At 40.7% G+C, this 144,179-nt stretch overlaps 1 protein-coding gene across 1 annotated transcript; it reads right to left on the reverse strand.

Annotated features, from left to right (window-relative positions):
- Positions 1-14,353: 14,353 nt before the first annotated feature.
- LOC149456473 (uncharacterized) lies at positions 14,354-93,116 on the reverse strand. Its single transcript, XM_089684906.1, has 19 exons — positions 92,883-93,116; positions 88,369-88,453; positions 73,817-74,039; positions 65,832-65,965; positions 62,575-62,764; positions 60,227-60,259; positions 56,384-56,418; positions 52,213-52,322; positions 48,933-49,031; positions 47,633-47,755; positions 46,704-46,805; positions 41,748-41,864; positions 38,273-38,405; positions 37,991-38,139; positions 32,437-32,638; positions 29,930-29,966; positions 26,104-26,285; positions 20,005-20,117; positions 14,354-17,763 (listed from the first exon to the last, which is right to left on the reverse strand). The coding sequence occupies exons 1-19, from the start codon at positions 93,063-93,065 to the stop codon at positions 17,701-17,703; spliced, it is 2,313 nt and encodes a 770-aa protein (XP_089541032.1). The 5' UTR covers positions 93,066-93,116; the 3' UTR covers positions 14,354-17,700.
- Positions 93,117-144,179: the final 51,063 nt, after the last annotated feature.

The raw sequence follows: 144,179 nt of genomic DNA on the forward strand, positions 1-144,179 counted from the left end.
GTATAAATGAGATGGTATTGTTATTCAGTCTGGATAAAAATAAAAATAAAATAAAAATTAAATTAAAATAAAAAAAAAATAAAATAAAATAAAATTAAAAATAAAAATAAAAATAAAATTAAAATAAAAAAAAATTAAATAAAAATAAAATTAACATAAAATTAAAAAAAAAATAAAATTAAAATAACATAAAATAAAAATAAAATTAAAATAAAAATAAAAATAAAAATAAAATTAAAAATAAAATAAAATTAAAATAAAATAAAAATAAAATTAAAATTAACATAAAATTAAAATAAAAATAAAATTAAAATAAAAATAAAATTAAAATAAAAATAAAATTAAAATTAACATAAAATTAAAATTAAATAAAAATAAAAATAAAATTAAAAATAAAATAAAATAAAAATTAAAATTAAAATAAAAAAAAAATTAAAATAAAAATAAATAATTGATATCCCGGATAAGACACTATGTTTCTTTTCTTTAATATTTAATTAATACTAATTTTAGCACGCAATTGAACTTGGCAAGTTTAAAAAGCCTGTTTAGAACAGGCATGCTGACATTCCTCTCAGAGTGAGTTGTCATAGCAACCCAGCTGTCTCAGCACAGTGAGCCTACTCCGCCCTCTCCAGGTGCAGCAACCAAAGGTCACTCAAGAGGCAGATGACTCACGAGGCTGGACTGTGAGCTTCAAAATACAAGCTGAAATGCATTTCTCACTATCAGGCTTGCAATGTGCACTGCTTACATTTCATCAATCATTTGGTAAAGGTTGCGGCAAGAACACTTTACACAATTTCCCCAGAAATTGTAGATTGTCTAGTTAAGTGTTCTTGCATAGCAAGGAACACTTATTGTTATCTCACATATATATTCTTATTCTTATTCTTATTCTTATTATAGCCATATTTGCCACGCTAACTCCTCCCACAGTTTTTACACTACAAAGACAAGTAATATATCAAAACGTGCGCATTGATCCCGATCGGATTGCTATTACTTTGTGGAACGTTTCGCCAAATCGTTCAAGAAATATCGCGGTTTTTGCGGCGAAATTTTCCCATAGGAATGCATTGAGCAGCACAGCACAGCTAGAGTGTGCAAAGGAAAAATCAGAAAAATCAGAACATGATTTGTAAACTGCCATCACTCTGCCATTTTCAAGCCCACCTACACATATCTTATATCAAAACGTTCAGCTAACCCTGCTGTCACTAAAAATGTTCACGGCTAGGACATACTCCTGATAGTTTTCAGAATATGACCATTTGTTTGCACATCACCCCTCCCATTGACTTTCATTGAAACTCCACTCTAGACACCAGACATTTTAAGGGACGTTTTTAAACTGCGACTGTGCCTTCATTTTTAATATTGCAGAGACATACTATACATCAAAATTTAGGTCTTTTTCTTGTGATTGTCGCAATATAAACCTTTTCACGGTAGCATTTATACTTTTAAAACTACAAGCGTTTGAAAATGGCAATCGCCAGTGAACTTGGCAAGTTTAAACAGCCTGTTTAGAGCAGAATTTGTCACACACCTGTGACTGACTGAGGTAACAGGTGCAACCAAAGGTCACTCAGGGGGCAGCTGAGTCACATTAGAGTAAGAAAGCTGCAGTGTGAAAGGAAAAATCAGAACATGATTTGTAAACTGCCATAACTATGTCATTTTCAAGCCCACCTACACATATCTTATATCAAAACGTTCAGCTAACCCTGCTGTCACTAAAAATGTCCACGGCTAGGACATACTCCTGATAGTTTTCACAATATGACCATTTGTTTGGACCTCACCCCTCCCATTGACTTTCATTGAAACTCCACTTTAGACACAAGAAAGTTTAAGGGACGTTTTTAAACTGCGACTGTGCCTTCATTTTTTATCTTTCAGAGACATACTATACATCAAAATTTAGGTCTGTTTCTTGTGATTGTCACAGTATAAACCTTTTCACTGTAGCATTTATACTTTTAAAACTACAAGCGTTTGAAAATGGCAATCGCCAGTGAACTTGGCAAGTTTAAATAGCCTGTTTAGAGCAGAGCTCCTCACACACCTGTGACTGACTGAGGTAACAGGTGCAAGCAAAGGTCACTCAGGGGGCAGCTGAGTCACATTAGAGTGAGAAAGCTGCAGAGTGAAAGGAAAAATCAGAACATGATTTGTAAACTGCCATCACTATGTCATTTTCAAGCCCACCTACACATATCTTATATCAAAACGTTCAGCTAACCCTGCTGTCACTAAAAATGTTCACGAATGCCAGTAGTGTACCGCGCTCCAATATATTCTACCTTATGTGATATAATGAATTCATAAGTGTGCCACCGATAATCAAATAATTACATCAATTAATTATACTTAAATATATGATTTGTGTAAATATATAAAATAAATTAATTTATCAATGTGAAAAAACAAAAACTATGAATGAAAAATATAAATAAAAAATAAAAAATATTTGCAGTGGGAATGACAGTTCCTTCTGTATTAATGAGATGGTGTTATTATTCAGTCTGGATAAAAATAAAATAAAATTAAAATTAAAATAAAAAAATAAAATAAAATTAAAATAAAAATAAAATTAAAAATAAAATAAAAATAAAATTAAAATTAAAATAAAAATAAATATAAAATTAAAATAAAAATAAATATAAAATTAAAATAAAATAAAAATAAAATTAAAAATAAAATAAAATAATAAAAATTAAAATTAAAATAAAATTAAAATAAAAAAAAATTAAAATAAAATAAAAAATAAATAATTGATATCCCGGATAAGACACTATGTTTCTTTTCTTTAATATTTAATTAATACTAATTTTAGCACGCAATTGAACTTGGCAAGTTTAAAAAGCCTGTTTAGAACACACATGCTGACATTCCTCTCAGAGTGAGTTGTCATAGCAACCCAGCTGTCTCAGCACAGTGAGCCTACTCCGCCCTCTCCAGGTGCAGCAACCAAAGGTCACTCAAGAGGCAGATGACTCACCAGGCTGGACTGTGAGCTTCAAAATACAAGCTGAAATGCATTTCTCACTATCAGGCTTGCAATGTGCACTGCTTACATTTCATCAATCATTTGGTAAAGGTTGCGGCAAGAACACTTTACACAATTTCCCCAGAAATTGTAGATTGTCTAGTTCTTATTCTTATTCTTATTATAGCCATATTTGCCACGCTAACTCCTCCCACAGTTTTTACACTACAAAGACAAGTAATATATCAAAATGTGCGCATTGATCCCGATCGGATTGCTATTACTTTGTAGAACGTTTCGCCGAATCGTTCAAGAAATATCGCGGTTTTTGCGGCGAAATTTTCCCATAGGAATGCATTGAGCAGCACAGCACAGCTAGAGTGTGCAAAGGAAAAATCAGAAAAATCAGAACATGATTTGTAAACTGCCATCACTCTTTCATTTTCAAGCCCACCTACACATATCTTATATCAAAACGTTCAGCTAACCCTGCTGTCACTAAAAATGTTCACGAATACCAGTAGTGTACCGCGCTCCAATATATTCTACCTTATGTGATATAATGAATTCATAAGTGTACCACCGATAATCAAATAATTACATCAATTAATTATACTTAAATATATGATTTGTGTAAATATATAAAATAAATTAATTTATCAATGTGAAAAAACAAAAACTATGAATGAAAAATATAAATAAAAAATAAAAAATATTTGCAGTGGGAATGACAGTTCCTTCTGTATAAATGAGATGGTGTTATTATTCAGTCTGGATAAAAATAAAAAAAAAATAAAATTAAAATAAAAATAAAATTAAAAATTAAAATTAAAACAAAATAAAAATTAAAAATAAAATAAAAATTAAATAAAAATTAAAATAAATAAAAAATATTTGCAGTGAGAATGACAGTTCCTTCTGTATAAATGAGATGGTATTCTTATTCAGTCTGGATAAAAATAAAAATAAAATAAAAATTTAATTAAAATAAAAAAAAAAAAAATTAAAATTAAAATAAAATTAAAAATAAAATAAAAATTAAAATAAAAATAAAATTAAATTTAAAAAAAAATTAAAATCAAAATAAAATTAACATAAAATTAAAATAAAAATAAAATTAAAATAAAAATTAAAATAAAATTAAATTAACATAAAATTAAAATAAAAATAAAATTAAAAATAAAAATAAAATTAAAAATAAAATAAAATTAAAATTAAAATAAAAATAAAATTAAAATTAACATAAAATTAAAATAAAAATAAAATTAAAATTAAAATAAAAATAAAATTAAAAATAAAAATAAAATTAAAAATAAAATAAAATTAAAATTAAAATAAAAATAAAATTAAAATTAACATAAAATTAAAATAAAAATAAAATTAAAATAAAATTAAAATTAAAATAAAAATAAACATAAAATTAAAATAAAATAAAAATAAAAATAAAATTAAAAATAAAATAAAATAATAAAAATTAAAATTAAAATAAAATTAAAATAAAAAAAAAATTAAAATAAAAATAAAAATAAATAATTGATATCCCGGATAAGACACTATGTTTCTTTTCTTTAATATTTAATTAATACTAATTTTAGCACGCAATTGAACTTGGCAAGTTTAAAAAGCCTGTTTAGAACACACATGCTGACATTCCTCTCAGAGTGAGTTGTCATAGCAACCCAGCTGTCTCAGCACAGTGAGCCTACTCCGCCCTCTCCAGGTGCAGCAACCAAAGGTCACTCAAGAGGCAGATGACTCACCAGGCTGGACTGTGAGCTTCAAAATACAAGCTGAAATGCATTTCTCACTATCAGGCTTGCAATGTGCACTGCTTACATTTCATCAATCATTTGGTAAAGGTTGCGGCAAGAACACTTTACACAATTTCCCCAGAAATTGTAGATTGTCTAGTTAAGTGTTCTTGCATAGCAAGGAACACTTATTGTTATCTCACATATATATTCTTATTAAGTGTTCTTGCATAGCAAGGAACACTTATTGTTATCTCACATATATATTCTTATTCTTATTCTTATTCTTATTATAGCCATATTTGCCACGCTAACTCCTCCCACAGTTTTTACACTACAAAGACAAGTAATATATCAAAACGTGCGCATTGATCCCGATCGGATTGCTATTACTTTGTGGAACGTTTCGCCAAATCGTTCAAGAAATATCGCGGTTTTTGCGGCGAAATTTTCCCATAGGAATGCATTGAGCAGCACAGCACAGCTAGAGTGTGCAAAGGAAAAATCAGAAAAATCAGAACATGATTTGTAAACTGCCATCACTCTGCCATTTTCAAGCCCACCTACACATATCTTATATCAAAACGTTCAGCTAACCCTGCTGTCACTAAAAATGTTCACGGCTAGGACATACTCCTGATAGTTTTCAGAATATGACCATTTGTTTGCACATCACCCCTCCCATTGACTTTCATTGAAACTCCACTCTAGACACCAGACATTTTAAGGGACGTTTTTAAACTGCGACTGTGCCTTCATTTTTAATATTGCAGAGACATACTATACATCAAAATTTAGGTCTTTTTCTTGTGATTGTCGCAATATAAACCTTTTCACGGTAGCATTTATACTTTTAAAACTACAAGCGTTTGAAAATGGCAATCGCCAGTGAACTTGGCAAGTTTAAACAGCCTGTTTAGAGCAGAATTTGTCACACACCTGTGACTGACTGAGGTAACAGGTGCAACCAAAGGTCACTCAGGGGGCAGCTGAGTCACATTAGAGTAAGAAAGCTGCAGTGTGAAAGGAAAAATCAGAACATGATTTGTAAACTGCCATAACTATGTCATTTTCAAGCCCACCTACACATATCTTATATCAAAACGTTCAGCTAACCCTGCTGTCACTAAAAATGTCCACGGCTAGGACATACTCCTGATAGTTTTCACAATATGACCATTTGTTTGGACCTCACCCCTCCCATTGACTTTCATTGAAACTCCACTTTAGACACAAGAAAGTTTAAGGGACGTTTTTAAACTGCGACTGTGCCTTCATTTTTTATCTTTCAGAGACATACTATACATCAAAATTTAGGTCTGTTTCTTGTGATTGTCACAGTATAAACCTTTTCACTGTAGCATTTATACTTTTAAAACTACAAGCGTTTGAAAATGGCAATCGCCAGTGAACTTGGCAAGTTTAAATAGCCTGTTTAGAGCAGAGCTCCTCACACACCTGTGACTGACTGAGGTAACAGGTGCAAGCAAAGGTCACTCAGGGGGCAGCTGAGTCACATTAGAGTGAGAAAGCTGCAGAGTGAAAGGAAAAATCAGAACATGATTTGTAAACTGCCATCACTATGTCATTTTCAAGCCCACCTACACATATCTTATATCAAAACGTTCAGCTAACCCTGCTGTCACTAAAAATGTTCACGAATGCCAGTAGTGTACCGCGCTCCAATATATTCTACCTTATGTGATATAATGAATTCATAAGTGTGCCACCGATAATCAAATAATTACATCAATTAATTATACTTAAATATATGATTTGTGTAAATATATAAAATAAATTAATTTATCAATGTGAAAAAACAAAAACTATGAATGAAAAATATAAATAAAAAATAAAAAATATTTGCAGTGGGAATGACAGTTCCTTCTGTATTAATGAGATGGTGTTATTATTCAGTCTGGATAAAAATAAAATAAAATTAAAATTAAAATAAAAAAATAAAATAAAATTAAAATAAAAATAAAATTAAAAATAAAATAAAAATAAAATTAAAATTAAAATAAAAATAAATATAAAATTAAAATAAAAATAAATATAAAATTAAAATAAAATAAAAATAAAATTAAAAATAAAATAAAATAATAAAAATTAAAATTAAAATAAAATTAAAATAAAAAAAAATTAAAATAAAATAAAAAATAAATAATTGATATCCCGGATAAGACACTATGTTTCTTTTCTTTAATATTTAATTAATACTAATTTTAGCACGCAATTGAACTTGGCAAGTTTAAAAAGCCTGTTTAGAACACACATGCTGACATTCCTCTCAGAGTGAGTTGTCATAGCAACCCAGCTGTCTCAGCACAGTGAGCCTACTCCGCCCTCTCCAGGTGCAGCAACCAAAGGTCACTCAAGAGGCAGATGACTCACCAGGCTGGACTGTGAGCTTCAAAATACAAGCTGAAATGCATTTCTCACTATCAGGCTTGCAATGTGCACTGCTTACATTTCATCAATCATTTGGTAAAGGTTGCGGCAAGAACACTTTACACAATTTCCCCAGAAATTGTAGATTGTCTAGTTAAGTGTTCTTGCATAGCAAGGAACACTTATTGTTATCTCACAAATATATTCTTATTCTTATTTTTATTAAGTGTTCTTGCATAGCAAGGAACACTTATTGTTATCTCACATATATATTCTTATTCTTATTCTTATTCTTATTATAGCCATATTTGCCACGCTAACTCCTCCCACAGTTTTTACACTACAAAGACAAGTAATATATCAAAACGTGCGCATTGATCCCGATCGGATTGCTATTACTTTGTGGAACGTTTCGCCAAATCGTTCAAGAAATATCGCGGTTTTTGCGGCGAAATTTTCCCATAGGAATGCATTGAGCAGCACAGCACAGCTAGAGTGTGCAAAGGAAAAATCAGAAAAATCAGAACATGATTTGTAAACTGCCATCACTCTGCCATTTTCAAGCCCACCTACACATATCTTATATCAAAACGTTCAGCTAACCCTGCTGTCACTAAAAATGTTCACGGCTAGGACATACTCCTGATAGTTTTCAGAATATGACCATTTGTTTGCACATCACCCCTCCCATTGACTTTCATTGAAACTCCACTCTAGACACCAGACATTTTAAGGGACGTTTTTAAACTGCGACTGTGCCTTCATTTTTAATATTGCAGAGACATACTATACATCAAAATTTAGGTCTTTTTCTTGTGATTGTCGCAATATAAACCTTTTCACGGTAGCATTTATACTTTTAAAACTACAAGCGTTTGAAAATGGCAATCGCCAGTGAACTTGGCAAGTTTAAACAGCCTGTTTAGAGCAGAATTTGTCACACACCTGTGACTGACTGAGGTAACAGGTGCAACCAAAGGTCACTCAGGGGGCAGCTGAGTCACATTAGAGTAAGAAAGCTGCAGTGTGAAAGGAAAAATCAGAACATGATTTGTAAACTGCCATAACTATGTCATTTTCAAGCCCACCTACACATATCTTATATCAAAACGTTCAGCTAACCCTGCTGTCACTAAAAATGTCCACGGCTAGGACATACTCCTGATAGTTTTCACAATATGACCATTTGTTTGGACCTCACCCCTCCCATTGACTTTCATTGAAACTCCACTTTAGACACAAGAAAGTTTAAGGGACGTTTTTAAACTGCGACTGTGCCTTCATTTTTTATCTTTCAGAGACATACTATACATCAAAATTTAGGTCTGTTTCTTGTGATTGTCACAGTATAAACCTTTTCACTGTAGCATTTATACTTTTAAAACTACAAGCGTTTGAAAATGGCAATCGCCAGTGAACTTGGCAAGTTTAAATAGCCTGTTTAGAGCAGAGCTCCTCACACACCTGTGACTGACTGAGGTAACAGGTGCAAGCAAAGGTCACTCAGGGGGCAGCTGAGTCACATTAGAGTGAGAAAGCTGCAGAGTGAAAGGAAAAATCAGAACATGATTTGTAAACTGCCATCACTATGTCATTTTCAAGCCCACCTACACATATCTTATATCAAAACGTTCAGCTAACCCTGCTGTCACTAAAAATGTTCACGAATGCCAGTAGTGTACCGCGCTCCAATATATTCTACCTTATGTGATATAATGAATTCATAAGTGTGCCACCGATAATCAAATAATTACATCAATTAATTATACTTAAATATATGATTTGTGTAAATATATAAAATAAATTAATTTATCAATGTGAAAAAACAAAAACTATGAATGAAAAATATAAATAAAAAATAAAAAATATTTGCAGTGGGAATGACAGTTCCTTCTGTATTAATGAGATGGTGTTATTATTCAGTCTGGATAAAAATAAAATAAAATTAAAATTAAAATAAAAAAATAAAATAAAATTAAAATAAAAATAAAATTAAAAATAAAATAAAAATAAAATTAAAATTAAAATAAAAATAAATATAAAATTAAAATAAAAATAAATATAAAATTAAAATAAAATAAAAATAAAATTAAAAATAAAATAAAATAATAAAAATTAAAATTAAAATAAAATTAAAATAAAAAAAAATTAAAATAAAATAAAAAATAAATAATTGATATCCCGGATAAGACACTATGTTTCTTTTCTTTAATATTTAATTAATACTAATTTTAGCACGCAATTGAACTTGGCAAGTTTAAAAAGCCTGTTTAGAACACACATGCTGACATTCCTCTCAGAGTGAGTTGTCATAGCAACCCAGCTGTCTCAGCACAGTGAGCCTACTCCGCCCTCTCCAGGTGCAGCAACCAAAGGTCACTCAAGAGGCAGATGACTCACCAGGCTGGACTGTGAGCTTCAAAATACAAGCTGAAATGCATTTCTCACTATCAGGCTTGCAATGTGCACTGCTTACATTTCATCAATCATTTGGTAAAGGTTGCGGCAAGAACACTTTACACAATTTCCCCAGAAATTGTAGATTGTCTAGTTCTTATTTTTATTCTTATTCTTATTATAGCCATATTTGCCACGCTAACTCCTCCCACAGTTTTTACACTACAAATACAAGTAATATATCAAAACGTGCGGATTGTTCCCGATCGGATTGCTATTACTTTGTGGAACGTTTCGCCGAATCGTTCAAGAAATATCGCGGTTTTTGCGGCGAAATTTTCCCATAGGAATGCATTGAGAAGCAGAGCACAGCTAGAGTGTGTAAAGGAAAAATCAGAAAAATCAGAACATGATTTGTAAACTGCCATCACTCTGCCATTTTCAAGCCCACCTACACATATCTTATATCAAAACGTTCAGCTAACCCTGCTGTCACTAAAAATGTTCACGGCTAGGACATACTCCTGATAGTTTTCACAATATGACCATTTGTTTGGACCTCACCCCTCCCATTGACTTTCATTGAAACTCCACTTTAGACACAAGAAATTTTAAGGGACGTTTTTAAACTGCGACTGTGCCTTCATTTTTTATCTTTCAGAGACATACTATACAGCAAAATTTAGGTCTGTTTCTTGTGATTGTCACAATATAAACCTTTTCACGGTAGCATTTTTACTTTTAAAACTACAAGCGTTTGAAAATGGCAATCGCCAGTGAACTTGGCAAGTTTAAACAGCCTGTTTTCAGCAGAGCTTCTCACACACCTGTGACTGACTGAGGTAACAGGTGCAAGCAAAGGTCACTCAGGGGGCAGCTGAGTCACATTAGAGTGAGAAAGCTGCAGTGTGAAAGGAAAAATCAGAACATGATTTGTAAACTGCCATCACTATGTCATTTTCAAGCCCACCTACACATATCTTATATCAAAACGTTCAGCTAACCCTGCTGTCACTAAAAATGTTCACGGCTAGGACATACTCCTGATAGTTTTCAGAATATGACCATTTGTTTGCACCTCACTCCTCCCATTGACTTTCATTGAAACTCCACTTTAGACACAAGAAATTTTAAGGGACGTTTTTAAACTGCGACTGTGCCTTCATTTTTAATATTGCAGAGACATATTATATATCAAAATTTAGGTCTGTTTCTTGTGATTGTCACAATATAAGCCTTTTCATGGTAGCATTTATACTTTTAAATCTACAACCGTTTGAAGATGGCAATCGCCAGTGATGTCAGCAACTTGGAGCAGTTTGTTTATAACCATGACTCTGCCCTTGGTGTGGAGGGAGTTGCCATAGGAACCCAGCTGTGTGAGCAGGAAGCAGAGAGACAAAAGCTAACCTGCCCACTCCAGTTGTGTGGAGGCCAGAACACCACACAATTTCCACAGAAATTGTGAAGACGCCAGTGAAGTGAGCAATTTGAAGCAGTTTGTTTTTAACCGCTCTTCTCTGCCATATTTGAAATCTAATTCTTATTCTTATTATAGTCATATTTGCCACGCTAACTCCTCCCACAGTTTTTACACTACAAAGACAAGTAATATATCAAAACGTGCGCATTGATCCCGATCGGATTGCTATTACTTTGTAGAACGTTTCGCCGAATCGTTCAAGAAATATCGCGGTTTTTGCGGCGAAATTTTCCCATAGGAATGCATTGAGCAGCACAGCACAGCTAGAGTGTGCAAAGGAAAAATCAGAAAAATCAGAACATGATTTGTAAACTGCCATCACTCTGCCATTTTCAAGCCCACCTACACATATCTTATATCAAAACGTTCAGCTAACCCTGCTGTCACTAAAAATGTTCACGAATACCAGTAGTGTACCGCGCTCCAATATATTCTACCTTATGTGATATAATGAATTCATAAGTGTACCACCGATAATCAAATAATTACATCAATTAATTATACTTAAATATATGATTTGTGTAAATATATAAAATAAATTAATTTATCAATGTGAAAAAACAAAAACTATGAATGAAAAATATAAATAAAAAATAAAAAATATTTGCAGTGGGAATGACAGTTCCTTCTGTATAAATGAGATGGTGTTATTATTCAGTCTGGATAAAAATAAAAATAAAATAAAATTAAAATAAAAATAAAATTAAAAATTAAAATTAAAACAAAATAAAAATTAAAAATAAAATAAATATTAAATAAAAATTAAAATAAATAAAAAATATTTGCAGTGGGAATGACAGTTCCTTCTGTATAAATGAGATGGTATTATTATTCAGTCTGGATAAAAATAAAAATAAAATAAAAATTTAATTAAAATAAAAAAAAATAAAATTAAAATTAAAATAAAATTAAAAATAAAATAAAAATAAAAATTAAAATAAAAATAAAATTAAAAAAAAAATTAAAATAAAATTAAAATTAACATAAAATTAAAATAAAAATAAAATTAAAATTAAAATTAAAATAAAAATAAAATTAAAAATAAAAATAAAAATAAAATTAAAATAAAATAAAATAATAAAAATTAAAATTAAAATAAAATTAAAATAAAAAAAAAATTTAAATAAAAATAAATAATTGATATCCCGGATAAGACACTATGTTTCTTTTCTTTAATATTTAATTAATACTAATTTTAGCACGCAATTGAACTTGGCAAGTTTAAAAAGCCTGTTTAGAACAGGCATGCTGACATTCCTCTCAGAGTGAGTTGTCATAGCAACCCAGCTGTCTCAGCACAGTGAGCCTACTCCGCCCTCTCCAGGTGCAGCAACCAAAGGTCACTCAAGAGGCAGATGACTCACCAGGCTGGACTGTGAGCTTCAAAATACAAGCTGAAATGCATTTCTCACTATCAGGCTTGCAATGTGCACTGCTTACATTTCATCAATCATTTGGTAAAGGTTGCGGCAAGAACACTTTACACAATTTCCCCAGAAATTGTAGATTGTCTAGTTATTATTATTATACAGTATTTATAAAGCACCAATGGTTCGCTCAGCGCTGTATATTACAAAGGGGGACAGAACATGTGACAGAACAATACCAATACAATGCAAAACATGAGGGGATCGAGGGCCCTGCTCTTTCGAGCAGATTCAGGACAGGATTAGATCAGGTTCAGGGCAGGATCAGACCAGGTTAAGGACAGGATTAGATCAGGTTCAGTACAGGTTTAGGTCCGGTTCAGAACAAGATTAGATGGCTCAGGACAGGTTTAGATCAGATCCAGGACAGGATTAGATCAGGTTCCGGGCAGGATTAGATCAGGTTCAGGACAGTATTAAATTAATTTCAGGACAGGTTTAGGTCTGGTTCAGGACACAATTTGATGGCTCAGGACAGGTTTGGATCAGATTCAGGACAGGATTAGATCAGGTTCAGGACAGGATTAGATCAGGTTCAGGACAGGATCAGATCAGGTTAAGGACAGGATTAGATCAGGTTAAGGACAGGATTAGATCAGGTTCAGGACAGGTTTAGATTCGTCTCAGGACAGGATTTTTCATACAGCTGCCAATTCTGTGACTAGAGAGCAAACCGCGCTGAAATTGTGTTCAAAACTGATGACATGTGCGATTAATTTTTTGTCATAGTTTTTATCAATTGACGAAAATTCCAAATTAATTTTCATCTAGTTTTTGTCACTGAAAACATGCCACTGACGAAAATTATGATGAAAAATATTGTCGTCAACGAAATCACACTGATCCCAAAAGAAAAAAAAAACTGCTTATAAAGTATTAGCTTGAGTTTGGTTTCAATTTGTTATTGTATCCAAATCTGCTAGTCCATCTAACACTCCCTTGCCCTGCTTGTTCACACCAGTGTGTTCCTGTGCGTTTCAGGTGCAGTTCTGTGCTGTGCGATTTCATCCCATTCATTTTGATTGAGCTGAAATTGCACTGAACCAAAAGTAGTTCATGCACTACTTTTGGGAATGCACTCAAAGGGGATCGCATGTTAAATTTGTACCATGCGATCCGATGCAGGAAAATGTTTGCGACCTGCGTTAGGGGTGTCATTAACTGCTTCCCGGCCTCCCTATAGCAGAAATACTGCTACAGGGCGGCATGGGTGCGCAAAATCACGTATATATATATATATATATGTGATTTTGAATTTCTGGGTAGGGGTCTCGCGCGCCCCACCCATGCCGCCATTTGCGGCCTTGACTGTCAATCACCGGGTCCCAGCTGGTAATTACTCGCATGCGCCTGGAGATTTCCAAAGATCTCCGATGGGGAGAACTGTTTAGTTTGTTTGCACAGCACAGCCATCCAAAGCAGTGTGATTGCAGTGAAGCACACTGACACTGTCCCCTAGTAAACCACTCCCTGCACACAGTTAACCCTTTGATCGCCCTTCATGTTAACCCCTTCCTGCCCAGAGCCATTAGTACATTGTCAGTGCTTTTTTTTTTTAGCACTAATCACTGTATTAGTGTCACTGGGGATGTCAGTGACACCAAGTGAGTTCCTCCCCAGTGTCAGAATGTCCGCTGCAGTCCCGCTGTAAGTCGCTGATCACCACCATTACTAGTATAAATGTGAAGATTCTGACGACGCCTCAGCAACTGGACAAATGAAAACTGAAAAATGGTTACCATTGGCTGTAACTTCTTTACCCCCCTATAAATAACTAAAATATGTGCTTTTTCCACAATATGTAAGAAAAAAAAAAAAGTGTATATATATATATATATATATATATATATATATATACACACACATATATATCCATACATGCACACACAGTATATAGTCAATATCAAAATGAGTAAAAACGTAAACATTTATTAATGGAAATACTGGATAATTTAAAAAGGTAAAATGTAAACCACCACGTCCTGCATGAATCGGTAAGCGTATAAAATGGTAAAACCTTATGGATACACTATATAATATAGCAGAACATGTAAACAGAAGGGATTGTCATTAACAGGTTGGTATATCAACTTGTTTTATAACCCACTCCAAATTGTTCTGTAAAAAAGGAAGCTATGCTTCGAGATCTTTCTATGTGTGTGAAGGCATTCAGTCATCCAGGTCATGACTTTTTTAGTTTCCCTGATGGGAAGGACCACCCCTTATGAGTCCAACCACCTTATTCCAGTTACCATACTATGTACCCAAGGCAGATATTAATTGGAGTACAAAACGCAAGGTGTGACTGTTTGTTCATGCTAACCTCTGGGGAAAAAATATTTGGGTATTTTTTGTGTAAAAATAAATTACCTCTATTGATATCTGTCCCATGTTTGGCTGCTGGGACAGGCATCAATGGCCAAATATTGTAGTTCTGGTGGTAGTACACTGACCATAGCAGGTTGCTTGTTCTACACATCTTCTTAAAAAAAAAAAAAAACCTTGTATTCTTTTCACTGAAGAAAAGGCTTTCTGTGCTTTGGAGGGGAGGAGTTTGTGATGTGCATCCACCCCACCTTACATGTAACATAAAGGATTGAAGTGTAAGGTTACATACGTACTAAGCTTTTCTTTAAAGCAGTGGTCTCCAAACCATGGCCCGTGGGCTAGATGTGGCCCTTTGCTTGCCTATATCCGGCTCATGGGGGCCATTCCATCCACTGACATCAATGATGGAGTAACAGTCCATCCACTGACATCAGTGATGGGGCACATTCCATCTATTGACACCAATGATAGGGCATCATTTCATCCACTAACACCAACGATGATGCACCATACCATTCACTGATACCAATGATGGAACACCATTCCTCCCACTAATACAATTGGTCACTATTCCTCCCAATAAAACCAATGATAGGGCATTGTTTACTGACACTGGGGAATTTTCTACTCCCACTGGCCACAGTCTGGCCATCCTAAAGCCTGAAGTACAATAAACTGGCCATTAGTTTAGAAAGATTGGAGACCCCTGCTTTAAAACTACTGTGCAGTAAAGGGTACCTACACAGTAATGATTGAAACCTCACTATACACCTAAGCTCAATGGGGAAGATGTACTAAAACTGGAGCACTCAGAATCTGGTGCAGCTGTGCATGGTAGACAATCAGCTTCTAACTTCAGCTCGTTCAATTAAAGTTTGGCAATAAAACCTGGACGCTGATTGGTTTCTGCGCAGAGTTGCACCAGATTTTGCACTCTCCAGCCTTAGTATATAACCCCCAATGTGTATCTAAAGCCAAGAACAAAACTGTTACTGCAGGAACCCATTCTATGTATCTTGTAGCAGGTTCCCTGAAAAAACTCGCCAGATTTCTAGGGGTCCTGAACCAACAATCTTGGTCGACCAACTGATCAGATAGACTAGAAAGTCTCCCAATTTCTATTGTTTCCTCCAAATTAAAGTGCTACTAAACCCACAACAGTACACTTAGTCTGTATATGCAGTAAAGCATACTTGTTATGCTCACTGCGGAACCGAAGGGGTTTAACCTCTGCATTGTGTATAAACGGTGTTTGATCCTGACTTCTCTGCTCCTCCTCTTGTTCAAATGTCCACGTCTGATCTCCAGATAAGACAGACTGAACCGCAGCCATTCTGCACATGCTCAGTTTAGTGTGTATTGCTAGATAGGTTTTGTTTCTCTTGGGAGAGTGCATGTGATCAGCACAGGGCCAATCAGCACTGTCCAGACATCGGTCAGGGGTTTTGCATCCTCCTAGAGCAGAAAGAAAACTCCTCCTACAAGCTTTAACCAGTGCTCTGCTGGACACTGATAAAAGTCACAAAACTGCTCTAACTGCTGATGAGAAAAGATATTTAGCAGCTTATATTTACTAAAATAATTGCACTTCTATGTTCTGTGTACTGTGGGAGACCAGATATAGTGAATGCAGGGTCCGGGGTTTAGTAACACTTTAAGCTGTCCCTTCCTCTGCTGCTTAAATAGGAATACTCTTGTAACAAATGATTTTCTGGGGAAGGCAGAAGTTGGGCCAGAAGACAGTTGTGAGATGGTTTGATTTTGCACATAGTTCTGACCAATTATGTTTATGACCAACTTAAGTGTAAACAAGCCAGATTAGTACTGAATGGTGTTGTTTATTTATATTTTTAAAGTAGAACTCTAGACAAAACTTTTTCTTTTCATTCTGGATACAGTGAGGGAGGATCATAAACCTTGTGGTTTTTTTTCTTGCCATCTGTGTCCCATTGGGGAGAATTCCCTTTATTTCCTGTCTCATAGTCAAAACAGGAAGTGAGAGGAAATCCCTAGGGGACCCCCAGGTCACCAGAACTTGTGTCTCCATTGGAAGAGTTCCCCTCTATTACTTTTCTGGGGACAACCCAAATATTGGATTTTTGTTTACTTTCATTGATAATGGTAAACAGGACAAATAGGGAGGGGGAATCTCCATAACTGAGACACAGACAGCAATTACAACTGACAGGGGTTCTAATCCCTCTTTACTCTATCCATGTTTTGCTTTTAGTTGTACTTTAAGTGCAGTGGTTGATTGTAGAGCGTAAACGTACAGTATAATATTATTGATAAAACACTTGTCTTAGATGACAAGACATTCCTGAACACTGACTTCACCTATTTTTGATATGGTAAACATTCAAGATCACACATATGTCTGCATGTCAAGTGTATGAACCTAACAAGACATTTTTTAAAATAATCACAAGTCAAAACATGGCAAGCAGACTACAAATGTGCTACACAGTAAACACAAATGTTTAAATTCTCTAATAGTTACAGGGCTATCAGAATATGAATATCAGTACAATGCCTAGAGTACATATGGATAGTGTAGGTTGTTTCTTGAAAATTGTTTTTTGACTGTCATTTTAATTAACATGTAATGTTAAATTTCTTGTGTCAAGAACTATACATAGAAAAAAGCGAGCCTGATCTGATTATGGAGCAGTTTTCAGTTTTCTTTGTGACTTATTTCTCAGTGTGCATTTCAATATCATTCTGAAGTCATCTCCTTCTTTCCCTATGAGTTTGTTACAATGTATTTCTGCCTGCAACAATACATGAGTCCAAGATATGACAGGTATGGAATCTGTCTAACCAATGTCATAAAAGGCTACACCTATGGTATATACAATATATGGCCATGAGGTTAGTCTTAACAATTCCTCGAAAGTGTTTTAGATTTTGCACCCCTTGGAGATGGTGTTAATACTCAGTAGATTCCTGTGACCCATTAGTGATGATCCTGGTAAGATCTTCAATAATTCTCTGTAATCAAAGAAAAAGGGAACAAATGAACATCTTGAAAATTACTCTTCAAGTGGAAGTGGACGTCAGAGTTACCAAGCATGTCTACTTTTTTCAACTGATCAATATGAACACCTATACTGCATGAACAGATTTACCTTTACTAACTGAAAGTGGAACTTTACCAATAACAACTTGATAAAAAAATAATGTTCTTTAGCAAGAAACATACATTCCACATAATAATTGTAAGCTCCAAGGAGCAGGGCCCTCCTATCCCTCTTGTATTGAACTGTATTGTTGCTGTATTGTCTCCCATTATAATGTACAGCGCTGAGCAAACTGCTGGCGCTATATAAATCCTGTATAATAATAATAATAATTATGCCACCAAAATTAGTGTGTTCTGTAAATTGCCTCCAGCCTTGTTCCTGTTTCTTCTTGCTGGAAGCTGCCATTTGCTGAAGCCCAGAGCCCAGGAGGAGCAGTAAATCTTTAGGCTGTCAGCAGATTGGCCTCTACAAATCTGGCTAAAAATAGAAAGCAACTGAGCATGTGCAGAGCAGGTTGAGACAGTGTATTTCGGAATTTTTAACAGTATAGCCCCTTTTTTTATGTTTTACATAACTATACATGCGAAGGGGGGCAGCCTTAAGTAATCCAGCAGGACTTTTCTAACTAAAGTTTTACACTTTCTCCAGGCACAGAGTGGCCACTGGTCTATCTATAGCCATGGTAGCAGAGACACATAGCATTGTCCATCATCCAGGACTATTTTCAGGCCTTATTCATATTTGATAACATCAACTACACTGCTGCAAGACCTGTTCCTCCCTTAACAATACCAGCTAAACCCTTCATGCATGAAGTAGCAGATGCCCCCCATCCCCCTGCTCATATTCCCTTTATCACCTGGTGGGGACTGAACAGAAAACACAAAGGGGAATAGAGTCCCTCCTACCAAAATACCAATGTTGTTGATGCATACCAGGCTTTTTAAAAAGTAAAGGGCCAGGCTGAATGCTTTCCTTTTGATTTTATCTACTTCAAATAGCAAGAGGAGACTGGGGCAAGCTGTCATTAGAACAAATTTATTTTTTTAATGTACCGTACTCATCTCTAAAATATGTATTTAATCCATCTTCTCCAAGGGTAGCAGTTGATTTTCAACCTCAGCTTCCTTCTGCCTCTATGTTCAATAGACACCGTGATAAGTGATCTGGCTGCAGAATAATTTCAGCCCATTCCTTGGAATGGGCTGAAATCACACTGGACCACATCAAAAGTAGTGCGTGCACTACTTTATAAAATGCACAGCAACTGGATCGCATGGTACTAAAGTACAATGCAATCTGATGCAGGGAAACACACTGTGTTTGCGACCTGCATTTGGGGTGTTATTAAAGCGGAGCTCCACCCAAAAGGGGAAGTTCCACTTTAAGGACTGCTCCCCCACTCCCCATTAAAGTCTGGCACCTTTGGGGGAAGGGGGGGAGCGGGTACCTGAATTTGACAGGTACCAGCTCCCATTACGGTCGGACCGCCTAGGCGATCGGAAACGGAAGGTGTCCTCCCTCCTTCCCTCCCCGTAGTCTTCTGGGACACGTGACAGGTCCCAGATGACTACAGGACCATTCATGAAGCGCAACGCTACTTGCGCATGTGCAGTGGGTACCCGGCTGTGAAGCCACAAGCTATCACAGCCGGGTGCCCACAATGAAGATGCCGGCCTCCAGGAAGGTAGGTGAAAAGGGCTGCGGGGGACACACCATGGGACCGAGGGACAGGTAAGTGGCTGTTTTTTAAAAGTCAGCAGCTACAGTTTTTGTAGATGCTGACTTTTATTTTTTGACAGGATGAGTGGAACTCCGCTTTAAATTAACACTGACACCCGCTTCAGCTACCAAGTGCAGTGCGGGAAACGCACACAGAACACAAGTTTCAAGAACTGCGTTCTGGTATGAACTGGCCAATAGTTGCTTACTGCTCAAAGTATCTAGACCTGCACTGAGGAAGGACAGATTTAGGAAATAGATTTATCTAAATAAGCAAAAATGTGGAACACTGATTGTGATGTGGCTTTTGTCAAAACAATGTGGAAAAGGTAAATAAAAATGATGGAATTACATTATCCATGGTCTGACAATCCAGTAATCATCAACACATTTTACACAAGTGCCGTGTAAAATGTACATATATAAAATCCTGGGGAAAAAAAGCTCACTTATCCTAAATAATTTCCAGTCAAAAACATCCACTTACAAAAAGAGTTTCTTTGTTTGCCTTTGAATTTTGAAAAGCTTGATGAGATGCTTTTATATTCTTCGAAATTTCCCTCCCAAATAGGAGTTTTATAACTGTATTAATTGGTAGACCTGTCAGTAAAAAAAAAAATTGAATGATACAAATGATTTGCAGTCAGAGACAGATTATGTAGCATAACAATACTGTCTATAATTTTGGTTGCACCATATGGCTTTCCTATGCAATGCAGTGAGCTCCAATGTTATTTGAGATTGTTCTGTAGTACATGGATAATTAATGAACGAATTTCAGTCTCACAGACAGGCCCAGACTGGAACAAAAAAATAGGCCCGGTAATTTTTTTTTTTTAAAAGGTGTTTATTTTACATTTATAAAACACAAACAATAACAGTACAAGGAAAAGACAAATAATAACAGGAACTCAAAACTAAAATCAAAGAATAAGGATACAGAAAAGGGGATCAATAAACAAACAACAAACTATTGTAGGCCAGAAACTCCATACATATAACAAAAGAGAATAACAGGTAAGCAGTCAGAAACATACAACAGCAGCTAAACACATACAACAGTCACTAACAACCATGAACACCCACACCATCAACTCCCTTACAAATCAGATGAAATCATTAGCATGTAAAATCCAACCACTCAAACCAGGCCCGAGAATTTTTGACTGAACAGACTATTTTTTTTTTTTTTTTTTTAAACCAAATTGCAAATAATGACAACTATCATTTTCTCAATGTTTTTTAGTTATATTCAGCCAATAGATGAGAAAGCAGTAACCGGAAGTGCCCACCCCATATCCACACTCCAGGTCTGTCCTAAGGCTAGGTTCACACCTATCCAGGTTGAGTTTGAGCCGTTTCTACATTGCGTTTTACATCTGCGTTTTTGATGCATTTTGTGGTTTTTTTTTCATTTTTTTTTTCATTTTTCTTGTTTCTAGGCAGATTTAAACCCCAAAATGCAGCTCAAACGCATCAGAATGCAGCAAAAACGCACTACATGCTTTTCTGCAGCCTTTCCATTGCAGTCTATAGAACCAAAAAACACAACTTTTTGCGTTCAAAAAAGTCCATGACCCTTTCCAAAAAAACGCACCAGGGGAAAACGAGGAAATGTGCACATGCCCCATAGGAAATCATGATAAATAGACTGCTGTGCGTTTCTGCAAAATGCTGAAGAAAATGCTTAGGTGTGAACCTGGGGTAATACAGATTTGGTCAGCCCCCAGCACACACTATACAGCTCCCATAGACAATGCTGTACAGAGCCACTATGATAATGAGCAGCGCATGACGCCCCTGTCATCTCCGGTCCCCCCCTCCTCTTGGTATCTTTGTGCTCCTCTGAGCACTTGCTGCACAAACACATTATGGAGCAGCCAGTCACACGTGTTGGGTGAGGAGGGAGATGTCAGCAGCGCCCTCATTGGACACAGGGAACAGGACTCTGCAGTGTGACGTAACCTCTGATTGGCAGGGTGTGTGGTGGGCGGGGCACAGTGTGTAAGCAGTGAGTGGAATGGGAGCCCAGGGTTGCCCTATGTAGGGAAGGGGGGACACTGAATACCAATTCGGGGAACGGCTGTATCTGAGCTCCCCTATAAATGTTGGTGTTAGTAGCTTGGCTGTGTCCACTTACTCTGTGTTAGGACAAATGCCTGATGTGCCACATGGCCAGTGCGGGCCTGCTCACAAACCTTTAGGCATGTTGGAAAAGTGATGTGTATGGATGATATCATTTTGGAAAGACCAATAGCCTGTCAGGAGGGAAAATCCTTTCACTGATTAGGTTTCAAATAATGATAAAAGAAAACTAATCCAATAGCCGGCAGTAGAGATTTGTCTATGCCCGCTATTTAGCATGAATGGGGAAATTCCTATAGCGCATCACTAGATTAAAAGAGGAAAAGAATGAACTATACGGCTCCAAACATTTTCTAGGTGCATGGGAAATTGATGTGTAGTAGAAACTCTTCAAAATCTGCTTCCCTGAAAAGGCAATGGTTAAAAAAGAAACAAAATGTGCCTGCGTGGGTTTCCTCCGGATACTCCAGTTTCCTCCAACACTTCAAAGACATGCTGGTAGGTTATTGGCTCCTGTCTAAATAGGGCATAGTATGTGTATGTGTGAATGTGGGTTAAGGACTTTAGATTTTAAGCCCCTTGAGGGCAGGGAATGATGTGAATATACTGTATATTATATTATGATACATTGACAGCACTATATAAGCACCTGTAATAAATAAATAAAATGAATAACTGATAACATAACTGTGAGTAAAACATGCCTTTTAATGATTCTGAAGGTCTCTTTTGGGTCTCTCCTTTCTCTTTCTGAGTTTATCCATAAACAAATTAGAGTGAAACACCACCCAAAGAAAAGAACAAGAGGTTGTCCAGGAACACAGAACTGAAGGTCTAGAAGTCTTGGGAAATGGTTTAATTTATTTGTATCTAGTATTTATTGAGCAACAAAATATTCCATATATGTATTCACATCCGTTTTTGTTCCTTGTGAAGCATTCCCTACCTCAATCATACACACACTACCAGTTTGGGAGGATGCCAAGTAACTTACCAATATATTTTTGGGATTCACTTTAGGGCCTATTCAAACTATATGTAGTGACACTAAACTCTGGTTTAAAAAAACATTCTTTTCAAGTATTCGTAACCCAAAAACCAAAAAAACCACCTCCATACATCCAAATTCCTTTTTTTTTGCTGCTGTGATCTGACTTCCTGTTGGAGGGTGGCTATATTCGTTCTCCATGGTCCCCACTGCATGTAGGAACGTAGCCACCCTTCTCTTGCTCACTCCTGTGCATAGAGCAGCACACACTGACTGCAACTAACATCCACCGATCATTCCAAACAAACAAGTGATGGGGAAAAAGGAGAGCTTTTGTAGCTCACAGAGAATGTTACAAGGAGGCAGGGACGGATTTACATCTCAGGAGCCTATAGGCAGAGAATTCTGAAGCGCCCCCCCCCCCCCCCCAACAAAAAAAACAGTAAGACTGACTTTTTTTTCTTGATAAAATAATTGTATATAAATGCTCTTTTGTGTGTAAAGGGGAATGCTGCGAGCTTTGATGTAAAGGAACACTGTAGGGGCCTCTAATCACCCCCCCTTACACAAGAGTCCCCAAAGTTCCCCTTACATTCTCAGAGTTCTCTTTTACATCAGAATCTGCAGAGCTCCCCCTTACTTTGGAAGGGCAATCTCTGCGGACCCTAATGTAATGGGGTACTCTGATGTAAGGGGGACACTGTGGACCGTGATGCAAAGGAGAACACTGATGTAAGATGGTTTCTGGTCACCAAAGCCCCCCCCCCACTCCCCTTGCTTCACAGTCAGCAGCTTTCCCTTTACATTAGGGTCTGCAGTGTTCCCTCATGCCAAAATATGATTCCTCCTGTGCTCCAGGACCCAGCCCAGTGGCGAGTAGGTGAAATCAAACCCAAACGAAATGACCACCAGAGCATGAAAGGTCCTGCAGCTCCAAAACAAGGCTGGGGACACCCGAACAATACTGCAAAGTGAAAAAAAAAAAGCTCTGAGGAAGAAGGTACGACCTTCGAAACGCGTCAGCTGTACTGAGTGTCTACCCCCATGATGGGATTCGCGCTGGCCTCTTGTCTCTGAAGTCCCTTGGAGGACTTACATGCCTGTTTTTATTCGCTGTTTGTGAGTACCATTCCTTTACTAATAAAGTTTGGTTACTGAGGTAATGCGCAAGGTTGGTGTGTTCCCTCATGCATCAGGGTTCTCCTTTACATCAGAGTCTGAAGAGGTCCCCTTGCACTGTGGGGCGTTAGTGTGAAAGGGGCCTAATTCATCATGGGCAAACACCAGGGCATTGCATTGGGGCAGAAAACAGCCACAGGAGACTCAGGAAGGCGTTTCAGGGGCCAGACCATGCCTGTTTCAACAGGCTGATGAAGGAGGCATTGTCTGGCCTCCAAAATGCATTCCTGATTGGCTGCAGAGTTTGTGGCATCCGATAGCTACATTGACAGCTCCTTTATTGAAGTTTTTTTGGCAGATCCCTGGCTTCCACGGCGCTCCTATCATCTCAGTGGTCTCTGTCAGGAGTGGACTCTGCACTGGTGGCTCCACATAGAGCTTGGTTTATGCCTGTTTCAAGTGACTTTTGTGACTGCAATTTTATTGTATTTTTACATACACTGGTGAATAAATCCTGCTACACCACTGGAGGCTTGGCGACTCTCTCTCCTTCCCCTTCTTCTATCAAAATGCACAAATACCTGAATAATGACAAGCGTTGTGGTAATGTGCAGCATGCCGTACTTTACCACAAGCCACGGTTTGAATGGGCAGTTACACGTTTGTTTTTTTTATGTTTTCTAATGGGTGGGTGGAACCAACTCTTCATTTCAGCTGTCCTAGAGGGCAGAATGCCATTTGTCTCTTTTATAGTAGTAAGTGGAAAAAAGTACTTTCTTATTTTAAGCAGAACTACAGAAAATTCAGTTATCTTAGAACCAGTGATACCATCAGTATAACCAGGGAAACAACTATTCCATTATTGCCAATTTAGCAGTGTGAACTCTAAAGATGTCTGATTAGTTGATTACTACTCCTGCATGTCATTCTCCTATTTTGTTAACATATGACATTGTTGTTGGTAGGATAGTCAGCAGAATAGCATAGCATTGGTTTGTCCTCATTTGCCAACTTTTTCATCATTGCCATTTTTATATGTCATGTTTAAAATATAATCCCAGCAATAGCTACTCTTCTAGGATGACTCAATAGCTAACTAGTCATTTGAAAAAAAAACCAAAGCCTAAACTTGGGAACATAACCTGTGGGTAAGCACCACAAACAGGGTTCCATATAAAGGCTGAATTCCCCATACTGTTAGAATTGATATTTATTCAGCAGGGTTTTAGAGAGAGACATGTCTTTTAGGTTCCATAACAAACTATGATCAGTTGTCCAAGAAAAACAGTTCAATGGCACTCAGGATAAGGGCTCATGTACACGGGGCATTTGGAAAACTCTTCTGAACGATGGAAAATGACTGCTGGAAAACGTGGGTTAAAAAAACATCAGTTTAGCTGCGTTTGCATACCGCGTTTATGCGCATTTGTGTTTAGAACGTTTTTAAAAGATAACCTCAGGAGACCTTGCCAAATGCCCAGAATGCACTGAAAAATAGTAAAAAATTAACTATTTCAGACATTTTTGAGAGGAATAGAGAGAGCAGCAGCAGAGAGAGCAGAATGTGTTGAGATTACCTGTCTTTTCTGGTTGTATTCACTATGGATCCCATCACGAGCATAATGCAGCACGTTCTACCATTTTTTCCTTCACGCAAAATCTGCAACTGACTGCACTGGTGTACTGGGTCCATTTGAATACATGGAAAACGCATTGCATGCATTTCTGATGATGAAAAAAGGCTCTGGACAGCATCTGGACATGGAAGAGTTAAAAACACTTCTAAACGTAAACGCTTATAACCGCGGCTGACCGCATTTACAAGCGTTTGGCGTTTGAAATGCCAGTAAAATCTACTCCTGAATGTGTTCAAAAAAATGACTATAAACTCAACTGCCTGTAAATGACAATGTGTACATGGACACATAGGAAAACATTAGGGAGAGTTCAGGGGCTGCTGAAAAAATGCTGAACAGCTCCTGAATGCCAGTTTAGGAGCTGCAGTGTACATGAGCCCTAATAGCATAAAACAGTCCGAGCAGCTCAGGTGTAAAATGGCTAATATCAGGACTCAAAAATGTAGATAATATATTAGATCAAAAAATCCCTAGTCCAGTAGAAGAGTGGAAACATTTATGCATTGTTTCTACCTATTTTTTTATCTAAGAGTTTTTATTATTATTGAAATTGGCTTTATATAACATCATTGGTGACAGTGTTGTACACATTTAGTAAAAAAAAAAAGATAAGACAAGGTTTCCACCTATTTTAAGGTGTTAACGTCCTACAAGACTAATAGGTTTGAATGTTGTAATTATTATCGCCTACTTAATCAAATAAACTTTATATACAGACACACAGTCAAGCCATGATATTCTCAAAAACAGAACTTACTTTTCACTTTTCTTATCAAGATCTCTTGTGCCATTGAAGGAAGTTTATGTGGTGGCACTGGCAGTGGACACACATCAGCTAGCAGCAATTCACTAGTTTGGTTTAGGTACCATACAATATTGTCTTCCGTATATAGTTTCGGTATGGCAGCTAGTATTTCTTTACTTTTTTCATCCAAAAACCTGAAAAATCAATGCATTTCCATAAAAAAAATCTAATACTAAAACCTAGAGATACATAAAACATTATAAAGACACTATAACTAAACAAATATTAGCAGGTGTAGTAACAGATAAAAAATGCATACAAAGAGGAGTTTCATCCAGCTTTGCACTTATTACCCAACTCAATTGTTTTAAAATATTTTTACTTTGGCCCTCAAATAGCAAAATTGTACAGAGACCCAAGGAGAGAGAAAATAATGACAGCAAAGCCATGCTGGCAACATTTACTGATCACTGTATTAAAGGTGCCTACTACAGTGAATTCCAACTTCCTTTGGGATCCCACAGGTATGGCACACATACAGTCAGGTCCATAAATATTGGGACATCTAAACAATTCTAACATTTTTGGCTCTATACAGCACCACAATGGATTTGAAATAAAACGAACAAGATGTGCTTTAATTGCAGACTGTCAGCTTTAATTTGAGGGTATTTACAGTGGGGAAAAAAAGTATTTAGCCAGCCACCAATTGTGCAAGTTCTCCCACTTAAAAAGATCAGAGAGGCCTGTAATTGGCATCATAGGTAGACCTCAACTATGAGAGACAAAATGAGAAAATAAATCCAGACAATCACATTGGCTGATTTGGAAAGAATTTATTTGCAAATTATGGTGGAAAATAAGTATTTGGTCAATATCAAAAGTTCATCTCAATACTTTGTTATATATCCTTTGTTGGCAATGACAGAGGTCAAACGTTTCCTGTAATTCTTCACAAGGTTGGCACACACTGTTGCTGGTATGTTGGCCCATTCCTCCATGCAGATCTCCTCTAGAGCAGTGATGTTTTGGGGCTGTCGCTGGCAACACGGACTTTCAACTCCCTCCAAAGGTTTTCTATGGGGTTGAGATCTGGAGACTGGCTAGGCCACTCCAGGACCTTGAAATGCTTCTTACGAAGCCACTCCTTCGTTGCCCGGGCAGTATGTTTGGGATCATTGTCATGTTGGAAGACCCAGCCATGTTTCATCTTCAATGCCCTTGCTGATGGAAGGAGGTTTGCACTCAAAATCTCACGATACATGGCCCCATTCATTCTGTCCTGTACATGGATCAGTCGTCCTGGTCCCTTTGCGGAGAAACAGCCCCAAAGCATGATGTTGCCACCCCCATGCTTCACAGTAGGTATGGTGTTCTTTGGATGCAACTCAGCATTCTCTCTCCTCCAAACACGACGACTTGTGTTTCTACCAAACAGTTCTATTTTGGTTTCATCTGACCATATGACATTCTTCCAATCCTCTTCTGGATCATCCAAATGCTCTCTAGCAAACTTCAGACGGGCCCGGACACGTACTGGCTTAAGCAGGGGGACACGTCTGGCACTGCAGGATCTGAGTCCCTGGCAGTGTAATGTGTTACTGATGATAGCCTTTGTTACGTTGGTCCCAGCTCTCTGCAGGTCATTCACTAGGTCCCCCCGTGTGGTCCTGGGATTTTTGCTCACCGTTCTTGTGATCATTTTGACCCCACGGGGTGAGATCTTGCGTGGAGCCCCAGATCGAGGGAGATTATCAGTGGACTTGTATGTCTTCCATTTTCTAATTATTGCTCCCACAGTTGATTTGTTCACATCAAGCTGCTTGCCTATTGCAGATTCAGTCTTCCCAGCCTGGTGCAGGTCTACAATTTTGTTTCTGGTGTCCTTCGACAGCTCTTTAGTCTTCACCATAGTGGAGTTTGGAGTGTGACTGTTTGAGGTTGTGGACAGGTGTCTTTTATACTGATAACAAGTTCAAACAGGTGCCATTGATACAGGTAATGAGTGCAGGACAGAGGAGCCTCTTAAAGAAGAAGGTACAGGTCTGTGAGAGCCAGAAATCTTGCTTGTTTGTAGGTGACCAAATACTTATTTTCCACCATAATTTGCAAATAAATTCTTTCCAAATCAGCCAATGTGATTGTCTGGATTTGTTTTCTCATTTTGTGTCTCATAGTTGAGGTCTACCTATGATGCCAATTACAGGCCTCTCTGATCTTTTTAAGTGGGAGAACTTGCACAATTGGTGGCTGACTAAATACTTTTTTGCCCCACTGTACATCCAAATCAGGTGAACGGTGTAGGAATTACAACAGTTTGCATATGTGCCTCCCACTTGTTAAGGGACCAAAAGTAATGGGACAATTGGCTTCTCAGCTGTTCCATGGCCAGGTGTGTGTTATTCCCTCATTATCCCAATTACAATGAGCAGATAAAAGGTCCAGAGTTCATTTCAAGTGTGCTATTTGCATTTGGAATCTGGTGCTGTCAACTCTCAAGATGAGATCCAAAGAGCTGTCACTATCAGTGAAGCAAGCCATCATTAGGCTGAAAAAACAAAACAAACCCATCAGAGAGATAGCAAAAACATTAGGCGTGGCCAAAACAACTGTTTGGAACATTCTTAAAAAGAAGGAACGCACCGGTGAGCTCAGCAACACCAAAAGACCCGGAAGACCACGGAGAACAACTGTGGTGGATGACCAAAGAATTCTTTCCCTGGTGAAGAAAACACCCTTCACAACAGTTGGCCAGATCAAGAACACTCTCCAGGAGGTAGGTGTATGTGTGTCAAAGTCAACAATAAAGAAAAGACTTCACCAGAGTGAATACAGAGGGTTCACCACAAGATGTAAACCATTGGTGAGCCTCAAAAACAGGAAGGCCAGATTAGAGTTTGCCAAACGACATCTAAAAAAGCCTTCACAGTTCTGGAACAACATCCTATGGACAGATGAGACCAAGATCAACTTGTACTAGAGTGATGGGAAGAGAAGAGTATGGAGAAGGAAAGGAACTGCTCATGATCCTAAGCATACCACCTCATCAGTGAAGCATGGTGGTGGTAGTGTCATGGCGTGGGCATGTATGGCTGCCAATGGAACTGGTTTTCTTGTATTTATTGATGATGTGACTGCTGACAAAAGCAGCAGGATGAATTCTGAAGTGTTTTGGGCAATATTATCTGCTCATATTCAGCCAAATGCTTCACAACTCATTGGTTCCGCTTCACAGTGCAGATGGACAATGACCCAAAGCATACTGCAAAAGCAACCAAAGAGTTTTTTAAGGGACAGAAGTGGAATGTTATGCAATGGCCAAGTCAATCACCTGACCTGAATCCGATTGAGCATGCATTTCACTTGCTGAAGACAAAACTGAAAGGAAAATGCCCCAAGAACAAGCAGGAACTGAAGACAGTTGCAGTAGAGGCCTGGCAGAGCATCACCAGGGATGAAACCCAGCGTCTGGTGATGTCTATGCATTCCAGACTTCAGGCTGTAATTGACTGCAAAGGATTTGCAACCAAGTATTAAAAAGTGAAAGTTTGATTTATGATTATTATTCTGTCCCATTACTTTTGGTCCCTTAACAAGTGGGAGGCACATATGCAAACTGTTGTAATTCCTACACCGTTCACCTGATTTGGATGTAAATACCCTCAAATTAAAGCTGACAGTCTACAGTTAAAGCACATCTTGTTTGTTTCATTTCACATCCATTGTGGTGGTGTATAGAGCAAAAAATGTTAGAATTGTGTCAATGTCCCAAAATTTATGGACCTGACTGTATGTGTGTTTGTGTTGCCATATTTTTGTCAACCAAGTTTCTACTTACCCCATTTTCTGACTGAATCGGACAAAGAATTTACCACCTGTAACATAAATGAAGATTTCATTGTCACTTTTTTTCTACAAAAGGTACATACAAGAAAAAGTTTAACATGTTGCTTCTAAAAAGTCTGACACTTGTGATGCATTAAGTATTCATGTCATTTTCAGACTTAGGGTGGACCTACGGGGATCGATGTTTGGAAGTAATGTAATCTATTCAATTGTTTCTCTTGAGATCAGACTATATAAGCCGTCTACTGCTGAGCCGGTTATGCTCCTTCTCTACATACAGATTGTGATAGCGAGTAAACCTGATCAGACCACTTTTGCTGTCTTAAGATGCTAAAAAATTGGCAGATATCTGCTCCTTAATGGTATATGTTACGCGTGTCAAAAGATAAATAGTACATACGCAGCCCCAGTGTATTACACAGTGATGACTTCAGTATTGAAACAGTGGACACTTTAAACTTCCGTGCTAACTGTTTCAGCACTGAAGTCATCACTGTGTAAAATACTGGCACTGTGTATGAACTGCTATATGACTTTTGACACCCGTCACTTATAGTGTCATTGTCATGGATGTTTTTCACCTTTTTTTTCATTTTTTAATGTTTTACTTTGATTGCGAAATTGTTTAGCGCTGCACACCTATGTTTATAATACACTGAAATTTGCCATCAGCAATCAATTTTACTAGCAGCTTTTCTATTGTTTGAATAATAGCCTGAGCACAGGGGATATTTGTTTTTTATTTAAATGGTATATGTTAAGATATCATCCCTTCCTTAAAAAGGTCATTGGTGTACCAGAGATGGTGACACATGTGTGGTACTTTGACCTTTCCTGCTCATTCTTAGAAGAATAAAGGATTGGGTTCCACTTGCAAGCAGATTTCCAATAGATGAGTGCCTCTGACTGCCTGAAACAGCCTGATTGTTTGATCTTTTTTTAAATTAGTGATGCTAGAAATCAGAAACATGGTTACTGCTAAATTACTGTCAATTTAAAGTGGAATTAAACAAAAAAAATGATGACAGGTAGGGCATATTGGTCTCTTCTGTCATAACTGCTTTTCCCTGCCCATCAGCCATAATGCATGCTGATCTGTGCATGTACATTTACAACGCCAGCCTGTGCTGTGATGATGTGACTCCTGTGCACATGCTCAGGAGTGACGTCATCATGGCCTAACCAATCAAGTGGCGGAACAGTGCAAATATGAAAGGAAGACCAGAAGAAGATGGAAGTACCCATGACTAGCGTGCCACTGAAGAGGATCATTTGACATAATGCGATAACATGTTGTGTATATGGGCACATTATGGCGAAAAGTTCCTGGAGGCCCATTTGCAAAAAAAAAGTTGAAGAGTTTAATTCAGCTTTAAGCAATGTTGACAACAGTCAAGCAATTCAAGTTTTTGCGTAATTAACCCACACTAGGATCTCAGTATATGTGACAAAGATCAACAGATAATGAAAAATAGTGTATAAAAAAAAACAATAAATAATAAATATATAGTGAAAATGTGAAAGGAAAATATGTAAACAAAGACTTAGATTGCCAATATTCAGTTGTGCTCTAATCTTCTCAATTATCCATCGTTTCTTTCATTTCAATGTTATACTCTGAAGACGCCCTGTGGGAGGGGTGAAATGCGTTAGCAGGGATTTCTGGGGACGTCACATCCAGTAGCTGTAATGCACGCTAAGGCGGCATTTCTGGCTCAGTATTTCTAAGTGCATATAGACTTCTATTGCTTTGCAGTAGAATCAACAACTGTTGGTGAGTGGGGTAACAAAGGAGGGGAGCACCGCACCAGCAATTCCTTTGAAGAATGGATTGCACAAAACACTTTTGAATTGCACTGATATTTATGACAACCCAATAGAGACTGTGTGTTTCGACACTAGGCACATTTGGGCACAAGTTGCATATTTTTTATATTTTTCATGTAAGCAACCTTTATGTAATATATTCATTTATATGGTTAGAGTGTAGGTTGTCTATCTATCTATCTATCTATCTATCTATCTATCTATCTATCTATATATATCTACACTTTGGGTCACGTGGAATGTTTGACATTTACTAGTAGATGGCGGGGCGGTAAGTGGGTGTAACAATCAAGCAGTGTAGTTTTTAATAGCAAAAATGAGCTCTATCATTTTATGGACATACTGTACTTATTGTATTTTCCAAAAAAAAATCTCTTTAGTTGTTTTGTTACTTAGAGAAAAGGAATAGTCTCTGCTCCTAGTATGCACCTCAATAGTGAGTCAGTTTAATTAGTGGGAAAGATCAAGTGCAAAAGTCACTAAGCATAGGCTTTCCACACTGCCCCGAGCAAGCCTTTGCGCTTGTTTTGTATTGCGCAGAACTGTGCTGATATGCCAATTCTACATCTCTGCACTGTTTTCCAGCATCTGCAGCTCACATGGCACCTGGGGCAGTGGGTTGGGGGGCATCTTGACAGCTGCATTATCTGTCTCTTAATAAAGAAAATCTACCTGAAAATAACTCATCGGCTAAGCAATACAGAGCATCCAGAAATGTGTCTTCTAGCTTCTTTTTCTGTTTGTTGTGCTCTTCCTCTTGTTTTAAATATGGCACAGAATTTGATGTGTAATCCTTCAAATAATTCACACTTGGTTCATCTGCGGGAATACTTAAGGGATCTGTACTGGATTTTGCAGTGTCATTTTGTGCTTCCTGTATAAAACAAATTCAAGATTGTTATGTCAGCACCTGAACAAAACAGCTTACAAAGAGGTAAAATGACAGCTGTATATATACCATTGATAGTCACTACAGGACCGAAATTTGGGGACACCTACCCCAATGCTTGCTAAAATCCTAAAATACCTTGGTAACCCAATATGTGCCTAGGTGCTGTGTAGCTTGCAGAATAACAGAAGAATTCAAAGCAGGATGGTATAAGACATTTTGTACACCTGAAATGTTCATTTTGTTTCATTTCAGATGCAATCATTCACTGAAGAATTGCCTTTTGTCATATTCATTATGTTGAACCGATTTGTTTAGTAATTTCGACATTCGATTCATATATTTGTTGGTCTAGGTCGATTTGAAAAATGTTGCAGTTTTTCCCAAAGATTGCTATATATACGATATGTTATAGAATCGGAAGGATTCAATATTTTCGGACACTAGTCTAACCCACCAAGAGAAATGACATGAGTTGATTGGACAGTATTGACTGGCATCATATGCATCTGAATTAACGAATGGAACAAAATTTGGATCTATTCATTATCTGAATAAACGACAAATTCGAAAATTGAATTAATTTCCCCATGGGCCCGAACTACTGTCGCATCATGTGACATAATTTGAATGAAACGTATGCATTCATTATTTTCAATCTAACTTTTTTTTCGGATTCCTTCACATTTGTTACTATGTCCGTTCAGAGATTTGTATACATCTGAATCTCCGATAATTACATTTTCATCCAAAAACGAATTGTAACAAAACAAAGTGCCCGTCTAGATGGCAAATCTTAACACAATGGATTCCTATATAAAGGAGGAGAACAAGAGTTTAAGTTTACAGAAAGGAGAGCTAGTGTTTAGGTAATTCATCATTTGCATGTTTTTTCAAGTCTTTCTCTTCTTTTGTTAAGGTTTTCCTTTTCTTTAGTGTCCTTTCCTACTGCACTCTCCCAGAATTGAGCCTTTAGTGCCCTGGTGCTTTCTGACTTTAGTCCCAGAAATTTGAATTTTCGCAGTGGGATTGACAGAAGGGACCACGTCCCAAAACTTCTAAGACTAATGCTTTGATTGTGTATTTTACATACAAGGGACTTTATAGGTACCAAATAATCAACTTCTCATATTAGTAAAAAACAACAAATTGTATGTAATAATTAAAAATACTGTGTAGTGCTACCCCCACAGAAGCCACTTCATAATTCGGGTTCTCTGTTCTGTGTTTCAACTCCAAGAACAACCTCAGTCCCTCTGATACACATGGTTGAATGAAAGTTACTGCAAGCTCTTATAAAAACACAAATATAGATACCTTTAACTTGGTTGTGAATTAGTACTAGGAAATAGACACAAGACCGTTTACTGGCAAAATAATCTGGTGTATTGGTGAAGGTTAGAATTAGAGATGAGCGAATTATTCAAAAATTCGATTTGGCTGATTCGCCGAATTTGCGGGAGAAATTCGATTCGATGCGAATTTATTCGCCGCGAATTTAACTTATTAAAAGGGTTTCTAGGCTTCAGAGAGCCTTTATATTAGTGCAGAACACTGTACCTTTAATTTAAATGCCCTTGGAGTCTGCTGGGGAAGAGAAATAATACTGTCAGTCAGTATGACATGCAGATGAGTGCCGTCGATCTTAGAATCACCGCACACTTCACTCATTTGGGCAGTCACGGGGCACGACGAAGAAGAAGAAGAAGAAGAAGAATGAAAAGAAGAATGAAAAGAAGAAGAAGAAGAATGAAAAGAAGAATGAAAAGAAGAAGAAGAAGAATGAAAAGAAGAAGAAGAAGAATGAAAAGAAGAATGAGCAGAAGAATGAAAAGAAGAATGAAAAGAAGAATGAGAAGAATGAAAAGAAGAAGAAGAAGAATGAAAAGAAGAATGAGAAGAAGAATGAAAAGAAGAATGAAAAGAAGAATGAGAAGAATGAAAAGAAGAATGAAAAGAAGAAGAAGAAGAAGAATGAAAAGAAGAAGAAGAAGAATGAAAAGAAGAATGAAAAGAAGAAGAAGAATGAAAAGAAGAAGAAGAAGAAGAATGAAAAGAAGAATGAAAAGAAGAAGAAGAAGAATGAAAAGAAGAATGAAAAGAAGAATGAAAAGAAGAATGAGAAGAATGAAAAGAAGAAGAAGAATGAAAAGAAGAAGAAGAAGAAGAATGAAAAGAAGAATGAAAAGAAGAAGAAGAAGAATGAAAAGAAGAAGAAGAAGAATGAAAAGAAGAATGAAAAGAAGAGGAAGAAGAATGAAAAGAAGAAGAAGAATGAAAAGAAGAATGAAAAGAAGAAGAAGAAGAATGAAAAGAAGAATGAGAAGAAGAATGAAAAGAAGAATGAAAAGAAGAAGAAGAAGAATGAAAAGAAGAATGAGAAGAAGAATGAAAAGAAGAATGAAAAGAAGAATGAGAAGAATGAAAAGAAGAATGAAAAGAAGAAGAAGAAGAAGAATGAAAAGAAGAAGAAGAATGAGAAGAAGAATGAAAAGAAGAAGAAGAAGAATGAAAAGAAGAATGAGAAGAAGAATGAAAAGAAGAATGAAAAGAAGAATGAGAAGAATGAAAAGAAGAATGAAAAGAAGAAGAAGAAGAAGAAGAATGAAAAGAAGAAGAAGAAGAATGAAAAGACGAATGAAAAGAAGAAGAAGAAGAATGAAAAGAAGAAGAATGAAAAGAAGAATGAAAAGAAGAAGAAGAATGAAAAGAAGAAGAAGAATGAAAAGAAGAATGAAAAGAAGAAGAAGAAGAATGAAAAGAAGAAGAAGAAGAATGAAAAGAAGTTGAAAAGAAGAAGAAGAAGAATGAAAAGAAGAATGAGAAGAAGAATGAAAAGAAGAATGAAAAGAAGAATGAGAAGAATGAAAAGAAGAATGAAAAGAAGAAGAAGAAGAATAAAAAGAAGAATGAAAAGAAGAAGAAGAAGAATGAAAAGAAGAAGAAGAAGAATGAAAAGAAGAATGAAAAGAAGAAGAAGAAGAATGAAAAGAAGAAGAATGAAAAGAAGAAGAAGAAGAATGAAAAGAAGAATGAAAAGAAGAAGAAGAAGAAGAATGAAAAGAAGAATGAGAAGAAGAAGAAGAAGAATGAAAAGAAGAAGAAGAAGAATGAAAAGAAGAAGAAGAAGAATGAAAAGAAGAATGAAAAGAAGAAGAAGAAGAAGAATGAAAAGAAGAATGAAAAGAAGAAGAAGAATGAAAAGAAGAAGAAAAAGAATGAAAAGAAGAATGAAAAGAAGAAGAAGAAGAATGAAAAGAAGAAGAAGAAGAATGAAAAGAAGAATGAAAAGAAAAAGAAGAAGAATGAAAAGAAGAAGAAGAAGAATGAAAAGAAGAATGAAAAGAAGAAGAAGAAGAATGAAAAGAAGAAGAAGAATGAAAAGAAGAATGAAAAGAAGAAGAAGAAGAATGAAAAGAAGAAGAAGAAGAATGAAAAGAAGAATGAAAAGAAGAAGAAGAAGAATGAAAAGAAGAAGAATGAAAAGAAGAATGAAAAGAAGAAGAGAAGAATGAAAAGAAGAAGAAGAAGAATGAAAAGAAGAATGAAAGAAGAATGAAAAGAAGAAGAAGAATGAAAAGAAGAAGAAGAATGAAAAGAAGAAGAAGAAGAATGAAAAGAAGAAGAAGAAGAATGAAAAGAAGAATGAAAAGAAGAAGAAGAAGAATGAAAAGAAGAAGAAGAAGAATGAAAAGAAGAATGAAAAGAAGAAGAAGATGAATGAAAAGAAGAAGAGGAAGAATGAAAAGAAGAATGAAAAGAAGAAGAAGAAGAAGAATGAAAAGAAGAAGAAGAATGAAAAGAAGAAGAATTAAAGTACAGCAAAAAGTGTATCTGCAGAGAGCTCCGCTATTTCTGACAGTTCTCTGACAGTTCCTTCACATTTACAGCGGTTGAAACATTGTATCTATTTATTTCCGAATAAAAACATCTGTATCCTAAATGGAAACAAATAGATACAATGTTTCAACCGCTGTAAATGAACTGTCAGAACTGTCAGAAATAGCGGAGCTCTCTGCAGTGACACTTTTGCCGGCTGATCGGGAAAAATTCGATTCGTGCACCCGAAGTTTGCTAAAATTCGGATTCGATGCGAATCGAATTTTTCCTGATATTCGAAACGAATTCCACTTCGCCAGGTTCGATTCGCTCATCTCTAGTTAGAATAATAATGGTTTGAGCATAAATGAGCATACAGAAGGCAGGTTCAGAGAGGTTCAGACACAGTCTGCTAGACAGTATAATCACTGTGCCAAAGTAACTTAGAATACAGTTCTGTACCACTAAACTGGAATCAACACATAAATCAGCAAAGTCAGCAATAAACAGTCCATATGAGAACTAACTGAAATGTGAATAATACTATAACAAGCCTAGAGTTTACTATGAGAATAGCTAGAATATGGTGCAATATCCCCTGAGAGGTATCTATTAGCATAAGCAAGAGGTGAAGGTCTCTGTGTAGCAGCTATAAAGCGACAGAGTTCTGAGAATGAGTGCCTACGAGGCCCGGCAGCCTTAGCAGTGATCGGCTTGAAGTTGTCAATGAACTACCACGGTGCTATGGAGTGTCATGGTAGTTCATTCAAGCTTCCTGTCAGAATATCTGCTTGGCCACACACACCGTATGGCAAGCAGATATTCTGACAGGTCTGCAGGAGACCTGCATAGCATTAGCGATCTACTGATACTGGTGCAGTGCTTTACAGGATCCTTTGGACCAAAATAATAAATGCACATTTTTTTACCTGTAAAAAATGTGCATTTATTATATTTGTCCAAAAGGTGAACTTATCCTTCAAGTGCAAAACTCATTGAAGCAAACGACCTCTCCCCTTAAGTCTTTATGTGGTTTCATGACTGAACAATTGGAAAGGCGAATAATCATGTCTTATATCATGATGTTACACTTCTTGAGGGGAGGGGTTATATATGGAAGGTCTCTGCACACAAAGCTCACGTTATGACAAATATGACACTAAAAGCTGGTCCTTCCTTATGCAGAAAGCTTTTTATATAATATATTTTTTAATTATGACACAAAATTTGTATTTTTTTTTTTACTATTGTGGGAAGTTGATTGTTTGGAACCTTTAAAGTCTCTTGTATGTAAAACATCTAAGTATCTGTATTGGTTCCAGGCTATTTAAAAGGAAGCCCAGAAGTACTTTGCAATACCATTGCTTCCACCACACTTTAAAATGCATTTTCCAAATTTTCCAATTTAGGAACAAACCGATTCTTGTGAATGCCTTGTACTGGTACTAAAACCCAACTCCAATTTAGCAATATCCTCTACCTCCCTGCAGTAACCTAAAAAAAATCCAGGATACATACCTTAAAACCTGGTTTCTTCCTTTCAATAGAGTGATGAGCAGTGTCCTCCTTCTCCAGTGTAGCAGGAGCATGGTCTTCACTGCTGTACAGAATGGCGCTCATGTTGTGAGCAGATGTGTCTTCTAGTTCACTGCCAGAAACATGTTTGGCTAACAGAGAAATATGAAACGAAGTAAAAGTGTTTTAATTTTACATTAAAGTATGAAAAAAAAATACTTCAAGTACTGACATTTGTTATATGATGTTTTTGTAATGCAACCATTAGCTATAAAAAAAACATACATTTCTTGTTCTTCTTCTTGCACTGGAACCTATTGGGGCCATCACTTTTATACCAGCCATCCGGATCAGCAGTGCTTTCATCAACCTTATCTTCAATCTCAGCTTCAACAGCTACATTGTCCTCCGGTGCCAGCTACAGTCATTAAATTAATTAGTTAATAATAAACAAGCTCATATCAAGAAGACTATATACTGACTGCATCTACTAACAATCATTTTAACTACCCCAATTCTCAGCAATATTACTGTTGGTTATTTACTAGTTGGCTGTTGCAGTGGGGAATACCAGGTGCATGTGACTAGCACTTTTTTTTAGGATTTGTCCTTCGACCACATACCACCAATGCTGGAAAATGACACTGATCACATGACTGCCTGGAAGAAACCTGAATTTAAGGTATGTATCCTGGACTCGAGCAAAGGCAAGCAGCCTAAGTGATAAAAGGCATAGGTGAACCCGAAGCTCCAATTTCTACATTTAATAACTACCAACATTTAGGTGGAAGTATACAAAAATAGGTGCACACAGAATCTGGTGCAGCTCTGCATAGAAACCAATCAGCTTCCAGGTTTTATTGCAAAATCTTAACTGAACAAGCTGAAGCAGGGGCGGACTGACAACTCATGGGGCCCCCGGGCAATAGGGGATCATGGGGCCCCTGTGTCCTTGCCCAAACTCAAAAAAGCCTATAAAAAAAAGGTACCAGGGGCATTTCATGGGGCCCCCTACTGACCCTGGGCCCTCGGGCAGTGCCTGAGCGCTCGAATGGTCAGTCCGCCCCTGAGCTGAAGTTAGAAGCTGATTGGTTTCTCTGCAGATCTGCCCCAGATTTTGCACTCTCCAGGTTTAGTAAATCTCCCATTCAGTAACGTTGGTGGTTTCACAAATCAGGTATGATTATGCACAGCTGCACCAGATTCTGTGTGCAACAGTTTTAGTAAATCCCCTCCATTGAGTCTTTACATTTTTTTCCAGATGTTTTTCTTTAGTTTTTGTAGAATGGGGAAGGGTTGTAACCTGTCACATTTTTATTGCATGAGAAATAAAATTCTTTGCATATAATTAATTCATCTTCATTGTTAGTTTATTCCACAAATGAGATGTTTTGATTAAAATGTTTTTGTATTAATTAGCACGTATTACTAGATGATAAAAAAATGAATTAAATGTTTGAGATTAACTACTTCAATACCGGACAGTTTCACCCCCTTCCTGACCAGGCCAATTTTCACATTTCAGCACTGTCATAATTTACGTGACAATTACTCAGTCATGCAACACTGGCTACATAAATGATAAAAAATTAATCCGGATACAGAGAGCTCTCTTTTAGTGGTATTTAACCACCACTGGGTTTTTTTATTTTTTGGTATATAAAATAAAAAAACACCAAAAAAAAACAAAATTTTTTTAGTTTGTTATGAAATTTTGCAAATAAATTATCTTTCTTCATAAATTTAGGCCAAAATGTATTTTGCTACTTTAAATAATATACACTGATTTTTTATTTTATTTTTTCAGTCTGGGTGAAAGTTATAGAGTCTACAAACTATGGTATGTATATTTGAAAATTGATCAATCCTGATGTGTACTGATGAGATGTACTGACGAATCTAATTTCTTGAGGGCCCAAAATGCCAGGACAGGACAAATACCCCCCAAATAGCCCCTTTTTGGAAAGTAGCCACCCAAGGTATTTATTAAAAGGCATGGTGAGTTTTTTAAGTTGTAATTTGTTGGAAAATTAAGAAATAAAATATTTTTTTTTCACAAAGTTGTCATTTTAACAAGTTATTTCTCACTCACAACATAGGCGTACTTACACATAATGCAATGCCTCACGAGTATGGGGATACCACATTTGTTAGACTTTTTCACAGCTTAGATCCATAAAGGGGTCCAAAATTCAGGGAGCACCTTCGGGCTTTCAAGGAGCATAAATTACACATGCAGGACACTGTAATTGGTATGGAGGTGATTAGGGACAATAGGACTGGTGTGGTGGTGATCAGGGACACTGACCGATGACAGTATGTAAAAAAAGAAAACTAAATTATATATTTTTTTTAACATACTGTCAGCAGAGAAAGACAGTGTCACCATAGTAACACTTTCTTACTCTGGGGAAGTGATCAGGATTTGTTTTTACACTTCATTGCTTAATACAGTGATGATCAGATCACTGTATACATACTAATTTATAAACGCTGAATGCACTGTGATTAGCCACAGCTATCATATGGTGCAGGTCCGCTGTGATTGGGCCATGCACCATGTGCTGTGACCAAGCACAGAGATCACAATACTAAGCAATGGCTAAAAATGACAGCCATTGTTTACAACTGACATGCAATCACTGTGACTGGTCACAGAGATCCCATGGTACCAGGGCCGTGCACAGCAATCCGGTACAATGATCTGTGTTTCACTCTGTCTGGTTGTGGCAGAACATTTCACTGTGTGGCCCTAGGGTGCACATGAGGCATGAGAACATCATATGACGTCCATCTGGAACGAGAGCATACGCCCGGCTATATATATATATATATATATATATATATATATATATATATATATACAGGATATATATTGATAATGATGTAGGTTTCTGGGGGAGCAGGTTTATTAGGATAGATTGCATCTGGCTTTTTTCACATTTGGCTAGAAAAAGAGCATGAGCTTGAAACCTGCACACAATCTGTTTTGATATCAGTCTAAATTTTGTAATATTAAAGGATAAGTTCACCTTTTCTAAAAAAATAATACATTCCAGGTACAGATTGCAGCCTCTCAGGTCTGCCCATACGTTCAGGCAGTTTTAAATTGCAGGAAGTACCAATGAACTATGAGAGTATTGCCTTCGTACATCATTAAGAACCACAAGCCATCGGCTGCGTTGGCCAAGAGTAATTGTAGTTCATTAATTCACAGAACTTTGTGAATTAATGACGCAGATGTCTGGGTAGAGCCATGAACGGCCATGCTGTGTTTAAAGTGTGACAGAGGGTGGGGGAGGAAACTGGAGGCAGCAGCTGGAACGTGTTACATATTCCACCTCTAATATTTATGGAACATGTAAACAAGGTAAACTTAGCTTTTAATTAAATATGCATAATATGTTTGTTATTAGCCCTGAAGAAGGCAATACAGATCCCTGAAATGTGTTGAATCCTTTTGAACCATAAATAAACATTTTATATTGTCAGAAAGATGGATATTTCCCTGACTTCCTTACCCCTTTGGATATAGTATTACCTCTCTTCCCTCTCTTCTTAAGGTGTAGAGCTCATGATCTTGTACTTTTACAGTTTTTCAACAGTCTATGTTCCCATTAGGGAGATTTAAAAAAGTCAACAGATATTCTAATCCTTTCCTACTTTCTCTTAAAAAATGTATTCAGCCTAATGGGATACCAACCAAAATACAAGAATCCTGTTTTATGTGCAGTAATAACACACAATATAAATTACTTACATCATGATCTGAGAAGGCTCTACTAGACAGTTCACATTTCTCCTCCTCATAATTAATAGGGGTAAAGAAGAAAATGGGCTCTGCTTTTTGATGGTGTTTGATAAGTTTCAACAGTTCCTGAAAAAGAAATATAAATCAGTTTACAACAATTACCCTACCAGGAAACAATAACATTTTAAAGGCCACTAAAATCATATGCACGGTTTAAATTAAATAAAAGAAAATACAATTTCTGACAAGCCATTGTAGCACCTTTTCTTGCCAATAGCCTGAATAAGTAAGATATTCTTCTCAGAGGACTAGTGACAACTCTCCCAGTAGAGATTATATAATGGAACGCTGGGAAAAAGTTATTTTGTATTGGATAGTGTAAGGATGGGTTAGAACCTTTGGTGGAGATTTCATTTTGCCAGAGGCAATTGTTATCACAACTGAAAGATACAGTAGGTGAGCATTTCCCAAAAGGGATACAGAGAGAAATGGAATATCTTCACTTTGTAGGGTGAGAAAGTTTTAGAACCTTTGTCAATTTCTTGCTATGCATCCTGCTTGGTATAATGTCTTCTCTGTACCAAAGACGGTGGTCACTGAGATAGGAAGTAGGGACAAATTCCTTAATGTGGATGCCGACAGGTAAAGGAACTCAGGAATTCTATTATCTCTGCAATACATACACATTTTTCCTTGTTGGGTCCCTTTAAAAATGCTCCAAGTACTAAAAAATACCTGCTGATTTTGCCAGAATTGTATTTAGCTCCTAATTTCCAGTTTGAGCTGACAACGCTGCTTCTTCTGCATTTAAATCCCAACCAACTTTATCCACCCTGCCTGAGTTCTCTGATACACTACAAAACATCTCCAAACTGCTTGGGATTTCAGTTCAGCAGAAGCACTGTTGTCAGTCCAACATGGAAGTTAGCAGCAGACTGAATTTCTAGGAGATCAACAGGTATTTGTACTTGCAGCATTTTTTTTTCAAAATTCTTCTTATTGTGTTTAAAACAAGAAAATTAACAACAATCTCACCATCAGCTCAGTGTAGACAGAACATACAGAACATACAAACAATTACACAGCCAAAGTATTAGGCCATGCAATGCCATATCTATACCATCTAGGTTACTTGAATAAACAATTAAAAAAACAAACCCCAATAGACAAACTCCCCCCTCCCCCAGTCAGTCTGCGCATAGTACATTTAAACTATAAAGTAGTGTGTTCAGATCAGGGAGATATCCAACAAGGGGCTCCAATGTACTTTCCTAATCCACAAAATAGATAGCCTAAGTTATAAACAAATTAGGATAATGAGAAGGGCCCCTTTTAATACCCTAGCCTAATGCCGGCCATAGACGGTTCGAAAATCGGCCAATTCTTCATCCGAAAGATTAATCGGCTGATTTTTGCACTGTTAGTGGGTTAATTCGGCGGCCGGTTTTCACGTTTTTTCCACTTTTGGATTATCAATCATGTTGGAAAATGCGTGGAAAACGACCGATTTTTGCGTTAATGATGGTCAAATCGTACGATCGTTTTTGCGAAAAAAATATGCGCATGAGCCGTGACCTGGAAGGAAAAGAAGTTTTGCCTGTTATATGGGATGAATCTTATGACTTGTTCGGGCGATTTTCGTAATAATTGTTGGTTACGTCGGTTTAATGAACGACCAATGTTTCGTTTATCGGACAAAAAAACGGCCGGTTTTCGAGCCGTCTATGGCCTGCGTAATAGTCAGTCTTCCCATGGCACACAGAAAGAATGGGTGGTAATGTCCCCAGCAGTGCATTAGTTAGCAAATCCTACAGGTCACTAGCAGACGGTCAGAGCTTTAGATACCCCCTATGCTGAAGTAGAAGGGGAGGACAACCAGGCCTGCCATACCTTATTGAATTATTTCCCGCAGCCCCAGGACATGTATGTGGCTTGTAATAAAGTATCATGGAATTAACCAGGCCTTTCCAATACTCCACCATGGAGGTACCGATTTCTTCCAATGCAAAATGATGGCTTTGCAAGCATAACACAAAAGGATATTCAATAAAGTTCTGTGGGCCACCCCCCCCCCACCAAACCTAGTAAACATACAGCCACAGTCTGTGGAACAACTTGCAGTATTTTTAAAGAGACAGTTAAATGTCCCTTTGCAAAGTAAAAATGTACTTTCTAAGCGAACAGGCTTTATTCCTTAAAGAAGCAGGAATTTTTTTTTAATTGCTTGTTTTTGTCTAGGGGTGAGGAGAGAGGAGATATATTTACCAAATTCGCGATGCTTCAAGTGCAAGACCAGCCCCTGCCGCTCCCCCCCCCCCCCCCCGCAGTCTAGCAGTCTTGTGTGGTGGATTGTTCCTGACATAATCAAGCCTATAGACTGGCTCTGGACATGAAAACGGCAGGAACAGTCCACCACTGGACATGGGGAGCGCAGTTTTTTGAAAAAACGAAGGATCAGGGGAGTATAGCCTTTTTGTGTGCCCCTGGACAAAATGAGCAGTTAACCCATGCAGTTCGGGCATAGCCCCACTGCATGGGAAAAAAAATTCCCACAGTTCTGCTTTAGGTAAACAATAGCATCATTATTGTCACACCACTTTGGATGTGATAACTGTCCCTTTGGTTATATGCTGTCAAATTGTTGACTGACCCCTCGGACCCTCATATTATGCCTTGTGGCACATCAATTGTCATGACACCTTTAATGGTGAGACTACATGGAAAGTTGGCAAACCGTAGACAGCACGAGGGTAAACAGGGTACAGCAGCTTGGTTCCCACCTATCCAGATCCTTGCTCCTATGACATAGACACCTAGCTCTACTGCCTTATTAAAGCTATGAACAGGTTTTGACAGGGGTGTGCTATGCCCTCTGTCACCACCACTCTCACCACTTACCTACCTCCCCAAAAAATAACACCACCGCTAAGCTTTCCATGTAAGTGTAGAGGGGCCTGACACATAATTGGACTGTGAGGTAACAATGCCATTTCTGAACCCCTACTTTTTCTCTTCCTAAATTCTAGGTATGTAGAAGCAACATTTTTTTCTTCCTACGTTTGTAGAGACATTTTCCACCTACACCTGGCATACAGTATACATATGTCTATATGTCCTCCAAGTGCATATTTAGTTAACACTTAATACTGATTCTGAAATGAAAAATTAGAATTGTACAATTTTTGACAATTAGTTTTTTAACCACTTAAAGTGGAACTTTAGTCATAAAATTAAGTCCTAATTAATCATTTCAGGCTGGCTCCTCTTGCAGGTATGTAAAACATTATAAAAATGTGCCTATACTGTTTAACCCATTCCCAACCATGCTATAGCCAAAAGATGGCTACAACGGTCGGCTAGTTTTAGAAGGGCGTCCATGGACATCCTCCCAGAACCAAACCCCCCTGTGCCCTCTTGGGCGCACACTGCGAGCGATCTGTGATCGCTGTGTCCTTCGAACACAGCTGATCATATGACTAAGGAACATGTCATTCATAGTCACTTTTACCATGTCCAATCACAGCTGATCACAGGGTAAATAGGAAATTCCTGTTATTGGCAGTCCTCTCCTCATGCAGACACAGCGTGAGGAAAGAAGAACCGGTAAGCAGCATTTCACAAGGGGACATCTACACTGATCATCAGTGTCCTGGTGATCAGTGTATCCCCATCAGTCTGGCCAATAGTGCCCAAGCTGACAGTAGCAGAATTTTACCAAACTCTGCGACATCAAAGATGCGGTTCATTACTCACCCATGAACTCTGATCTTCACCTCCAGACACCAATTTATCTCTGTGTGCTCATCCTTTATTAAACATGTTAGTTTGAAGTTTCAATCAGACAAACGGAGCCTCAAACCAAGCTGCATCTGTTGACTCACCATTATAAGCATCATACAAATGATGTATTGTTTGCCTATGACTATATAATGTTTGGGTTTTTCCTTTTATGGCATATTGTATTTTGCTAAAAATTCTAAAAAAAATACTTTTTTGAAAAAAGCATCATACATAATAGACCAATGCATTTCACCTAGATTTGATCAGAAAAATAGGAATACTATGCAATTTTAAAACAGGGCAAATATGATGCTTTACACAGGGCTGAGAATGAGGCCAATATATTTTATCTGTGCAGCTGTTTAGTAGGGATGCTGATCAGAGACATAATATAAAGACAATCATTAGAGACGACATCTATAATGAGCAGTTGAAATGCATATCAAAACATGGAGCAATAAACATCTAAAAATGGGAATCACATCAAATGTTACTTTTATGTAAATATTAGAATAATAACTCAAAATAGTTATTTATTTAAAATTTGCTATACATTCCCTTTAGGCCCCTTTCACACGGGCATTTCATATGTCCATTTTTCATCTGTCCATTTATGGATGAAAAACGGACACCCATGAATTTCTACAGACTAGCGGATATCAACGGATGATCATCTATTTACATCTGTTAATGTACGCATACATTAACATTCATTTTTTTGAATGGAAGCAAACCCTATTTTTCTACTGGAATGGAAGAAAAAAGGATGTAAACGGACAAAAAACAGATGTAAACTGATGTGAACTTATGAAAACCTGTTGTGAACTGATGAAAAACTGATGTGAACTCATTTGTTTTTTCTTGGAAAAAATGTGACTGAACTGATGAAAAAAAACAGAATGCCCATGTGAAAGGGGTCTTAGTCTATTGACTGCTGCGTTTTGCTACATTGTATTGCAATTGAAAGTAAGTAGACATGCAAACAGAGGAGCTGGTGAAAACAAAGCTTTCCCCCTCCCAAGCTACTTTCTTTTTTTTTCTACATAATGTTTTTCCCCAAAATTCACTTGTAATATTACACTCAGGTGCATGCTGACAGCTATTGTGCATATCAGCCAGTTACCCTCATACTGCAGTCTCAGACTGTATGACCACCTTTAGAAAAGCAGAGTCTATATTTCTTACATCTATAAATGTATCCGGTTTGATTCCAATGGCTTGAAAGAACTGGTTGTCTTCTATTTCTGCTTCTTCTAAAGTTGCAAATATTTCTAAATCTTGATACTCCTGAAAAATAACAGAACTTTGTTTGCTTTTGTTTTAAAATTTCTTTGACTATGTTTATACTATAATTCGATTGATATGATTGTGTGGCTACTTACAGTAGGGTGGCAATGGATGCTGAGGAAACAAAGATTTAACCACTGCAAAATTTAACCACAGTGTTCTGCTGAATGCCAATGTGTCACTTGGAAGAGCTTAAGTCCTGGTTTACACTGATGCGGTGCGGAATTTGCAGTGTTTTCAGTGCGAATTCCGCACCGCATCACAATCGCACTCCGTTCATGCGAACCGCTGCGGGTGTGTATGTTAAGTTAACAACACCTCAAAAGCAGTTTGCAAAACGCGATGTGATCTTCAGAATCGGATCGCATAGGTGTAATTACCCATGCGATCCGATTCTAGTGCGGACCAAAAAAAGGGTTCTGCATGTTTTTGGTGCGGGTGCGGTGCAATTAGAGTTATAAAAACTGTATCACCTGTCCCAGGGTCCAGCAACGTGCTCATCTGCACCGTCCCTTCTCTCTTTTTTCTCTCCCTGGCGCCGGTATCTCAACTATAGCCACCAGGCTGTGAGAGGTTGCGGCTTCACAGCCGGGTGCCCACTGTGCATGCACAAGTCACGCTGCGCATTCTGCTTGGTCCAGCAGTTTTCTGGGACCTGTGAAGGTTCCCAGGAGACTGCGGAGGAAGGAATGCTGCGGCAAACTGAGCCGGAAGTGGGACCCCTCCCCCCCAAAAAGTGCCAAATATGGCAGTGGAGGGGGTGAGGAGGCAAACAAGCAGAGCTTCCACTTTTAGGTGGAACTCCGCTTTAACAGTCAAAAGCTTACCATTACAATGTTATAGATCTGCCTGAAGTCTTTCACACTTCTTTCTGTAATCCACAGGTTTGCATTCGAGGAACCTTCTTTAGATACACTGATCTTGTATGTATTTCTGTCCTGCGTTGGACTCTGAAAAAATGAAGTTACATAAATTATCTACTTGCATTTTGCACTTTCGTTAAACCCAAACTCTCAAATTGTGTGGTGCGAAATGCACAATAACATAACAGTCAGACGTGAACAGAACAAAGTCAGTGAGGTCTGCAATGCTGGGTTCATATCTTTCATGCCTGTTGGATCTGCAGCTGTCTAAAGAGTGACAGCATCTGATTTGACACAATCACTGTTCAAACAATAACGTTCAGATGAGTTGTTTCTAAATTTACTTTTCCTGAGCTGGGTGGAGCCAGTAGGGCTACCAACTGTTGGAATTTCATTCAGTTTCTAGCTAGCCTTAAGTTGGCCATACATGGATTGAAATTCAACCAAGTTAGTGGGGACTGGCCAAATTTCAATCCATGTGTGGCCACTGCAGTCTGTCGATCAACCTCTGTTCAACCACTCTGTCAGATAAAAGCTGTTCAATCAGCCCTGCAGGCAATAGGCTGCAGCACTGATTATTATTATTATACAGTATTTATAAAGCGCCAATAGTTCGCTCAGCGCTGTACATTACAAAGGGAGACAGAACATGTGACAGAACAATACCAATACAATGCAAAACATGAGGGGATCAAGGGCCCTGCTCTTTCGAGCTTACGATCTAGGAGGATCTGTGTATTCTAACAGCATGGGAGTCTTCCAGCTGTCAGAATACCATAGAACAGCCCCATTCATTTATCCAATGTGTGAATGGGATAATTGGTTCATTTTTTTTCAATTATCCCACTGGCTGAATGAAAAAAAAAATGGAACCATGTATGGCTAGGTTTAGTTAAGGACTTTAAGTAGAACTCCAGGCAAACAGCAAACTGAACAGATGAAATGCATACTGTATACGTTTACTGTTTTACCTTCCATAGGATTTCTCATTTTGGGTAGTTGTTTTTGTGATGCACAAACATCTATTAGTCAATGTGGTCACTCTGGTCCTGGTTCAGTATGTCTACATCCTAGGTCAGCTACCTAAATCAGCTCCTTGCTCTAACTTTTACAACTTCTGCTTTTACAGTGAAGTAAACACCCACTGTCTTCTGTATAAACAAATTATATTCTCTATGCTTTCCAATTTATCATTTTCAGGTTGCACTGAAAGGCATTTAGATGCTGATAAAGTCAGGTATAACAATACATACACCTACAATACCTCACAGATTTTTGCAGTCCACTTTTCTTGTAGCCATTTCCGAAGGACATTGTCAATGACTGATGATACCAGATCATCTTCAAAACTTTCAAAGAGCACCTGAATAATGAAATAAAAACACATACATTACACTGAGAGGTGTGTCTGTTATAAAGCTAGCTATAGACATAAGAAAGCAGTTGGTCATGTGAGCATGATCAGAATGACAAGGACAGAGGGCAGTACAAAGGTAGCTGAATTGTTGCAGGAAAACCCATTGTGATCATACAAAACAAATCAAACATCAGCATGCAGCATTCTCCTATGATATACTGTATACTGTCTAGGAAAGTCTGTGGCAGTCTGATGGTATCCACAGATATGGGGGTCTGTCATCTGATGTATTTGTAACTGGTTAAATGGAGCAATGGCACCTCACATTTATGGACTTTTTATGAGAAGCGTTATAACAGTAGGTAAACACAATGCAAGTTATTGTGTTTTAAGAAACAAGCATGCATGGAATGATTATCTTTCTAGGATTCAATTTTTCTATTCTTGATTTGTGATTGGCCACACAAAAACAAAGTTGTTTAGAAACTTAAACTTAGTTATTGTTTAAAGTCCTTACATGGGATTCTATAAAGTTAAAATAGAACATGGCCATCCTAGGGCCATTATGTACCTTGGCATCCAGCGACCCTTTATACACTCAACCACCTCCCTGGCCTCACCTCCATTACACAGGACCTGCACTCATAGGGTAAATCACTATTTTCCTGGTTTTGGAAGAGCTGCCATTCTACGAATGAACTCCTTACCAAGGCTTCTACCCCTTTTCCAAACCATACCTATACATCTCCACAACACCTTCTTTTCCAATATTCAAGTAATGTTCTGTAGGTTATGTGGGGTCACAAACCACCCAGATTTAGCATGCAGACTATTACTAGACCTTCACACTTAGTAGGCACTGGCTTGCCTGACTTTGAAAATAATATTGGGTATGCCATCTCACGCACATAGAGGACTGGATCATCCACTTCAATTCTAAAAATTGCACCCATATTGAACATAACGGTTTTCAGAATTCCCAATCAACTCTTGTTCCTGGGTTAGCCAATACCTGCCCACTTCCATAACATCCCACACTGCCATAGGACTGGAGCACCCATTTATTATGGAATGTAAAAAATGTGCAACTTCTGATGTAACTGGCCACCTGACCTCATTAAAAGGAAACCTGGAATTTCCTCCTAACCTAGCCAGAAACTTTCTGACCACATAACATTCACATCCCAGATTCACTGTCCAAAAGTTTTTTGACAAGGGCACTTTTTGCAACTTAAATGTTCTTAATGAACTGAACAAGAGTGACCCAGGGCCATATCAGATGCACTTTTCAAATACAACACTTTCTAAACTCCCCTCCAAACAGATATCGCTTTGCATACACTCTTATGCCTTTTGAATTGTTGTGCGTCTCCTCAGACTCCCTTTCCTATCTGATATTGATAATTTACGGTAACCTGTTCCAGTCCTTCTCTCCAAAAGACTTTCCCTATTCTCAAGATTGGGAAACAGACCTCAATCAAGAACTGAGAATGAGTGGGACCGCGTTTACACTTTATAGTGGAAAAGCTCCAATAACGTCAATATTCAAGAAACCAATTGCAAGCTTAGGTCTAGATGGTACCACAATCTCACTGTTCTGCACTGCATACCCGCAGACATCCCAGACATGAGTTGGAGGTGTCACGACTCCTCTGGTTCCCTTCTATATGTCCTGTGACACTACCCAGGTATTCAACTATTCTTGCTTAAAGGCCATCACCTCATTAGAGATTATATTGACATCATCCTACCTTGTCATCCCGCTCCATTCCTACTGCACCATACTACCACGGCCATTAAAAAAACAAACTTTTGTCAATACCCCATTTGCTAAACGCAGCCAAACAGCAATAGCAAAAATCAAAATAACTCCCAACCATCTGAAATTGGCTGTCCCAGATAAATTTGATGTACACCATGAAAAAACTGATCCACATTAGCAAGGATAATATCCCACATTTTTCAAAATCCGGACCAGATGGCACTTCTGCAGCACACAGTCATATAAAATGCACCCACTGCATTGGCTTTCTATGCTTGATCAGCCAACTCCCTCAATTACCAAGCTAACGCTACTGACTGGGGTTTGCTTGAAAGTTGGGAATCTCTCTTGGTGGGGTGTAGGAACCTCTGAACCTCCCCAGACTCCCCCCTTCCAGCCCCCCCTTCCAGCCCTCCTAGCCCCACCTCAGCTTCTTTCTGCTCATACCCCATACCCTACCCTCCTTATATTTTTGGAGATTTTACATTCTACCCTTCACTCACTCACTCAATAATTCTTAATGACACCCCCACACATCAGCAAACACGGAACATTTTCATACACAGGAAACCTCATGGTGCCATAGGACCATATGGTTCTATATGGCTGTGTTTTTAAAAATGGTCAGGGACTTCTTGCTTCGTGTTTCTCGCAGGTACAGTAGCCCATTCAAATAAATGGGCTGCTATGCCCGAGTAAACGTGCAAGCCCAACCCATCCATTTGTGAACCTACTGTGAGATCATATTTACCTTTATTCATAAGTTATTCCTAGATGACAGTTAAATTGTTACTAAACCCAGGACCCTGCATTCACTACATCTGTCTCCCACAGTGCACACAATATGGAAATCCAATTGTTTTAGGAAATATAAACAGCTAAAAACCTTTTCTCATCAGCAGTCTTGTGACTTCTGTCAGTGTCCAGCAGAGCACTGATTAAAGCTTGAAGGAGGAGTTCTCATTCTCCCCTGCGAGTGCTGATTGGCCCTGTGCTTATCAAATGCACTCTCCCAAGAAAAAAAAATATCTCTATTAATACACACCAAATTAAACATGTGCAGCTTATCTGTTCTATCAGCAGATGAATTAGGGGACTGTGGAAGAAGGGGAGGATCAGAGAAGTCAAGATCAAACATCCTTTTTACCCAATGCAAGGTTAATTCCTTAGGTTTCACAATGAGTATATCAAGCATGGTTTACTGCATATACAGACTGATTTAACTTTTGTGGGTTTAGTAACAGTTTAATAGAGAAATATGTACAGTATGTTTCTAGAGAACGTATATTTCTTTTAGCATCTAAAAAGTACATCTTTAAACCGATGTACACAATTGTTTCAAAAACATGCTTATTAAAATCAAGAATGTCATCACAGCTACGTAGTCTTTTCACCATATGGGCATATAACTGCATTTGTGCTTACTGTATTTGTACAGCCATCTGTACAGTCCATTGTGTCCTCCTCGATACTAGAAAGTAATCGAAATGCTGAGTATTCTTCAGGCTTTTTACATTTTGAACGACCTCCTAATCCTTAAAAAAAAAATGTTATCTTATATTGAATTAATGTTTCCAGAAGGGCTGCTGTCTATATTAAGGAACCAAATGTTTAAATGTTTGCAATCTACAGTATGAAAAGGTAAAGTGTATGAAAAGCCAGAAACTATTCTATTCTGTCTACATCGCTGTTGGATTTGGGTTCTGTTCACTTCCTCTCTGATAAAACATTGTCACTGGGACAGGAATTGAGGGGTAAGGCTGGCCATGCATTAATTATTTGTTTTTATTGAACCAGCGAGTTGAAAGTAAGAAAATGATCCGATGCGCCCATCCACACATTCAAGGTGGATGGGGGAACCACTCCCACTGTGCTATTGTGTTCTGACAGTGGGGAGACTTCCCTGCCATCAGAATACAACGATCAGTGCTGCCAGCTCTAGCAGCACTGATCATTCAGGAAAAACCCAACAGGCTAGTTGTACACAAGTCGATCGACCAGTCTGCCTATACATGGATCGAAATTCGGCTGAACCGGATGAATTTGGATCCGTGTATCACTGCCCTAATGTCTCTGACAGAACCCCGGATAATGGTAAAATCAAACTTTTCCTCATTCTTTTTAAATCCAAAAAAGGTCTTGCCTGGACATACACTTTAATCTGACTGCATCCTTATGATCCTTTCAACACCATTGTTCCCAGCTACATTATGGGTTATAACTAAGGCTTTTTAGCCAAAACACATCAACTTATTGTATTTTTGATGTAATTTTTTGAGGTTGTTTCAATAAAGAGGAAGATTTTAGCGCAGTGGCACTCATGTGAATCTTTTTTCCTATATAGTTCCCAACTAATTCTCAGGAAGGACTCTTTTGGGACCAAATATTTTTGTAACTCTTTCATGCTCAGGTATCTCTCTTTTCAGCCTGATGTATTATCCTCTACTAAATTTTTTTTATATTTAACCACTTCAAGTCCAGACACTTTTACTCCCTTCCTGCCCAGGCCAATTTTCAGCTTTCAGCGCTGTCACACTTTGAATGACAATTGCGCGGTCATGCAACACTGTACCCATATGAATTTTTTAGCATTTTTTTGAGACAGCCAAAACTTTATTTTGGTGGTATTTATTCACCACTGCGATTTTTATATTTTTTTTCTATATAAATGAAAAAGTCCAAAAAGTTTGAAAAAAAGTGTTTTTCTTATAAAATTTAGCAAATAAATAATCTTTCTTCATAAATCTTGGCCAAAATGTATTCAGTTAACTTTTTAGTAAAAAAAATAACCCAAATTAGTTTATAACCAAAAATTATAATTTTTCAAAAACATTTTTTACATTTTTTTTTTTTTTTTATATTATTATTTATGTTTGTTTGTTTTTTTTATAACATATCATCACCCATAGTGACACTGTATTACTTGTGGGGGGTGATGAAGATTTTTTTTTTTTTACACTCTTTGCTTTTACACCCATAAAGGCTGTAAAAGCAATCATTTCTCCTTCTCTCTGGCTGCATTCTTGCAGCCATTGAGAAATACTGTGAGAGCTGTGATTGGTCACAGCTTGTCACATGGTACAAGGCTGTCGTGAATCATGTGATCTCTGTGATCATTCACAGATTTCACACGTAGTAAGCAATGATGTCAGAAGTGACATCTTCCTTACTACTATTCATGTGATCACTGATTGGCCAATCAGTGATCACATGATCAAGACCTCACACAGAAGTCCCAAACAGCAATCAGTATAAAAGACACACAGAGGTCCCGTAAAAGCAATCACCATGTCGTGGTGCCACGCGCTCCCAGGCTAAAATGGCAGGCACCGTTTATGAATGGCAACCGCTCCTGCATAGCCGTTTATATACATGGGCCGGACGGAAGTGGTTTTTAACTAATAAAACTGTTAAATAGTACTAACCTTTCATCCAACCTATAAATTATTGTATTCATTATTTTGAAAAGCCATATAAGGGACAAGCTTTTTACTTACTTGTCTGGTGACCTGTTAGCAGAAACCTCACTCTGTAGCAAAGTTGAAAGCACCGATCTTATTCAACTCCTTGGGTTGATCGAATAGCATAAGAATACAGTCTTCATGTATTTTATGCAACAACTACATCAGTATTCAGAAGAGATATATTCTTCAACCAGTAGATGGCAGTGTTTGTAGGTTTGTAGCTGCATCTATGGTATGCTCTAAGCCTTTTCTCTGAATAAATTTCCTGTTTCCTCGTTTCAGTGAAGCAGAAAAGCACATGTGGACTGTGCACTGTCTGTTCTGTAGGGCAATATACAAAGTTACTAACAGAGGGTCCAACCGCTAACCACTGTGATTTCTCCTGCTGATCCTGAAGTCAGTGGGAGGGATCGCAGTAGCCAGTGAGGGGATCACTTTTTCCACTCATCAAGAAGTGTGTAATAGGTGCTGGGTGCTCTTCTACCAAGTGAAGTTTCAGCAAACAGGCAACTGGATAGGTAAGTATAAAGCGGTTTGGTGACCTCTTGCAGGGGCAATTTATAAGCCATGGTCCCACAGTTAGAGCTGTTGTTAGAAATCATGGGGCCCCATACAGCCAACCTGACAGGACCCATCCCCCCCTCCACAAAAAAATACACAGGTTATTATTCTTCAGTTATGAAAGAACACAGTGAGTGATCGGTACTGATCATTCATTGTGTTCATTCAAGAAAGAAAGGGGCTGCTAAATGTGACATATTTACTAGACCCTTCCCCACTCTACATTCTGATGGATTCTATTGTGTGCTTGCAGCTGCTGGTGGGAAGGAGAGAAGGGAAGCCAGCAGCACTGTGGGGCTGGGGGCACACAGGGGAGCCTGGGCAGCATGGGGAAACATGTGGTGCACAGGGAGGATGATGAGTGCAGCGGGGGGGCAATTACTAGAACCGATGCCCTGTATGGCTCTCTCTGCAGCAGCTGAAAGCCAGCAGGAGGGAGAGGAGAATAAGCCAGCTTTCAGCTGCTGCAGATAGAACCATACAGGGGATTGGTTGCATTGGTTCCAGTAACAGCCCCCCCGCTATGCCGATCACCCCCCCGCCCACATCTGATTAACCCAGCTGCCTGGGCCCCCTGCTGGCCTGGAGGACCGGTGGTACCCCCTTATCCATGGCCCTGCCCACAGTTTTGTTAGTGTAAGCTGTCATTGTAATGTATAACCAAATATTCTTGAACTGCAGCCAATCAGAAAGCACTGATACTGTCAAATGATGATGACACTGACATGTCCTGGTAAAACCACAGTGCACAAAGGAGGACTAGGCATCCCAGATTCCCAAATGTTTGTCAGATGTTAAAATGGCAAAAAACCCCCACTTTATTGTGGTAAGTAAGGTTAGGCCTGAAACCAGTGCTCTGCCAATGAGACAATGGGAAAAAGTAGTTAAATCTCTCAATGGCAAAGAAACCGAATCACCTGTGTAGCCCTAGCCTTAGGCCTGTTTCACTCTTCTTCATTTTCAATTGGCCTTCAATGTACCTCAATGGACATTATACTGCATGGTGGTTAGAAATCAATGCACTTTGCATCACACATGTCGTTTGGTGTTCTAAAACATCTGTGTGTTGGTAATGTGCATTGGAATACCAATCATAATGAATATATTAAGTTGGGGTTGATTTTTAAAAAATATTTACTCCGCCATACCTCGCCTTCTTAATTTGACCCACACCCAGGAACATAAAGTGACCCTAAATGATATTATTATTCTCCAAAAAATCCATATACATCCACTACTTAGTGGCTCTATAATTTATTTTTCATTAAATTGTTTCTTATTGAGTATTTTATTTCCATGTAATGTCCTCAATGAGCTCCCGAACCTCTGCTTGAACCCCTCCCTTCTGTTTGTTTGGAATGAGCAGTGCACATTAGTTGTGGTCACATGCACTGCTCTATGGCTCTGTGTATGCTGCAAGTACTGTAGATGTGGGGTTAAAAACAGTGGTAGCCACACAAAATAAATGCTAAGGTGTGTGTGTATGTTTGTGCGTGTGTGTTTGTGTGTATGAGCTTGTGGTACAAAAAAGAACAAAAGGAAAAAACATTTTCAAACAAGAGATCCCATACCTTTTATTTTTTTTAAAAGTCTTTTTGCTCCCTTCCTACAATGAAAAGAAAAACAAAACTATAATTAAACTACAAAAGTACAATTATGAAGCGAGACTTACACCTTTTTGACAAAACTGTCATTTTCAAAATGTTCATTGGATTATGGAGTTATAGGGGACAATTGACAGTCAGTTGTGACCAGAGTGAGCAAAAAAATAGACTGAAGGACAAGGATGGAAATTTTTTCGTGAACCCTGCGAGAACTAACAAATATATAATTGTTGAATTCTCTCCCAGCCAAGAAAAACCCATACTAGCCTTATGCGCATGCACTTGTCAAAGTTATTCCAGGATTAGAATGCCTGTTCCACAAACATTGAGACACTGACATGTTACACAAATGCAAAGTCATTTGTTATTACCCCAGCCCATGGAGACACCATTGAATGTTCAGTGATTCTTATGCTTTCTCTTCCAAAAGCTCGAATGAAATTCTGCATTGTAAGGTCCTCATTGAGCCATAGTGGACCTATGCTTTCTTCTTAAATTGACAAAATACTTAAAGTGGTTGTAAACTTCAGACATGAAATATGAACAAAGCATATCCCTCTATAGTGTGCACTTGTCTCAGAGCACTAAGGGGGTTATTTACTAAAACTGCCTGGTGCAAAATCTGATGCAGAACTGTTCAAGCAATGAAAGTTTTAACAGCCAATGGGGGTTGATTTACTGAAAATGGAGTGCAAAATCGAGTGCAGCTTTGCATAGAAACCAATCAGCTTCCAGATTTTATTGTCAAAGCTTAATTGAACAAGCTGAAGTCAGAAGCTGATTGGCTACCATGCACAGCTGCACCAGATTCTGAGTGCTCCAGTTTTAGTAAATGTTCTACTAAGTGTCATTGCTGTTCGCTGCCTGTTTCCTGACACCAAGAGAAAAAGGTGACAGGGGAGGGAGCTCCAGCAGATGACAGCCTCAGCTCTGTTGTTATGAACTGGGTAGAGGAAGGTGTGTCTCTTCCCGACAATCAACTCTCAGAGCTCTCCCCACTGATGTAACTGTAGCTCCCCACCCCCTGCTTTATAGAGGTGAGAGATCCTGTGTAAATTCTGCTGTTTGAATGAATGTAGGGCAAACACAGCAGCAGATAAACAGGTACAACTTAGTATTTGTTTAATCTCTGTGTATCATGTGAGGCCAGTCACGTTACTGGGTACATGTAAGGATTTACAAACTCTTTAATTGCCTACCGGGCATTTTTACTCTCCTTCCTGCCCAGGCCAATTTTCAGCTTTCAGCACTGTCACAATTTTAATGACAATTGCGCGGTCATGCAACACTGTACCCAAATGAAATTTTTATCATTTCAATGATTTGTTTTGTGTTTGTTACATATGTTTTAAGGTGATGTGACGTTGCAAGTAAAGGTAACAAGTCACTACCATGTTGGTCATGGCAACATCCAGAAGCTAAACAAATTTTGACCTTAAAATTACTATGTTTTGCACTTCCAATTTAGGAACGCGGTAAATTTAATGTAGAAAAAAAGTAAAATATATAGCTTATTCTGAAAAAAGTAAATCTAAGAAAATTGTAAGTTAAAAAGTTAAAAATTGTGAAATGCTTGTGAAATGCTTGCTGGGGGTAACTAATCATTTGGTCATTGAAGCCACACCCTTTGCAGTTATGAAAATTGATAAACAAAAAGTCAAGTGAAATGTTAAAAGAATTAGTGACATGTAAAAAGCCGTTTCACTGATGTTGTTTAAAGTTTACAAATCAGGAGTGCTGTCTCAAGGTTTGTGTGTGTGTGAACATCTGTATGGTCATGCAAATTTACTGAGCCAAGTGAACTTTAAAAGGAAATTATCTGTGAATAGTGAATTGTTATGTTTATACACTATATTGTGTTTATTATTCTAGAGATACACTTTTCCAATATGTTTAGTATGGTGAAGTATAACTCGGCACTTGTCTGTTAATTCACCGGATTTATTTATATATATATATATATATATATATATATATAAAAATATATATATATTGTATATGTTTTATTTAAATATATAAAAAAAAATAAAAAATAAATATATATATATATATATATATATATATATATATATATAAAAATAGATCCGGTGAATTAAGAGACAAGTACCTATAACTCTCTTGCAGACAAATGGTAGCTTACTAAAAGGTTTACATTGGGCCAATAATTTTTAACCACGGTAAACAATAAAAAAAATTTTCTTAATGGTATACAATAAACAAAATCCACGTGGTAATAATTAATTTTGCATCCATCATTTTTGGTATTAGAAAAGTGCACTGTTAGAACAACTAAAAATGTTTTTTTAAATAAGTACTGTATGCTTTGTTGGTGTTAGATCTTTAACCATTGGTTTATTGTTAGGAGGAAAGTGTAATGTGTGTTACTAAATGTAATTGATGCTTATTCCTCAGATTAGGTCAATGGCCTGGTTTGACTTCTTTCAGAACAGAAGGAGATCACAGCCTTCACAAAAAATCCACCAATGGAAGTATTGTTCCAAATTGTTTTCTTCCTTGTTTTATCAGTCTGTTTTCTTATGTAAATACTTAGGGGTTTCACCCCCATTAGCTGGTGTTGGTGCATTTGTTTGAGTTTGTACTGACTTTAGCAGTTCCTAGTTGCCTATTTATTGGGTGTTAGATCTTCTTTGTTGTGTGTTCTGATCTAACATGTATGAGCTCTGGTACTAAGGAGTTTCAACACCCCAAGAGGTCCCCAAACCAACCAGATAAATCCAGAAATCCCCTATTACCAGTGACAATAGAACTAAGCATTTTATGTCTTATAATGTTTTCATATTATTGTGAGATAAAAGTTTCATTAAAATTGAACTGAATAATTGTTTTTCTATTTTAACACCTAAAATATCCTAAGAAATATAATGAATGTATGTTAGTGTTACTATATTGATTGTTAAGATTAGTTGGATATTGTTAAGATTTAAATTAGGCCTATGTCAGGGGTCTTGATCTTTGCTTCAGATCTGTCTCCTCTATTTCCAAAGAGCAGCAAGTATGCTGGTACATGTAGTTCCATAACTTTAATTTATAAGGTTCTGCTTTTGCCTGTTGTCCCACAAGACTTGTGTTTAAGACTGATTAACCTCCTGCTGTTGATTTATCCTGCTGTTGGATATCCTTCCTGTCTTAGAATCCTTGATACATCAGCTGTATTCTGTGTACCTGCATTCCTTGTGAGCCCTGAACCCCAGTGCTACAAGTGTTTCTAACTAGTATTTTGTGTCCTGCTTGCCTTTAAGACCAGCACCCCAGTGCTGTACTGTACTCCTGCCATTCTTGTAAGCCTGTATTCTGTGCTCTCCAAGTCTCCTGTCCCTGTCCTGGTCAACTGTAAGGTCATTGATCCCAGCCATACATGATAGGCCCCCTTTGAGATAGCCTATTGTTCATGATAAATGTTTCATTGAATTCTGAATAGTGTAGTTAGTTTGGATGACTAACACCGTTATACTAAGTGAGAATGGTTTCTCCTTTTACTAAGATGTATTTCTTTTCTAGGTCTTATTGTCTCTACAACATAGATTTACTTTGGCAGAAAAATAAAAACGCCATGGCTTTATGGGCATTTTTGTTAAATATCTAATGTTGGACTAGCAATCTGAATGATGCCATCTTCAAAAATATCCTCCCTTATTCCTGGACTTCATTACATCAGCCACAAACAGTGATGGAGAAAAGTAATTTCAAAAACTTAAATATCTGAAGAACTTTTATAATTATCATTTCAGCTATCCATAAATATAAATCAAAGCTCAGTTTGCTATAATTGCAACAGATCTGCACACCTACCGGAAGTTTCTTCTAATGTGGACTGCGATGGTCCTGAAGAGGAGAAAATTATGTATGAACATTGTATGAGTTCTTAGGTGTTGCAGTACAGTCTTATGGAGGACTAGCTGTCAAGGATACATTGGAGGAATCAACTAAAGACTTGGTGTTTATAAACTGTTAGCCCAACATGTGTGTTTTTTTTTGTTTTTTTTGTTTTTGATTTTTAGTTTTTTGTTATATTTATTATTTAATGTTTTGTATTTTTCAGCCTTCATGAAGGAAAATTTAGATTTTTCTGCAGAAGTAAATTGGATGCATAAAGCAAGAGAAATATGAACTAGAAAGAACTATTGAACTAAGATTAGGCAAACGAAGGGAGATGTAAGAGAATTTAAAGGAGAGGAATTGTAATCTGAGTGTTTTCATCTGCTTCAAAATACATCTTATATCAGGTTTTGTATGTGTAATGAGACCTAGTAATCCTATGTTTGTTCCATTTTACCAGAACCCCTAATATCCACATCTAGTTAGGCCCTACGCAGCTTTAATTGTCACCAAATGAACCTCTACACTGTGAATAGTCAAGAACCCAGCTGTTCACAACTAATGTACAAATTGTTTGATATAGCAAATATGTTTTTCAAATTTCTTTTTAGGAAGGGATAATTGTTTGGAGAGTATAATGTCCAAGCGGAGGGAATGTGAGGGGAAAATGGAATAGTCATTTTATATATCAAACATTTAGTTTTGATTACATGGATATATTGAATGTATATTTTATTAGAAGTTTTATTGTGTAACAGCTGTATTTCTTGTATCAGAATGCTATTTACACCTCCAGCTGGGAAGATTGCTATCTAAAGGAGCTATGGGAAGTAACATACTTGTGTGAATGTCCATTTACATTCTGTGATTGGACACAGCTGATCACATGGTAAAAGGACGCTGTGAATGGCCTTTTATCACAGACAGCGCTGGGTGCGCACCACTGGGGGCACACAGGGGGTGAGTTCTGGGAGGACGTCATATGACACATTCCCAGAATTGGACGACCGCACTGTAGCTGTCATTCGGCTATAGCGGTAGGTGAGTGGTTAAGCTAACTCATTCAATAAGTGATCAGAGAGTCAAAAGAATCACTTAACATTCAGGAGCATGCATTGCTTGTTTCTATAGGCAGCCTTAGTGGAACCAGTCTCATTCTGAACTAGCTTCACCCTTTACAAGGAATGCACGTCTAAATGTTTGTGATCATTAATAAAAGTAAATTTTCTAGGCACGATGGCACATATTTGGTGGGAATGTCCAAAGATACAAGAATATTGGAAGGATATATTACAACATGTTCAGGAGATATGTGGGACTATTTTACAGAGGGATCTGTGGAGTTGTTTATTTTATAAATTTGAATCTTTAACCAGGTTACATAAGAATGTTACCTTACCATCTAGTTAGTGCGGCTAAGGGCCTGATTCCTAAATTTTGGCTTGTCCCTGATCCTCCAAGTATGAAGGATTGGGTTAATAGAGTGGATAATATTTATAGAATGGAGGAGCTGTGTCACATTGAAGAGGATAAAACAAAAAAAATTCAGGAAAACATGGAGTCAGTGGCTGGCCTTTAAGACAACTAAAAGATATGTGGATCTACTTGGAATTTGAGTAAATGAGTATTGAGGGGTGCTTGCAGGAGAGCCCATAGAAAAGAGGGATAGGGGGAAGGGAACACAGATATAGACTGATAACGATAAAGGTTAGAAACCAGGAAAGTGGTGCGGTTTTAGAGCTTTGGGGAATTAGGGGAGGGGGTAGGGAAAATATCAAATGAGTTATTTGGGAGGAACAGGAGAAGTTAGTTAATATGTGTTTTTTTTTTTTTCTTTTTTTTCCCAACTTATATGTATCTTTTTGTATTTTACGGGAAATAGCCCCTAATAAAAGAGAGAGATATATATGTGTGTGTGTCAGGGGCGGACTGACCATTTGGAAACTCAGGCACTGCCCGAGGGCCCGGGGTCAGTAGGGGGCCCCATGAGATGCCCCTGGTACCTTTTTTTTTTTTTTTTTTTTATAGGCTTTTTTGAGTTTGGGCAAGGACACAGGGGCCCCATGATCCCCTATTGCCTGGGGGCCCCATGAGTTGTCAGTCTGCCCCTGGTGTGTGTGTATATGTATGTATATACTGTGTGTGTGTATGTATGTATGTGTGTGTATATGTATATATATATATATATATATATATATATATATATATATAATGTAAATCTTCTCATACAAGAACCTAGTATAATATTTTTTGCAGTAATTAAATATCAAGAAATAAAAGCAATGATGTGGAGTGTAGCTCAGCACCTTCACTCTTGCTACCTGTGTGAGAGGCTGTCAGTTGAATACACTGGTTTGTCACTGTCATTTTGGCTGATGGCACAAGGTTCATTTAATGCATTGTGAGTTTCAAAACCATCCCTCTCAGGCACTTCTTCACTGGCCAGAGTCTTCAATATTGTCTCATTGATAAATGTAGAATCTGCCAGGTTATTGATAGATGGTGTGAGAACTGTTAACACATAAGAGAACATATATGAGAACTTCCTTAAATGTCTACAGACTGTCATAAAGTTCATTGTCTTGTAAAATTTCAGCATAGGAGGAAAAACAAATTATTGCGCTTGCAGGCAATATGGTCTTCAGGAATTGTATTGAATCTGATTAGTGGAAGGCTTGACCGCAAGTACACTTATTGCCTCTTTCACAATCCCCCCATCCCCACACTACCGGATCCTGCTGTACATCCAGGCTAACATGGACTCCATTTCCGTAGAAAGCCAATCTGTACAACAGAGGAGTCGAGTAATTTTATTAATGTGTGTGAGCTTTTTCACACGGCCTGCAATGCCTACCTTTCTCTAAAAAAAGATCCCAGTGGATCACTTTTCAGAGGGTGGTATAGCAGCAGATGCCAGGTGATCAGGAGGTGATCCTGCTGCCTCCTGAATGTTTTTTTTTTTTTTTTTTGCGGTTGCAGCTCGCTCCCACTGAATTTAATGGTCGTATTTGACAGTTGATTAAGCTACCTGAAAAATACTGCAAGCCAAGTTTACATTGCTGTAGCCATGAAGCAAAGGATCAGACTGTATTTCTGGAAGGTAGTTGGGTGGTAATGGGGTGGAAAAACCACAACTCAACAGCTTGATTTTACTGTCCCTTGGCCCACACAGTGTACAGCACACCCCTGTGTTACAATGGTTGCAAAGAGGTAATTTTTTCATTTTTTTTCTGAACTTCAGATTGAAATATAAGGGCAATGCCTGTTGTTATTATTATTATTGTAAAACAGTTGTGTTCGGATTAATTATACGCATTTCATTTTACAAAACATTTTCCTTTTAGATTAATCTGTGACAGCTTCAAAATGCACCAGAGGTAAATTGCTAATGTAGTGTTCGTGAGCTGGTTACACTTGAGTTCCTTGGCCAGCCACAATCAATATGGGGGTCCTGTTTGCCATTTCATTTATTTTATATTAGGCAGAATACAACATAAAAAGGTAGAAAATGGAAAATAAAAAACCCAAAGGTGGGTGGGAACATCCAAGACACCAAGGTGAACAGCACAGAACAAGACATTATGGAAGGGAGAGGTTGTTGCTAAATCCACTAACAGATATAAGAAGCAGGGCATGAATCTGTCCACCACACTCCATCTGAAATTGAAATGTACTTTTGGGTGGGCATGTCCATTAACCACTTCAATACCGGGCACTTTTTCCCCCTTCCTTCCCAGGCCAATTTTCAGGTTTCAGCGCTCTCACAATTTGACAATTTTGCGATCATGTAACACTGTACCCAAACTAAATTTTTATCATTTTCTTCACACAATTAGAGATTTCTTTTGGTGGTATTTAATCACCACTGAGGTTTTTATTTTTTGCTAAATTAATTAATGTTAAATTAAGAAAATTTAAAAAAAAACCCACGTTTTTCACGTGAATTCATAGCCCTGATGAAGTCACGTGACAAGCGTGACAATACTCGTCGGCGGTGACGCACTTCCGGTCGGACGCCATCTTGAGACACCTTGGACACCCAAGCAACTACATCTGATATGAGGTTTGAATTAAATGCGATGGGAAAGATGACATATAATGTGAGAGCATATTAGATTTTATTACTACTGTATCAGTGAATAAATGGTTTTACACTATGCAAGTATTTACTTATATTTTCTGAGGGATTGAGTGGCTATTTACCATCTTATTGCCTGGAGAGGAGATCTACTGTCCTGTGAGCCTGTATTTGAGCCTGTACTTGAGGGGAGACCAGTGTGGAGAGCTGTGGAGGAGTCCCGGGTATTAAGGATCAAAGTATTAGTGATCCTAAAGGCTCTTTGACCCTGTGTGGGTCGCAAGAGGGAGGTGAGCGGGCAATTCAGCTATTTTGGATATCTTCGCACACCTGTCATCACTTTGTGTTTAAAGAATTTATGTGGACTTTATTTTGATGATTGCTGATAAGTGTTTTTTCACTTCACGGGACTTTTTTTACTATAATTCACTATATTATCTGTTGTTTTATGCATTTACATATAAAAAAACTTTTTTGCATGATTAGACTTAATTATGTTTTTTGGAATGCACTTGTAATTTTTTTTTGTGTGGTTGGAACAATTTATTTGTTCTGGTGGGAGGTTTTACAGCACGCATTTATGCTGAGTCCCCTTTTTGGACTTTTTATGTTGTCTGTTGATCACTATTAGATCCATTTGGGGCACTATCATCCTAAGCTTGGTCCCTGATTGGACCTGTTGGTTGGCACTTGTTACACATGTTATTGCGTGAGGTCACTTTACACTGTTGTCCATCACTGTTTATGCATTGTTGATTTGGTTTTTGTTCACTCATTTGCACTATTTCACTTATATTTATGCAAATTCAGTGTGTCAATATGTGAAGGATTTATATGGTAGTAGTGCCACATTACTTTTTGTTTTATCATCATATAACTGTTGTGGCATTGATCAGGGTCACTGACTGGTGACAGTACAAAAAAAATTATAATTTTTTTTTAAAATTTTTTTACTTTATTACATTTTTTTTCTCTTTTTTATTTTTTTTTACACAATTTGATTATAGCAAAGAATTTATTTGCTATAAGCAAGCATTTAACTGAATGACATTGATTCATTCAGGTTTTTTGTTGTTGTGATTAGCTGTGATTGACCATAGCTAATCACATGACACAGATGGGCTGTGATTGGCCCAGCCTGTGCATGCGATCGCTGTGACCATTCACAGCTAGACACTCTTGTATACAATGGATGGCATGAAAGGAAGCCAGCCATTGTATACAACTGTCATGTGACCTGCTGTGATTGGTCATTGCAGGTCACATGGTACTGGCAATGGGGCCCGTACACAGATCTGTTATCGGCCGTGTCCGAGGTATAAGGCTGGTGACAGATCTCGCCACATGCAATGCGTGTTCCAGGAAGCACATCATATGGCGTACTCCCAGAGGAGGCCACCCGGCTGCCATCTGGTCATAGACCGGGCGGCAACTGGTTAAATAATTTATTCTAGAACATAAATCTTCCATAGTGGTTATGAATTATTAAACTATTCTTACCATTTATTGAAAGAATCTCATTTAAAAACACTAAAATGTGACTGGACTTTCTTAGGGAATCAGGTAACCAGTATAACAGGAGACGATTGGTCTGTTTTCTAATGAAATCAGCTTCTTCTTGTGGTGTTTTATTTCTACAACAGGAAGAAAATATTTTATTAGCATAAATATAAGGATTACACTTTATTACAATATGCACCTGTAATTCAGATGAATCCTATCCAATTATTATCAGATGTCTGTGTTCTGTGGCTCGCGAGCCACATGCGGCTCTTTACACATTTTAATGCGGCTCTTCTGTGTGCCGGGCGCCCGCTCCCCTCCCTCCTCTTGGGCGGCCGCCCCAAAAGTCAGGACTCTGCAGCTAGCCCAGCAATGGGCAAACTACGGCCCGGCGGACCTTTTAATCCGGCCCGCGGAGCGTGGCAAACATTGGCTGTCAGGATGTAGGCGGGGCAGCGTGACGAACTCCTCTCCTCTCACAGTCCGCCCTGAAGACCGGAACGTCGCGGGAACACGGCGAGAGGAACGCGCGGAGCAAAGGTAAGTGAATTGACACAATATGGGGAATGAATTACTATAGGGGGGATGAATTACTATATGGGGGATTAATTACTATGGGGGATGAATTACTATATGGGGGATGAATTACTATGGGGGATGAATTACTATGGGGGGGATGAATTACTATATGGGGGATGAATTACTATATGGGGGATGAATTACTATGGGGGATGAATTACTATATGGGGGATGAATTACTATGGGGGATGAATTACTATATGGGGGATGAATTACTATGGGGGATGAATTACTATGGGGGATAAATTACTATATGGGGGATGAATTACTATGGGGGATGAATTACTATGGGGGATGAATTACTATATGGGGGATGAATTACTATGAGGGATGAACTACTATGGGGGATGAATTACTATGGGGGATGAATTACTATATGGGGGATGAATTACTATGGGGGATGAATTACTATGGGGGATGAATTACTATATGGGGGATGAATTACTATGGGGGATGAATTACTATATGGGGGATGAATTACTATGGGGGATGAATTACTATATGGGGGATGAATTACTATATGGGGAATGAATTACTATGGGGGATGAATTACTATATGGGGGATGAATTACTATATGGGGATGAATTACTATGGGGGATGAATTACTATATGGGGGATGAATTACTATGGGGGATGAATTACTATATGGGGGATGAATTACTATGGGGGATGAATTACTATGGGGGATGAATTACTATATGGGGGATGAATTACTAAATGGGGGATGAATTACTATGGGGGATGAATTACTATATGGGGGATGAATTACTATATGGGGGATGAATTACTATGGGGGATGAATTACTATATGGGGGATGAATTACTATATGGGGGATGAATTACTATGGGGGATGAATTACTATATGGGGGATGAATTACTATGGGGGATGAATTACTATGGGGGATGAATTACTATATGGGGGATGTATTTTCAGTTTTAAAAATGTGGCTCTCAAAATAAGTTTCAATCGTGGTTTTGGCGAGATTTGGCTCAGTTGAAAAAAAAGGTTGCCCACCACTGCCCTAGAGCAGTGGTCGGCAAGCCGCGACTTGCGAGCCACATGCGGCTCTTTACACATTTTAATGCGGCTCTTCTGTGTGCCGGGCTCCCGCTCCCCTTCCTCCTCTTGGGCGGCCGCCCCAAAAGTTAGGACTCTGCAGCTAGCCCAGCAATGGGCAAACTACAGCCCGCGGGCCGCATACGGCCCAGCGGACCTTTTAATCCGGCCCGCGGAGCGTGGCAAACATTGGCTGTCAGGATGTAGGCGGGGCAGCATGACAAACTCCTCTCCTCTCACAGTCCGCCCTGAAGACCGGAACGGCGCGGGAACACGGCGAGAGGAACGTGCGGAGCAAAGGTAAGTGAATTGACACAATATGGGGAATGAATTACTATAGGGGGGATGAATTACTATATGGGGGATGAATTACTATGGGGGATGAATTACTATATGGGGGATGAATTACTATGGGGGATGAATTACTATATGGGGGATGAATTACTATATGGGGGATGAATTACTATGGGGGATGAATTACTATGGGGGATGAATTACTATATGGGGGATGAATTGCTATATGGGGGATGAATTACTATAGGGGGATGAATTACTATAGGGGGGATGAATTACTATATGGGGGATGAATTACTATGGGGGATGAATTACTATATGGGGGATGAATTACTATGGGGGATGAATTACTATATGGGGGATGAATTACTATGGGGGATGAATTACTATATGGGGGATGAATTACTATGGGGTATGAATTACTATATGGGGGATGTATTTTCAGTTTTAAAAATATGGCTCTCAAAATAAATTTCAATCGTGGTTTTGACGAGATTTGGCTCAGTTGAAAAAAAAGGTTGCCCACCACTGCCCTAGAGTAAACAGGCATTTGACTTTTGCAGGGGGATGGCCCCACTTCAAGGGTGTTTTTTTTTTTTTTTTTGGGTGTCCGGAGTTGGGCTTTAATATAATTAACATTCAAATGAATTAACTTCTGGTCATAGCAGAGTCACTTGAAAAACGTGCTTCAGCTGCAGGCACAGTTCAAGTACTGACATACCCTAAAGTGGAATTCCAGGCTATTTCTAGCTATGTTTACAGTGGTTGTAAAGGCAGAAGGTTTTTTTACTTTACTGCTTTATATGCATAGAGGTGAAAAACTTTGTGCATGCAACTTCCCCCGCAGCGCCCCCCTCCAAAAATACATATCTGAGCCCGATCGCGATCCAGTGATCCAGCTGAGGCTCTCTCAGCTCTCACTCCTCATTGGCACAGACACAGCAGCAGGAGCCATCGGCTCCCACTGCTGTCAATCAGAGCCAGTAAGGAGGGAGCGGGGGTGGGACTGAGACCTGCTCTGTGTGCCTTATGGACATATAAAGCAGGGCTCAGGAGCAAGAACGCACGAGTGGCCCCATAGCAAGCAGCTTGCTATGGGGCACTCGAAGAAGAGGAGGAGCCAGGAGCGTCAGCAGGGGACCCCAGAAGAGAAGGATTGGGGCTGCTCTCTGCAAAGCCATTGCACAGAGCAGGAATGTGTGATATGTTTGTTATTTTAGTGAAAAAAAAACAACCTTTAATATCACTTTAAAGAGTATGTGAACCCAACATTTCATATTCCTGATATGTGCCTGCTGTACCAGGCACTTGTAGAAGACGTATCCTGTTCTCTTTGTATTGTTGTGTGAAATTGCTGGTGTCCCCGCCAGTGCCTCTGCTTTCCTTTGAAAAACTGACCACACTAGGCACGGGAGAAGAGCGTGGTCCAGGGGCGGACTGACCATTTGGAAACTCGGGCACTGCCCGAGGGCCAGGGGTCAGTAGGGGGCCCCATGAGATGCCCCTGGTACCTTTTTCATAGGCTTTTTTAAGTTTGGGATGATCCCCTATTGCCCGGGGCCCCGTGAGTTGTCAGTCCGCCCCTGGCATGGTCAGATCTCTAGCTGTGCTTCCAATGACCAAACGTGCTGGCACGCCCTCCATCTCTTGCACAGCCATTCACTGGGAAGACCAGTGTGCTGCTGCTTTTTCACCTTCACCTCTCAATGCAGCTGAGAACAGAGAGTATAAGATCACTTATACAAAAAGGGGGGAAAAAGTATTTATAATTTTTTTCTATAGCTATACAAAAATATTTAACATTTCACTTCTATTTTAAACTGAATGGGTTGTTTAATAAGATGAGGGTTTAGATATACTTTAAACCTGCTCCCACCCCCCCTTCTAAATCCTATTCTAACCACCCTGTGAAAGGAAGATACTTCTATTTACCTATTCTCATTGCAGTCCTGTCATGTGATTGGCTCCCAGCGGTGACTTCGGGAGAGAGGAAGGACAGCCAGCAACAGATGCCCCATAGTAAGCCTATGGGTGAGATCACTGTCCAGGCAGTACAGATGTTGTTGGTGATTTCTCGTTTCTTCTGAAGCCATCCACTGGGGAGATCATGTGACCAGACCAGAATGCCCTGAGAATAGGTAAGTATAAGCATCTTCCTTTCACAGGGTAGCTAGAATAGGATTTAAGAGTGGGGTGGAAGCAGATTTAAGAATAGTTAACAATAGCCTGGAATTCCACTTTAATTGATGGGATGGTCATTATATCAATATAATGGAATGTAGTAGAATTGACTGTTACACCCCTAAAATAATTATGGAGTTTTATCAGATGCATATAAAATGTGCATCTAAATGCAATACTCTTTCTTTTTGCAGTTTTGAATAGAGTGGTAAGGATTAGAACCCATCAGGTTTTTATTGCTGTGTCTATATTAGGGAGGTTCACTCCTTTTGTCCTGGTGGCTGTCACTGGGACTGAAAGTGAGGGAAAATCCACAATTTTAAGCAGTTAATGCAATGGTAATCGAGATGGGGAGGACACTGTTTCTGATAGCAATTGTCTAAGAGGGAAATTACCTTACTGTGGAGAGTTTTACTCTCACTTCAGGACAGATCAGAAAGTGATGGGAAATCTCTTAAATAGGACACAGAGGACAAGAAAAAACTGACAGGTGTGTTAAACATTTCCTACTTTCTCCAAAATGGAAGAAAAAATATTTGTCTTTCAAAATACAAATGTCTTGTTGACAACTTACCAAGTAAAAGGCACTAAGGCCCCTGCCAAACGGGGAGGACTCCACTTGCTCAGTGGGCAATCTGTCCCGCTGTGCAGGCAGATGGCTGTGTTTGTTCCGCTTATGCAGAGCAGACACAGACACAGCCTGCTCTCCTCTATGGGTGGTCAGATGTAACCTGTCCGTTTGCATCCGACTGCCATCTGATCCAAACCGCTAGATTAGTGGTCTCCAAACAATGGCCCGCAGGGTTGGATGCGGCCCTTTCCTTGCCTCTCTCTGGCCCTTGGGGCACCATTCCTCCCACTGATATGATGTTTGTGCTGAAGGCCACACAGGACTGACTGGATAATGGTCGTAGGTGGGTGGTTGTGTGGGTGGGTAGGGAGATGTCTCTCCAGTCTGTTGTGCCCAATTGTGAATACTGGTGATAAACCCTCTTGGGGTTTGGGCTGCTGCCTTTCTGGTATGGCCTTAAGGTCGTTTCCGCACGTAGACTTAGGAATAAAAGGAAAGAACTCTAGGACATCCGCCAAATGTCCAAAAGAATGCACTTTTGCTGGTAGATTAAGAGGCATTTATTAAGAATAATGACAAGTTCATTAAACCAATGCGTTTGATGTACTTGAGGTCATTGCTGCCCCTGGAATGACAGTGGTTACTCTGTCAGTTTTCCTCTGAAACCTGGAAATATACACTACATTGCCAAAAGTATTGGGACGCCTGCCTTTACACACATATGAACTTTAATGGCATCCCAGTCTGAGTCCATAGGGTTCAATATTGAGTTGGCCCACCCTTTGCAGCTATAACAGCTTCAACTCTTCTGGGAAGGCTGTCCACAAGGTTTAGGAGTGTGTCTATGGCAGGGGTAGGCAACCTGCGGCTCTCCAGCTGTTGCAGGACTACAAGTTCCATCATGCCTCTGCAAGTCATAGCTGTAAATGTCAGTTTTGTAATGTTGCAATGCCTCATGGTAAATGTAGTTCCACAACAGCTAGAGAGCCACAGGTTGCCTACCCCTGGTTTATGGGAATGTTTGACCATTCTTCTAGAAGCGCATTTCTGAGGTCAGGCACTGATGTCAGACGAAAAGGCTTGGCTCACAGTCTCCTCTCCAATTCATCCCAAAGGTGTTCTATCAGGTTGAGGTCAGGACTCTGTGCAGGCCAGTCAAGTTCCTCCACCCCAAACTCGCACATCCATGTCTTTATGGACTTTGCTTTGTGCACTGGTATGCAGTCATGTTGGAACAAGAAGGGGCCATCCCCAAACTGTTCCCTCAAAGTTGGGAGCATAAAATTGTCCAATGTCTTGGTATTCTGACTCCTTAAGAGTTCCCTTCACTGGAACTAAGGGGCCAAGCCCAACCCCTGAAAAAACAACCCCACATCATAGTCCCCCCTCCACCAAACTTTACATTTGGCACAATGCAGTCAGGCAATTACCGTTCTCCTGGCAACCGCCAAACCCAGACATGTCCATCGGATTGGCAGTGTGATTGTTCATTTCAGAGAACATGTCTCCACTACTCTATAGTCCGGTGGAGGCATGCTTTATACCACTGCATCCAACGCTTTGTATAGCACTTTGTGATGCAAGGCTTGGATACAGCTGTTCGACCATGGAAACCCATTCCATGAAGCTCTCTATGCACTGTTGATGTGCTAATCTGAAGCCCACAGGAAGTTTGGAGGTCTTTGGCTATTGGCTCAGCAGAAAGTTGGCAACTTCTGTGCACTGTGTGCTGACCCTGCTCTGTCATTTTACGTGGCCTACAACTTTGTGGCTGAGTTGCCACAGTTGACTGGAGTTGACTTGGAATATTTAGTATCAAGGAAATTTCATGAATGGACTTATTACACAGGTGGCAACCTATCATGCTTGAATTCACTGAGCTCCTGAGAGCGACACGTTCTTTCACAAATGTGTGTAGAAGCAGTCTGCATGCCTAGGTGCTCAATTTTATACGCCTGTGGTCATGGAGGTAATTGGAACACCTGAATCCAATGATTTGAAGGGGTGTTCCAATACTTTTGGCAATATAGTGTATAACCATTGTGGGAATCTTTCCCATTTAACAATGTGCAGCAACAGCCCTGAAGAAGGGAAAGTCTTTCCTCCCGAAATGGTTTGATGTACTTCTTATTCTCAATAAATGCCTCTTAAGCTACCAGCAAAAGTGCATTCTTTTGGACATCGGGCGCTTCTTCTTTCCTATAACTCCCACTGACATACGGCTTTATTCCTCCTACTGACACTAAACATGAGGAACCATGCCTTCAACTGACACTAACAGTGGGGCATAATTTCCTCCCACTATTCAATGATGTGGCACTATTCTTTCCACTGACACCAACAATGGGACACAATGTCTCCCAGTGACGCCAATAATTAGGCACTATTATTACCACTGATACCAATGATGAGGCACTATTCTTCCCACTTATACCAATGATGGGGTATTATTCTTCCCACTGATACCAATGATAGGGAACTATTCCTCCCAATGATGGGGTATTATTCTTCCCACTGATACCAATGATAGGGAACTATTCCTCCCAATGATGGGGTATTATTCTTCCCACTGATACCAATGATAGGGAACTATTCCTCCCACTGATACCAATGATGGGGTATTATTCTTCCCACTGATACCAATGATAGGGAACTATTCCTCCCACTGATACCAATGATGGGGTATTATTCTTCCCACTGATACCAATGATAGGGAACTATTCCTTCCACTGATACCAATGATGGGGTATTATTCTTTCCACTGATACCAATGATAGGGAACTATTCCTCCCACTGACACCAGTGATGAGGCACTATTTTACCTTTTTTTTTTTTTTTTTTTTTTATCTTCACTCCCACTGATGCTGGGACATTTTCTACTCCCACTGGTCATAGTCCGGACCCTCTAAAATGTCTAAAGGAAAGTGAACTGGCCCTTTATTCAGAAAGTTTGGAGACCCTCCAATGGATCCTTATATGTCTGTTTTTAGTGGATCGGATTGGATGTAGGATGGTGTAAGTGGACACATGGACAAATGGACACCCGCTGCTCTATAGAGGAGAATGGAGGGTCCAATCAGGTCCGCCTGAAAAACTGACAGGTGGACCCAATCGGTCTGCTCGTGTGAAAGGGGCATTAGTATGAGATCCAGGGTTGAGTAATGATGTGCTTAAGAAGCTTGTTATCACATATTGTAATTACAACTTTGATCTACAGTATTTACATGTACTGGAAAAAAATGTTCCAATCAATGTAAAGCATGTTTCAACAGATAATTCCTCATATCTGTGCATTTACCTGTATGTTATTCTTTTTTTCCTGAAGTTCTTCAAATGAGTAATCAATGCATTAACAATAGCAATAAGGATTTCATATTCTTCCAAGGGTCTAGCTGTAGCTCTTATATTATAGTAGATACCACGTATTCCAGCATTTATCTCTTTAAACAAAGGCTGCTCCTTCATCTCCTCCGGTGGGCAGTGCCATTTTGAAAAACACACCTTGTAAATGGCCCCAGATACTGTGATGAGACAAGAAAATAATGTAAAATAGAAGTAAACAACAGACTAGAGGTGTGTAGCGGTATCCCGGAATGGGCTGCTGATTAGGGATAATAAAATTTAATAAAAGTACAGTCATACAGATGATGATGTGCATCTCCTGATTATGCAGAGGCTGCCAGCACACACACAATAGCAACTCAATACACACTGACCCAGGAACCTGTCTAGGGTTTGGGGTTTTAATGCTGATAAAACTTGTAACTGGTTAGGGGTATAGGGCATGGGATACTCCGATAAGTGCAAAAAAAAGGACATTAACTTCACTGTCCTGCAGGTAGTGCTTCTTGGTCCCTGAGAGTAGAAGGAATGGCCAAAATCAGGGACACTGTAGAGCAGGGGTACTTAAGTAATTTGGTAACCGGTCATGGGCCACACTGAATTTGAATGGTTCAGAATTTTTTTTCCTGCAGCTGCTGAATGCCAGTGGGAGAGGAGGAGAAGCCGGATTTCAGCTTTTGCAGGAGGGAAATGGAGAGGATCGGTTCCTGTATATGCTGACCCTCATGGTCCAAGTGTAAAATAGAATGCCACAGGGAGACCGCATGGGCCCTCTGGAGCATGCAGCAGGGTCACAATTGCGATCCCTGATGCTACAGAAGTGGTTGTGTGGTAAAGACACATCTCAACAATGAGGTTTTACCGCACACCAAACTACAAATATAAATGAGCCCTTACTGTCCTGAGCCCCCTGTAAGGTTGCTTTCACATGAGTTATCTGTGCTATGCCATAGACTTTTATTATGTCTTGAGGGTGTGGTGCTCTTTCAGAAAGCGCACCAAATCCGCAAAATACTGTATAATAGAAGTCTATGGCTTAGTGCAGCTAACCCGCATGTGTACCGCACTGCACCCATGGTTCAGTGTGAAAGCAGCCTTATATTCGTGAACCTTTTAAAGGTGATAATTTGCCTACTGCAAAAGTGCAGTGTATTTGATGTTTAATACACTGACCTTTTTTCCTCTTCCAGCGTCTGCTGGCATTGCTCTCCTGGCTGCTAGAAAGGTCCTAGGTGAAGTGCACTTGATATCACTCCGCCTGAGACAGCAGCCTGATCTACAGAGGAAGCATCGGCTTATGCGGCCACCTGCTTTCTCTGCTGCCAGCACCAGCTCGATTCACTCTGATGGGATAGCACGTCAGCAAGCCCAGATCAGGATCAACAGGCTGCCGACCCCAGGCATGTGTTTTCCTGGTTTGAGGTAGAGGACCACATCTGAGGGCTCCGAGGGCCACATGTGGCCCATGGACCACAGGTTCAGCACCCCTGCTATAGAGGCTATACCCTGAAAAGCTACACTGGCCCTTATATCATTACAGCACCAACATCACCTAGATCAGCAAACAGTCTTTTACTCATGAGGCCACTGAACAGCTGCCCTAGCTTCCTGCTGCTTTCTAGTGGAGTATTAGTAGACTGGATTCTCAAGGGTGAAGTCTCAGGGGTGCCTTTGTAGTTGCAGGAAGGGTCCCCCCGCTCTGCCACAGCCCTGATGAGCATCGATGTAGATCAGCAGCAAGGCCTTTCAGAGATGGGAGCTTTCCCAGCTGGTGAATCTCCTAGACCAGATGTGTAAAGCTGTACACTCTGCATATGCTTGGCCCCAAACAGGCTTCTGGGTCTAGCAGCATAGACAATCTGGCAGCAACTTCTCAAACCTCAACCTGAGGCAAAGAGAGCTAGCACATTGCCTTCTCAAATATTTACACTCTCCACCATCATGCCCCGGTGGCCTGAACCTCCTACTGGTAAGGCTAAGGGATAATGAATATTCATAACTCAGCCTGGCAGGGAAAACTCATATTCTAGCCAGTGACACCTACTGGCAACAGTGAGAGATCACAACCCCACTGAGCTTATGGAGAAACTAAGTGCACAACTATACAAATCAAAACTGGGCTGACTACAACCCAGCCAAAAACTACATTTTTCTATAATCTAGAAACCTAACTAGTTGGGTGCTACAAATGTAACAAGGTCCTGTAAACATTTTTGTATAAAAAAAATGAAACTGCAATAGTTGGTAATCAGGAAAAAGTGTAGTCAATGTGGTGTGAATTGACATTTGTACCTCTAATCTGCATAGCTGACACAAAAAAAATGCAGATCTGTGGCAGCTGGAATTGTGACCTTATCTTCCTTTCCAATAGATTTTATTGCTAAATTTTACAATAACATCTAGAGTTTTTCAAAATATGGTAAAGCTGTCAGCCAGCAACTATGACCGCATACAAAAAAGCCTTACCTTCCATCTCTGCTTGTGTTTTGAATGACAGCACAGACACAAAGGCATTGACTAATGATACCTAGATACTGTTTAGTTCTAGACTCTAAAGAGATTCTGTGAAGTAACGTGGGTGCTAACCTTGTGAACGGCTTGTTCTCATGTAGCACTACCCCCTTAGGGATTGCTGATGAATTTGGGACCCCTATAGTCCTGCACAGCCAGTCAGTTAGCATTTTCTACACTGCTTTCATCCACAAACAGAAATAAGGCCTTCAGTGTGGGTTTGTATAGGGTATGGGGTGTGTAGGATGCCCAAGGGAACTGAAATCTGAGGACAACTTTCTGAACTGTTCACAGCGTCTGCTTTCCGACACTCAGTCTTTGTTGGAGTGCTAACCAGCAGCTCCATTTGCACTATCCCAGACTCTAGATGAACTCCTCTTCACCCAGCAATCTGAAGGTTTTCTTTGAGAGCAGGAGATCTGGCTCCCTTTTCCTTAAATAAGCTGCACAGTTTCTACCAAAGGGCTAATCTGGTTTCCCACCAGAGTGCTCCTTCTCCTATCAGCCCAGGGAGTGCAAGTGTACTCACTCAGATCCTCTCCTGTACAGCTTATGGAATGGCTACCAGGCCTGTCAGCTGGGCTGCTCCTTCCTTGCCATAGACGTGGTCCTCTCTCTCAGGGGACCAGTGAGTCCTGAGGTTTCCTCCTTTCCTGCACCAGGCTAACAGGCAGGCCCCATTCCAGTAGGCCTCCTGGAATGCCTTCCTCCTCCAGCTTCACACCTTCCTGCTTCTCACTCCTCTCCCACCACCACTCTCCAACTACTGCCCCTCCTACTGAGCACACTCTAAACAGGGGTGGCTAACCTGTGGCTCTCCAGCTGTTGTGGAACTACATTTCCCATGAGGGATTGCAAAGATGGGAAGTTACTGACTTGCAGAGGCATGATGGAACTTGTAGTCCTGCAGCAGCTGGAGAACCGCAGGTTGGCCACCCCTGCGAGTCTAACACCTTTTAAGGAAGTCCAGCCCCTTGCCAAGCCTCCTGTTGGGGATTGGCTGAGGTCCCTCAAAGGTGCAGCCTACCACTCCTCAGATCCACCCATTGTCTCCAAGGCCCTGCTCTGAAGCTTTCGGAGGCTGGCCTGCAGAGACTCTCAAACCTGACCCAAATTTTACCCGTCTGGCTATTGCACCTGAGCTGTTATTCAGCTCCTGTCTAACCATTAGAGATCTAGTGCCACCTAGTGTAACTAGGAGGGTGCTGCACTTGGAATGACATCCTTTTCTTGGCTTCACTACCTAGTAAGTTACTGACGTGATGGAGGAATGGTAGATGGGAGTCCAGGATTTTCAGATTTCACTGACTGCAAGCTTTGTCAGTGGAGAAGAGACAGGACAGGCTGAGGGAAGTAGAAATTGGAAGCAGATTTGAAGAAGCAAAAATCTGAAGAGGGACATGATGGCTGGAAGCATAGGTTTAGGAGGGTAGAAAAGACGGGGATTAAAAGGGACATTAAAGCTGGGTGCAGAGAATGAGACAGTGAGAGGAGATGGGGTGCAGAGGATGAGGAGAAGAAAGGAGACGGTGTGGAGGATGAGGAAGGATAAAAAGGTTGGGTGCAGAGGATGAGGGTGGGAGAGAAAACAGGGTACAGAGAATTAGGAGAAGAGGGAAGACAAAGTGAAGAGGATGAGAAGGGGAGAGAAGACAAGGTGCAGATATTGAAAGAGGAAGGGAGAAAAGGCTGGGTGCAGAGGATGAGGGTGCGAGAGAAAACAGGGTGCAGAGGATGAGCAGGGGAAGGAAGACAGGGTGAAGAGGATGAGGAAGGGAGAGAATACCAGCTGTAGAGAATGAGGAGGGGAGAGAAGACTGGGTGCAGAGGAAGGGAAGAGATAAGAGGACAGAGTGCAGAGGATGGGAAGAGAAGAGAGGACAGGGTGCAGAGAATGAGGAAGGACATAATAGCTGGGTTCAGAGGATTAGAGTGGGGGAGAAAACAGAGTGCAGAGATTGAATGAGGAAGGGAGAGAAGATCAGGTGCAGAGGACTGGGGAGGGGTGCAGAGGATGATGAGCATGCAGTGGATGAGATGGGGAGAGAAGAAGACCGGGTGCAGAGGATAAAGAAGGGAAGGAAGACAGGGTGCAGAGGATAAAGAAGGGAAGGAAGACAGGGTGCAGAGGATAAGGAGGGCAGAGATGACAGGGTGTAGAGGATACATGAGGGGAGAGAATATATGGAAGATGAAGAGGATGAGAACTGGAGAGAACAAAAGGTAAGAAGCATGAGGAGGGGAGAGAAGATAGGATACAGAAGATGAGGAAGGACACGAAGGCTGGGTACAGAAGATGAGGAGGGGAGAGAAGACAGGTTGCAGAGGATGAAGAAGAGTATGAAGGCTGGGTGCAGAAGGGAGAAAAGGGGAGAAAAGACAGGGTGCAGAGGATAAAGATGGGAGAGAAGACAGGGTTCAGAGGACTGTGCACAGAGGAAGAGGGAAAATTAGAGCAAACACTGAAACTGTCTCAACAAAGTTTAACATTTTTGCAGTGGTGGAACTACCAGGGTTGCAAAGGTGGTGCTTGTGATCAGGCTTACTGTAGAACATGTAAAAGGGTCCCGCTGCAGGGCTGTGATAAAAGATCCTGTGGCAGAATTAAAGGGCCCTGGGATCGGTGAGAAGGGCCCCACCCGGAAGGTCAGAGAGTCCCTTCATGGTTTCTTTAAACGGGGCCCCGAAGGTTCGAGTTACACCTCTACATATGTGTCCTTTATTTTAGTGCTCCTCAGTTATACGTCTTATAATCCATAAAAATATGGTGATCGCTGCCTGATGTGGCTGATTATATTTAGATCAGGACATGACAATATTTCCAGAGACTTCCCCTGTCCTGTACTGGCAGCCCTAGGTAGACTGACCTTGGGAGGGGAAGGGGTTTAGTACTCAGAATGGATTTTTGCAGCTGATTGCTATTGCTCTGTAGACATAGGGCTGGTGTTAAGGGATTCGGTACTTGTCTGTTAATTCACCAGATTTATTTATTTAATGCGTGTAAGGTGACTATTGTAATTAGCGCTGACATAATTTCCGTTCTAAATCTGAAGAGAAAAGACGCCGTGAATAAATCCGGTGAATTAACAGACAAGTACCACGGATTCTGCTCAGGGTATAAGCACACTATGCTGGACCAGGAAATTGGAAATGTTATGTGTATGTTCCTTTTAAGGTGGAGTTAAGCATTAGAAAAAAACATTGTAAGTCAATGTATGGGCAACAGGGCTGGATTCCTGCACAGCCCACATAGGCCATCACTGAGGGCAGCTTCACTGATGGGGGAGCACACATCCACACATCATATTGCTGAGTGTCAGCAACACTTTCTTGGGGATCCTTATTATTGCTGCCCCTGCGTTGTTTGTAAAGCTGGCCATGCACTGTGCAAATATCAGCTGGCATATTTTGACAGCCAGCAGGGATGGCTGATAAATTACAACTGTCACAGAAGGAAATATGTCCATTTGCGCTATGTAGCATGGATGGAGGTATCTGTTAGATTTTTTATTTTGTCTAGTCTGCAGGATGAAATACAAAAAAACTACATTTGTGTGGCCAACTTTAGTGTTGAAAGAAAAAGTGGATGTGAGGTTTCAAAAGTCTTTACTATAATTTCAGTTTCACTTGAAGTTTCCTTTGTGTCATAAAGAAACAAGCTGATCTGTAATTCATGAATTACAGTATATCATGTGCCTCTCTTGACAGCTATGATAAGTAAGAACGGGTTTTGGGGAAACTGACTACATTATCTCTTATCTCCTTTATCTGTATCTTTATCTATATACACACTACTTAAAGTGTATGCCGAAGCAAATTTTAGAAAACCATAATAATATGTCTCTGTTCTACAAGTACATTGCCCCATGTTTTATCTCTTTAAACACACTGCAAGTACAGAAAAATAGCGATGTGTCAGAAATATAGGGGGAGATTTACTAAAGCTGGAGCACTCAGAATCCGGTGCAGCTATGCGTGGTAGCCAATAAGCTTCTAACTTCATCTTATTCAAGTAAACTTTGACAATAAAACCTGGAAGCTGATTGGTGTCTAATCAGAGTTGCACCATGCAGTTTTAACAGCTTCCTGACCGCCCTATAGCAGAAATACTGCTACAGGGCGGCACGGGCGTGCAAAATCATATATATATATACGTGATTGTACATTTTCGGGTAGGGGGCACGTGTGGCCACGGCTGTCAATCATCGGGCCTCGGCCGGTAATTACCCGCCGGCGCCTGGTAATTACCGAGCATCTCCGACGGGGAGGAAGACTGTTTTGCTTACAAACAGTCTTCCTCCCTGTCAGCTCAGGCACACTGTTCAGAATGGCTGTGCAGAGCACAGCCATCCCAATCAGTGTGCTTACAGTGAAGTACTCACCCCCTGCCCCCTCATAAAACACTCCCTACATAAAGTTAATCCTTTGATCACCCCTCATGTTAACCCCTTCCTGCCCAGTGCCATTAGTACAGTGTCAGTGCTTTTCTTTTTTACCACTGATCACTGTATTGGTGCCACTGGGGATGTCAGTGACACCAAGTTAGTTCCACCCCAGTGTCAGAATGTCCACAACAGTCCCGTAGTACCGCTAAATGTCGCTGATCGCCGCCATTACTAGTAGAAAAAAAAAATCCCAGTGTCTATACCGCCATTTGTAAACACTATAACTTTCATGTAAACCAACTAATTTACAGGTATTGGGATTTTTTTTAGCAAAGACATGTAGCAGAATACATTTTGGCCTAAATTTATGACAAAATTTGATTTTTACATTTTTTTACTGGACTTGTTTAATAGCAAAAAGTCTAAAATATTGTTTTTTTCTCAAAATTGTAGGGCTTTTTTTTTATAGCGCAAAAAAAACCGCATGGGCGATCAAATGCCACCAAAAGAAAGCTCAATTCGTGGGAAAAAAGGCCGTAAATTTCATTTGGGTGCAGCATTTTATGACCGTGCGATTGTCAGTTAAAGTAATGCAGCGCCATAATGCAAAAAAGTGGCCTGGTCAGGAAGGTGGGTAAATCCTCTGGAGGGTAAGTGGTTAATAAAAAACCCAACTAGTGTGTTCCTTTCTCCCTCTTTGGCATGACAACACCCTGTATTTTCATCTCACAATGTCATAAAACTTGTTGTTAGTTATTATCAGCCTTGCCTATATAATTTCTGATGGATTACAAAGATCACAGACCTCTCCTCATCTCCAGCCCACCATTCCCCATTCTCCAAAACCCCTCCTTGCAGAGAGCTCATAAAATTGCAGAAAAATAAACACGTATTATTGTTTTCTTTTTTGAACTTCTACAACGAAAAACAACAACAAAAAAAAGCACTTTAACCACTTGCCCTCCTGAGGATTTACCCCCCTTCCTGATCAGGCCATTTTTTGAGTTACTTCAACTGACAATTGTGTTGTCATGCAACGCTGCACCCAAATGAAAGTTATGTCCTTTTTCCCACAAATGGAGCTTTCTTTCGTTGGTATTTGATCGCCTGTGTGTTTTTAATTTTTTGCGTTCTAAACAAAAAAAGACTGACAATTTTGAGAAAAAAACTATATTTTTGAATTTTTCCTTTTAAACACGTCCAGTAAAAAAATGTTAAAAAATCAAATTTCTTTATAAATTTAGGCCAAAATGTATTCTGCTACATGTATTTGCTAAAAAAAATCCCAATACATGTAAATTAATTGGTTTACGTGAAAGTTATAGCATTTACAAATGGCGGTATATATACTGGAATTTATTTTTTATACTAGTAATGGCGGCGATCAGCGACCTACAGTGGGACTGCGAGACTGCGGCGGGCATTCTGACACTGGTGGGGAACTAACTGTCACTGACATTCCCAGTGACACTAATACAGTGATCAGTGCTAATAAAAAGCACTGACACTGCACTAATGGCACTGGGTAGGAAGGGGTTAACATCCGTGGTGATCAAAGGGTTAACTGTGTGTGTTTTACTGTGTGCTGTGTTTGTGTTTCACTTTTATAAGCACATTGCTTTGTATTGCACTGCTCTGCAGAGCAATACAAAGCCATGTGCAGGAGATCTGCATTGTTTACATACAGACCTCTCCCCTGTCAGTGATACTCAGCAATCGCCGGGTGCCAGTGGGGAATCACCAGCCGGGACACAGAGATCGACAGCTGAAGCTGCCAACGGCGGCGTGGGTAGAGCCCCCTACCCAGAAATTCAAAATCACGTATATATAGCCCTGTCTCCCTGTAACGGTTAAGGTTCCGTTCACACTTTGCGTTTCTTAAACGCGTGACAACACAAACAGGAAAAGTGTGTTTTGCGATTTTGACATGTGATGCTCCACGCCCTAAAAGGTTTTGAAGCTTTTTTGATGTTTTAAAGGGTATGGACTTTGGGGGGTTTATTGTTGTATATACATCACAACATACTGTATTTCTGCTGCCACTGACACTAATGCTGAAGGATATTTTTGCTGCCACTGACACACATAGACTGTAATCAGCGGTTTTTGGCAGGGACGTTTTTTGGCTGGAAAAAAAACCCAGGAATAGTGGGTTTCCAGAGGAATTTTTTAGCTGTAAAAACGCTCTAATGCTGAAAAATGCGGCAAAACACGGTAAAACATGGTAAGTTTTTGGAATTATTTTGACCCCCCCCAAATTTTTTTTGTTTGGTAAAAAATGTAAAAATGCTAAAAAAAACCCTGAAAAACGCACGTTTTTAACGTGAATTTACACAGCTAACGTTACCAGCGTTATCAAAACGCCCAATGTGCATGAAGGGTTATTCTTGCTGTCACTGACACCAATGCTGAGGGTTATTCTTGCTGTCACTGACACCAATGCTGAGGGTTATTCTTGCTGCTACTGACACCATTACTGAAGGTTATAACTGGTGCCTCTGCTCTGAGATAAATGCCACTTCCCAGAATCCTTTGCACTGCTGTGTCTGTAACAGTGCCTCATTATGATACAGTTTGTTGTCAGAGGGGGATACAGTGGCAGTATGTAAGAAAGGAGAGGTACCTGAAAATAGAGCTTCCTGGAAAGGAGTTATGCCTGTTATATGCATTTCTTTTCCTGGTTACTGTATATTACAATGTATATGGCCTTATGCCTATTTTTTTTTTTTTAAACTGGAAAAGAAGTGGTTAACTTAGATGTGGCACACGACTTGTAGAAAATTTAACACCACTTTTCCAGGTAATGCACTACAAGTGATTTATCCAGGCCTTGATAATATGGGTGAATATTAACCTCTCACAAATTGCAGGTAACTGGCAAGATTTTCCAAAACACCTGCAGTTCTCTCACTTAGGGTTGATTAACATCAGGAGTGTTAAACTCAATTTCATTGCAGGCCACATCAGCATTATGGTGACCCTCAAAGGGCTGGTTACTGTATATCTGTAAGGCTATATAAATGTATCCAGGGCTTTTTTTTCTCAGAGAGTAGGTGCAGGAACTCAACCACCCACCCCCCTCCAACCTCACCGAACCACATAAAATATTGAGTGTGGCCACATTGCACTAACAGTGGGAGGATCTTAAAGGGGCAATACATACCAGGAGTATATTATATGCAGAGTTCATGGATGTGCTATGTACAGAATGCAGAGTTAAGGAGTGTGCTGCGTGCAGAGTGTATGGTTCTGGAGTGTACTATGTACAGAGTGTAGGTTTTAGGGGCATGCTATGTACAAAGTGCAGTTTCAGGGGTGTGCTGCATACAGGGTGCACAGTTCTGGGGTGCACTGTGTAGAGAGTGCAGGGTTGAGGAATGCATTACATATAGAGTGCAGGGTTTAGGACACATGTCGCTTCCACCCCTCCTGTCAAGGATCCGGATATGACCAGAGACGTGTGGACTGACACAGGGAATAGCAGACTGCAGGAATGATGTAATAATATAATTTATTAAGAGCTTACACCAATATACAGAAACGCAACCAAAACCAAACCTTCAACTACTAAGTAGATGCTCAGCAACACAGGCATAGACAGAGCTGGAGAAGTAGAACGGTCTGGCAGGCCGGGTCAGGATCAATTGGGCGGATAAGGTACAAAAGGAGCAGGCAGGAGAATGCTCAGGAATAGCCGGGGTCGGTGTAGGCGGAGTTCTATCAGAGTCAGAGTGAAGCAGGGGGATCAGGCAGGTAGACAACAGGATGCAGATACAGGGACTCATGGGAAAACACCAAAGCACTTGCTTGCAGGCATGGTACTGATTAAATACACCTCCTGCAATCAGCCTCAGACGATGGCTTGATTGCAGGAGTGAGATCCTGGCTGCTGAAAAGCACCCGCTGGTGAGAACTGATACTGCAGCCCACACAGCAGGTGAGCCCCAGCACCATCAGCGGTGAGTACTTTCCTGACACCTCCTCTGCTCTGACCTCTGCACCACTCTCCCCTATCCCTCGCCTCTGCAAACATCTTCCTCCACAGCCCTCGTCTGTTGCCCCCCAAAAGCTTCTTCACATCTCACCTACCCAGCCCAGCTCGGCAGTTTAGGCAGCTCTGCCTCTCTCTCTTGCAGGGAGATTATTGGTCGGCATCTGTGCAACAGGAGATCACGGTGCAGCTTACCGCGTGATGCCCCAACCCACACTGCACTTGCATGTGCATCTCACTTGTCCCCACCGTGAGTGCAGGGCAGGCAAGGATCTGTGAGAGGAAGGCTGTCTTTGTAAACACAGAAGGTTTCTATGTTTACAAGTGACAGTGGTGAGCGAGCAGCGAAGGGCAAGAGTCAGAGGTGGCGGAATGGACCTCTGCCACAATCCGGCTGAAAAGAAGCCCTGGGTGTGAGGACCACATGAAATGGCCTTGTGTTTGACACATGATTTACATCCATGCATTGTGTCAGCACACATTACATGTGTAGCCAGGTGCTGGCTATATCATTATGCCATTCAGGGACATTTACAGATGAGGCTATGGTTAATCCTTTTTTCCCCCTAGTGCCCAGTACTGGGACTCCTACATCACTTCTTGTTAGCATAGTGGATCCAGTTCTTCTGACAGCAGATGATCTTGGGACCTGTAGTCCTATAGCCAATACATCCTATATTCCTGAGTGCTGATTGAACTACAACTTTCAGAGCTGGGGAACCTGAGAGAGCAGATATATTCTACAGCAAGGAAGTGGCTCACTCACTTGGTGCAGGATTCAGAGCTGAACACAGGGGGACTGCCATTCTCCTCAAAAGAAAGATTGCTAGCTACTGCTATCTATGGGATTGGTGCGCAGGCATATGCAAAACCTATTTCCGACAACACTTTAAGGACACTGCATGAAGACACCTTTACACCTCACTACCAAGAGATCTTTGGTTTGAGCAGTACCACAGTCTATCAGTTATCTTCATTGAATTACCATTACTCACTACTGTATATGGGCCCCACCATTGCTAGCAGAAGACAACGGCTCCTATCACATCAAATCAAATTTTGTCATGTTACAGCCAAAAACGTGATTGTTTGCCCACTCACAAAGAGATGATCAGTCTAAAAATCGAATGGTAGGTGTTTTGTAACACTGAGAGACAGAATAGCAACAAAAAATTCAAAAGAAATGCATGTCTAACAAATTATGCACTGATTTGCATGTTCATGAGGGAAATAAGTATTTGATCCCCTATCGTTCAGCAGGATTTCTGGCTACCAGGTGTCTTACATACAGGTAACAAGCTGAGATTAGAAGCAGTCTCTTAAAGGGAGTGCTGCTAATCTAATTTTGTTACCTGTATAAAAGACACCTGTCCACAGGAGCAATCAAACAATCAGATTCCAAACTCTCCACCATGGCAAAGACCAAAGAGCTGTCCAAGGATGTCAGGGACAAGATTGTAGACCTACACATGGCTGGACTGGGCTACCAAACTATCGCCAAGCAGCTTGGTGAGAAAGTGACAACAGTTGGTACAATCATTCACAAATGGAAGAAACAAAAAACAACTGTCAGTCTCCTTAGGTCTAGTGCACCATGCAATATCTCACCTCGTGGAGTGTCAATGATCATGAGAACAGTGAGGAATCATCCCAGAACTACACATGAGGATCTTGTCAATGATCTCCATGAAGCTGGGACCACAGTCACCAAGAAAATAATTGGTAACACTCTACGCCGACAAGGATTGAAATCCTGCAGTGCCCGCAAGGTCCTTTTGCACAAGAAAACACATGGCCAGGCCCGTCTGAAGTTTGCCACTGAACATCTGGAGAACTGGTTGAAAGTGTTGTGGTCAGATGAGACCAAAATTGAGCTCTTTGGCATCAGCTCAACTCGCCGTGTTAGGAGGAGGAGGAATGCTGCCTATGACCCCAAGAACACCATCCCAACTGTCAAACATGGTGGTGGAAACATTCTGTTTTGGGGGCGTTTTTCTGCTAAGGTGACAGGACAACTGCACCCCATCAAAAGGGATAATGGACAGGGCAATGTATTGTCAAATCTTGGGTGAGAACCTTCTTCCCTCAGCCAGGGCATTGAAAATGGATGGTGGATTTGTGTTCCAGCATGACAATGACCCAAAACACATGGCCAAGGCAACAAAGGAGTGGCTCAAGAAGAAGCACATTAAGGTCCTGAAGTGGCCTAGCCAGTCTCCAGAACTTAATCCGATTGAAAAACTGTGGAGGGAGATGAAAGTTTGAGTTGCCAAATGTCAGCCACCAAACCTTAAAGACTTGGAGAGGATCTGCCAAGAGGAGTGGGCCAAAATCCCTCCTGAGATGTGTGCAAACCTATTGGCCAACTACAGGAAACGTCTGACCTCTGTGATTGCCAACAAGGGATTTGCCACCAAGTACTAAGTCATGTTTTGTGAAGGGGACCAAATACTTATTTCCCTCATGAACATGCAAATCAGTGCATAATATGTTAGACATTCATTTCTTTTGAATTTATTGTTGCTATTCTGTCTCTCAGTGTTACAATACTCCTACCATTCGATTTTTAGACTGATCATTTATTTGTGAGTGGGCAAATATTCAAAATCCGCAGGGGATCAAATACTTATTTCTTTCACTGTATCGTTGCATTCCCTATTGTGACACTGATGGCCCAGAGGGAGCGGATAGGTCAGTGAGCCTTTTCTTCCCCCTCCTGCTGCTGGTGTTGCAACATAGTTACAATGTATTTGTATTTGGGACTGTATAATCTGTTAATCGTTGCTATTTGGTTATTTCCATTTTATCAGTGTTTTGCTTTTATGCATTAACTGGGGATGTACCTCCTAAACCTTCATTCTGTGGTCTACTCTTTTGAATGAGCCTAATATAGAGGTGTTACTAAAGAATTGGGTCTCTTGCATTGTCATTTTTTACTGTTGAAATATGTCTGAACCCAAAGTGTCAGAGGTGTGCAAAGGTCAAGGGCAACCACTGGGGCAACCAGTTTACACCTATGCAGTTTGCGTTTGATCAGTTTATGCAGTGTGTTTTGTGATGCATTTTGCGTTTTTGCACGTGTGTTTTTGACAAGTTTGTGCTGCGTTTTTGATGTGGTTTTTTTTCTTTTTGCTAGGCAGATTTAATATGCAAAAGGCATCAAAAATGTGGCAAAAACGCTATACATGCTTTTCTGCAGGGTTTCCATTGCAGTCTATAGAACCAAAAACACAACTTTTTGCGTTCAAAAAAGTCCCTGACCCTTTCCAAAAAACGCACCGGATGAAAACGCGGAGATATGAAGTGTCCTAAAGGAAATCATGTTAAATGGACTGCTGTGTGTTTCTGCAAAACGCTGCGGAAAACGCTTAGTTGTGAACCTAGGGTAAGACAATGCACATGCATAGTTATTTCTATGAACATCTTAATTTTGATACGTTTTGGTGTGTTGGAAGCCCTTTATTTTATTGGGTTACCCTAATGCAACACACATTAACATATGTGCATTTATTCACCACACAAATGTACAGTAAACTGGGCCTCAAAGATTTACAGTGTATAGTAAACATAATAATAGCAGAAAACATTATTTACTGTCACTTTATTTTCTAGGCACTATACCTCCTTCCAGAGCTTGTAGCACATTGACGGGAATCGAGTCATTGTTTGAGTCATTACCAGGAAAATCTACTGTGTCCTCAGACTCCTACAAAAGAAAAAAAAATATACATACCTTAAAAATGTGTCATAATAGAAGTTATGTTGCTTTCATGTTAGCAGTCACACTGAGAGATGCATCGCAGTCAGGCTGTTTAGTCATAAATTACTGTTGATATGGAAAATTCTGTTTGTTAGGTTTGGGCTTCCTGATGCTTTATTTTTTTTGAAGGAAAGCTGACCTGTACTATCAAGTATTTTGTACTAAATGTATTTAAAGCAGAACTGCACTGCATCTGAGCCCCACAAACCCAAAAAGCTATTTAAAGGATAAGTCCACCTTTGGAACATGTTATATGTTCCACCTGTTTTTAGGGTGGAACATGTAACATTTTCCCATAGCCGCAGCAGCGCCCACACAGCTTCGTCACTCATTCTCAGAGTTCTGTGAATGAGTGCCTACAAGTCCCTACAGCCTTATTGGCTGTCAGCTCGTAGGTTTCAATGAACTACTGTTCCCATAGCCACCGCAGCGCCCGCTGCTCCGCCCACACGGCCTCGCCACTCATTCAAAGAGTTCTGTGAATGAGTGCCTACAAGTCCCTACAGCTTTATTGGCTGTCAGCTCATAGGTTTCAATGAACTACTGTTCCCATAGCCACCGCAGCGTCCGCTGCTCCGCCCACACGGCCTCGTCACTCATTCAAAGCGTTCTGTGAATGAGTGCCTACAAGTCTCTACAGCCTTAGTGGCTGTCATCTTGTAGTTTTCAATTAACTACTGTTCCCATAGCCACCGCAGCGCCCGCTGCTCCGCCCACACGGCCTTGCCACTCATTCAAAGAGTTCTGTGAATGAGTGCCTACATGTCCCTACAGCCTTAGTGGCTGTCATCTTGTAGTTTTCAATGAACTACTGTTCCCATAGCCACCACAGCGCCTGCCACTCCGCTCACATGGCCTTGTCACTCATTCTCAGTGTTCTGTGAATGAGTGCTTGCACGTCCCTACAGCCTTAGTGGCTGTCAGCTTGTAGTTTTCAATGAGCTATCATGGTGCTGTGGAGCCCCGTGGTAGTTCATTCATTCTTCCTGTCCGAATATCTGCTTGACCATACTGCAAGCACATATTCTGACAGGTCTGCAGGAGACCTGCATGGCATCAACAATCTATTGATCACTGGTGCAATGCTTTACAGGCTCCTTTGGACCAAAATAATAAATGCACATTTTTATACCTTCAAAAAAAGGTGCATTTAATATTTTTGTCCAAAAGGTGAACTTATCCTTTTCATTATTCAAAGCAGACTCACCCATCCATCCATGTCTTCATGCATTATTTTGCTGAGAAATCACTTTGAAAAAAAACCCCTAGTAAGGGCAGATGATTCGTGTAGGATCTACTTCCTGGAATCCATCTGCCCTTAGCTCAGGCATGCAGGCAGGATGGTGTACTTAGGTGATAAAGACCCTCCTCCCCTCCTGAAGACTCTTGGGATGTATGACATCATTTGCTTAGGCCAGACAACCAGGAAGTAACTGTAGAAATGTAAAAAAAAAACCCTAGTTTTCTAGCTGAGCAAGGGCAGATGAGTCGTGTAGCATTTACTTCCTGGAATCCATCTGCCCATAGCTCAGGCATGCAGGCAGGAGGGTGTACTTAGCTGATAAAGCCCCTCCTCCCCTCCTGAAGATTCTTGGGATGTATGACATCATTTGCTTAGGCCAGGCAACCAGGAAGTAACTGAAGAAATGTAAAAAAAAAATATTTTCTATCTGACTATAAAAAAAAGTCACTCTATCAACTGCACGTTTACTTTCCCCACTACCTGTGCTTTTGTGCAATTAATCATTTAGGTATGGATTGGTCACTCAGCAAATTTTGCTCAGCTATATTTTTCTCCCCTGCTGCATTTGCTACTTTCCTATGGAGGAGCATGAAACATACTCCATGTGAGAGCACTGGTGCTCGGTGATTGGCACCGTGCTTCATATGGGGGGAGTGAGGCAGTCAGCTCACAGTGACTGAGCAGAATAGGTAGATGGAGAGAGAACATAATGATGTATTTAGGTAAAGTGGTTGTAAAGGATGAAGGCTTTTTAGCTTCTTGTATTCTAGGCATGAAGATGAAAAACCTTCACAGTGCAGGTTCCCCGCAGCCACCTCAATACTTACCGTAGCCCAATCTCAATCCAGAGAGGCACATGAGAGCTGCAGCTCTATCAGGTTTCTTTCTCCTCATTGGCTGAGACACAGCATCAGGAGCCATTGGCTCCCACTGCTATCAATCACAGTGAGTGAAGAGGGAGCAGGGGATGGAGCAAAGTCACACTCTGTGTCTTATGGACACGCAGAAGTAGCTAAGGAGCGAGCAAACATGAGGGCCCCAAGAGCAAGCAGCTTGCTCTGGGGGCACTCAGCAGGGGGCAGGAGCACAGAGCAGGTAAGTATAACATGTTCATTATTAAAAAAAATCTGAACCTTTAATATCACTTTAGGTCATTCCCTAATCTTTCTAACACCTGACAAGCATGAAATTAGTTATGTTTTTTTCCATATACTGAGAAAACCTGCTAGACCAGCTTCAACAAACACACTTATGGGTCAAAGATAGAATTTACATACAAAGTGAATATAAGAGGCATTAATGACATACTCGTACTGCAGCTTCAATTAAAATAATTAAAAAAAACATGAAGCAATCCTTTTAAAACTCAACAAATGAAAAGCATTGGGACACCCAAAAGTGATAATTCAGTTAGTTATGGAGCCTGATGGGATAAGTTAAGCCCCGTAAACATGATGAGAATATCGGACAAATGATCATCCATGTTTTTTCTTGCATGCTAGCCTCATAACAAAAATGAAGAAGTTACTAAAGTTACAAAAATTCTTGTATGACCGAATACAACTTTGGAAGTGAAACAATGTATTGTATTGTATTGTATTGTAATGTATTCTTTTGTTTTTGAGCACACATGGTCTTGGTCTTTGTTTTTTTTCCCGGATGACTACTGTACTGAATAAATGAAAATCGTTTGTTCTTTTATCATATGAGACACATATTTATAATGTACAGCGCTGAGCAAACCGTTGGCGCTATGTAAATACTGTATAATAATAATAATATTTGCCTTTGTCCCTTCAGATATGGTCGCATGAACTATTGTGATGGGCTCTCGAAAGCCATGTACGGACGATCGCTCCGAAAGTGGTATTTTTCATTTGATTTTCTCAACTTGTGTACGTTTCTTAAACCTCTGGCCTCTTTAATGTCTTGAATTCCCAAAAAGAATAACATCCATGTCCATCTGGACAATTTTTCAGGCGCTCCCACCTGTAATCCAGCATATCCTTCATTCTCTCTATTGAAAATAAATAAATAAAAAATCCATCAGGAAAAGTGGGCCCCCGTCATGATTGTCCACATCAGGGGCACAGAGATCTCACTACGTCCCAGAGAAATATATTTAAAAAAAAAAAAACATCGGGATCTGCCAATACTGGAAGCAATCAGTTTTGGGTGGACCAATCCTTGAACCTCCTTAGCAGTATTCCCGAGTGTAGTTCGGGGTAAAATTTGAGTACCAAGAGCGGTAACCCCGAGCTACATTTGGGCTTACTATGCGGCGTTGCTCAGGGAGTCCCTGCATCACTTACCTTGTCCTTCGCTCCCGCGATGTGTCCCCTGCAGCGTCCCCGGCCATCTCCTCCGGCCGATGCCGGCATCCGGCTTCCGTGTTCCGGTCCCTGTGACGTCGGGAGGTACGGCGGCAAATTTGCAATTTTTTAAAAATTTTATTTTTTTTTTAAATGATTATTACATAGTAAAACATTGCTGTTTCAATGCATTTCACATATATTTTGTCCCTACTGCTTTGTCCTGTGCCCTGCCTGCATTTTGACTGTTCTTTCTGCCTGGAAACTTAGAAAAGTCTATGGCGTCCAAAAAGCGTCCCTTTACGTCAAAAGCAGTTTTAGACCAGCTAGAGAACAGCGATAGTAAATCAGAACCACTTGCAGAATTGAGTGATAATGATTCGTGGGGAAATTCGTCATCAGACACTGAAAACGATTTTGCGACTTTGCTCAGCGATGTGCAAATTTGCCTCTGTATTTCAAATTTCAGTGTTTTTGGTTTGATTATATTATTGAATTAAATTTATTATTATTATATCATTATTTTTTAGGATTATTTATTAAATTATAATTTATGATTTCGTGTTTCAAATTTTATCCTACCCGGGATGTTCACTAGACTCTTGTTCATACAGATTTCAGTGAGTTATTCCTAAAAATTACAGCCTACAATAAAAAACTACATATTTCCATGCAAAAAAATGGTACCGCTTTTAGCACAAAAAATCGGAAATAATCATAACGCCGAGGAGGTTAACAAGCTATGGTAACGTGATTATAAGGTCTAGTTCACTTTCAGAAAACTCAAGCTGTTCCCTGCCTTCTCGGAAAGTTCACCTACCATTTCCCGTCTGGAGCTTCCTTCAGATTGTACATGGGTCTTCTGACATTCTTCATTCTTAGGCTCTATCTTCTTAGAATCCATCAGTCTGCCAATCATCCAAACATACAGAGAGTGAATATTGCACCAAATCCAGGAGAAGGCCTGAAGTAATGAACTTTTAATACTATGATTAGAAGACATAACTATGTTGACAACTGCACACGTCCGGATCTCTTCTTGCTTTCGTTTCACTGTTCAGAAATGTGCTGTGTCACTGACCAGTAGATGGCGTCAGTCAAAATCACGCAACAGAGGTCCTAGTTGTTGGCAGGATACGCATTAACCCCTTCCTGACCACGCTCAAAACAAACCTCAATGCACAAGCTCAATTTTGCAACTTTGACATGTTTTGGTATAACTGTACATATCATCGCAACTACTTAGTGTACCCAGGTGGATTAATACCTTGGTTTTTTATAAGGACAGATTGGACTTTTATTTGGTGGTAAATAGATATCTTTTTATTTTATTATTAAAAGAAAACTGGTCCAAAAGAGTGAAACAAAAATATATTTTTTAAACTTTAGCTGTATATTTGTGTGCCATTATTATGTGACACCACCAAAAAACCTGCAAAATAAATTCTACTCCTGATGATCGTGGCGATGCCAAATACAGTATGTGTGTGTTATTTGTTCTTTGTACTTGTAGTAGGGCCAATAGTACACATTTTATTTATTTCCCCAAACACAATAACACTTGCACTGACACTAAATATAAAACCTGTTTTTCTTACCGAAAACACACTGCTACTAGCACTGACATTAACTGACACTGACATTGACACTAACATTAACAGACACACTGACATTAACTGACACTGACATTGACACTAACACTTACAGACACACTGACATTAACTGACACTGACATTGACACTAACACTAACAGACACACTGACATTAACTAACACGGACATTGACACTAACATTAACAGACACATTGACATTAACTGACACTGATATTGACACTAACAGACACACTGACATTAACTGCCACTAACATTGACACTAACATTAACAGACACACTGACATTAACTGCCACTAACATTGACACTAACATTAACAGACACACTGACATTAACTGACACTGACATTGACACTAAAAGACACAATGACATTAACACTGATTCTAATTACAACTGCCACTAACTGACACTAACCGCTGTAGGACTGCTCACAGTCGATTTACTGCTACAGGGCAGCCCCTGTAAGCAGGATCATGTGTAGATATACGTGATTCTGCATTTTACGGGTAGGGGGAGCGCAAGGTGCGTGTGTGCCCTACCCGCATCGTGATTGCGGCCCGGGTGTCAATCACCGGGTCCCGGCCAGTGATTACCCGCTGGCGCCCAGTACTTACTGGCGATCTCTGACAGGGAGGAGGGCTGCATTGTTTACCAACAGCCCTCCTCCCTGTCAGTTTGGGCACACTGCTCGGGATGGCTGAGCAGAGCCATCCTGATCAGTGTGCTTACAGTGAAGCATGCCCCGCCCCATAGTAAAACATTCCCATCACACAGTTAACCCTTTGATTGCCCCTCATGTTAACCCCTTCCTCCCCAGTGCCATTAGTACACTGTCAGTGATTTTTTTTTTTAGCACTTATCACTGTATTGGTGTCACTGGGGATGTCAGTGACCCCATGTCAGTTCCCCCCAGTGTCAAAATGTCTGCTGCAGTCCCACTATAAGTTGCTGATCGTTGCCATAAGTCACTGATCGCCGCCATTATTAGTATAAAAAGTATAGTATAAAAAATTAGTATAAAAAAAATTCCAGTATTTATGCCACCATTTGTAAACGCTATAACTTTCATGTAAACCAGTTAATTTACATGTATTGGGATTTTTTTTTTAGCAAAGACATGTCGGTGAATACATTTTGTCCTAATTTTCCTAAAATTTATGACAAAATTTGATTTTTACATTTTTTTTACTGGACATGTTTTATAGCAAACAGTCCAAAATATTGTTTTTTTTTTCAAAAATTTCAGCCTTTTTTTTTTCATAACGCAAAAAAATAAAAAACGAAAATGCAATCAAATACCACTGAAAGAAAGCTCAATTCATGGGAAAAAAGGACATAAATTTAATTTGGGTGCAGCGTTGCATGATCGCGCAATTGTCAGCTAAAGTAATGCAACGCCATAACGCAAACCGCTTCTTTAACTGCTTCCTGACTATCCTATAACAGAAATACTGCTGCAGGGCGGCACGGGTGTGCAAAATCACATATATATTCACAATTTGCGCTCCTGTGGTTTTCACACCCCTCCCAGATAGCCTCAGATTTCCTGTCAGTACACCAGTAATAACATTTAACCCCTTGATTGCCAGGAAGATGCTCATACACAATAAACCTCCATTGCTAGTATAGTGTCTGAACGGATCATTATCTTTGATCAGATCAGCACTATACCAGCGTTCACATTAGTATAGTGTTCTAAAAAACAGAGTTAGGGGAATCAGCCCCGGCACCTGCCAGCACCTGCGTTTAGCCCCTATGCTTACCCCCCCCTTCTCCCCCAGCAAGTGCAGTGTCAGTAGGTCACTGTCACTTGATACATTACACACAAAACCACAGTGTTCGCAGCATCAAGCCTGATCTCTGCTAGCACTTGCAGCAGAGTGCCAGTACTAGTGCCGTTCTACCTTTTGCTGAACTGGCGAGCACCAGCAGCCTAGTACATCCTAGTCTTTCACATACCAGCACTGCAGTGTCACTTGGTGGCGTGGCGAGTCCCATAAGTGCAGTAGAAGCACAAGTATAGTCCCGCAACCACCAAGAATTTGCACACAGGCCTGTAGAGCCCCTAGTATCCTTCTGGATGTGCTTGCAAATACCGATTGGCAGCCCACAAATTCTGCAGCACCCGTACTTCCCCCATTCACTGACCAACCCGGAATTCAGGTGGAAACAGCAAATTTAACTACTCCCCTTGATTTTTTGGAGCTGTATTTCACGGAATATCTGTATGCGTTGATTGTGGATCAAAGCAATTTATATGCACAACAATTTATCGACGCCAACCCAAATTCAAACCTTGCCAGACCATTCGCATGGAAACCCATTACGGTTTCCGAATTTGGGGGTCTAACCCTCAACATGGGCATTACTAAAAAAAATTAATTGCGGTTGTTTTGGTCCACAGACCCAATTCATCATATGCCCATGTTCTCTGCTGCCGTGGCCAGGCATAGATATGAGAGTATAATGTGTTTTATGCATTTCAACGACAACACACTCTGTCGTCCTTGGGGTAACCCTAAATTTTACAGGCTCTACAAAATTCGGCCCCTCGTAAATCACCTTAACCAAAAAATTTGCAGAGGTCTATACTCCCCAGCAAAAAAATCTACGTTGATGAGTCCTTAACAGTTTTGACCCTATGCTGTTATGTAAACAGCGCTTGCACCATGCATGTGAAGTATCGCCATGAACACCAGATCAACGGCAGTAATTCTAGCACTAGACCTCCTCTGTAAATTCAAAATGGTAGCTTGTAAAGGCTTTTAAAGTGTTGCCTATGGATATTAAAAAATGTATGTAGTTTGTCGCTGTTGCACAGGGCATGCGCAGTTTTAAAGCATGTCATGTTTGTTATCTATTTACTCGGCATACCATCATCTTTTATATTTTACCAAATAATTGGCCAATATATTGTGTTTTTGTGCATTAAAATTAAAAAAAATATTTTTTCAAAAAATTTGCATTTGAAAAACTATGTGACATAAAAAATTGCAGCACCCACCATTTTATTCACTAGGGTGCCTGCTTTAAAAAAAATTATAATGGGGGTTCAGTGTAATTTCCTAGCAAAAAGTACAGATTTTTTCATGTGTGTGTCAGAAAAGGCTTGGTCTTCAGGTGGTTTGAAGAGTGAATGATGTGTGGCATAAACTTCTAATGCTGGGCATAAAATGCCCCCACCCCCAAAAACGACCCCTTTTTGGAAAGTAGACACCCCAAACTATTTGCTGAGAGGCATGTTGAATCAATAGAAGAATTTTTTTTTTTTTACCACAAGTTTTTGGAAAATGAAGAAAGAAAACAAAAACATATTTTTTCTTTTCTTTTTTTATATTGTAAATCCTTGTGAGAAAAAAATAGATCTGCAAAATACTCCCCATGCCTCTTTTTAAATTTCTTGGGGTGTCTACTTTCCAAAAAGGGGTCATTTGGGGGGGGGGGGTTTGGTGCTATCCTGGCATGTCAGGGCCTCCGAAACTGTCATTGGATTTCAGGCTCCTGTATGTGACTAGGCTCCCAAAAAGTCTCACACACGTGGTATCCCCATACTTGGTAGAAGTAGCAGAATGTATTTTAGGGTGTAATTCTACATATACCCATGGCTTGTGTGAGAAATATATAATTTAAATGACAACTTTGTATTAAAAAAAAACATGTTTTTGTCATTTTCCAAAAACTTGTGGAAAAAAAAAAAATCTTCCATGGACTCAATATGCCACTCAGCAGATAGCTTAGGGCAGTGATGGCGAACCTATGGCACGCGTGCCAGAGCTGGCACGCAGAGCCATCTCAGTGGGCACGCCAGGAAGTAGAGGATGATGAGCGCGCATGGACCGGCCATCCAGATCTCGTCCACACTGGATCCCCATCAAACTACATTTCCCACATGTCTCTGGGGCCAGGGTGGGCGTGGACGAGAGGAAACGGCTCCAATGCGGCTCTGGCACCAGGGGTGATGTACCCGGGGATGGGCGCGGAAGAGAGGAAGAGGCTCCCACACTGCTCCCACACTGCTCCGGGGCCAGGGGCAACGTGTTCAGCGTGGATGGGAATGAGCTGCTGGGTTGGAAGCCACACCGACGCTGCCAGAGGTGAGATTGCTTGCAGTGTCATCCATCAGTGCCCAGCAGTGTCGCCTGTCAGTGCCCAGCAGTGTCGCCCATCAGTGCTGCCCATCAATGCCATCCATCAATGATGCCCAGCAGTGCCATCCATCAGTGCCCAGCAGTGTCGCCTGTCAGTGCTGCCCAGCAGTGCCACCTGTCAGTGCTGCCCAGCAGTGCCACATGTCAGTGCCCAGCAGTATCGCCCATCAGTGCTGCCCATCAGTGCCACCCATCAATGATGCCCAGCAGTGCCACCCATCAATGATGCCCAGCAGTGCCATCCATCAGTGCCCAGCAGTGTCGCCCGTCAGTGCTGCCCAGCAGTGCCACCTGTCAGTGCTGCCCAGCAGTGCCACCTGTCAGTGCTGCCCAGCAGTGCCACCTGTCAGTGCTGCCCAGCAGTGTCACCCATCAGTGCTGCCCAGCAGTGCCACCCATCAATGATGCCCAGCATTGTCATCCATCAGTGCCCAGCAGTGTCACCCATCAGTGCCCAGCAGTGTCGCCTGTCAGCGCTGCCCAGCAGTGCCACCTGTCAGTGCTGCCCAGCAGTGCCACCTGTCAGTGCCCAGCAGTGTCGCCCATCAGTGCTGCCCATCAGTGCCACCCATCAATGATGCCCAGCAGTGCCACCGATCAGTGCCGTCTGTCAATGCGTCCAGGTAGGCAAGTGGTTAATTGCAGTGTTGGCACTTTGAAATAAAAAAGTTGCTTTGTGTTGCAGTTTTGGGCACTCGGGCTCAAAAAGATTCGCCATCACTGGCTTAGGGTGTCTAATTTCTGAAAAGGGGTTGTTTGGGAGTGTTTGTACTATCCTGGTATTTTAGCACCTTAAGAAATGCGATGAGCAGTCAGAAAGTATAAGCTGTGTAAATTCCATTATCTATACCATAGTTTGTAGACGTTAGCCAATCAATATACAATTACTGGGATTTTTTTAACCAAAAACATGTAGCAGAATACATTTTGACCTAAATTTATGATGAAATTTGAGTTTTTTAAAATATTTTTTATGACCAAAATGAAAAAATATGGGTTTATTTCCCCCCCAAATTTTTTTTCAAAACTTTTTTTGTTTATAGCGCCAAAAATAAAAAGCACATAGGTGACCAAATACCACCAAAAGAAAGCTCTATTTGTGTAAAAAAAACCGTGAATTTCATTCGCACAATTGTCAGTTAAACTATTGCAGCGCTGTTTAGCAAAAAAAATGGCGTAAATTGCAGTAGCTATACCATAGTTTGTAGACGCTATAACTTTCACACAAAGCAATCAATATACACTTATTAGGATTTTTTTTTTACCAAAAACATGCAGCAGAATACATTTTGGCCTAAATTTAGGACTAACTTTGATATATTTTTTATAGCCGAAAGTAAAAAATATTGTTTTTCTTCAAAATTTTCGTTCTTTTTTTATTTATAGCGTGAAAAATAAAAAGCGCACAGGTGATCAAAAATATGAATAGTAGTAAACAAGATGTCACTTCCTGTGAAATCTGTGAATGATCACAGAGGTCACATGGTACAAGGCTATTCAACAGCCTTGTACCATGTGACAAGCTGTGACCAATCACAGCTCTCACAGTATTTCTCAAAGGCTGCAGGAATGCAGCCAGAGAGAAGGAAAAATGATTGCTTTTACAGTCTTTATGGGTGTAAAAGCAATCAGTGTAAAAGAAGAAAAAAATCTTCACCACCCCCACAAGTAGTACAGTGTCACTGTGGTAATAATATAAAAAACTAAAATAAAAACGTACAAAAAAATTTGAACAATTATAATTTTTGGTTATAAACTAATTTGGGTTTTTTTTTTTTTTTTACTAAAAAGATAGCTGGATACATTTTGGCCAAGATTTATGAAGAAAGATTATTTATTTGCAAAATTTTATAAGAAAAATACTTTTTTTTTCAACATTTTTTAACTTTATTCATATAGCAAAAAATAAAAATCCCAGTACTGAATAAATACCACCAAAATAAATTTTTATCTGTCTCAAAAAAATGCTAAAAAATTCATATGGGTACAGTGTTGCACGACCGTGCAATTGTCATTCAAAGTGTGGTAGCACTGACAGCTGAAAATTGGCCTGGGCAGGAAGGGGGTGAAAGTGTCTGGACTTGAAGTGGTTAACATTGTTGGCACTACAAGCTGTGAACCGTCTAATGCAGTGGTTCTCAACCTGTGGGTTGCGGCCCCTTTGGGGGTCGAACGACCCTTTCACAGGGGTCCCTTAAGACCATCAGAAAACACATATTTCCGATGTGTAAAGAGCAGCTACTGTGTAGAAAGCAGCTGCTGTGTTGAAAGCAGCTACTCTGTTAAAAGCAGCTACTGTGTAGAAAGCAGCTGCTGTGTTGAAAGTAGCTACTCTGTTAAAAGCAGCTACTGTGTTGAAAGCAGCAGTATTGGAGGTAAAACGACACTTCATGAATTATAATTACTGGGTAAATAATTTTATGGTTGGGGGTCACCACAACATGAGGAACTGTATTAAAGGGTCACTGCATTAGGAAGGTTGAGAACCACTGGTCTAATGACATTGCATACAGAAGAGTGAGTAAGTCTAGGTTCACACCTATGCAGGTTGCGTTTGAGGCATTTCTGCATTGTGTTTTGCACTTGCGTTTTTGCCATGTTTTTGATGTGTTTTGTGTTGTGTGTGTTATTTTTTGTTATTTTCTTGTTGCTAGGAAGATTTTAAACTCAAAACGTGGCAAAACCGCAATACATGCTTTTCTACAGCGTTCCCATTGAAGTCTATAGAACCAAAAATGCAATGTTTTGCATTCAAAAAAGTCCCTGACCCTCTCCAAAAACCGCACCGGGCGAAAACGCGGAGATGTGAACATGTCCTGTAGGAAATCATGTTAAATGAACTGTACTGCGTTTCTGCAAAACGCTGAAGAAAACGCTTAGGTGTGAACCTAGGGTAAGGGGTACTCTCTAAAGGAGGGAATACACGATTAGAAAATCAACTAATCGGTCATCTGAAGACCGAGAGGCGTTCATTTGTTGGTCCAAATCGTGGCCCACATTAACCAATCTAAAAAATTGTTCGTCAGGCAATACGTTGACGTCTTCTGTACAAGTGGAAGTGATGCAGTGTGCGTGTGACCTTGTAGCCACGCCCTTCCGGCCAGGACGAGCGATATACACAACAATTACCAGCAATGAGTATAATATAGTTTATTACATTACCTATATACATAAATAGAGATACATAAAATATAATCTGCAGAATTCTGGTCTCATTATCTCATTAGGCCAATCTACTTTTAACATTTGGATTTTTCATTTGTGTTTACGAAGATTCCTTGGACATAAACATCTGGGTTATCTTCTTTTTCTGCTCATGCGTGATAGCGCTTGATAGATTTTTTTTTGTATGACTGTCATACCACCGCACAGAAAATCGATCGTTCGTATGTGAAACAACAACATTTTTCACTGTTGTTCAACCGGATTTTTTCATTCACAATACCGTTATCGGTTAAAACATCCTGCTCATCAACGAAGAGAAAATCGTTCGATTAGTGGTTCCGCAAACTTTTTCGTACGATTTTCTTATCGTGTGTACAGGGCATAAGGCCCTGTAATCTCTCTGGCATCCACAAGAGGTCAGACATCGCACACTGTGGAGCTTTGTAGGAAGGTGGAAGGATCAGGAGGTGGGGAGACACCATTTGCTCACTACAGATCTGACCATAAATGGAAATCCAGCTGGAGGCACTGGGGAGGGTGACCCGCTGTCATGTGACCAGTACAGGGCTTCCTTGTGACATTCAATCCATTAAGGTCATTTCCACCATTCTTGTAGTGTCAGGATATTAGTGTATCAGCTGCATTAGTGCCTACATGATTGTATTTATTTCCATAGACTTTACTTTGTATCTAGCACTTTGTAACTCTTTTTTAAATACTTTGTAAACTTGATGATTGCAGCTAATGTGTGCAGCTAGTATTAGATTGTACAAATAGATTGTTTATATTTCTTTTCACTGAAACTGTTGATATTTGTTTTTATTTTTCTGCAATGTTTTTTTAGATGTCTTTACTTTTTTTGATTTAGGACTCATGTACACTGCAGCTTATAAACTGGCGTTTACGAGCTTTTCTGCGTTTTTTTCAGCAGTCCCTGAACTCTCCCTAATGTTTTCCTATGTGTCCATGTTATTATTATTATTATACAGTATTTATATAGCGCCAAAAGGTTTGCTGAGCGCTGTACATTATAGTGGGGGACAGAACATGAGACAATACAGTAACAAAACAATACACGAGGGGTTCGAGGGCCCTGCTCTTTCGAGTTTACAATCTAGGACATGTACACTATGTCATTTACAGTCATTTACAGGCAGTTGAGTTTACAGTAGTTTTTTTTAACACACCAAATTTTATCAGCGTTTCATACACCAATCGCTTGTAAACGCGGCTAACCATGTTTATAAGCGTTTGCATTTAGAAGCGTTTTTTAACTGTTCCATGTCCAGATGCTGTCTGGAGCCTTTTTTCGTCATCAGAAATGCATGCAAAGCGTTTTCCATCTATTCAAATGGACCCGGTACACCAGCGCAGTCAGTTCCAGGTTTCGTGTGAAGGGAAAAATGGTAGAACATGCCGCATTATTCTCATGATGGGATCCATAGTGAATACAACCAGAAAAGACAGGTCTCAACACATACTGCTCTCTCTGCTTCTGCTCTCTCTCTATTCCTTTCAAAATGTCTGAAATAGTTCATTTTTTACTGTTTTTCAGTGTATTCTGGGCATTTTGGAAGGTTTCCTGATGTCATCTTTAAAAAACTCTTCTAAACGCAAACACGCATAAACGCGGTGTGCAAATGCAGCTAAACAGATGTTTTTTAACCTACATTTTCCAGCAGTCATTTTCCATCGTTCAGAAGTGTTTTCCAAACGTCCCGTGTACATGAGCCCTTAGACACTTTGTTGTAAAAATATTTGTTTATTTAACCAGTTACAACCCTTTAGAAAAAAGGCCAGGGACTTTATGGTGCGTGTCCCGCAGGTACTATTCAAAGGAAAGGACAAACATCCGCTCAGAGATGCTAATAGGTGAACCTGGCCTAAAGCTGGCCATACACGTATAGATTTTCATTTAAGAACTTTTGCTTCAAGAATATTCATTTGATTTTCTAATCATTAGTGAGGTCAAATTGATGTCCATTTTTCGACACCAGTAACAGGAAAATTCAAAGGGGCGGGAAGGAAATCTTTTCTCGATCAAACAAATTTTCGGCCAGTGTATGTGGTTATCGTTCAGAAATTATGTTCATTTTAAAGTCAAACGCTAAAAGCAAAAGACAAGATTCGTCCATTCATTGAATGTTCAAAGAATTTTCATACAAGTATTTCCGCAAATATTCTCGTCCAAAAATCTACACATGTATGGCCAGCTTTGGACTACTGTAGGTTCACAGGAGCTCGCACGGTAGAACGCAATAGGGTAGATTTACTATAACTGGAGCACTCACAATCTGGTGCAGCTGTCCATGGTAGCCAATCAGCTTCTAACTTCAGTTTGTTCAATTAAGCTTTGACAATAAAACCTGGAAGCTGATTGGTTTCTATGCAGAGCTGCACCAGATTTAGCACTCCCCAGTTTTAGTAAATAACTCCCCAGTGTTTTACTGTGCCGACTAGTGTCAGTGTCAGCAGGGAGTGGTGCAAAGTACATTTCGCTGCTTACCTTTTCTTTCTTTTTTTTTTTTAGCTTTATTTGAAGTCACACATAGTTACACTTTATCTATGTCACTGCACAGCAGCACGGTGCATTGCGATTCTGTGCGGTGACATGCGATGCCATACAATGTGCTGCAGAGAAATGCAACATTTTTCTGCATTGCTTCACACATCCAACATGTGTTTCGGTGTAAACAGTTGTTTTCTCTTTGCCCTAGTAATTACTGTTTATCCAGTGTGGAAAAGTGCAGGTCAATGCAGGTAGTGTGTACAAGCCCTTAAACCCTCACCTTGTAGAACAACCCATTCAGTTTAACCTCTTCCTTGCCGCCCTAGAGCAGAGATATTGCTACAGGCGGCACAGGTGTGCAAAATCACACACACATATATATATATATATATATATATATATGAGTTTGAAGTTCCAGGTAGGGGAGTGCATGCTCCGTGCATGTACCCTGCCTGCACCGCCATTTGCAGCTTCTACTGTCAATCAGTGGGTCCCGGTCGGTGATTTCTCACTGGCACCCAGTGAGCGCTGAGTATCTCATACAGGGGAGAGACCTGTGTATGAACAACACATCTCTCTCCCGTCAGCTCCTGCACACTGCTTTGTATGGCTCTGAGCCATACAAAGCACTGTGCTTACAGTGTAAAGCACAGACACAGCACACAGTGAAACAGCACACAGTTAACCCTTTGATCACCCCAGATGTTAACCCCTTCCTGCCCAGTGCCATTAGTACAGTGTCAGTGCTTTATATTAGCACTGATCACTGTATTGGTATCACTGGGGATGTCAGTGACACCAAGTCAGTTCCCCCCAGTGTCAGAATGCCTGCTGCAGTCCCACTATAAGTCGCCAATCACCGCCATTACTATTTAAAAATAAAAAATTCCAGTATATATACCGCCATTTGTAAACGCTATAACTTTGACGTAAACCAATTAATTTACATGTATTGGGATATTTTTTTGTAGCAAAGTCATGTAGCAGAATAAATTTTGGCCTAAATTTATGAGTAAATTTGATTTTTAAAATTTTTTTACTGGATATGTTTAATAGCAAAAAGGCAAAAATATAGTTTTTTTCTCAAAATTGTTGGTCTTTTTTTGCTTATAGTTCACCAAAAACCACACAGGAGATCAAATACCACTGAAAGAAAGCTCTATTTGTGGGGAAAAAAGGACATACATTTCACTTTGGTGCAGTGTTGCATGATCACACAATTGTCAGTTACACTGATGTGCTGTGGAATTTGCAGCATTTTCTGTGCGGATTCCGCACCGCGTCACAATCACACCCCGTTCATGCGAACCGATGCGGGTGTGTATGTTAAGTTAACAACGCCCCAAAATTGGTCCGCAAAACATGGTGCGATCTGCAAAATCTGATCGCATAGGGGTAAATACTCATGCAACTGATTCTAGTACGGACCAAAAAAGGGTCCTGCACCTTTTTGGTGCGGATATGGTGCGATTTGAGCCATACAAAATGTATGGTGCCAATCGCACCGCACACAATTCGCATATGATTTGCACAGGAATACAGTGAGGTTCCTGTGTGAATCACATGCGATATACCGCACCGTATTAGTGTGAACCCAGCCTTAAAGTAACACAGCGCCGCATCGCAAAAAATGGCCTGGTCAAGAAGGGGGGTAAATCTTCAGGAGGGCAAGTGGTTAAAATAGAAATGAAAGGCAAAACATTTGTGTATAGGTATAAAAACATTACAAATACCTTTTTTCCCCTTTTTTTAATAAGTGAGCACATACCCTCTGTTCTCAGCTGCATAGGAGCTGGGGAAGGAGAAACAGCATCACACTAATCTTCCCAATGAATGGCTGCGTGCGTGCGTGTGTGTGTGTATGTGTGTGTGTGTGTGTGTGTGGGGGGGGGGTGTAGCCTGATCATTGGAGCGAAAGCTCAGTCTCCAGAACAGCTAGAGAATTGACCACACTGTGCTCTCATGCCTAGTGTGGTCAGTTTTTAATAGGAACGCAGAGGGACTGGCAGGAAAATCAGGGATTTCATACAAAGGAAGCAGTACAAAGAGAACAGGATACTTCTTCACATAGGTACATGGAACAGCAGGCACATATCAGGAATATGAAATGTTCAGTTTACATATTCATTAAGACGTCCATAGATGGATCAGAATTCTGCTGGTTCAGCAAGAACCGGACGAATTTCAATCCATCTATGGGCAGGCTGGTTGTACAGATGTCAATCTATCGATCGACTTCAGTACAATCAGCCTGTCTGTTTTTCTTTCATTTGAAACCCCCCCCTGCTGTCAGAACAGAGCAGTGGGAGGGATTCCTCCATCAATACTGACTGTGCTGATGATGGGGGATTTGAACAATGCTTTCTTTCAACCTGCAGCTGAAGGAAAGAAAATTGCATAATGTATGGCCTGCCTTAGAGTTTTTTCTTGTAATCAGAAACAGTCTGCGTAGAAAAATATGTCTCCTGCCAGCAGCTGTAGATTAGGACTTTTGATCTGTATATGGAAAAAGTGATCTGTTTTCAGGGGTTCAATACAGCAAGTGTTCCTGATCTCAGAGCTTTAGGTCTAAATTGGCAAACCTCTGCAATTAGATTGCTGATTTCACACAGACAGCATGAGCCCCACTCTGCAGCATGCTGGCAGGGGCAGGCTTTTTACTCAGGCTGTGGCTGCTTTACAAAGATAAAGAACTGTTAGGCTGGCCATACACTATACAATTTTCTTCCAATTTTCTGTCCAATTTCCACCCAATTTCATTTAGATTTACCTTCAATTATGTAGTGCAAGGGTCTGCCTAATTGGATACAATTGAAAGTGTTGTTTAGGTTTGACCTCATATTATATGGTTGTTGGTAAAATCTAAAGCAAAAATCTCAAGAAAATTGTATAATGTATGGCCATCCTAAAGCAGGCCATAGATGGGTCGAAAATCGGCCATTTTTAAAAAAAAACAAAAACAAAAAATGGTCGTTCAATCGGCCGCCGTTACCACCAACGGTAAAAGAATCGGCCGATTTTTGTCCCGTCTACAGTCAGCATTTTTACTTCTGTCCCTTGCAGAGAGCTCCGCTATTATATTTTACATGAAAAAGGTCTTGCGATTGCAACAATGTATCCATTTGTATCCATTTCGGATACAGATGGTTTTATTTGGATACAAATAGATACATTGTTGCAATTGCAAGACTTTTCATATAAAATATAATAGCCGACTGGAATTCTTCTTTTTCTTCTTCTTCTTTTTCTTCTTCTTGCAGGTCACGTCTCATGCGTAGATTTTTTATCGGTAAAACGATCGGCCGATTTGCCCATCATTGCCGGGAAAATCGGGCGATATTCAAAATCGGCCGCGAATTTTCCAACTTTACCAAATAAAAAAAATGTGCCAAAACCCCAAAAAACAGCCGACCAATTAACCCACTAATGGTGTGAAAATCGGCCGATTTTCGACCTGTCTATGGTCTGCATTAGAATTTGAACACCTTTTGTTTTGATGCGCCTGGAATGTACTTAGCCACACCTCCCAGCTTTCTGAGATAGGAACGAGGGACACCTATTAGCAAAAGTATGTAGGTATAGGACACACCCCCTGCCACGCCCTCTTAAAGGAGAGTTATACCAAAAAAAATTGTTCGTTAAACCCACAAGTAGTTTTTTTGATCACTACTATTCCTTTATATTGGCTTTGGAAATTTACAAATGCAGCAATTTAGAAATTAGATGAAAGGTTTAGCACTGTAAAATACTTTTTGAAAGATAAAAAGTGCATTTTATATACAACTAGAAAAGTTACAATTTCTGGGGAAATTGTGTGACGTGTTCTTGCCTCCACCAGTAGTCTACAACTGGAGTGGGCGGAGTAACTGGGTGGAGTGACTTGAGTATCTATTGTGTGGTTGGAGTGGCTGGAGTAACTGTGAAAAGGTTGGACTGGGCAGAGTAACTTTATGGAGTGGGCAGAGTAACTGTGTGGAGTGTTTGGAGTGAGTAAAGATAGTAAACATTACACTAACCAATTGATTGATCAGATTTAAAAAGTTCACATGGCAAGCTTGATAGAGTGAGAAATGCATTTCAACTTTTATTTTTCAGCTCACAGTCTAGCTTTTGTCACTCTGCTGCCTGCTCACACACCTGGGTTCCTATGGCAACTCACTCTACAGCAAGGGCAGAGAATAGCAGTTAAAAACAAACTGCTCCAACTTGCTCACTTCACTGGCGTTTGCCATCTTCAAACAGTTGTAGTTTAAAAATTGTAACTCCTACACCGAAGAGCTTTATATTGTGAGAATCACAAGACCCAGACCTACATTTTGCTGCATAGTATGTCTCTGAAATATTAAAAATGAAGGCACAGGCGCAGTTTAGAAATTGCCCTTTAAATTTGAGGTGTCTAGAGTGGAGTTTCAATGAATGTCAATGGGCGGCATGAGTTGGAAACAAATGGTCATATTGTGAAAACTATCAGGACTATGGCTTAGCCGTGGACATTTTTAGTGGCAGCAGGGATAGCTAAACGTTTTGATATAAGATTTGTGTAGGTGGGCTTGAAAATGAAGGAGTGATGTCAGTTTAGAAATCATGTCCTGATTTTTCAGCTCCCACTCTAGCTTTTGTCAGCTCCCACTCTAGTTTTGAACATTCCGCCATTCATTCCCATGGGACCAATTTCACCACAAAAACGCCAATATTTTGTGAACCATTCGGCGTAACGTTCCACAAAGTAATAACACACCAATCGAGAACAATCTGCACGTTTCGGTATATTACTGTCTATGTAGTGTAAAACCTGTGGGAGGAGTTAGGGTGGTAAATTTGGCTATAATAATAAGAATATATATGTGATATAACAGTAAGTGGTCTTGCCATGTAAGAACACTTAAATATATAGATCAGCCCAAAATGAGGGACAATTGATTAGAAAAGAAGGACAGAGGGACTTTTCTCCAAATGAGGGACAGGCCCTCGAAATCAGGGACAGTTGGAAGCTATGATTTAGCTGATTTAGTCACACTGGATGTGAATTGGCATGTGATTTGCATGCCATACAACTTGCAAATTGCATGCCAAGTCGCACCCTATTGTCTGCAATTAGTGCGGTCATTGGTGCGGTTCCAATTTCTAAAGCAGCACATGCACTACGTTTGGTGCTATTTGCATAGATGTCTGTGTCAGATGTCTTGCAAATCGCACATGAAATCAGCAGGTCATTCGACTTTGAAATCATGCGACTTCACTGTAAGTCGCATGATTTCAAAGTCGGGTTTGATGTGACCGGGGGGTTAAACTGAAGGTTCAATCAGCATAAAAAATTACTGCTATATCATTTTGCTCCATGGTTTATGATAAAAAAATACTAAAGAAACTCTGTAGGTTATTTTTTTTATTACATCGTCACTATTACAGAAATCTTCCATGTAAAGAGGAAGTTCAACCCTGAGATCAGCAGTGTTTGCAATCCTCCTTTCACAGAGTTCCACTTTCATGTTTCTTTATAATTAAAACCTGAACTCCAGGCAAACAGACGAGATAGATATATGGGAGCTGTGTTAGCTGCCAAGGGGTTTGTATTTCTGTCTGTCCATTTCTGAGAGTTAGGCTGGCCAAACATTATACAATTTTCTGTCCAATTTCTGTCCAATTTTCTTTAAATTTACCGTCAACTATGTAGCACAAGAGCCTGCCTAATGGGATACAAGTGTTGTGAGTTTTGACCTCCTATTATATGGTTTTTGGTAAATCTATACCAAAAATATCAAGAAAATTGTATAATCTATAGCCAGCCTAACACAGCTATGCCACACTGCATAACCATGTCTAGTAGGGCAGGAGATCTGATTGTTCTTTACTGTAGAGAAGGTAACCCTTGCTAAAGCTGGCCATACACTATACAATCTGCTGTCCAATTTCTACCCAATTTCCTTCAACTATGTAGTGCAAGGCTCTGTCTAATTGGATACAATTGAAAGCGTTGTTTAGGTCTGACCTCATATTATATGAATTTTGGTAAATCTAAAGCAAAATTCTCAAGAAAATTGTATAATATATGGCCAGCCTTTGTGGTTAGCCCTTCTGCCTAGCAGCACTGGGGTTGTAGGTTCAAATCCCACCCAGGATGCTACCTGCCTAGAATTTGCATGTTCTCCCTGTGCCTGCATGGGTTTACTCCGTGTATTCCAGTTTCCTCCCACACTCCAAAGACATGCTGTCGGTTCCTTGGCTCCTGTGTAAATTGGCCCTGGTATGTGTATGTATGAATGTGAGATAGGGACTAATATGAATGTACAACAGATTCATATGTAAAGCGTAGATTGATGGTGCTGTATAAGTATCTGTAATAAATACATTTTCATTTCCACATGTTATTTCTAGCATACTCCTAATGATCTGAATGATCTTGAAGTTTGTACACTTTGTGAAGATCCCCACACATTTACTTCTTGATTTCTGTGACACGTAATCACTATACTACTTCCATGCTTCCTTATAGCAGAAATACTGCTACAGGGTGTCATATGCAAAAAATCACATATATATGCATGATTTTGCAGTAACACGTGGCGCCGCCATTCGTGGCCTTGGCTGTCAATCACTGGGTCCTGGCTGGTGATTCCCTGTCGGCACCTGGTGAACTGCGAGGATTTCCGACAGGGAAGACACCTGTATATAAATAATACAGTTCTCTCCCCTGTCAGCTTCTGCACACTTCTTTTATGGCTCTGCATAGCCGAACCATACAAAGCAGTGTGCTTACAGTGAAACACACACACAGTACACATAGTAAAACAGCACACAGTTAACCCTTTGATCACCCCACATGTTAACCCCTTCCTGCCCAGTGCCATTAGTACATTGTCTGTGCTTTTTATTAGCACTAATCACTTTATTAGTGTCGCTGGGGATGTCAGTGGCAGTTAGTCCGTTCCCCCCAGTGTCAGAATGCCCACCACAGTCCTGCTATAAGTCTCTGATCGCTGCCATTACTGTTAAAAAAAAAACAAAAATCCCAGTATATATACCACCATTTGTAAATGCTATAACTTTCACGTAAACCAATTAATTTACACGTATTGGGTTTTTTTTTTTTAACAAAGACATGTTGCAGAACATATTTAGGCCTAAATTTAGAACGAAATTAGATTTTTTACATTTTTTACTGGACATGTTTAATAGCAAAAAGTAAAAGAAAAAAGTAACTTTTTTTCAAAACTGTCCGTCTTTTTTTGTTTATAGCGCAAAAAATAAAACCCGCACAGGTGATCAAATACCACCAAAAGAAAGCTCTATAAAAAAGGACGTAAATTCTATTTGGGTGCAGCATTGCATGACTGTGCAATTGTCAGTTAAAAGAATGCAGCGCCATATCACAAAACAATGGCCTGGTCAGGAAGGGGGGGAAATCCTCAGGAGGGCAAGTGGTTAAGTAAACTTTTATCTGGTTGTCAACCATAACTATTGTTTGTATTGCTATTACAATTCTGAGTTTGTTTGTTTTTAACAAATGAAACTGTATGAGATGACTGTGGATTTCCTGTAAATTCACAGCCTGTGACTGGTGAGTGAAAACGAAGCAGCAAACTGAGCTCATCTCTGTCACTTTGCTCTCTCCTCCTATGAACATGTTCCTTGTTAGCACAGGAGGGCTGTAGCACGGCCTGCTCTTTCTGCTTCTTGTTGAACAGGGGTGTGCAAGAGTCTGATTCCAAGTCAAACTCAGGTACTTACACTGCTTGCTTTTAACAAAAGTGCATGTAGTGCTAGTTATCTATATATAATAGCTATATGATTTGTGTTTCTCCTATCTGCCTGGAGTTGGATCTGTCAGAAACTCGGCCAATACAAAGTAAAAAATAATAGAAGGAAAAGTACATTAAAGTCGTAGTAAATTGTAAAGCACGTGTCAAGCACAAGGCCTGAAGGCTGAATACGGCCCACCAGGCCATTTCATATGGCCCTCTCACATCTCCTGCAGCTGCAGCACCCCCTTTATGTCTTGTCTCAGTGAGAAAGGAGAACAGAACTCCTCCGACAGATCCTGCACTTCTCTTTGCAGCCACAGCACACCTCGTCAGCACCTCCCCTGGTCTCAGCATTCAGCTGACTCCAGCCCTCCTCTGGTCCTCCTCCTGACCCTGCCCTTACTGCTTTCCAGCTCTGCCCCCAGCCTCTTCTCTGGCAGCAGCAGCACAAGGTAAGGGGGTGCAGTGTGATCAGACAGGACTGTGCTCAGACTGGACACCATGGCAGTCTACAATACTTTCTTGTGGATGATACCAGAGGGGTGCCACCCTGCTTTTCAGACTTGCATCATCTGCTACAGGAGAGTGTGCTCCATGCCAGTCTGCACCCCCTCCATTCATAGATCACATTTTATTCATAAAAGCTATAGACCAGCTGCACCGGATAATTGAAAGGTCCATCCCCTCCATTCATAGACCGTGTTTCATTCATAAATGCTATAGAACACCTGCTCCAGATGATTGAAAGGTCCAAACACTCCATTCATAGATCACATTTCATTCATAAAAGCAATAGAACAGCTGCTCTGGATAATGCAAAGGTCCACCCCCTCCATTCATAGATCACGTTTTATTCATAAAAACTATAGAACAGCTGCTCCAGATAATTGAAAGGTTCCTCCCCCTCCATTCATAGATCACGTTTTATTCATAGAAGCTATAGAACAGCTGCTCCGGATAATGGAAAGGTCCACCCCCTCCATTCATAGATCACAATTCATTCATAAATGCTATAGAACAGCTACTCCTGATAACTGAAATGTCCACTCCCTCCATTCATAGATCACGTTTCATTCATAAATACTATAGAACAGCTGCTCTGGATAATTAAAAGGTCCAACCCCTCCATTCATAGATCACATTTCATTCATAGAAGCTATAGAACAGCTGCTCTACATAATGGAAAGGTCCACCCCCTCCATTCATAGATCACGTTTTATTTATAGAAGCTATAGAACAGCTACTCCAGATAATGGAAAGGTCCACCCCCTCCATTCATAGATCAGGTTTTATTTATAGAAGCTATAGAACAGCTACTCCAGATAATGGAAAGGTCCACCCCCTCCATTCATAGATCACGTTTTATTCATGGAAGCTATAGAACAGCTGCTCTACATAATAGAAAGGTCCACCCCCTCCATTCATAGATCACGTTTTATTTATAGAAACTATAGAACAGCTACTCCAGATAATGGAAAGGTCCACCCCCTCCATTCATAGATCGCGTTTTATCCATAGAAGCTATAGAACAGCTACTCCAGATAATGGAAAGATCCACCTCCTCCATTCATAGATCACTTTTTATTCATAGAAGCTATAGAACAGCTGCTCTACATAATGGAAAGGTCCAACCCCACCATTCATAGATCACATTTTATTCATAGAAGCTATAGAACTGCTGCTTCGGATAATTGAAAGGTCCACCCCCTCCATTCATAGATCACGTTTTATTTATAGAAGCTATAGAATAGCTACTCCAGATAATGGAAAGATCCACCTCCTCCATTCATAGATCACGTTTTATTCATGGAAGCTATAGAACAGCTGCTCTACATAATGGAAAGGTCCACCCCCTCCATTCATAGATCACATTTTATTCATAGAAGCTATAGAACAGCTGCTCTGCATAATGGAAAGGTCCACCCCCTCCATTCATAGATCACGTTTCATTCATAAAAGCTATAGAACAGCTGCTCCGGATAATTGAAAGGTCCACCCCCTCCATTCATAGATCACGTTTCATTCATAAAAGCTATAGAACAGCTGCTCCAGAAGATTATGGCAGCTGGGGTGGGTGGGATCGATGGAGGAAGATTTCAGCTGATACCGGAGCCAACAGGACAAGGGACACATCTTTCTGACTGTAAGCAATGTCTCTTGTGCTGATATTTAATTTTTTGATTTTCTAACTTAAAAGTTAGGCTTTAAATTGGCCAACCAACATTGTTCTTCTAGTTTTCTTACCTAATAAACTGAAATGTGACTGGTTGCCAAGAATTATTGGCAACATTTCAGTATTGCTGTTTGAACTGCCTTATTGACTAAGCTTGCCTGTCTCAGTGCAGCACTAAAGCTCCATATATCCTCTTGTTATGTCAGAGGCATGTGAGTACTTTACACTGAATTTACTACCAGCTCCCTTCTAGCCAGAGAAGCTGTATTAGAAGGTTACTAATCATCTGGCATTCAGAAAATAGCACATAATCTGCCTCTCACTGGATTATCTGCAGCATGAGTTGTGCACCAAATACACTTCTGCTGGGCTGTATGTTCATTTGTATTCATTGTGATTTTAGCCAGCAGTCAGTAGGCTGATGGTTATAGGTGTTGGGGGTCTTCCATACAGTCAGTGCCACAATAATGAAATAGTGAAACGTGCAGGATAAAATAGCTTTATCAAAATCTCTGAATTTCAGAAGGTAAGGTAAACGTCTGTTAAATATGAAAATGTTCTATTTAATATATTACATTGAAAAAAAGATGGCTATACTAAGCTGGGCCTGCATGAACCTCTTACTGTATGTCTACAACAGCAATCTCCAAACTGTGGCCTGATGCGGCCCTTTGGGCAATATTCCATTCACTGACACCAACAAAGGGATATAATTCCTCGCACTGACCCCAGCAAAGGAGCATAATTTCTCGCACTGACTCCACCAAAGGGGCACAATTCTTCCCAATGACACTAATGATAAGGCACAATTCTTCCCAATGACACCAATGATGGTATACAATTCCTCCCAATGACACCAATGATGGGACACAGTTCCTCCCAATGACACCAACGATGGGACACAATTCCTCCCAATGACACCAACGATGGGACACAATTCCTCCCAATGACACCAACGATGGGACACAATTCCTCCCAATTGCACCAACGATGGGACACAATTCCTCCCAATGACACCAACAATGGGACACAATTCCTCCCAATGACACCAATGATGGAACACAGTTCCTCCCAATGACACCAACGATGGGACACAATTCCTCCCAATGACACCAACGATGGGACACTATTTCTCCCAATGACACCAATGATGGAACACAGTTCCTCCCAATGACACCAACGATGGGACACAATTCCTCCCAATTGCACCAACGATGGGACACAATTCCTCCCAATGACACCAACAATGGGACACAATTCCTTCCAATGACACCAAGGACATGGCACTATTCCTCCCATTGACACCAACAATGGGGCATTGTCTGCTTCTACTTACGCCAGGTCATTTTCTACTCCCACTGACCACAGTCCGGCCCCCCTTAGGTCTGAAGGACAGCAAACTGGCCCTTTGTTTAGAAAGTTTGGAGACCCCCAGCTCTAAAATAACTGTATGATGCCCTGGGAACCCCTTTAAAGCTGAATTATGGCTGAAAATAATTTTTGGCAGATATTAAATGTTTATAATTTTTTCACACAAATAGAGCTTTCTTTTTGTGGTATTTAATCACCACTGGGTGTTTTATTTTTTGCTAAACAAAGGAAAAAAGTCAGAACATTTTGGAAAAAAGAAAAGTTTTTCTTGGTTTCTATGATAAAATTTTGCAAACAGCCAATTTTTCTCCTTCTCTGATTTGCGTTGATGAGGCTGCACTGATGGGAACAGATAGATTGCACTGATGGGCACTGATGAGGCAGCACTTTTGGACATTGATGAGGAGGCACTGATGAGGCTGCACTGATATGCGGCACTGATGGCATTAATAGAGAGCAATGATGGCCACTGATAGGCGGTACTGATGGGTGCTAATAGCACTGAAGGACACTGACTGGTGGCACTGATGGGCACAGATTGGCAGCACTGGTGGGCACAGATTAGCAGCATTGATGGGCACTTTTGGGGTTGCACTGATAATCAGTGTAGATGTGTTTTTATCATGCTTGTCGGTTGTCAGCAGTATTTTTCTCAGGCTGTGACAGCGTGAGGAAAGTACTGCCGATAATCAGCAAGTGTGTTTACATGGTGATCAGCTGTGATTGGACACAGCTGATCACGTGGTAAAAGGCGCTGTGATTGTCTCTCTGCCGTGTCATGTGATCAGCTGTGTTGAAAGGACATAGCGATCACAGAGATCACCGGGATGTGCTCTGCTGGGGGCCCGCAGGGGGGCGCTGTTCTTGGAGGACGTCATATGATGCCCTCCCAGAACTGGACGACCGCAGTGTGACTGTCACTTGGCTATAGTGTGGTCAACAAGTGGTTAAAGCAGAATGTCACTCTCTCCATCAACATTGACTATTTTTAATCCTTTTGCCTTAGTAAATAGATAGGAAAATCTTATATACTTGCTTTAAACTTTTTTCACATTTCTTCACTTACTTCCTGGTTTCAAGGCCTAGGCAAATTATGTCATGTGTCCCAGGGGTCTTCAGGAGGGGTTTTCTCAGCTAAGCACACCATACTGTCTGCATGCCTGAGCTAAGGGCAGATGGATTCTAGGAAGTAAATGCTACATGAATCATCTGCCCTTACTCAAGATGGCCGTGTCCAGAAATGCGAGGGAGGTTCAAAGTGAAATATCAGCAAAATAAAGTATGGAAAAATGGATGGATGGGGGAATTTGTTTTGAATATTAAAAATGAATTAAATATAATTTTGGTTTGTGGTGCTCAGATGCAATGTAGTTCCGCATTAAGGAGGTTTTCACCTTTAATCCAAAAGTAGATTCTGTTTGATACTCCTCTGTGCAGCAGCCATGAGGGTTTCCCTTTTTTACAGATCCCTGATTTTGGCAGTAATAGAGATTAAAAGTGAATTATTTTTTCTAAATCTGAAAATACAATGAGGGCAATTTACTACATAGTTACATAGTTAGTCTGGCTGAAAAAAGACAAAAGCCCATCCAATTCAACCATAACAAAAAAAAAAGTTATAATCCTGTACCCACAGTTGACAAAAAACCCAGCAAATCATGATCCAATTTTGCTCCTGCAGGGGAAAAAATTATTTCCTGACCCCCTGAGAGGCAATCGGATATTCCCTGGATCAACTTTACCTGTAAATGTTAGTATCCAGTTATATTCTGTGTATCCAAGAAAGAATCCAGGCCTTTTTTAAAGCAATCCACTGAGCTGACCAGAACCAACACTTAAGGTGGGAATACACGATTAGAAAATCGACCGATCGGTCATCCGACGACTGAGAAGAGTTCGTTCGTTGGTCGAAATCGTCTTGCATACAAGTGGAAGTGATGCAGTGTGCGTGTGACCTTGTAGCCATGCCCTTGCGGCCAGAACGAGCGATATACACAACAATGACCAGTAATGAGTATAATATAGTTTATTCCATCATCTATATACATAAATAGAGATACATAAAATATAATATGCAGAATTCTGCTTTCATTATCTCATTAGGCCAATCTACTTGTAACCTCCCTAGCGGTCTGATTATGTCCATATTTCTGTGCTCAAAGCGGTACATTTGTTTGCATGGAAATATGTATTTTTTTTATTGTAGGCCTGTAATTTTTAGGAATAACTCACTGAAATCTGTCCGAACAAGAGTCTAGTAAACATATTAAAATTTGAAACACTAAATCATAAATTATAATTTAATAAATAATCATAAAAAATAATAATATAATAATAATAACTTTAATTCAATAATTTAATCAAATCAAAAACACTGAAATTTGAAATATAGCGCCAAGTCGCAAAATCGTTTTCAGTGTCTGATGACGAATTTCCCCACGAATCATTATCATTCAATTCTGCAAGTGGTTCTGATTTACTATCGCTGTTCTCTAGCTGGTCTAAAACCGATTTTGACCTAAAGGGATGCTTTTTGGACACCATGGACGTTTCTCAGTTTCCAGGCAGAAAGAACAGTAAAAATACAGGCAGGGCACAGGACAAAGCACTCGGGACAAAATGTATGTGAAATGCTTTGATACAGTAATGTTTTACTATGTGATTTTAGTAAATTTAGTGAATGTCACTTTTACAACTTTCAAATTTCCCGCCAGTTCCGGCCCCCGTACGTCCTGACGTTGCAGGGAACGGTACCTGGAAGACAGATGCCAGCATCAGCTGGAGGACATTGCCGGGGACACTGCAGGAGGGACATCGCGGGAGCGCAGGACAAGGTAAGTGAAGAAGAGATCCCGGAGCAATGCTGCAGAGTATTCCCGAGTGTAGCTCGGGGTTACCGCTTGTGGTGCTGAAACTTTCCCCTGAGCTACACTCGGAAATACCTCCAGGAAGGTTAACATTTGTATTTTTCATTTGTGTTTACGGAGATTCCTTAGACATAAACATCCGGGTCATCTTTTGTTTCCGCTCATGCGTGATAGCGCTTGATAGATTTTTTTTGTACGACCATCATACCACCGCATAGAAAATCGGTCGTTCGTATGCGAAACGACAACATTTTTCACTGTTGTTCAACCGGATTTTTTCATTCACAATATCGTTATCGGTTAAAACATCCTGCTCATCAAATAAGAGAAAATCGCTCGATCAGTGGTTCCGCAAACTTTTTTGTACGATTTTGTTATCGTGTGTACGGGGTATTAGTTACTAAAACTGGAGAGAGCAAAACCTGATGCTGTTCTGCATAGAAACCAATCAGCTTCCAGGTTTTATTGCCAAAGCTTAATTGAACAAGGTGAAGTTAGAAGCTGATTGGTTTCTATGCAGAACTGCACCAGATTTTGCACTCTCCAGATTTAGTAAATCTCCCCTTCAGCAACGTTGGTGGTTTCACAAATCAAGTAGGTATGATCAAACCATCCTCTTACACAAAGCCTTGTGTACTGACTATTCTTGTGCAGCATGTAAATATTGTACTATGAATAATGTGTGGAATAAACCTAATAGTGGCCATTAAACTGGTCATTGCCATTTAGGACATGTACAATATTTGCCTTCTGTGACAATACAGTGAATGATTAAAGAGTAGATTTCATGATCTGCCAAGTCCTAGTAAAGCTGCAGCATGTCGTAATGATTGGTCATCTCGTTGGTCTAAAGTCCTGTGATGTATGTTCAGACACATGCTAACACAGACTGTCAGTGCTTGGAAAAAGCTCGCCTGGCAGTCCAAGGGTTAGTCTGGAGTGTGAATGGAACAATGTGTTTCAACTCTGGCTGCCAGTTCTGCGTGACCTTGTTAAATTGACTTCAGTTCCAAGTAGTGCTTTGAAAGCCCTAAATCAGAGGCCCAACCTGTAATTCCCTAGCTACTGCCGTCATGTTATGGTCCTCCTCGTCTTCTAAAACGATGATATAGCACCTTTTCATATATATTCCCACTGCCAACCAATGGGGAGGGGCATTATATTGAACCTTTGCCAATTAGCAGATTGAGAAAAAGTGGGAGATTTACCAAAACTGGAGCTCTCAGAATCTGGTGCAGCTGTGCTTGGTAGCCAATCAGCTTCTAACTTCAGCTTGTTCAATTACACCCCGGTCACATCGGGTGCAACTTGGCATGCGATTTGCATGCCATACGACTTGCAAATTGTGTGCCAAGTTGCACGCTATTAGAGTGGTCATTTCAGTGCGGTTCCGACTTGGTCAGAGCCGCACCGATTTCTAAAGTAGTACATGTACTACTTTTGGTGCAATTTGCATAGACATCTGTGTCAGATGTCTTGCAAATCGCACCTGAAATCAGCATCTCATACGACTTTGAAATCGTGCGACTTCACTGTAAGTCACACGATTTCAAAGTTGGGCTTGATGTGAACGAGGGGTTAAAGGAAAGGTACAGCCAAAGCTTTTTTGGCTGTACTTCTCCTGTGGATCCCAGGAGCGCAGTTCATTCTTCACTCCTGTGACCCATTTTCAGCGGATAGTGGACATCACTCAGTTGGTCCATGTTTGAGAAAAATCCCGAGTTCAAAGTCGGGATCCACCCTACAGTCTAGAGCGGCACCTGTCGCAGCCTCTCAGAAAGCCACCCCCCTTCACAGCCCAGTGCTCCAGTGAGCACTGGGGGGGGGGGGCAGAGCAGTGAGCGGTGACTGACAGTCACCACTCTCTGCTAAGAGTGGCTGTGAGAACTCAGCGGTCATGTGATCACAGAGTTCTCACACTTAGTGCCGGCGGGGAACAGATGCAGCATCGGATCAATACTGCATCCACCTATGTAAGTATAAATAGAGGAACAAAAAAAAGCCCTACGTCTCTTTTAAGCTTTGACAATAAAAGCTGGAAGCTGATTGGTTTCTCTGCAGAGCTGCACCAGATTTTGCACCATGCAGTTTAGTGAAAAAAAAAGTGTTACAGTGCCTAAAAAACAGCCTTAATTGTGTGCAGTTAGTAAAGCCAGCCATACGTGGATCAAAATTTGGCCAGTTCAGCAGGGACCGGATCAATTTTGATCCATGTATGGGCTAGTTGGTTGTACACAAGTCAATCTACTGTACAACTTTTTACAAATGATCAGTGCTGCCGGTTATAGCCAGCAACACTGGTCATTGTATTCTGCTGGTGGGGAAGGCTCCCTGCTGTCACAATATAATAGCACAGCGGGGAGGATTCTGCCATCCATATCAAACGTGTAGATAGGGACAATGTCTCTCTCTTTTTTTTTTCATTGAACCCACTAGTTAAGCGAGAAAAAAAAATCATGTTTGGCCTCACTGATGTGTATGCATTCTTTCACTTTAGCACTAAATTGTGTACTGCGATGGATTGTGGGAGCCTGGGAAAGACCTTGGAGCTTTGAATTGCACAAGCTGGCAGGTTATTATTATTATTATAATACAGTATTTATAAAGTGCCAATAGTTCGCTCAGCGCTGTAATATACAATGATTTCAGTGAAGTTGCTATAAAACAGAACTGTAGTGTTCCTTTTTGAAGCTGTTGAAGATTTTTTCTTTAACAATAAATAAAACATTTTGTTTTCTGCTACTCAGTTAGACTCTGTTCACACTGGCATTAAAAGTTGCAGTTTGAAGCGTGTTTTTAATGTTCCTCAAATGCCTAGTAAAGCAGTCTGCAATTGATAATATGGACAGCACACAGAGCTGTTCACATTATCATAACACAAAGGGTTTGCATTGGGTTGTGTCACTGAAAGAAAGGCAAAAAAAAGGAAGCTACATGTGGAGAAGGAATTGAAGCATCACAATTCATTTCATTCAAGTCTATTGTAATGTGCCTGTAGGCATTTGCAGCACATTTATGGTAAGGTGAAAAAAATAGGTGGGTGGGGTATATTTTTAGCATATGTCAAAAGCGCCATACAACACATATAGGGCATCTGCGTGCATTTTTAAACACGGCATTAAATGCACATCAAACACGGCAAATAACGCCCATTAATGCGTGTTGGTTCAGCATCTGTATTTTTAGCAAGCAGTGGCTAAGTGGTTAGCACTTCCACCTAGCAGTAGTAAGATCATTGATTTGAATCCTAGCCATGGCACTATGTCCTCCCTGTGCCTGTGTCAGTTTCCTCCGGGTACTCCGATTTTTTCCCACATTCCAAAGACATGCTGGTAGGTTAATTGGCTCCTGTCTAAATTGGCCCTAATATGTGTATGTATGTAAGTTAGGGACCTTAGATTCTAAGCTCCTTAAGGGCAGGGGCTGATGTGAATGTTCAATATATATATACTGTATATTTAAGCACTTGCCCTCCAGAGGATTTACCCCCTTCCTGACCAGGCCATTTTTTGCGATACGGCGATGCATTACTGTAACTGACAATTGCACGGTCATGCAATGCTGCACCCAAATTAAATGTACATCCTTTTTTCCCCCAAATAGAGTTGTCTTTTGGTGGTATTTGATCACCTGTGTATTTTTAATTTTTTGCACTATAAACAAAAAAAAGTCCGAGAATTTTGAAAAAAACCCTATATTTTTGACTTTTTGCTATTAAACATGTCCAGTAAAAAAATTTAAAAATCTAATTTTGTCATAAATTTAGGCCAATGTGTATTCTGCTACATGTCTTTGCTAAAAAAAATCCCAATCCATGTAAATGAAGTGGTTTATGTGAGATTTATATCGTCTACAAACTGCGATATACAGTATATACTGGAATTTTTTTTTTTTATACAAAGAATGGAATTTTTTTTTACTAGTAACGGTGGTGGTGAGCGACTTATAGCGGAACAGCGGCAGGCATTCTGACACTGGGGGGAACTGACTTGGTGTCACTGACATCCCCAGTGACACCAATTCAGTGATCAATACTAATAAAAAGCACTGACACTGTACTAATGGCACTGGGCAGGAAGGGGTTAACATGTGGGGCAATCAAAGGGTAACTGTGCTGTTTTACTATGTGGGCTGTGTGTGTGTTTCACTGTAAGCACATTGCTCTGTATGGTTCAGCTATGCAGAGCCATACAAAGCAGTGTGCAGGAGCTGACAGAGGAGAGATCTGTGTTGTTTACATACAGGTCTCTCCCTCTTTGGAAATCCTCAGAGATCGCCGGGTGCCCCCTACCCAGAACTGCAAAATCACACATATATATATATATGTGTGTGATTTTGCGCACCCGTGCCGCCCTGTAGCAATATTTCTGCTATAGGGCGGCGCAGAAGAAGTTAAAGTGCTGTGTAAACTGATGGAACTAAATAAGCACCTGCAAAAAAACAATGTCTTATATAGAGATCCATATGGAGAGCGTTCCCTAATCTGCAATGTGAGTAAACCTTTATTATTACATTTTTTATAGGCCCAGTTCAAAGATTTCAAGATACACTGTACTCTCCACCTAGAATTTTCAATAGTCATTTTCAGGCCTTCTAACGTTCCCCGGCAGCCCTTGGTGTACGACTCTTTTTTTTAGATATTGATTTTCCAAGATTGCTGTAATAGTACTACGTAGATCGGAAGAAGAAAGACTACAGTTAAATCTTCAGCAAAATGAAAGCTTAAAGGCATAGTCCACCTTACCGCGATGATGTAATGTATTGTATTGTAATGTATTTGTTTGTTTCCTAGCATTCATGGTCTTGGTCACTCGATTTTTAATGGATGAATACTGCATTGATTACATGAAAAACATTTGTTTTCATATCTTACGAGAAAAAACTTTGTGCTTGTCCCTTCAGTTAATTTCACATGAACTTTCCTGATCGACTCTCGAAAGCTGTATACTATTGGATGATCGCTCCGAAAACATTTTTCTCATCCGATTTTCTGATTGTGTGTACTAGGCTTAAAGTAAAAAAAATGGGCGAACAGGCAGGAATTTGAACGCAGAAGAGACATACTTTGCATTAAATACTGTCTGCATTTGTCTGCATTAAACACATTTGTTTCCTGCATTTGTCTGAATACTGATATACTGCATTAAAGTTACTTACCTGCGTGTCCGCCCCTATACAGTGAGCCACAAATGTGCAGCACACTGTACAAGTTCGGCAACCTGATGGAACTCCCGCACATGCATAGGAGTGATATCATCCCCACGCAGCCAATGACAGCGGCTGGTGATCGAGACCTGGAAGTTGGCTGCATGAAGATGTCATTGGCCGGGCAGGGAGCGGAGGTACGCCACATTGCTGGAACTGAGGTGAGTATAGTTCTGCTTTAAAGACGTTGGCAAGGGATGGGGGGGATTGCAGACCATGACCACAAACACACATATAAAAGTTGTTGTACCTGCTAAAGGATTTGTAATTATTTTTTTGTTTCATAAACATTTTATTACAGAAGTGGTTTGTGTTATGGCACTGCGTCACTTTAACTGACAATTGTGCGGTCATGCAACGCTGTTTCAAAATGAAATTTACGTCCTTTTTTTCCACACGAATTGAGCTTTCTTTCGGTGGTATTTGTTCACATGTGTGGTTTTTTTTTTGCGCTATGAAAAAAAAAAGACTGACAATTTTAAGAAAAAAAAACAATATTTTGGACTTTGTGCTATAAAACATGTCCCAGTGATTGACACCCGTGGCAGCGATCGGAGGCAAGGGTAGGGTGGTCGCGCACCTTGCACGCACCCCCTACCGGAAATGCAAAATCACATATATATATATACGTGATTTTGAGCAGCGGTGTCGCCCTGCCGCAGTATATCTACTGTGGCTGGTCGGCAAGCGGTTAAGGAAAAAGAAGCAGTATACAATATTATTATTGAACATTTAACTTCCAAAAGTACATGGATATTCAGAGGAAAAGCATACATGGAGCATGTAGACAAGCCCTTGATTGAACATGGAACATGTCTATTTCCAATTCAGAGCTGATACATTGAAAAACACATCAATCGTGAAATATTGTAATTCTATTAGTAAAAACGAGTCCCCGTTGTGTGTATCACATCGCCTTTTGGGTGTTCCCTTATAGTCATGCTACATCACAGCAAACAAAAACAGAGATGATTGAAAGAAAGAAAAGAAAAAAACAGAACTCAGATGAGAAAGAGAGAAAGAGGAGAAGAAGAAGAGAACAAAAAAAGGGGGAGGAAAGAGAAAGAGAATACAGCAGCCCTCTCGCAGCCCCCACCTGCACCACTTGCCCACTGGATCCCAACCTACCCCATCTCCCAAAGTCTAAATAAAATGGGGGTGGGAGCAGGGGTGGACTGACCATTTGGAAACTCGGGCACTGCCCAAGGGCCCGGAGTCAGTAGGGGGTCCCATGAGATGCCCCTGGTACCTTTTTCATCAGTTTTTTTGAGTTTGGGCAAGGACACAGGGGCCCCATGATCCCCTATTGCTTGCGGGCCCCATGAGTTGTCAGTCCGCCCCTGGGTGGGAGTTGCACCAAATTTCACAATTAAAGGGGGACCCAATATAATTTATTGAAGGGATCTATATTCAGCTGATGTTTTGAAATCCATCCAGCAAGCCCATGTGATAGTAAATCTTGACATCCTATCTCGAGTAATGTGAATCAATTCCTCCATCTTGTTGATTCTGTTGAACCATTCCCGTATTGTGGGAATATAGGATTTGTAATTCTATCCATCCACTTCCAAGATTTACACAGCCCTGGCACAAAGTACAGCCTTGTCTGGCAGGGCAGCACACCTACTTTTCTTTCTGCCACTGTTTTCTTACAGGTCTCCTCCCTGCACCCAGCCTTTGATTGGACAGTAAAAAGTGAAGCAACGGACTAATGAGTTCATCTTTCTGTCACTCTGCTCCCTCCTCCTGTTAGCATGCTCCTTGTTAGCACATGCCCTCTGCACCTCAAGTTTCACTTCTGCCCTTCTCTTTTCAAAATTGAAATTGTTAGCTGAACAGATGTCTATATGTGAATAGTGGATACAACAATATATTCAATTGAGGCATTCCCCACCCCGCAGCTGCACGTACTGTATACAAGGGGTGTGTATATGTGCAGCTGCAGGGCAGGAAATGCCTTGACTTATGATTGGCACAGTACAGTGACAGCTTCCTGACGGAAGAGCTTAGGTGGGTTTGCACAGTGGCTAAATGGTTAGCACTTCCGCCTAGCAGTACTAGGGTTGTTGGTTCAAATCCCAACCAGAGCACCACCTGCCTGGAGTTTGCATGCTCTCCCTGTGCCTGTGTTGGCTTCCTCCAGGTACAGCACAGTGGCTAAATGGCTTGCACATCTGCCTGGCAATACTAGCATCGTTGGTTCAAATCCCAACCACAGCACCACCTGCCTGGAGTTTGCATGTTCTCCCTTTGCCTGCGTGGGTTTCCTCCCACACTCCAAAGACATGCTGGTAGGTTAATTGGATCCTGTCTAAATTGGCCCTAATATGTGTATGTATGAATGTAATCTAGGGGCCTTAGATTGTACACCCCTTGAGAATTAGGGACTGATATGAATGTACAATATATATGTGTAAAGTGCTGTGTAAATTGACGGGACTATATAAGTACCTGAAATAAATAATACTACATGCCGGTAGGTTAATTGGCTTCTGTATTAATTGGCCCTAGTATGTGTGTGTATGAATGTGAGTTAGAGACCTTAGATAGTACGCCCCTTGAGGGTTAGGGACTGATGTGAATGTACAATATATATGTAAAAGCACTTTGTAAATTGATGGCACTATACAAGTAACTGTACTAAATAAATAATAAACATGCCTGGTCTCATCCCTAGTAAATAGATCTAATCCAGTGGTGGGCAACCTTTTTTTTCAACTGAGCCAAATCTCGCCAAAACCATGATTGAAATTTATTTTGAGAGCCACATTTTTAAAACTGAAAATACATCTCCCATATAGTAATTCATCCCCCATAGTAATTCATCCCCCATATAGTAATTCATCCCCCATAGTGTAATTCATCCCCCATAGTAATTCATCCCCCATATAGTAATTCATCCCCCATCGTAATTCATCCCCCATAGTAATTCATCCCCCATAGTAATTCATCCCCCATATAGTAATTCATCCCCCATATAGTAATTCATCCCCCATAGTAATTCATCCCCCATATAGTAATTCATCCCCCATAGTAATTCATCCCCCATAGCAATTCATCCCCCGTATAGTATTTCTTCCCTCGTATAGTATTTCATCCCCCGTATAGTATTTCATCCCCCGTATAGTATTTCATCCCTCATATAGTATTTCATCCCCCCATATAGTATTTCATCCCCCCATATAGTATTTCATCCCCCATATAGTAATTCATCCCCCATATAGTATTTCATCCCCCATATAGTAATTCATCCCTCATATAGTATTTCATCCCTCATATAGTATTTCATCCCTCATATAGTATTTCATCCCCCCATATAGTATTTCATCCCTCATATAGTATTTCATCCCCCCATATAGTAATTCATCCCTCATATAGTATTTCATCCCTCATATAGTAATTCATCCCTCATATAGTATTTCATCCCTCATATAGTATTTCATCCCCCCATATAGTATTTCATCCCTCATATAGTATTTCATCCCCCCATATAGTATTTCATCCCTCATATAGTATTTCATCCCCCCATATAGTATTTCATCCCTCATATAGTATTTCATCCCCCCATATAGTAATTCATCCCTCATATAGTATTTCATCCCTCATATAGTAATTCATCCCTCATATAGTATTTCATCCCTCATATAGTATTTCATCCCCCCATATAGTATTTCATCCCCCCATATAGTATTTCATCCCCCCATATAGTATTTCATCCCTCATATAGTAATTCATCCCTCATATAGTAATTCATCCCTCATATAGTATTTCATCCCTCATATAGTATTTCATCCCCCCATATAGTATTTCATCCCTCATATAGTATTTCATCCCCCCATATAGTATTTCATCCCTCATATAGTATTTCATCCCTCATATAGTATTTCATCCCTCATAAAGTATTTCATCCCTCATATAGTATTTCATCCCTCATATAGTAATTCATCCCCATATAGTAATTCATCCCCCATACAGTAATTCATCCCCCATATAGTATTTCATCCCCCCATATAGTATTTCATCCCCCCATATAGTATTTCATCCCTCATATAGTATTTCATCCCCCCATATAGTATTTCATCCCTCATATAGTATTTCATCCCTCATATAGTATTTCATCCCTCATAAAGTATTTCATCCCCCCATATAGTATTTCATCCCCCATATAGTAATTCATCCCCCATATAGTAATTCATCCCTCATATAGTATTTCATCCCTCATATAGTATTTCATCCCCCACAGTACTATCCCCCCCTTCTAGTAAGCCAAGTCCCCCGTGTCAATTCACTTACCTTTTGCGTTCCTCTCGCTGTCTTCCCGCGCCGTTCGGGTCTTCAGGGCGGACTGTGAGAGGAGCCTAGCTCCCCTCCCCTCACGTTCGGCACGCTGCCCCGCCTACACACATCCTGACAGCCACATCCGCGGGCCGGATTAAAAGGTCCGCGCGGACTTTTGGGGCTGCCAACCGAGAGGAGGCAGGGGAGCGGCCGACCGAGAGGAGGCAGGGGAGCGGCCAACCGAGAGGAGGGAGGGGAGCGGGCGCCCAGCACACAGAAGAGCCGCATTAGAGTGGGTAAAGAGCCGCATGTGGCTCGCGAGCCGCGGCTTGCCGACCACTGATCTAATCAATCATGTTGATCAGTATTTCCCCCAGCCCATGCCCCCTCCCCTGACTTCTCCATCAAGATCCATAACACAACCATCAGTCCCTCCCCTCATGCCAGGGTGCTAAGTGTAACCCTAGACTCCCATCTGTCCTTTCAGCCCCAAATCCAATCACTGTCCAAATCGTGTAGACTTCACCTCCGAAACATCTCAAAGATATGACCGTTCTTAACCTCGGATACCACTAAGCAACTTATCCACTCCCTTGTTATATCTCACCTTGACTATTGTAACTCCCTCCTCATTGGCCTACCTCATCGCAGGCTATCCCTCTTCAGTCTATCATGAATGCTGCGGCCAGACTCATCCACCTTACTAACCGTTCTGTATCTGCCATCCCTCTCTGCCAATCCCTCCACTGGCTTCCCATTGCCCAACGGATAAAATTACTAACAATAACATATAAAGCCATTTATAACTCTGCCCCAAATTACATCACCGACCTTGTCTCTAAATATCACCCAAACTGTACTCTCTGCTCCTCGCAAGACCTCCTACTCTCTAGCTCCCTTGTCTCCTCCTCCCATGCTCATCTCCAGGACTTCTCCAGAGCTTCCCCCATCCTCTGGAACTCTCTACCCCAATTTATCAGACTATCGCCTACTCTGCTCACTTTTAGGCGATCTCTGAAAACCTCTCTCTTCAGGGAAGCCTATCCTGCCCTCAGCTAATACTGGAAACTTCTACTCTTCCAACCAGTCCATCCCCCACAGTTACTACCTTTTGTACCACTAGCCCCTCCCTCCTAGATTGTAAGCTCCAAGGAACAGGGCCATCCTCGCCCTCTTGAACTGCATTGTCTCCCGTTATATTGTAAAGCGCTGAGCAAACTGTTGGCGCTATATAAATCCTGTATAATAATAATAATAATCAGAAAATCAACCCATGTTGGTCAGCCTATGTGGGAAAATTTCCAGTTTACATAATCAAGCTAAAGACTGCTTCAAAAGGCTCAGATTTTCTCCAGCCACAAGTGCAAGAGTAAAAGCAGGCTTCATATAATCATTGTTCTATCATGAACAGAAACATTAGTATCAGTGCACAAAGGTCTCAGTACTTCTGAGGTAGCTGACGGAGTCCTGACTGCTGATGTGTCAATAAAGCTGTGTCCTTGGAAGCAGGAGACGCGTTTATAGGTAACCACATTCCTGCAAGAATGCTCTGCCAATGTATTCTCAAAAACTTCCAAAGCAGACTTCCCCCACATTGCTGCTAGTCAGCTGATGAATGCAAATGACTATAGAATGAAGCCATGAAAACATTTAACCTTAGCACATTGGGGGTTATTTACTAAAAAGTGCACGGTGACAAATCTGGTGAATTCTCTACCATGCACAGCTGCATCAGATTCTGAGTGCTCCAGTTTTAGTAAATCTACCCCAGTGTATATATGTATGTCTATGTAAAACATACTGTAGATGCCCTTCTGAGCCATTGCAAATTTTATGGCCAACGCTATAGCCAGTATCCTAGACAATTAAAAACAAACCCCCAAAAAAACAATAATAGTGTTTAATTGGCCTGCTACACATACACTATTTTGCCAAAAGTATTGGGACGCCTGCCAACAGTTGTAAACAGGTACATGAATCTGAGGCACGCACCCCATGCACAGGAGCACTGAGATGGACACACTCCTCAGTGCAACCTAGTTTCCTCCTGCCACTGTAGCTGTCACACAGACATCGCAGGAGCTGGGTGGGAGGTGCCCTAATGTAGATTCACAGACAACGGTTCCCTATCAGGTCCACTCCCCTTGTCAATGACAGCAGGCAGATTCATAGTGAATAGACAGCCTGCTATTGGCTATAGAACCTGCCCACTGCCTGCTGTCAATCACAATCAGAGAGCGGACCTGATGGGGAATTATTGTCTCAGCTTAACTATCAGGCTCCACCCACTGTCAGAGTCACCAGTTGCTAGGAAGCTGTCGGTCGTGAAATTGACAGTGTCCTTAACAACCAGTGACAGGAGGGGAGGAGATAGTGGAGGGAAATATGCCACCTGCTACACAGTACACAGAGACAGGAACTCTGCCTGTCTCTGTACGCCAACTTAGATTTGGTCCTAATTACCTCCAGTTTCATTATCTCCAAACTGGTAGTAATTATTTTTGAATTTAGTGCTATTAAAAACCACCTGAATCTGCTGCACGTGTCAGTAAAAATACCGAAACAGGAAGCAGGAATTTTTGCATCTTGCACAGGCCACTTTAAAGGACCACATTGCCAGAAAAGTGTCACTAGGACTTTTTTGAATTCCCTTGAATGTCTCTTGAGTGATGCTTGATTCACATTATTGCAATGCGGCAGTGTGTGTTATGGGTGCTGTGGTTACATTTCTTGTAAATGGCACCCCAATGCAGCTCACCAACTCACCTGTAACACATGGTACTGCACTGCTGCAAAATAGGAAAGGTGCCCGCACATTAAATTGGTTGTAAATCTAAAACATTTTTACCTTAATGCACTCTTTGCATTAAGGTAAAAGAATTCTCCCCTGCCTGTCCTATCCCCCATGCCCGTGAACACTTACCTGAGTCCTCCATTGATCTAGAGCTGTGTCTGGCTGTAGCTCTTCTATTCCCTCTTCCAGCTCTCACAGGCTACATTGAGATCAGTAGGAGCCATAGGCTCTTGCTGTTGTCAGTCAAATCCTGTGAGGAGGGGGTGTGGCTGAGCTGTCATGTGTATGGACGCACACAGTCTGGCTCAGGAGCAGGCCTGCGCATGTGCCCCCCATAGCACACGGCTTCCTATGGGAGCACTAGGAAGAGAGGAGGAGCAGAACGCCGGTGGGGATCACCAAAGAAGAGGTAATGGACTGCTCTGTGTAATATTGTTGCACAGAGTAGATAAGTATAATCTATTTTTTAATTAAAAAAAGCCTTTACAGCCACTTTAATGTTACATTAACCCACCACAAAGATGTGAATTCAGCCTAATTGCAAATTCTACTGCAAGCCAATGACCATTGATTTAGAACAAACCAGCTACAAGTGTACATTTTTCCTACAAAGTGAAAACACGTCTTTTGCTTATGCAATCAGTATTATTACAGTATGTGTGTACTAGTGGATATCTACTCTGATCTGTTTAGTTACTAAAAAAAAGTCTATTTTTTTTTTAACTGAGATTGTGTCTTCCAGTGTCCTCAAAGCACTCTTGAAGGGCAAGTGGCATCTACATACATATCTGGTTTAAACCTGTGCCTGGCTGGAGGGTGCTTTGCTGAACAGGTCTCTACAATCCAGAATCAGCAGGAGAGTAGGAAGAAGCACAGACACCCAGCCCAACACACTTCCATCTCCTCTATCAGAAAGTGTCAGTGTCAGCGCTCAGTGTGACCTTACTGGTAAAGAAACTGAAAGTCACACCTAGTGTGTCTTTCACTTGTCATCTAAAAATGTGGTCACGCCTTAAAGTGTTACTGATTCATGCAGATACTTCTAAATTGCAAGGCAATGAACAGGGCAGGGCTTTGATATGTCTGGAATTAATGATCTGCCTGCCCAATAGACAATTGAACAGCTTGATACTTTTTTTTTAGATAAACACTCCCACATTGTGACATTTACCAAAGTGTACAATTGCAGTTTGTCACACTGTGTTGCTTTGCTGTAGTAGAGTGTTTAGTGGACGTCCTTGCCTATAGCAACCAGTTAGAATTCCGGTACTTTTTCATGCTAGAAAAATAAAGAGCAATCATCTGAATGGTTACTATATGCAATATCACCAGATTTGATGGCCACATTTCACTCTGCTATTCTGCAGACGTCAATAGATAAAAAGAGATTCTATCACTTTTTTAAATAGGAACTCTGGGTAAAAATATTTTTCTCATGCATGGGTTAACTGCTTCCCCTTCACACTAGTGGTCTTATGAATGGACTGTTCCTGACATCATCATGCTCATAGATCGGCTCTAGAAGTGAGGATGGCAGGAACAGTCCACCGCTGGATGTGGGGGAGCACAGTTTACTGGAGCATTGAAGGATTGGGTAAGTATAGCCTTTAGGTGCGCTCCTAGATAAAATGAGCAGTTAACCCATGCAGAGCCCCACTGCATGGGAGAAACAAAATGAATGCAGTTATGTTTTTTAAGGCAAGGAGGCAGGTTCTCTTGAAAGAACTACCCCCACCTGCAGATAGTCACCTTCTTCCCATGAATGATCGGAATGATGGGGGATGGCAGCAAAGGTGTCATTGGGTGTTAATCTTTAAAGAGAACCAGAATGGACAAAGTGACAGTCTCTAGGTTAGTTGTGTATACCACATTCAACTTAAAGAGATGTACATTCAAATGAAATGACATTCAATTTGCTAAAGCACTGCGTGTACAATTACCTTTTTTTAAGTAATAAAATCTTTTCACCTCTTTTTCATCCTTTGTTCCATATCTTTTGTTTCATCTCAGTTCTGCTGATCTCTGCAGGCTCTTTTGAACAACTTCCTGAATGCATGTATGCACTCCAGTGATGGCTACATGGCATTTGTTAGGGTGCTGTTTTTGATGGCATCAGTGGACCATGACTGGGTAATTGAAATGGCTGCTTGTAGTCTTCTCCAGCCTATGATAGGGTGACAACCCAGGAGCACAGTTGGAAGACAGGGACAGAGAGCTGTCATCCTATAACAAGTATTGCCTGAAGGTACCCTCATGGTAGGATCATCATGTATGAAGATTTCAAAATATTGAAAATTACTTTTAAAATGAAATCACCATGCTTAACCCCTTCACGCCTATGGGTAAAACAAATCTAAATGCCTAAGCACAATTCTGCAACGCTGACATGTGTTAGTAAAACCGTACAAATCATCACAACTACTTTGTACATCCAGGTGAATTATACCTTGATTTTTTTCAGGACAAATTGGACTTTCATTTGGTGGTAAATGGATAGCTCCTGATTTTTTTTATTATCAAAGGAAAACTGGCCCAAAATAGTAAATAGAAATCATTTTTTTTATTTAGCTATGGGTTTTTTGTTACGACCATAACCTACCACCAAAGAACAACCCAAAATAAATTCTCCAGCTCTTGACGATCGCATATATGTGTATGTTATTTGTTGTTTGTACCTGTAGGACAGCCCAGAAACCATACTGAGCATTTTGTTTTTCTCTTCTTTTTTTTTTTACCTAAAACACACTGACATTGACACTAATTGACACCAATTTTTTTTTTATAAATCCTGACCTTTGACCTTGACCCTTGACCTTGACCCAAACACTAACCCTGGCACTGCACTAGATCAAACTTTGATCTAGGTATTTTTCTTTATTTTTTAATATTTCTTTATTTATCTTTTTTTTTTAACAAACATTTTTTTCTCTCTCTATGCCAGGAGTTAGAGAGATACAATGTATCTCTCTTCTCCATTCATAGAGAGAGAAAAAAGAAAGGGGGCCGGGCTGTACAGTGACTGATCACTGTGATAGCCAATCAGAGGTGAATCAGGAGTCCTGGGTCCCAACCGTTAGAACGGGACCCGGGGCTCTCAGTGACACCGCGGTCTCTGTGCTGGGAGCGCGCTGAGCGGCACGCTCCCAGCACAAAGACAGGTACGCAAATATGCGGCCCTAAGGAAAATGTATCTCTCTTCTCCATTCATAGAGAGAGAAAAAAGAAAGGGGGCCGGGCTGCACAGTGACTGATCACTGTGATAGCCAATCAGAGGTGAATCAGGAGTCCTGGGTCCCAACCGTTAGAACGGGACCCGGGGCTCTCAGTGACACCGCGGTCTCTGTGCTGGGAGCGCGCTGAGCGGCACGCTCCCAGCACAAAGACAGGTACGCAAATATGCGGCCCTACGGAAAAAAGCCCAGTTCCGTGAGGCCGCATATTTGTGTGACGTCGGCATCAAGGGGTTAAGCTTATAAAAGCATTATTTGAAATTAAAAGGGAAAACAGAAATTGACGTGAAATTGACATTAGAACGTGGTGCATGAAACTCTCAATCTGTGTGCGTTTCCAGCACCACATTAAATTGCACTGCCCTTGTGATCTGCTGTGGGTGTCAGCACAATGTCAACAACACCCCAAAAGCAGATTGCATGTGCCTGCACCAGATCGCATGGTACAATAGTGACCATTCGATCCGGTTGTAGTGCATTTCTAAAATTTGTACATACACTACTGTGGTACGATGCAGGATGTGTTCAGCCTATTCCACATGGATGGGCTAAAATTGCACCACATTGTATCGCATGCGGTAACCATTCCTGTGCGATTCATAGTGTGAACCTAGGCTGAGTGAGAACTGCATGTCAAAACAATCAGTAGATCCGGATCCAGGCAGATGAAATCCAGAAAATCTCGACCTGTCCTGTAAGTCTGTCTATAGGTCCTTAGATTGCTGGGAGGCCTCACTGACCAATACGGAAGGTGGGAAGTACAGCTAAGGTTGACTTTTACAGGAAAAAGTCCAGATTACCATGTACAGTATATATAGATATCTATCTATAGCTCTGTATTTACTGATCATGCTTTGTAGTGAAGGACCTCTGTACATGGTTTTTTTCTTCCTATACTCAGTTTGAATTGCAAAGGTTTATTTTCAGCATTTTCAGCAATCTGTGGCCAAATATTACCCCTATTTGGAAAAAAAACTATAGTCGTTCTACTTACATAAAACATAACTAATAAAAGAAAAGTGAGATAATTATACAGGGTGACCCTAAAGTCTGGACACATAGGAAATATCTCTATATGTGTGTATAGTATATCACTATGGAAGCTCACCAGACCTTTACCCCCTGATTTTTTGGGGTATGCTAAAGGAGAAGGTGTACTCAATGAAAATCACAGATTTGAATCACCTGAAGGAATGCATCATTAATAAATGTACTCAAATTGATGGAAATGTGGAGTTACTGCACTGGGTTCATGTGAATCTTGCAAAGCGCATGGAACTTTGCATCACAAATGGAAATCACATTGAAGATGTTATTGATCAATATTCCAATGAAAGAAGATGTTGAAGAAATGATTGAAATGTATAGAAAATATGCATTTTGCCTATGAGTCCACACTTTAGGGACACCCTGCATTTAAAGGAGTGATTTCTGAAGAGAAAAAGCAATGCTAATTTACCGGATAAAGACACAGTTATAAAGCTCAATGCACACTGGCCATTTAGTCTCAGTGCATGAGGCTTCAGTGCTTAGGTGCGGGTGGAAAGCACAAGTGTACTGGCAGTAAAAGTCAATGAGTGTCTGAGAGCTGCTGTTGCTGGATGGTGCACTGACTGCTATTAGTGTTTAGGGCAGTATGCTCCCAGGAACAAATGCCTAGAAAGCAAGAAGTTTGCATTCCAGGCATTTGTCTCTGCCCTAAATATTAGTAGCAGTCAGTGCACCATCCAGCTGCAGAAGTTGTCAGACACTCGTTGACTTTTACTGCTGCCAACAGGGGGGACAAGACAGTACACTTGTGCCTTCCACCCGCACCTAAACGCCGAAGCCTCATGCCCTGGAGCAAAATATCCAGTGTGCACAGGGCCTAAAAAACCATAAATGATTAACCTGTTATCTAGTAATATTATCTCACCATGGCTGTTTTTAGTAGTAATGCACATCTATGCTTATCTTAAATGAGCCAAACCTTTAGAGTGTAAGCTCCACGAGCAGAACCCTCCTATTCCTCCTGTACTGAAAGGTATTGTAATTGTACTGTCTCCCGTTATATTGTAAAGTGCTGAGCAAACTGTTAGCGCTATATAAATCCTGTACAATAATAATAATATAATAACCAAACTCCCAGCACATTATTAATGTAGGTAGTTCCTAATATCTTCCAAAGTGCCCCAAACTGGGTGACCTTTATTAAAGTGATTGTTAATGCAAAAAACTCCAAAAACAAAAAACAAACAAGTTGATACTTACCTGCTCTGTGCAATAGACTAGCACAGAGCGGCCTCAAACTTACTTTTCTTGAGTCCCCTGCTAGCACTTTTGGCTCCTCCTCTTCAGTGAGTGCACCCATAGAAAGCTACTTCCTATGTGGGCACACGGGTGCGCTCGCTCCAGAGCCTGGCTGCCTGCATCTATAGACACAGACAGCGGGGCTCGGCCCGGCCCCTGATACCTTGTCACTGGCTTCGATGGACAGCAATGGCCTAAGAGACCTAGAAGTGCGAGGAGAGAGCCACTGCAGATGTGCAAAGCGGAATGAATGAGGGCTCAGGTAAGTATTGGTGGAAGTCTCCATAACTACCATCTTAGTGCCAATGTCCATTGATGTTTGTCTTTTGGGATTAGTTCATTTACTGGCTGTCTCTCGGGCCATGAGAACTCTACTTGGCTTGCTACTTTTCTATGCCTGTAAAGCTATGCATTTAAAATGGAAGTCTCCCCAAGCTCCTACCTTTGATTTTTGGAAGCACTTGGTTAATACGGTCCATCTACTCTATAAATACACCTATGAATCTAGGGGGTGCCCTGCAAAATATACCAAAGTTGAGCATATTTGGACTGAATCGACGGGCTCTGTTGCTTCCACTTCCGACCAAAGTTAACTCAGGTGTGTCTAGTCCATTTTTAGAGATAGTTGTTCTTGATTTGTATCCTAACCTCCACGACTTCTTTACATGAATACGGAGTAAGTCTACTGTGAATACGTTACACCGTTCTGTTGGGTGCAGTTGCCTTTTGTTGGTTGTTGTTCACTGTGTGTGAGTTGAATTTAATGTTTTTCTTTTATGTTGTTGTGATCTAAACCTAGGTATGCCTGATAGGCTTTGTTTTGTATTTAACAACAAATAAACTCTTTTATACTCAATAAAGAGAAGTTTTTAAAAAAAAGTATTGGTGGGAGGTGAAGGGGGATACTACTACTTAAACATTTTTTTACCTTAATGCAAGGAATGCATTAAAACGGAGTTCCACTTTTTTGCTTCTTCTCCCCTCCACTGCCATATTTGGCACCTTTTGGGGGGGAGCGGGTACCTAGTTTTGACCGGTACCTGCTCCCACTTCCGGCTCAGTTCGCCTCGGTGAAGTGAGCCAGACGTTCGGCCCCCTCCTCCCTCCCGCAATCTCCTGGGAACTTTCACAGGTCCAATTAGGAGGCACAACTCGCGCACGCACAGTGGGCACCCGGCTGTGAAGCCGCAACCTGTCACAGCCTGGTGCCCACAGTTGCCAGACCTGTGGAGGAAAGAAGACGGGATGGCGTGGGTGAGAACATCTCCGGACTCCGGGACAGGTAAGTATGTGTTTATAAAAAGTCAGCAGCTACAGTTTTTGTAGCTGCTGACTTTTAATGAACAAAAAAAGTCTGGAACTCCGCTTTATGTTAAAAAATATTTAGGCTTTACTATCACTTTAAACAAATACTGAATCCAGCCAGAAAGCAGCACTTTGGTTCACCCTATCCTGTTAATATGGCCACACTCTGCATGATAGACCAACATTCTATGAAAAATTAAAACATTAAAAGATGAAAAGACTAAAAGGAATGCAGCTCATTAGTGATCCTTGTAGTACATTGCTGCACAGTTTGGTCTGTTTGGATTGTGTATTGTTGGCAACCACCCTTTGTCTCCTGCCCTTTAACCAGTCCATTATCAATGCAGCACACATTCCTTATTCCATATATCCTTACCTTCTGTACCAGGATATTATTAGGTATAGTGTCAAATGTTTTTGCAAACTTTGAATATGTTACATCAACAGCATTTCCAACATCCATATTTTAATTTGCTCTCTCATTAAAATTGGTCATGCTAATTAGACACCACTAAGGCTGCCACCTCATCCCTTTAAAACTAAACCCATATTAATTACACAGGTTCTGGGGCTAATTTAATGCAGATAAGGCATGAATTAATTACCACCTTAAGCAGCCACAGAACCTGGGTAATTAATATGTGTTCAGATTTAAAGGGATGAGGCGGCAACCCTGGACACCACCTGTCTTTCTTGAACTTATTATTGGGTGGAGTATAAAAACAGCTAATGACCAACTTGCAGAATTTTGGTAGACAATATTTATTTATTTATTTATTTATCGTGTTTATATAGTGCCAAAGGGTTTGCTCAGCGCTGTACAATGGGGGGGGACAATACATGAAACAGAACAGTAACATCAAACAGTACACAAGGGGTTAGAGGGCCCTACTCTTTCGAGCTTACAATCTAGGAGGGAGGGGGTAGAGGCACCGGAGGAAGCGGCTGTGGGGGATGAAGTGGTAGGAGGAGGGAAGGGCAGCGGCTGTTAGGTGAGGGTGGGGTAGGCTTCCCTGAAGAGGTGGGTTTTCAGGGAGCGCCTGAAGGTGAGGAGGGACGGTGACAGTCTGATGGATTGGGGTAGTGAGTTCCAGAGGATGGGGGAGGACCTGGAGAAGTCTTGCAGTCGTGCGTGGGAGGAGGAGACCAGGGAGCAAGATAGAAGAAGGTCCTGTGAAGAGCGAAGGGTACGGGTAGGGTGGTACCTGGGGATCAGATCGGTGAGGTAGTTAGGGTCAGTGTTGTGAATGGCCTTATAGGTCAGGGTGAGCAATTTGAATTTAATGCGTTGGGCAATGGGGAGCCAGTGGAGGGAGAGGCAGAGGGGGGTGGCAGAGGTGGAGCGGCTGGTGAGGTGGATGAGTCTGGCCGCTGAGTTCAGGATGGTCTGAAGCGGGGAGAGCCTGCACTGGGGTAGGCCGGTGAGGAGGGAGTTGCAGTAGTCCAGGCGTGAGATAATCAGGGAGTGTACTAGTAGTTTAGTGGTGTCTGGGGTAAGGAAGGAACGTATCCTGGCGATGTTCCGGAGGTGGAGCCTGCATGTGTTTGTGAGAGATTTGATATGAGGTTGAAAGGAAAGGTTTGAGTCCAGAATGACGCCAAGGACCTTGGCTTGCTGGGCGGGATTGATGGTGGTGTTGTTGGTAGTGATGGAAAGGATGGGGGGGGGGCGCGGGCTGGGGGGAAGATGAGAAGCTCGGTTTTGGAGAGGTTGAGTTTGAGGAAATTGAGCGACATCCAGTCAGAGATGTCGTTTAGGAGGTGAGTGATGCGGGCGGAGAATGAGGGGGTGAGGTGAGGGGTGGATAGGTAGATTTGAGTATCATCAGCATAGAGGTGGTAATTGAAGCCGTGGGAGTGTATGAGTTTGCCAAGGGAGGAGGTGTAGATGGAGAAGAGAAGGGGTCCAAGGACAGAGCCCTGGGGGACCCCAACAGAGAGGGGGAGAGAAGGGGAGGTGGCACCATTGTAGGTGACACTGAAGGAGCGTTGGGATAGATAGGACGAGAACCAGGAGAGAGCGGTGTCTCTGATGTCAAGGGAGAGTAGTTTATTAAGGAGGAGGGGGTGGTCGACTGTGTCAAAGGCCGCAGAGAGGTCTAGGAGGAGGAGGACAGAGTAGTCGCCTTTGGCTTTGGCGGTTAGTAGATCGTTGGTGATTTTGAGGAGGGCAGTTTCGGTGGAGTGTAGGGGACGGAAGCCGGACTGTAGTGGGTCAAGGAGGTTGTTGTCATCTAGGTGGGCGCTTAGGCGATCGAAGACCAAGCGCTCAAGGAGCTTGGAAGTGAGTGGCAGCAGGGAAATTGGTCTGAGGTTGTTGAGGTCAGTGGGGTAGAAAATTAGAAAATTTTAGCTCATCCTTGATTATGCTCCATTAGTGCAGAGAAAAGAGTTCTGTTATACAATGCATTTAGTGGCAGGATAGGAATAAATATATCTTGCATGAGCAGCCAGGGGCGGAGTGACAACTCATGGGGCCCCCGGGCAATAGGGGATCATGGGGCCCCTGTTTCCTTGCCCAAACTCAAAAAAGCCTATGAAAAAGGTACCAGGGGCATCTCATGGGGCCCCCTACTGACCCCGGCCCTCGGGCAGTGCCCGAGGTTCCAAATGGCCAGTCCACCCCTGTGCGCAATATATCTTCTACCAAAGACTGCAAGGGGGCAGGTAGGTTCATTTTACTGCAGAAGAGACATTGCATTTTATTTTTGCAATAGAAATGCCTGCCAACTTGCAATTTTTAGGCTCTGTTCCATATGGGTCTTTTGAATCGCGACATTATTGCCACGATTCTGCCCACAATTTCAAAACGCTTTGCTAAAAAGACAAATCGTGCAATGGTGTGTTTAGGTGCCATTCATTTTAATGGCACCTGCAAACGCAGTGCAGTTCTGCCATGATTGTGATGCAATGAATCGAGCTGGAATCGCAGCAAACTGCAAACTTTTAGCAAAGCGATTCTGCCTGCTATTCAAAATGCCCATATATGCATGACAGTCTGAATATTAAACTAAAAGCGTTGAAAGCAATTTTTTTATTAATATAACAAACATGTCATACTAAGTCCTCATGCACACTTGACATTTTTACAGCTGCTGTTTTTGGCTTTTGACGGTCTTTTCTATAGCCAGTAAACCCCCCAGCATGTTTTCCTATGTGTCCATGCACACTAAAACTGTAATCAATGTTATTTGGCAGGGGCTTTTTTGGCTGGAAAAAAAACCCAGGGCTTTTTTGACCAAAGAAAAACATTTTTTTTTGGTAAAAAAAAAAACGCTAAAAACCGCAAAAGCAGAAAAATGTCTCTAGCTGCTTGCTATGGGACACACCTGTGGACTTCCTCCAAGCTGAGCTGTGTGCGTCTATTGACACACAGCATGACTCAGCCCCGCCCCCTCTCTCCGGTCACAGAATTTGATTAACAGCAGCAGGAGCCAATAGCTCTCGTTGCTGCCTCTGTGAGCAGAGATAGGCGAGAGAGCTACAGTAGCTGAGCACAGAGATGGATCTAGCTACAGTATAGTATAAAGGGGGTGAGGTGATGGAACAAACACTGGGACAAATTTTACCCTAATGCAGAGAATGCATTAAGACAAAACATGTCCAGGCTTTAGAACCACTTTAACCACTTGCCCTCCAGAGGATTTACCCCCCTTCCTGACCAGGTAATTTTTTGCCATACGGCGCTGTATTACTTTAACTGACAATTGCACGGTCATGCAACGCTGAACCCAAATGAAATTTACGTCCTTTTTCCCCCATAAATCTTTTGGTGGCATTTGATTGCGGTTTTTTTGCGCTATAAACAAAAAAGACAATTTTGAAAAAAAAAACAATATTTTAGAGTTTTTGCTATTAAACATGTCCAGTAAAAAAAATTAAAAAATCAAATTTTGTCCTAAATTAAGGCCAAAATGTATTTTGCTGCGTCTTTGCTAAAAATAATCCCAATACTTGTATATTAATTGGTTTACGTGAAAGTTATAGCGTTTACAAATGGTGGTATATATAGTGGAATTTTTTATACTAGTAATGACGGCGATCAGCGACTTATAGCGGGACTGTGGCAGGCATTCTGACATTGGAGGGAACTGACTTGGTGTCACTGACATCCCCACCAATACAGTGATCAGTGCTAATAAAAAGCACTGCCACTGTACCAATGGCACTGGCTAGGAAGGGGTTAACATGTGGGGTGATCAAAAGAGTTAACTGTGTGCTGTTTTACTATGTGGGCTGTGTGTGTGCTTTCCACTGTAAGCACACTGCTTTGTATGGCGGCTCTGCTATGCAGAACCATACAAAGCAGTGTGCAGGAGCTGACAGGGGAGAGATCTGTGTTGTTTATACACAGGCCTCTGGGGATGGGGGGCATCGGAGATACTCGGCGATCACCAGGCGCTGGTGAGAAATCACTGGCCGGGACCCAGTGACTGACAGCCGAGGCCGCAAATGGCAGCGTGGGTAGGGTGTGCGGATGAATCAGGCATAGACATAATTTCATACAGTATGTTGGGACGCATTTTTGAATTCAGGACTGTTGGTAAAATTGCACACGGGCTCAGCTAGAAGGACAATTAAAGATAAATATAATAATTGAAGAAAAACTTTACTGATTATGCTAGTTATCCATGTGACGATCGCAGTGTCAGACCCCTGCCCTTCTGTAAGGGACCGCCTGGCGGTACCACTAGCACTCCACTGAATAGGCGTCCCCAGCGCACGGAATCTAAGTCCCAGGGTGCTTGTTCACCAGGGCCCCTGATGGTGGGGATGGACTTGGAGCCCCCCGAGACCAGGTCGTGGCTACTGGGTGCGTCCGGCAGTGGTAGTGGTATGCGCCAAGGGCTCCCGCGGGGAAGAGTCTGATGTGAGGAGGTCAGAAGACCCCACTGCAAGGGATGGATGGATGAGCAAGGTCAGACGGGCCGGGTCGGTAACAGAGAGGACGGCAAGGTACAAGGCAGCGGGCATAGAATGGTCGGGTCACACGCCAGGTCAGCAACAGCAGGTCAAATCCAATCAGGGGCATTCAAGAGAAAGGTCAGGCAAAGCAAGGGTCAGGATAGGAGAAAACAGCAAGGTCAGGTACAATCCGGGTCACAACTTACAATTCACAGGTTCACAGGTTCACAGGATGCAGGGAAGACCAGAAGGCACTGAATGACAGCTCAGGGCCATTTAAATATCCCGCCCTGCGCTGCCATTGGTGCCCAGCGGGGAACGCCGCGGCCGGCCCGGACCTAGTGCCCGTGTCCCTGCACAGGGCGGTGCACTGCGCCTGCGCCGGGACCATCGCGGCGGGGCTCGGAGAGATCCCTGACATTGCCCCCCCCCCACGGGCAACCTCCGGATGCCCACCCGATCTCTCCACCACGGGTGATCGCGAAAAAACCTCCGGACAAGTCTGGGTGCATGGACATTATGGGCTGGTTCCCAAGAATTGTCCTCAGGGCCATAGCCCTTCCATTTGATAAGGAATTGGGTCTGGCCTCCCCTCCTTCGACACTTCAGGATTGTTTCAACCTCAAATTCTTCTTCTCCCTCGACCGTTACGGCTTCCGGGGGTCTAGATTCCCGGTCAGGGAAGGCATCAGGGACTACTGGCTTCAGCAGAGACACATGGAAGACTGAGTGGATCTTGAGCGTGTCAGGAAGGACGAGTTCGTAGGCCACTTCGTTAACCATCCGTTTAATGCAGAAGGGGCCTATAAATTTGGGTCCCAATTTCTTTGACGGGCAAAGCATTTTTAAATTGGACGTCGCTAGCCAAACCTTCTCCCCAGGCCGCAATACCAGATCTCCTCTCCGTTTCCTATTGAATGCCTTCCTGTAGTCTTCCTGGGCCCGACTGATGGCCTCTTGAAGCTTCTTATTGTTCGCGGAGAAGAACGTCACCACATCTTGCGTTGCTGGTACTGGGCATTCCGTGACCAAATCCGGGAGGAAGACTGGGTGAAAGCCATAGTTGGCAAAGAACGGGGACTGTCCCGTCGCTGAGTGGCGGGCGTTGTTGTACGCAAATTCCGCTAGGGGTAGAAGTGGCATCCAGTCATCTTGAGTAAATGAAGTGTAGCATCTTAGGTATTGCTCTAGGGTCTGATTGGTCCTTTCGGTTTGACCGTTAGTTTGAGGGTGGAACGCAGAGGAGAGAGACAATTTGATGTCCAGGGCTTTGCACAGTGCTCTCCAAAATCTGGACGTGAACTGGACCCCCCGGTCCGAGACAATGTCTTCGGGGACCCCATGCAGCCTTACTACCTCACGAATGAAGACTCGCGCAGTCTCGGCCGCCGAGGGGGTTTTCTTCAACGGGATGAAGTGGGCCATCTTGGACAAGCGGTCCACGACCACCAGGATTGCCGTGTGGTCTAGTGATGGTGGAAGCTCGACTATAAAATCTAACGAGATCTTTTGCCAAGGCCGTTCAGGAATCGGTAAGGGTCGCAGCAGACCCCAAACCTTGTTTCTTGCTGGCTTGTTCTTCTGGCAGGAAATACAGGACCTTACATAGCCCTTACAATCTTTAGCCATGTCCGGCCACCAGAATGAGCGTCGGAGAAGTTCCAGGGTCTTTTCTGGGCCAAAGTGCCCCGCCATCGGGTGGTCATTGCAATGCCCCAAGACCAGGGTTCGGGCTTCCTCCGGCACCACAATTTGATCTTCCCTCCATAGGAGTCCCCCCTTGTTCTGGAGCGGCCCTCCGCCTGGGGTAGAGATGGTTGTGGATGCCTCCATTAGCTTGGAACGAAGGTCCGACTGAAGGGCCAAGAAGTTACCCGAGGACAGGATGGTGTCGGGTACTGGGATCTCCTTGGCGTCCTCGTACATACGTGATAACGCATCGGGCTTAGTGTTCTTTGATACAGGCCGGTACGTAATGTGGTAGTTGAATCTTGAAAAGAATAGTGCCCATCTTGCCTGTCGCGGGCGAAGACGCTTGGCGGTTCTCAGATATTCCAAGTTTTTGTGGTCAGTAAATATTAAGATGGGGTGCACCGCACCTTCCAGTAGGTACCTCCATTCCTCTAACGCCGTCTTGATCGCCAGTAGCTCTCGATCCCTGATATCATAATTCTTCTCCGCTGGGGTAAGCTTCCGTGAGAAGAATGCTACAGGATGGAGCAGTTCCTTGGTGCCTTTCCGCTGGGAGAGGATGGAACCTACCGCATTCTCTGATGCATCTACTTCCAAGATATAGGGCAGGGCGGCGTCTGGGTGACCCAAAATGGGTGCCGAGGTGAACAGCTTCTTCAAGGCTTCAAAAGCTTCCTGCGCCTCTGGTGTCCATCTGAACCGAGTTGCCAGCTTGGTTAGCTGAGTAATGGGGGAGACCAGACCCAAGAAGTTCTTGATGAACTTCCGGTAAAAATTCGCAAAACCGACAAATCGTTGGACGCCTTTCCTGTCCGTGGGTTCAGGCCAATCCA

This window comes from Staurois parvus, unplaced genomic scaffold (assembly GCF_062004578.1).
Source record: "Staurois parvus isolate SC_StPar_1 unplaced genomic scaffold, SC_StPar_1.0 ptg000361l, whole genome shotgun sequence".
Classification (NCBI taxonomy): Eukaryota; Metazoa; Chordata; class Amphibia; order Anura; family Ranidae; genus Staurois; species Staurois parvus.

Excerpts from the sequence above, each read along its gene's own strand:
- LOC149456473 (XM_089684906.1), bottom strand. The coding sequence starts at position 93,065 with ATGTCTTCTAATCATAGTATTAAAAGTTCATTACTTCAGGCCTTCTCC. Across the intron at positions 29,967-32,436 it reads AGCCGATGAGTTATTTTCAG|GTGGTAAATTCTTTGTCCGA; the intron begins GTAGATTTTCTT and ends TTTATGTTACAG. Across the intron at positions 17,764-20,004 it reads CAAACAAAGAAACTCTTTTT|AGAATTATTGAAGATCTTAC; the intron begins GTAAGTGGATGT and ends CTTTGATTACAG.